The 144179-nt window shown below is 44.5% G+C and overlaps 2 protein-coding genes and 1 pseudogene across 5 annotated transcripts; 1 reads left to right on the top strand and 2 right to left on the bottom strand.

The window, feature by feature from the left end:
- Positions 1-37778: 37778 nt before the first annotated feature.
- Positions 37779-105298, bottom strand: LOC137204887 (uncharacterized; annotated as a pseudogene).
- On the top strand, positions 78593-87743 carry MTRES1 (mitochondrial transcription rescue factor 1). The gene is made up of 4 exons (XM_067702442.1): positions 78593-78957; positions 81285-81766; positions 83390-83462; positions 87467-87743. Exons 2-4 carry the CDS (start codon positions 81297-81299, stop codon positions 87644-87646), a joined length of 723 nt encoding a protein of 240 aa, XP_067558543.1. The 5' UTR covers positions 78593-78957; positions 81285-81296; the 3' UTR covers positions 87647-87743.
- BEND3 (BEN domain containing 3) lies at positions 101422-135788 on the bottom strand. Of its 4 annotated transcripts, none has more exons than XR_010933788.1 (5): positions 123240-125790; positions 121292-121339; positions 120598-120800; positions 104664-107544; positions 101422-104588 (listed from the first exon to the last, which is right to left on the bottom strand). XR_010933788.1 is itself a non-coding variant. In XM_067702433.1 (5 exons), exons 3-5 carry the CDS (start codon positions 121326-121328, stop codon positions 105298-105300), a joined length of 2487 nt encoding a protein of 828 aa, XP_067558534.1. In that variant the 5' UTR covers positions 121329-121339; positions 123240-123458; positions 135538-135788; the 3' UTR covers positions 101422-105297. The 4 variants fall into 4 exon arrangements, 2 of the variants coding, with proteins under 2 accessions (XP_067558534.1, XP_067558535.1); XR_010933789.1 differs by having other exon boundaries at positions 101422-104624; positions 104740-107544; XM_067702433.1 differs by adding an exon at positions 135538-135788 and having other exon boundaries at positions 101422-107544; positions 123240-123458.
- Positions 135789-144179: the final 8391 nt, after the last annotated feature.

The following is a 144179-nucleotide window of genomic DNA, read 5'->3' as shown; positions in this document are numbered from 1 at the left end:
AGAGGATGAAAATGCTGAACAGATATCAAAAGAAATTTTCAGATGCCAAAAGAAATCAGAACGCATAGGTCAGGGCCAGAGTAAGTAAGACCTTGGAAACGTTCTGGAACCTTAATAATTTCCTCATGTTTGCTTCTTCTGTTATCTTTCTATTATCCTTCCTGGTAGCACGACTTTTAAAACACTTAAAACAAAAGGCGTCTCTGTGTTTGCTTTGAGAGCAACAGTTAGTCATGGGGTATTGCAGCCCAAGAAGGCAACCTGGAGGATTAGGGTAATTAGGGCAGTTTTGGGAAGGGCAGATGGCTATATTGAGAAGGAGGAAGGAGCAGCAGCTTTGGCTGTTAGGTGTCCCAGAAACTTAGCAATTAAGGTTTCTTTAAAGCTTTTATTTTTATGTCATTATGCATTTTTGGTTTATAACCTACCTTATTCCATAAAATATTTAAGTAGCTTATAGGAATATAAGCTACTTAATAAGAAATATAAGAAACGTATGGGGCTTCCCTGGTGGCGCAGTGGTTGAGAGTCCGCCTGCCGATGCAGGGGACGCGGGTTCGTGCCCTGGTCCGGGAGGATCCCACATGCCGCGGAGTGCCTGGGCCTGTGAGCCATGGCCGCTGAGCCTGCGCGTCTGGAGCCTGTGCTCAGCGGCGGGAGAGGCCACATCAGTGGGAGGCCCGGGTACCGCAAAAAAAAAAAAAAAAAAAGTATGCAATAAGATATAAAGTCAGGGGCAGGAAAATGTCAATTTTTAAAAGAGGTCATGATTAGGAGAAAGTTAGAATACATGTCCACATAAGGTCCTACTCAGTTACTTAACGGCAAGCTTGGATCTGTCTCTGAGTTTCCAGGCACCCAAAGAGGAAAGGGAAATCAGATGGGTTACCAGATTCTCATCGTCCATGAGAAGGCAACAATTGCTAAGGTAAAGTTCTTGTGGTTCTTATCTCTAAAAGATAAATCCCTTATGGTCCTTCATAGAGTGGTGGAGGAGAGATGTGGTAGCAACACCTCTACATTATCATCAAGAGAAAAATCCATGAACCTGTCTCTTGTAGATGCCAAAAGGATGACTCCAAAGCAAAATTCACAGGAAGCCTTTCTGTGGAAACCCTTCCCTCTCACTTAACCAGAAAGCAGCAGAACTAGATTTGGAATCAGGTCATATGATGTCAACTCCTGTTTGCTTTTCACCTCCTTTCAGCTACCTATTTCCTACTCCTCTTTTAGCCTCAATTTAAACTTCACCTCTTTTTAAATTTTTTTATTAAAGTATAGTTGATTTACAATGTTGTGTTAGTTTCTGGTGTACAAAAAAGTGATATATATTCTTTTTCATATTCTTTTCCATTATGGTTTATTTACAGGATATTAAATATAGTTCCCTGTGCTATACAATAGGACCTTGTTGTTTATCCATTCTGTATATAATATAAACTTCACTGTTTGAAAAAGACCTTCTCTGACCCTGGGCTGGACTAGGCTCCTGGATTTTCCCTATCTTTCATACATCACATTCTTTGTTTTCACTTATTTGGTGTCTATCTTTACCAATGGACTGAAAGCTCACGGGAGCAGGAACTACCTGATCATCTCAATAGATACTGGAAAAGCCTTTGACAAAATTCAACACCCATTCATGATAAAATCTCTTATCAAACTAGGACTAGAAGTGAACTTCCTCAACCTGACAAAGGGCAACTAAGAAAAACCTACAGCTAACATCACTTACTGGTGAAAGACTAAATGCCTTCCTTCAGAGAGTAGTAACAAGGCAAGAATGTCCATTCTCATCACTTATATTCAACATTGTACTGGAGGTCCTAGCCAGTAAAATAATGCAAGAAAAAAGAAATGAAAGGTATCAGATTGGAAAGGGAAAATTTTATTCACAGATGACATGAGCCATCTATGCAGAAAATCCTAAGAGATTGATTTTCCCAATACCTATTAATAAATATAGCAAAGATGGAATATATATGGTTAATATATAAAAATCAACTATATTTCTATATAATAGTAATGAACAATTGAAAAATAAAATTCAAAAACAATAAAGTAAAACAACACCAGTAATGTGAAATATTTATGGACACATTTAACAAAAATATGCAAGACATGTAAACTGAAACCTCAAAACATCTTTGTGAGAAATTAAGGATGACAAATAAATGGAGAGACATTCCATGTTCACGGATTAGAAGATTCAATACTGTTAAGATGTCAATTCTCCCCAAATCAATCTATGGATACAAAGCAATCTCAAGTAAAATTGCAGAAGACATTTTTGTAGAAACTGACAAGCTAATTTTAAAACTCATATGGAAATACAAAGGACATAGAATAGCCAAACAATTTTGAAAAAGAACAAAGTTTGAAAACTTATACTACCTGATTTCAAGAATTACTGTAAAGGTAATCAGATGGTGTGATATTGCACAAGGATAAAGATCTAGATCAGGAGTCAGCAAACTTTTTCTGTAAAGGGTCAGATAGTAAATATTTTTGGCTTTGTAATCTGTTTCAACTCTGCCTTTGTAGCACGAAAACAGTCACAGACAATATTTAAAGAAATAAATAGGCTTGACTGAGTTCCTGGTAAAACTTTATTTACAAAACAGGTAGTGGGACAGATTTGGCCCTCGGGCCATCGTTTTTTGACCCCTGATATAGAGCAATGGAAAAGAAATAGACCCATAGTTATATAGTCTGTTGACTTTCAAGAAAGGCGCCAATGTATTTAAATGGAGAAAGGATAATCTTGTCAGTGAATGGTATTAGAACAATTGGACAATCATATACTTCATAGCATATACACAAACACACACACACACACACACACACACACAAAATACTCAGAATGAATCATAGACCAAAATGTAAAAGCTACATCTATAAAACATCCAGAAGAAAAAATAGGATAAAAATCTTTGCATCTTTGGGCACAAAACACAATCTTTAGGCAAAGATTATTTTGATATGACACAAAAGCACTAATCATAAAAGAAAAAAAATGGACTTTATCAATATTAACCTCTATGGCCAACTTGAAAAGAATACAGTGCTGCATATGCATAAGCTGTGACTAACAGGCTCAGACTTGCTCCCAGAGGTCAAGGTGGCCTCAGAGACCAAATGACTTTTCTGTGTTTCGATTTCTGAATTTGTAAAAGGAAAGTTGAGGGAACACAACTGAGTAAAATCTTCATACAGGCCCTCATACAAGCAATGAGAAATAAAGGGGAGCTCGTCTGTGCAAAGTATGGAGGAGACCTACATGATCTGCCTCAAGAGAAACAGGTTAACATGAGGAACCACATGGCTGGGAACTGGAACTGGAAATCCTAGAAAGCAAAAAACTTCTGAGGGCAGGACCCTCTCAACAGCTCTGCTTCTCTCTGCAATTATCTGACCTCTTTTTTTTTAAGTAAATTTATTCTTTTTTTTTTTTTTTTGGCTGCGTTACTGCACGCAGGCTTTCTCTAGTTGCGGCGAGCAGGGACTACTCTTCGTTGCATTGAGCAAGCTTCTCATTGCGGTGGCTTCTCTTGTTGCGGAGCACGGGCTCTAGGCGTGCCGGTTTCAGTAGTTGTGGCTCATGGGCTCTAGAGTGTAGGCTCAGTAGTTGTGGCGTAAGGGCTCAGGTGCTCCATGGCATGTGGGATGGACCAGGGCTCAAACCCGTGTCCCCTGTGTTGGCAGGCGGATTCTTAACCGCTGTGCCACCAGGAAAGCCCCTGACCTCTTCTTTTTTATAGGCTGGCTCCCTCATTCTTTTATGCTCTTTCACATACCTTTGTTTGCTTGACCCAGGCCCTACATTATGGCATTACTTCACCCTCAGTTCTGCTGCTAATTGCGGGAAGTGTTTTCAGAATTTGTTTCACATTCTCTAGGGAAACATATTGATTGACTCAACTCATCATGTCAGGTCATGGATTGCTGGTCAGTCTAGGGATTTGCTTCCTACCCACGTCCAATCAGCTGTGGTGAGGGTAGGGAGAAAAGGATCACAATGATATAAAGGGGCTTACTATCCAGGCAGAATCCATAAAACATTTCAATTCCAGGAGGACACATAAATGAAAGACTGATCTGTCCAGAACTGCCATTGTTTCTGCTAGTCTGGTAATGATGCCAGTTTCATAAAGGAGTAATTTAGAGGAGGACGGAAGGTGCTGTGTCATCAACAAAGTATGTACTGAGTTCCTAAATTCAGTATTTGCATAATACGACTGTGATGGTTAATTTTGTGTGTCATCTTGACTGGGTTATGGGGGGCCTAGATATTTGGTTAAACATTATTCTCAGTATATCTGTAAAAGCACTTCCAGATAAGATTAGCATTCGAACTGATGGGCTAAGTAAAGCAGATGGCCCTCTCCAATATGGGTGAACCTCATCCAATCCACTGGGGCCTTAAAAGAACAAAAGGCAGAGTAAGAGAGAATTCATTCTCTCTGCCTGACTGTCTTTGTGCTGGGACATCAGTCTCCTGTCTTCAGACTCAGACTAGAGCTGTACTTTTGGGTCTCTTGGGTCTCCAGCTCGCAGACCTTGACACTCTCAGCCTCCATAATTATGTGAACCAATTCCTCATAATATGTAATGTACGCACACACACAAAAGCATCCTATTTGTTTGGTTCTGTTTTGCTGGAGAACCCTGACTAATACAATGACTCAAATGCACAAAAATCAGACCAACAGGAACAAGATCAAGTGAAAGTATATTTCACTCCAGACTTTGTGATTCTTCATACAGAGCTATGGGATTCAGTTCTGCTATGACATCTTACCTTATACCCTCATCTTCTCCAAGACAGTAAACAAGAAACTGGAGACGTGTGAATGAGCTGCACATTCATCCCCATTTCTCGCATCAGTCACAGATCCATCCCATCAACTCCCCACAGCATAAAATCCTTATAACACTTAAACCTCCTCAGCCCAAAGAGAACCTCATGAACCATATGTAAAATACAGTCTCATTTTCTTTCCTCTGTTTAATTAGTCACTCATTTAGTTTTATTTTTCTCTTTCGCATTGGGCAAAGACAACTTTGTATTTGGGTAAATTAGTCTAAGTTCTAATAATAAAGGAAGAATGTGTTTCCCTTTGACGTTTACTAGCATGAAGAAAATTCCCAAATGTGCCCTGAACCACTAACATTTACTTCTTTTTACAAACAAGCTCAGATCTTTTCTCTCATTAAACACCTAAGACGATCCCTCTTTCCTCCCAAAATGATTCCTGTTGGTTTTCTGTTTAGGCCAGAAAACCTAAAAATCTCTCTTGCTGGGAGAAGCAGCTGCCAGTGTCAAAAGGAAACAGATGGTTTTGGAAACTTTCTTATTTAGAGTAAGTAGGTGGTGTGATTCCAAAGAAACTCCCTTGTGTTATACTCTGCTGTTACAAGTTGTACATTTGTACCTCTTTTCTCCAGAATGTCCTTTCTCATCATTCTAGGCTCATAGCTGGATTTCAGTCCATGGCAATGCTCTTCAAATCTGAAAGTGTCTCCTGGGGTTTTTCCTAATAAATCACTTTTCCTAGCGGGAGCTGTTAATGGTTTTTCTTTCCAGCTAAGTTTTGATAACCAGATGAAAGCAGTGTCAATGAGACTGTGAAAATGTTTCCTTCCCAAGGCCTCATAAACCACTTCATCAAGCACCTCAGACCTAGCTCTGCCCATATGAAGGGGCAGGAAAGATTCTATTTTCTCCTCATGCAAGAATTAAACAAAAGCTCTGAGGCCACATGTGGTCTTTTAAAGCAGTCAACCATTTTCTTTCCATTCCTCTTTTTTTTTTTTTTTTAATGTCTGCTCATATCTGCTTCAAATGTGGACTTATTCTATCACGTGTAAAGTAAGAAACAACTAAGAGTAATACTTTGCTCTCACCGAACTAATGTGGTCAGTGGATTTTGTGCCCTCATGGGAGTATAAACCCTGTCACTCTAAACAGGTTTTCTGGTAGAGTCTAGAGAACTAAGGATATTTAATATATTATAGCTTATCCGGGCATAGCTAGGGATCACCACTAGCTTCTGAAACAGCTATAAAATTAAGGTTTATCTAATGTGTCAGATGCTTTCAATGGCTACTCATTTCCCACTGCTTATTTTAGCTGTTAGTTCCTAAATACGAGCCAGATGTGGTTGGTGGTAATTAACAAAACTTGTTAGCCATTTTGTATTTTTCATGCCGTTATTTATCCCAAGGTAATCTCTTTCCAGTCAGGGAAAGCACAGGGCAGTTCCTAGAGATTATCAGGTCTACTGTTCTCATTTTACAGAGGTGCTGTGGAGGCCTGGAGGAAGCATAATGTTGGATAATCAAGTATGATAAAAATTTGTGCAGAGCCTTACCATTTTCTTTACCTAATGCTCATAAAAATCCCATGAAGTAGGTAAGACAGTTGCTATGAACATCTGTGTTAGTTACAGCAAAGGCCAACCTACTGTAACAAACAGACTAATGAGACAGTGCCTCAGAGCAAAGAAATGTATTTCTGGTTCACATAACAGTGTCGAGGTAAATAATGCAGGATGGTGCTACAGTTCTCTTCCACAGAGTCACTGAGAGATTCTGGTTCCTTCCATCGTGTAGCTCTGCCATTCCCTCAGGCATTTTTATGGTCAGAGCTGAGCGGTCAAAGATCCATCCCTCGCAGAAAGGGGACGATGGCACAAATGAAGCACATCCACTATTTTGAGACCTAGGCTCAGAGGGGCATACATACACCCCTTTCGCTCACATTCCACTGGAAAAAACACGGTCATGTGGCTACTTTGACTGCCAGGAGGCTGGGAAATGTAGGATAATGTGCCCACGAAGAAGGGGAGAATGGATTTTAGTGGGCGACTAACAATTTCCACAAACCCATTCTCATTTTACAGATAAAGAAATTGAAGCTCACAGACTAATACAGACAAAACTTCTGCTCCTGGGCTTCCCTGGTGGCACAGTGGTTGAGAGTCCGCCTGCCGATGCAGGGGACACGGGTTCGTGCCCCGGTCCGGGAAGATCCCACATGCCGCGGAGCGGCTGGGCCCGTGAGCCATGGCCACCGAGCCTGCGCGTCCGGAGCCTGTGCTCCGCAACGGGAGAGGCCACAACAGTAAGAGGCCCGCGAACCGCAAAAAAAAAAAACAAAAATAACTTCTGCTCCTAATACAGAATTAAGTCATGAAGTAGTTTCACTTGAAAAATAGTATATAATTTCAAATGCTAGTTATACCCCCCAAAATGAGCGTGGTTAATGTATTAGTCAGGGTTCTCCAAAGAAACAGAACCAATAGGGTGTGTATATAAAGAGAAAGATTTATAGCAATTCAGATCACTGTAACAAGGAACTAGAAACTATAAAGAGGAACCAATCAAAATTAGACAACTCAATTGCCGAGATAAAACCAAGCTAAAGGCAATGAATAGCAGACTAAATAATGCAGAAGAATGAGTAAGTGATCTGGAAGATAGAATAATGGAAATCACCCAATTAGAACAGCAGACAGAAAGACAAATGAAAGCAACATAGAAGATCTATGGGCTAATATAAAGCGTGCTAACCTATGCATAATAGGGATTCCAGAAGGAGACAAAAGAGAAAGGGGGACCAAAAATATAAATATTTGGTAAAATTACGGCTGAAAACTTCCCAAACCTAAAAAAGGAAACAGATATCCAGGTACAAGAAGCCCAGAGGGTCCCAAACAAGATGAACCCAAACAGACCCACACTAAGACATATCAAAATTAAAATGGCAAGGATACCGAGGGGGTGGGATGAATTGGGAGATCGGGATTGATATATATGCACTACTACGTATAAAATAACTAATAAGAACCTACAGTACAGCACAGGGAACTCTACTCAATGTTCTGTGGTGACCTAAATGGAAAGGAAATCTAAAAAAGAGGGGATACATGTATACGTATGACTGATTCACTTTGCTGTACAACAGAAATTAACACAACACTGTAAAGCAACTATACTCCAATAAAACTTAATTTAAAAAATTAAAATGGCAAAAGTTAAGGAGAAGATTCTAAAGGGAGCAAGAGAAAAAGTGTCAGTTACAAGGGAACCCCCATAAGGCTATCAGCTGACTTCGCTACAGAAACTTTGCAGGCCAGAAGGGAGTGGCAAGATATATTCAAAGTCCTGAAAAAGAGATTTATTTTAAGGAATTGGCTCACATGATTCGGAGGTCCACATGTGCAGGCTAGGCTGGCAGGCTGGAGACCCAGGGAAGAGCTGATGTTGCAGTTCAACTCCCAGGCTGTCAGCTGGCAGAATTACTTCTTGCTCAGGGGAGGTCAGTCTCTGTGCCCTTAAGGCCCTCAGCTGAGTGGATGAGGCTTGCTCATATTATGAAAGGCAATCTACTTGACTCAGGGTCCACTGATTTAAATGTTAGTCTTATCCCCAAAACACCCTGACAGCAACATCCAGAATGTTTGACCAAATATCTGGGCATCATGGCCCAGCCAAATTGACACGTAAAATCCCTGTAGTTGTCTTTTTTCTAATAATACATGTTAAAGATCTGTCTATATCAGAACATAAAGAGTTTTTTGCGGGACTTCCCTGGTGGCACAATGGTTAAGAATCCACCTGCCAGTGCAGCGGACACGGGTTCAATCCCTGGTCTGGGAAGATCCCATATGCTGCGGAGCAACTAAGCCCGTGCACCACAACTACTGAAGCCGGTGCACCTAGAGCCTGTGCTTCACGACAAGAGAAGCCACTGCAATGAGAAGCCCGCGCACTGCAATGAAGAGTAGCCCCTGCTCATCGCGACTAGAGGAAGCTGGCGTGCAGCAACAAAGACCAACGCAGCCAAAAATAAATTTTTTAAAAAAGAGATTTTTGCTTCTTATAGCTGCACAGTATTCCATGGCATGGATAGGTCATAATAGATTTTACCAGTCCCCTATTGGTGAACATGTAGGTCATTTCCTTTTTTTGCTGTTATAAGAAGTAAAATAGGGCTTCCCTTGTGGCGCACTGGTTGAGAGTCCGCCTGCCAATGCAGGGGACACGGGTTCGTGCCCCGGTCCGGGAAGATCCCACATGCCGTGGAGCGGCTAAGCCCGTGAGCCATGGCCGCTGAGCCTGCGCGTCCGGAGCCTGTGCTCCGCAACGGGAGAGGCCACAACAGTGGGAGGCCCGTGTACCACAAAAAAAAAAAAAAAAAAGAAGTACAATAACTAACATTGTATGGACATAATTTTGCATGCACCCAGGTATGTCTATAAGCTAATTTCTTTAAAATGAATTGCTCTGTTAAAAAAAACAGATGTGCATTTCAACTTTTGACAGTTACTGCCAAATTGGCCTCCATAGATGTCGTACCCATTCATATCCCACCAACAATATAAAGAGTGCTTTGCCAACCCAAAGTTTTATCAAATATCTGGACATTTGTCTATCTGATATGTGAAAAACGGTATGTAAGTATAATTTAAATTTGTGTATCTCCTGGGCTTCCCTGGTAGCACAGTGGTTGAGAGTCCACCTGCCGATGCGGGGGACACGGGTTCGTGCCCCGGTCCGGGAAGATCCCACATGCCGCGGAGCGGCTGGGCCCGTGAGCCATGGCCGCTGGGCCTGCGCGTCCGGAGCCTGTGCTCCGCAACGGGAGAGGCCACAACAGTGAGAGGTCCGCATACCGCAAAACAAAACAAAACAAAACAAAGATACTGCAAGATGGACCCTCACGAAAAGACTTGCTTTGTGTGTCACTGTCCGTGGTGCTGACAGCATCCCTGTGGGCTGAGGCAGGGTGGCTTTTCCTCCTCCTGGGGCACTAAAGTGTCTTATACAAACCCTCCTGGGGAATTCTGGACAGGAGAGAAAGGAGGCAGTCAAGGGAAACGAGAAGTAAAAAGGACAAGGGCTACTTAGGCAGAATGTTTGTGAGGTTGGATGGAGAAGGAAGACGGATTGGTATATGACTGGGTATTGTGTACAAATCATCATAGATACTAAAAGATAATTCTGCCCCCTTTGACACAGTGGTGGGTCGGGGGACATATGCACATTGCCTTATGCATTCCATTATTGTATGTATATATCCCCTGAGGGCTTGAAGAAAAAGTAAGGTTATAGAAAGAGCTTAGAGAAAGTTATCATGTGGAATTTGAGTGGACAATTTTAGAAATAAAATGGACTGCCATCTTCCTGAGCTGATTTGACTATAATCCTGCTAAGACTGGGAATAGACTGGATAACCTCCCGAGAACTTCGTGATATTTGAAGTCACAACTTCAGTGAAAACATTCATCCTATTCTTGCTCTTTACCTGTTTGAGCTTCAGGACAACCTGGATTTAAACTAAAGTAATATCACAATCTATACTGATTATTTTTGTCTTATCTAAAGACATTTGCTTTCAAGTGTTTTTGTTTTTTTTAATTTATTTTTGGCTGCGTTGGGTGTTTGTTGCTGCGTTTGGGCTTTCTCTAGTTGCGGCGAGCGGGGGCAAGTCTGTGTTGCAGTGTGCGGGCTTCTCATTGCGGTGGCTTCTCTTGTCGCGGAGCACCGGCTCTAGGCAGGCAGGTTTCAGTAGTTGTAGCACGCAGGCTCAGTAGTTGTGGCTTGCAGGCTCTAGAGCACAGGCTCAGTAGTTGTGATGCATGGTCTTAGTTGCTTTGCAGCATGTGGGATCTTCTCAGACTAGGGCTCACACCCTTGTCCCCTGCATTGGCAGGCGGATTCTTAACCACTGAGCCACCAGGGAAGCCCCAAGTGTTGTTTTAATACACACGAGAAGTTAATAACTCTCTCAACCTGTCAGTTCTTTCCCTAGCAGTATAAAAGTATAGTACAGAACATGAATTCAATAAATCCCATTCATTCCTCATTGGTGCGCTGAAATTGAACAATCTTCAATTCACATGATTAAGTATAAAAAATATTTATGTTCTGGTGCAAAAAGAAAAAGAAACTCTTGGATTTATATTAAGTGTAAAAATATAATTTTTTACATTTCTAGCCTTGGTTTTGTTTTCAATTTTTAAATGCTAAATTTTCCAGTTGGAGTAAATATGTAATTTGGGGGATTAGGCCAGAGATTCCATAAATGTTAAAATCTATTTCCCAATATTTTAATGGCCTCACTGGCGATGCAGTTGGCTTTGTGCTTGGCTGTGGTTATAATCACTGCCGCTACAGAGGCACAGGTTTCGAACTATCTGGGCTCGGGGAGGTCTTGTGCATGAGCAGTCAAAGCAACATCCAGACAGAGTCTCCAGAGGCCCTTACTGGTATATCTGTCCCCACACAGGGTGAGATTTCCCCATAGACCACCAGAAAAATAAGCTATTCTCCCCAAGGGTTATCTGATTCTGCCTGTGGGCAGTGACTCTTATAAACCTTCTCATATTCCAAGCTTAGAGACCGCCCTCAAGTTCTACATCAAATTTCTCTATTCCAGGGCTGTGACTCAGCTCCAATCTAAAATCCATTTGAGAAAAGAAAACATTTAAGGGAAAGGGTATCATCCTTTCTTCTGGATCATCTGTTTCAACATTTTCTTTTCCTCGCACACAGCTAACACAACGATCATCTTTTATCACACTGTTGGTGATTCTCTGCCAAAGTGTGGATGGGAAAGGCAGGGCACACGTCCTTTTCTGGTCCACCCAAAAATGCTTATCAGAATGGAGGGTGGGGAGGGTGACAAAATCTATAGGAAATCAGTTTACTCTTATAAATAAATTCAACAACCTGGCTGTATTTTATGACCAAATCTAATAAGTACCTGTTAACTCTTTTGAGTTTTCTTTGTATACAATCACATCAACTGAGAATTATTCAAATCTGACCTTTTTTTGAGGTTCCATATTGTGTAGTGCATGCACCCTGTTATGATTATCGTCACAAACAACAACAAATATATACTGAGTGTTTACCAGGTAAAAGACATGGAACGGGGTGATATGGGGATCTAAGGGATGAATGAGACAGAGCCTTTGCCCTCTCAAAAGGATAATAATTGGGATATGGTTTGTCTATGTGAAAAATAGAACCAATAAACAAAATGCAACAAGGTCATAATTACCTTTGCAGACTCAAACTTCATTTAAAAGAATTGCTTTTCTTTCACGCCTACTATGTTGGCAGGCTGCATACCCTAGATGGGCTGCTTGGTCACAATTCTCCGCTCTCCTCTTTTTTTTCCCCTTGTTTTGGACAAATGTCCATTGCACAGTCTATGGTCTGAGTCATGAACATAATGATATTAGAAGTAAATGGAAAAGGAAAAGCAGAGTAGGAGAATATTGTAGGAGAACAGCTATCACTCACTCTGCTATTCTCTCCATCTGGCAGGGCTTCCTGGCTCCCCCATAAAGTGCAGATCACCATGGCCACAAAAGACTCTGAAACCTTTCCCAGAAACCAATTGCCAGAATGGGAATTCTGAAGGAACATAACCCAAGTGAATAACACATTATTTTCTCCTCTAAGAGCAAAAGGTTATAAAAAGTAATAAAAAAAAAATACGATCATGAAATCTGGATGAAGGAGACAGTTTTAGCCTGACTTTCAATCGTTTATAGACAATTTTGAAGTAGCTTAAATTTAGCTAACCCATAGCATGGATGACTCTTAAAGTTTTTTAAGTGGTTTACAAAATAGGATATATAACAAAATCTGTTTTTGTAAAAAAGAAATAAAGGTATATTTATGAATAGGAAAGACTATCACTTCTAATTTTTCCTAAGCACTGTGATGTTAGTTCATTTTATTTTCATCTCGGGTATAGGAATAGGGGACAGGGATGGGGAAGGAAGAGAACAGACTATTTTGATAACAAAGCCCACAGAACTACTGAACTTTTAAAAATATGTACATTTCGGGGCTTCCCTGGTGGCGCAGTGGTTGAGAGTCCGCCTGCCGATGCAGGGGACACGGGTTCGTGCCCCAGTCCGGGAAGATCCCACATGCCACAGAGCAGCTGGGCCCGTGAGCCATGGCCGCTGAGCCTGCACGTCTGGAGCCTGTGCTCCGCAACGGGAGAGGCCACAACAGTGAGAGGCCCGCGTACTGCAAAAAAAAAAAAAATATATATATATATATATATATATACATTTATTTTTGTCAAGAATAAAAAATTATGTTTAATTTTTTCAATTAAAAAATTTAATGTAGCCTTAGAAGCAAAAAAGTGCTGCTATCCAGTAAGCAGTCGGTAAATGTTCGCTAATATTATTATGTAGTGAGAATAATCTTCAGAAAGAAAATCAGGATTACATTGCTTCTGAAGCTTTTGTGAAATCAAGCCTTCACCTAACCAAGTTGTTGACAAAAGGATAACGTCAGCATGGGAGCTACAAAAGCAGAGCTCACAGAGCAGGAATTAGGTGGCCAGTAGTTTTTTGGGTTTTTTTGTTTTTTGTTTTTTTAGGTAAGAAGTCGATTTATTTAGAGAGATACACATTCCCTAGACAGATTGTGGTTCGTCTCAAAAGGCGAGAACAGCCTTGGGAGAAACTCCACAGACAGAGTGTGGGCCATCTCAGAAGGCGAGAGGCCTGGATGGCCAATATTAAAACCATACTGTGCCGAGGCCAGAGATCCTGAAGAGAGAAAGAGGCTGGGATGCTACTTGCTAGCAGCTTGTGCCGTTTGAGAAGCACAGAAAGTTCACTGAGCACCACTAGGGCCACCTCCCTGCCTTTTGATTCCTTGATCCTCTGCTCACCCTATGACAATTCTGATGAATCATTCATCCTCTGGTTAGCATAAGTACAACTGGTGCAGCGATATTTCCTTTATCATGAAGTAACTGGTTTGCACAGTAACCTTGGGTGAGTGCGTTTGATGCCCCCCTGAGCTGATGAGCAAAATGTGTGGTGAAGGAAGTAAGCCTGGGACATAGGGGCCCAAGAACATACCATTCCCCCTGTGAGTCTCCACAGGAGCAGCCAGACAGCCCCTCTACAGATCACGGCTTTCTTATCTATAGCGCCAACCACAATATTCCCATCTGAAAACCAAGTGTGCATATCATCCAAAATATTTACTCTGGACCACGGCCAAACCTTTACTCATGCTGATTAATGCATACACTGTTTACGGTCATTGTTGGTCCTACTTATCTTCCCCCCTTCTCTGGGAACTGATTGTACTCCCAAACCAGAGGTGGGCATGTGAGCTGGGCTGGGTGAAACACAGAGTACTCTACCCTTCTGTGGTCAGTGATCCTGCCAGTGATGGGAACCTGACTCAAGATAGACCCATCAGAGTCCTGCCCAGGATTGTATCCAGCTAGACTCCACTTGCAAGACAAAATATAAGACTGAGCCATTCATTCAAGTAGCCAGAAGACTGTAGCATTGGCCCAGGGAAGAACAGCTGACTGACCTTGGGCAAGTCACTTAAACTCTGTTGGAACAAAGTTCTTTCTCCTATGAAGTGAGAGCTCTGATTAAGACCATCTGGAAAGTTCTGACATTCGGAGATGAGAATTTCCTGTTATGTAGACAGTTGAACCAAGACAACCTTATCAAGCTAGGCTAATGGATTTACTCTAATGATTCCTTCTCATCCTACAACTGGGTTTTCCAGGAACCCAGATAATTGCACCTGGAATCCCAATACCAAGAGAAGCACAAAACTTGCTGAGCTGAGTTACTACAAAATACGAACTATAGTTCCCTGTGCTACATAGTAGGTCCTTGTTGCTTATCTATTTTATATATAGTAGTGTGTATATATTAATCCCAAACCCATCAAAAAATGCAGAAGATCTAGATATTTCTCCAAAGAAGACATACAGATGGCCAACAGGCACATGAAAATTTGCTCAACATCGCTATTAGAGAAACGCATATCAAACATACAATGAGGTATCACCTCACTCCCGTCAGAATGGCTGTCATCAAAAAGTCTACAAATAATAAATGCTAGTGAGAGTGTGGGGAAAAAGGAACCCTCCTACACTGTTGGTGGGAATGTAAATTGGTGCAGCCACTATGGAGAACGGTATGGAGGTTCTTTAAAAAACTAAAAATAGTGTTACCGTATGATGCAGCAATCCCACTCCTGGGCATATATGCAGAGAAAACTATAATTCGAAAAAATATGTGCACCACAATGTTCATTGCAGCAGTATTTATCATAGCCAAGACTTGGAAACAACCTAAATGTCCGTCGACAGATGAATGGATAAAGAAGATATGGTATATATATATGCAATGGAAAATACTATAGTTTTGCAAAATATTACCATTGGGGAAACTGGACAAAGTCACAGGATCACTCTGTATTACTTCTTACAACTGCATATGAATCTACTTGATCTCACTAAAAATTTCAATTAAAAAAGTTTTGATAGGCATAGGGGATTAAGAGGTACAAAACCTACTATGTATAAAATAAGTTACAAGAATATATTGTACAGCACAGGGAATATAGCCAACATTTTATAATAACTTTAAATGGAATATAATCTATAAAAATATTGAATCACTGTTATATACCTGAAACTACTATAATGTTGAAAATCAATTATACTTCAAAAAGTTTTTTTAAAGAAAAGTTTGGGGCTTCCCTGGTGGCGCAGTGGTTGAGAGTCCGCCTGCCGATGCAGGGGACACGGGCTCGTGCCCCGGTCCGGGAGGATCCCACATGCCGCGGAGCGGCTGGGCCCGTGAGCCATGGCCGCTGAGCCTGCGCGTCCGGAGCCTGTGCTCCGCAACGGGAGAGGCCACAGCGGTGAGAGGCCAGTGTACCTAAAAAAAAAAAAGAAAATTTTTTTTTGTTGTTTGTTTGTTTTTGTTTTTTGTGGTACGCGGGCCTCTCACTGTTTTGGCCTCCCCCGTATGCGGAGCACAGGCTCCAGACGCGCAGGCTCCGCGGCAGGTGGGATCTTCCCGGACCGGGGCACGAACCCGCGTCCCCTGCATCGGCAGGCGGACTCTCAACCACTGCGCCACCAGGGAAGCCCGAAAAGTTTGTTTTTATACCACTGGAACAAAACAGGTGAAGCCTTATCCTGATAATCCAAAGAATGAATTCTTAACATGAGGCCTCACTTATCCAGTTCAGCTTTGTTCCCCATTTGTGCTGACCTTGAAACCACAAAGAGGCAAGGAAACTAATTGTCACAGTCAGTATCTTACATGTTTTAGTACTGGTCAGGAATATCTAGACCTCATTTTCATAAATACTAAAAATGATTCACAAATTAAAAAGCAACATTTTATGAGACACTACATGTTACTTTTCTAAATTAAGAAGGAGAATGGTGTATAGTAAGATTTTAAACAGCCCTGCAAGAAACCTCATTCACAAAGGATCCACCAAAACTGTCCTTCAGAAGGACATCCTGGGAACATTTAAGTTAGATTCATCCCAAATACATGAAATTAGGAAGACAAAAAGGAAAAAAAAAAGGCACAAGCACAAAGGAAATTAAAAATATTTGTAGGTGGATACTTCATTTAACATTATTAATATATATAAAACCTGAAGGCAACTAAGAATTTTCTAGGAATATATGAATTAATAAATTTTATTCCAGTGAATAATGGTGGAATGAATGGAGAATCCTGACAAAGCATTTTAGAAAGCTCCAGGTCCATATGATTTCACATGTGAATTCCTTGAAATCAACAAGAAAATCATTTCTATCTATGCTATTTGAACATTCCAGAGCATAGTAAAAGAATGCATGCTTTCCAAATATTTTTAACAGCCAGCATTAATACTGAAAACAAAGATAGGGGAAAATCACACACAAAAAAATCACAAATCAATCACAAAAACACCCTAAGTATAAATATTGGTGCAAACATCTTATGTAAAACATTACCAAGCAGAATCCAGCATTAGATTAACAGAATAGTGTACCAGTCCAAGTAGAGTTCATTTTAAAAATGGTTCAACATAGGAATTCTATTAATGAAATTCATCATGTTTTTTTTTTTTTTTTTTTTTTTAGCGGTACGCGGACCTCTCACTGCCGCGGCCTCTCCTGTTGCGGAACACAGGCTACGGACGCGCAGGCCCAGCGGCGGTGGCTCACGGGCCCAGCCGCTCCGCGGCATGTGGGACCCTCCCGGACCCGGGAACGAACCCACGTCCCCTGCATCAGCAGACGGACTCTCAACCACTGCGCCACCAGGGAAGCCCTACCTTTTTTCTTTAAGTCAGTCAAAACCTGATTTTTTTCCAACCAAATAACCATAACTGAATCAAATAGAAATACATACTATTATAAAGATGTCAATTACCTCTAAATTAATCTATAATACAATACACACCAATACCATAACAGAAATGGAACCAAGCAGTCTTAAATTTCATCTTGTAAAGTGGTACTCAACTTTGGCTACACATTAGAATCATCTGGGGGGATTTTACAACTCTGTTCCCAGGATGAACCCCAAAGCAATTAAACCAGGACCTCTGGGAGTAGAACAAAGTGTTTATTGAGCCCCTTGAGTGATTATGATGTGCTGCCAAGATTGAGAATTACTTCTCTAGAAGAATAAATATGTAAGACTAGCAAGACGGAGCGGCTGGGCCCCTGAGTCATGGCCACTGAGCCTGTGCATCCGGAGCCTGTGCTCCGCAACGGGAGAGGCCACAACAGTGAGAGGCCCGCGTACCGCAACAACAACAACAAAAAAGACTAGCGAGAAGTTTCTGGGGAAGAAAAGAAAAACGAGCAGGCTTGTCCTATCAGCAATTGAAATATATTATAAAGCTATAGTAATTAAAACAGTATATTATGAGCACAAGAGCTGACAGACAAATCAATAGAACAAAATACATACTCCAAAAAAGAGTCATCTGTACAATTTAAAATATAATAGAGATGGCATTTAAAATCAGTGGGGAAAAGAGGGACTACTCTGTGAATAATGTTGGGACAACTAGCTAACCATTTGAAAAAAACGAAGCCATTAAAATAAATTCTAGATTAACTGAATGTGAAAATTAAAACTATATGTTGCTTTTGCCTATGCAGTATATATTCATCCTTATCTTGGTGAAAGAACCCCAGTTTTCCTTGGGAAACCACTCATCAGCAATATTTAATCCATTTGATTGAAGGTTGAAGTAAAAAGATGAAAAGATATTAACTCTCTCTCTCTTAAACTAAAGAATATAATAAGAGCAATGAGATATCACTTATTGACCATGATATTGGCAAAATAAAATTTTTTATTGGTAACATCTGGTCTTGTTCAGTGAGTGGGGATTAGAAACTCTCAGAGTATAAATGGCAGTAAACACTGTAAATATATATACCTTTAATTCAGTACTTCAACTTTTGGTAGTATAATACAAGCTCACAGTCAATCACAACCACAGAGATGTACCTGCAAAGATTTTATTGATATAGCTTTGTTTCCACAGTGAAAAACTAAATGTCTTTCAAGAGGATAATATACCTATACATGTGTTGACATTAAATATTTCCATGACTCTTCACACTCATTAGAATTACTATTATTGAAACACACACACACACAAAACACACACAGAAAATAAGGGTTGGCAAGGATGTGGAGAAATTGGAACCTTTGTGTACTGTTGGAATGTAAAATGATGCAGCCACTATGGAAAACAGTATGGTGATTCCTCAAAACCTTAAACATAGAATTACCATATGATCCAGCCTTTCCACTTCCACTTTGTGTGTATACCCAAAATATTTGAAAGCAGGAACTCCAACAGATATTTGTACGCCATGTTCACAACAGCATTATTTACTGTGGTCAAAAGTAGGAGCAACTCAAGTGTCCATCGATAAATACATAGATAAGCAAAATGTGGTCCATACGTCCAATGTAACATCAGTCTTTAAAAGGAAGGATATTTTGATACACGTACAACATGGATGAACTTTGAGGACATCATGCTAAATGAAATGAGTCAGCAAAGGACAAATATCGTATGATTCTACTTATATAAATTTGACTAGAATAGTCAAATTCATAGAGACAGAAAATAGAATGGTGGTTGCCAGGGGCTGGAAGGGGGAGGAGTAGGGAGTTATTGTTCAATGGATAGAGTTTCAGATTTGCAAGATGAAAAAGTTCTAGAGATGGGAACTTCCCTGGTGGTCCAATGGTTAAGACTCCACACTCCCAATGCCAGGGGCCGGGGGTCAATCCCTGGTCAGGGAACTAGATCCTGCATGCCGCAACTAAAGATCCTGCACGCAGCAATGAAGATCCTGCATGCCACAACTAAGACCTGGCACAGCCAAACAAATAAATATATATTTTTAAAGTTCTAGAGATGGATGATGGTGATGGCTGCAGAACAATGTAAAATGTACTTAATACCACAGAACCGTGCACATAAAAATGCTTAAGATGGCAAGTTTTATGTTATGCATATTTCACCACAATAAAACATTTTTCTATAAAAAAATAAGTTTTTGTTTATTTATTTTGATTTCCTCAAGATTTGTCTTTATTATTGGTGTCTGGGAAATTTGCTTTTATGATGAGTCCTTCATGAATGATGCTGACAGGCTTCCCTGCTGGCACAGTGGATAAGAATCTGCCTGCCAACACAGGGGACAGGGGTTCGAGCCCTGGTCCAGAAAGATCCCACATGCCGCAGAGCAACTAAGCCCATGCACCACAACTACTGAGCCTGTGCTCTAGAGCCCGTGAGCCACAACTACTGAGCCCACACACCACAACTACTGAAGCCCACGCACCTAGAGCCCATACTCTGCGACAAAGATAAGCCACCGCAATGAGAAGGCCACGCGCCACAACAAAGAGTAGCCCCCACTCACCGCACATAGAGAAAGCCCGCGTGCAGCAACGAAGATCCAACGCAGCCAAAAATAAAATAAAATAAAAATAAATTTAAAAAAAAAAGAATGACTCTGAAACACAAATATTGAGTTATACAGCAGCTTCCTAGATGTCATTCTTCATGATCACTTTTATAGTTTGTGATCATCAATAATTTTTATTTGTAGTCATTGTTCACAAAGTAGGAAAAGTCTTTTTAAAGAGCGAGACAGACAGACAGAGAGCAGAACCCTTAAAAACATCAAAGAGAATCCTTATACAGGGTCAATCACAAATGCAATTATGGAAAATTAGGTGGTGACATCATATCTTAAGTTACAAGTCACTTCTTTGTGGGATAATTTTCCATGTTGGACTTTTGCTTCACATTTCTCAGCAGCTCTATTTCACTCGCAGAAGCTAACTGCTCATGAAGATTCTAGTGGCCCAGTCATGCATGCCAGGGACCCAAAATCTGGAAGGATTCACTTGGCTAGCCAAGAACCCTGAACTAGAGGCGATCTGGTTTCTTTCTCAGGGCTGGAACAAAACAGTGAAAATATTTCCACTCAAAATAGAAACTGCAATCTAAAAGTAGCCCTGTTGCTTTTCTTTTAAAATAAGAACACAAGGGCTTCCCTGGTGGGGCAGTGGTTGAGAGTCCGCCTGCCGATGCAGGGGACACAGGTTCGTGCCCTGGTCCAGGAAGATCCCACATGCCACGGAGCAGCTGGGCCCGTGAGCCATGGCCGCTGAGCCTGCACGTCTGGAGCCTGTGCTCCGCAATGGGAGAGGCCACAACAGTGAGAGGCCCGCGTACCGCAAAAAAAAAAAAAGAACACAAGCAGAAATAAGGAGTGGGACTTTCATTTGCCTTACACTGTGGTTCAAGAAAGGAACTGCAGTATATATAAAACAAAATCTTAACTGCATTTAAAAACTGTATCTAGTGCAGCTGCTTAGTATAGAACATGATCAGGAGTGAAGAGAAATAATGCCAACCTCTTGTCAGAAAATCAGAACACTAAGCCATCTGCATGTATCTGGACAAAACTATAATTTGAAAAGATAATGCACCCTTCTGTTCATAGCAGCACTATTTATAATAGCCAAGACATGGAAGCAACATAAATGTCCATCAACAGAAGAATGGATAAAGAAGATGTGGTACATGTATACAATGGAATATTATTCAGCCATAAAAAGAGAAAAAAATAATGCCATTTGCAGTGACATGGATGGACCTAGAGATTGTCATACTGAGCGAAGTCAGACAGAAAGGGAAAGACCAATACCATATGATATCACTTATATGTGGAATATAAAATATGACACAAATGAACTTATGTATGAAACAGAAACAGACTCACAGACATAGAGAACAGGCTTGCAGTTGCCAAGGGGGAGAAAGGGTGGGGGAGGGGTGGCTTAGGAGTTTGGGACTAGCAGACGCAAACTATTATACATAGAAAGGATAAACAAGGTCCTACTGTACAGCACTAAGAACTATATTCAATATCTTGTAATAAAACATAATGGAAAAGAAAAAAACACTAAGCCATCTAAAGGCAGATAAATACCTTCCATTAATATCCATTTAACTATGTACTGAGGTTTCTAAACAGTGTCACTGTGGAATGTAAATTGATACAGCCACTATGGAGAACAGTATGGAGGTTCCTTAAAAAACTAAAAATAGAATTACCATATGACCCAGCAATCTCATTACTGGGCATATACCCAGATAAAACCATAATTCAAAACGACACATGCACCCAATGTTCATTGCAGCACTATTTACAATAGCCAGGTCATGGAAGCAACCTAAATGCCCATCAACAGACAAATGGATAAAGAAGATGTGGTACATATATACAATGGAATATTACTCCACCATAAAAAGGAACGAAATTGGGTCATTCGTAGAGACGTGGATGGATCTAGAGACTGTCATACAGAGTGAAGTAAGTTAGAAAGAGAAAAATATCATATGTTAATGCATATATGTGGAACCTAGAAAAATGGTACACATGAACCGGTTTGCAGGGCAGAAATAGAGACATGGATGTAGAGAACATACGTATGGACACCAAGGGGGAAAGCGGCAGGTGGTGGTGGTGTGATGAATTGGGAGATTGGGATTGACATGTATACACTAATATGTATAAAATGGATAACTAATAAGAACTGCTGTATAAAAATTAAGTAAAATAAAATATAAAATTTTTTTTTAAAAAGTGCCACTGTGCACACCTTACATAATCTGATCCAAGGAACTAGCTGACTTTGATGAAGTTCCCTGTTTGCAACCAAACTCAGCAAAATTGTTCAAAAGGAACCAAAAGAACAGGAAAAGTCTTGGGAGTCAAACCACTTATGACTGTCTGCCCTCTGACCAGTTGTGCTTCTGTTCCAATATAAAGTCACTCTTCTTAGGGACTTCACACCATCTGTTTCTGAGGTTTATTTAGACCAGGCTTAGTGATTTTATGCCAAAGGTGCATAAAAGTGTTGTTGTTTAACTCTGATATTTGGTGAGATATTTCTTGAATAAATGAAAGAGGTATGACACCTTCATATTTCTGACATTCTAAAATTATTTTCAAATACGACACAGAAATACTACATCACAAAAATACTATCAAAATCTGCATACTCTCATTCTTGCAGGGGATTACAAATTGTTCATTCTAGTCATCCCAGCGTCTATGAGCATGCATTTAGAACTGAAGTGGCACAGTGACTCTAATAAATGCCAGTCTTTGCTGAGAAACCTCAGAAATCCATCCAACAGCAATCTGGGGGCTCAGCCGAGGCAATGCCCATAAATCAGTTGACGAAAATAATCAGTTCTTGCTGAAAATGAGAAGACTCCCATGATCCACCAATGCCAGGACTAGGTATAAACCTTGAAAAATACATGTACAACAAGAGGTGACAGAATGTTCATGCAACACTGTCTGTAGTAGCATAATTCGGAAAAACCTAAAAGCTCATCAGGAGGAAATTAGATGCATAAATTGTGATATAATTGTGTAACAGAATAACAGAATTTTAAATTATAGAAGTTAAAATTAATAATTACTATGTAGGGCTTCCCTGGTGGCGCAGTGGTTGGGAGTCTGCCTGCCGATGCAGGGGACGTGGGTTCATGCCCCGGTCTGGGAAGATCCCACATGCCGCGGAGCGGCTGGGCCCTTGAGCCATGGCCTCTGAGCCTGCACGTCTGGAGTCTGTGCTCCGCGACGCGAGAGGCCACGACAGTGAGAGGCCCATGTACCGCAAAAAAAAAAAAAAAAAAAAATTAAAACATCGACCTGAAGTAAATATGACAAAATGCTAACATTTATTCTAATTATGAAAACCCAGGTGATTATAACTCCCCATGTACTTTTCTGTATTCACTTTCCCCTACCACACCAAAGGTAAATCTAGTATTTAAGGGTCTTTTTTGGTTTTTTTTTAACTTTTGATTGTTGTTTCCTTCTCTATGGGAAAAAACAAATTCCCTTATTAAAAATACCTTTGCACAAAACTAATCACCTAAGGATCCAACTTAAAATCATTGACAATTTCTCTTGATAATTTGAAATGGGTTTTGTTTGTTTTTTAGGAGAGTTACTTTAAGAAGTCAAGGTATAAATTGATGCTATAATTATTTGTGAAGATCTTTCTGGATAATAATAGATCAATAATAATAATATGAGAAGAAATTAATAATAATAAATATGCTAAAACTCCTCCATGATAAATTGAAACCCTGCTTCTCAGATCCGTGTTCTATATGAGGAGCCAGTGAGTTTTAGGGCAAGCTTTTCCACTGGAGGCTGTGGTTTTGTATATATCATATTGCGGCGAAATCTGCCAGGAGTTCCATGAGGTACTTTGTCACACTCCCAGTCTAGCTCTGGGCAGGAACCAGCCACGGACCACATTAAGTCACGTTGGCTCAGTACAGGCTCAGTGACTCATTGCAAGCCTGTCCCCAGTCATGGCCTCCGTTCAGGACCATTGGAGACATGTTACAGACCAAGAGAGGGACCAGATATGATATTGTGAGAGGGTAAACTAGGATGTCTTGGAGGGTACCCTACCTTTTATCTTTAACTTTGATCTTTGGGGTGAGCCAAATGCACATGTAACAGACGGGGCCCTGAAAACAGATGGTACACCAAAAGGGTTTAACTGAAGCAAACTGAATGAAGGAGTTACTTGCAAAAATAACTTGGGTCCCAGGATTAAGGGACCAACGAAGGAAGGTGAGGCACACAGTCCAGCACCAGTGAGAACCCTGACCTCCCTCAGGCTCCACAGTGTTACTGGAGTAAGAGAGAACTGCCCTGCAGAAGAGGGGCCCACCCTCGGGACAGTGCACACAGAGGGAGGCGGCTGCTGACCAGACAGAAGCCCAGTTGCTGAGGAAGTAAATACCTCAACCCCCTACTCCCGCCCTCCCATCTTCTGCCAGTACCTCCCATTAACTGACCAACCTATAGCCAGAGGTCAAGGGCATCCGGGGATGCTGTCCACACATGGTAATAAGGCAGGACACAGAGTGGGGCAGAGAATGAATCTTGGGGCCAAACAGAAAATTAACCATCACATTTTTCCCTCAGAGAAAACAGAAAGAGAATAATGCTATGGCATAGTTTGATTGCCAGAAAGTACAAGTTGCAGAGAATATAGGTGAAGACCAAATCCTCTAAAACCTCAAACTCCATGTTTTGCAGATGCTGACAGATGTTAACCTATAGAACAGTTCATGTCCAGGAATACCTGGTTACTTAAGAAAACATTTGAAATAATCTTTGGAAATATACTATAAGTTAAATTATATAATGTTAGCCTTCTGTTGATCATGATTCTATTGATTATTTTATATGTTAGATATATATATAGATGATAGCTAGAGATATACACATAGAACATATATATAAATATATAGAATGTATTCTATATAGAGAATATATAGGATTATATGTTTTCTATGTGTATATATAGACCATTATATATGTCTGTATATAGATATATATAGATATTTCTATAGATCAAAATATTAATGGCTAGAGATGAGTGATTGGTAACTTCTGCTTCACAAAATTTCCAAGCTAAAATTACTGCATGCTGGTAGGAATGAAAATTGATATGACCTTTCTGGCAGATAGTGGGGCAATATACTATCAAAAGCCTTAAAAATGTGCACGCTAACATTTTTTAAAATTCATAATGGCCAATGTAAATGCTCTTATAGGCTGTTAAGAAAAGTATAAATTGGTACAGTTTCTTTGGATGTCAGTTTGGCAGTACCTACTAAAATTTTCCATGCACATACACTTTGACCTAGTAACTACACTCTTAGGGAATTGAATGTGTGTACAAAATACACGAATAAGAAGAATGCTTAACCTGAAACCATAAAACTCCTAGAAAAGAACATAGGCAGTAAGCTCCTTGACATTGGTCTTGATGATTTTTCGGATTTGGCACCAAATGCAAAGGCAACTTAAGCAAAAATAAACAAGTGGGACTACGTCAAACTAAAAAACTTTTGCACAGCAAATGAAATTAGCAACAAAATGAAAAGGTAACCTAACGAATGGGAGAAAACATTTGCAAATCATATATCCAATGAGGAGGTCATATCCAAAATATATAAAGAACTCATACAACTTAATAACAACAAAAAAATAAACAATCCAATTAAAATATGGGCAGAGGATCTGAATAGTCAGTCTTCTAAAGAAGACATACAGATGGCCAACAGGTACATGGAAAGATGCTCAACATCATTAATCAGAGAAATGCAAATCATAACCACAATGAAATATCACCTTACATCTGTTAGAACGGCTATTACTAAAAAGACAAGAAATAACAAGTGCTGGAGAGGATGTGGAGAAAAGGGAACACTTGTACACTGTTGGTGAGAATGTAAATTGGTGTGGTCACCACTATGGAAAATAGTATGGAGGTTCCTCAAAAAATTAAAAATAGAGCCACCATATGATCCAGCAATTCCACTTCTGGGTATTTATCAGAATAAAAAAAACCACTAACTCCAAAGGATATATGCACCCCAATGTTCAGCATTATTTACAATAGCCAAGATATGGAAACAACATAAATGTCTATCAACAGATGAATGAATAAAGAAAATGCGGTATATATACACAATGGAATATTCTTCAGCCATAGAAAATAATGAAATCTTGCCATTTGCGACAATATGGATGGACCTCGAGGGTATTATGCCAGGTGAAATAAGTCAGACAGCGAAAGGCAAATACCATATGATCTCCCTTTTATGTGGAATTAAAAAAAAAAAGCAAGCTCATAGATACAGAGACGAGATTGGTGGTTGCCAGAGGCTGGGGGTGGGAGTGGGGGAGGTTAGGCAAAATGGGTGAATGAAAGCAAAAAGTACCAACTTCCAGTTCTAAAATAAATAAGTCCTGGGGATGTGAGACACAGCACAGTGACTCTAGTTAATAATACCGTACTGCAGTTTCAAAGTTGCTAAGAAAGTAGATGTTAAAAGTTCTCATACAAGAAAGCAAAAATCTGTTAACTAGATCTGGTGGCAGATGTTAACTAGACTTATTTGGGTGATCATTTCACATTACAAATATCGAATCGTTATGTTGTACACCTGAAACCAACATGATGTTGTACATTAGGTATACCTCAATTTAGAGAAGAATGCTTACTGTTTCATTGTTTGTAATAGCACTAAATATATGTGTGTATGTGTATATACACATATATAAACACATCTGAAACTATTTAAGTATACATCAGTAAGAGAAACTATTTAAGTATACATCAGTAAGAGAACAGTTGAAACAGTAATCTTCTTCAAGGGTCTCCCATTTCACCAGCCATTCACTTGTATACCCTGGAAACTTAGGAGACAACCTGTACCCCTCAGTGTCTAGAAGAGGATGTGGCTGGCACAATAAATATTTTTATGTCTCCTCCTTTACCCAGGATATCCAATCCATTATCAAGAGGTATTGATTTTATTTCCTAAATCTCTCTCGAATCCATCCACTTCTTCTCCACTGCTAGGAGTGGAGTCTATCTATTTATCTCTCACCTGGATTATACAATAGCCTCCTATTTTGGTGTCTCTGCACCTTCTCTGGCCACTTTCTAATCAATTCTCAGCTGCAACCAGGCACCTTTCCAAAATAAAGATCTAATCACCTTACCCCGCCCCCAACCTTCAATGACCTAAATAGGTTAGTTTGCTAGGGCTGCCATAAAATACCACGGGCTGCGTGGCTTCAATAATAGAAATTAATTTTCTCACAGTTCTTGAACCTAGAAGTCCAAAAGCAAGGTCGGTTGATTTCTTCCGAGGCCTCTCCCCTTGGCTGTAGGTGGCTACCTTCTCTCTGTCCTCACATGGCCTTTCCCCTGTGGATGTCTGTGTCCTAATCTCCTTACAAGAACACGAGTCATATTAAATTAGGGCCTACCCATGTGACTTCATTTTACCCAAATTACCTCTTTAAAGGCCCTGTCTCCAAATATAGCCACACTCTGAGGCAGTAGGGTTAGAATTTCAACATATGAATTTGGGGGGACACCATTCAGCCTCTAACACCATGGCTCTTAGGATGAAGCCAAAGCTGTGTCCACGGCCGTGCGGGAGGGAGGTTTTTGGTTCGCCCCTCCTGGTTCACTCTTTACTTGGCTTCACCCTGTCAGCAGTGTCCCTGGAGGCTGACCTATATGGACCCTGCTCTCTGGCTGCCAGGAGGGTACGGCAAATGGCAGGCACCAGTAGGAGATCTGGAGGGTGGCAGGAGGGTAAAGCTGAGGCGCCTTTCCCCCACCTTCCTCTCTGTCAGGTCACCTCAGGGTGACTGCGTCCCTCTACTGAAAAGCCCCAGCTCCTGTGAGGCAGCCCTCTCCACACAGTGACCAGCTGGGGTCCAGGCAGTGCTCCTTCAAGCTTTGGTTCTTAAGGGTGCCCTGCTAACACCAGGGATAATGGTCACCCCTTCGGGCCTTTACTAAACCCTGTCCACACCTTTGAAAGTGGACATACTGTCCTCGAATTACCCAACTGGATGCGTCACCTGCTTCCTGCCATGCACCTACTATAACTTTGTAAAGTCCTTTACGGTCTGGCCCTTTCAGAACTCTGCACCCTCATCTTACACTCTCCTCCTTCTCTCTGCTGCAGCCACGCTAGCCTCCTTCAATTCTGCAGACAGGCCCACCGATTTGAAGTCTTAACAAGCATACATCCCTGTTGTCTTAAAACTATTTAGTTATATAAAAATGTATGTAACATTTCTGTCTTAGGTCAGGTTCCCAGGGAAGCAGATGCTGACAGGAGATCCGTGTGCGTGAGGTTTTGGGGGGATGCCCTGGGATTCAACACCTGTGAGCGGGGAGGGAAGCAGCAGTGGGCAGAAGCAACAGCTGGGCTGTGATGCATCCGAAACAAAGGCCTTACCCGGTCCCATGGGAGCCAGAGCTGGGCTGACCCTCCATAGCTGATTGGGATTGAAGCAAGGAGACTGGGCTCTGGCCTCCACATCCACAATCACTGGAAGTGAGCTGCCCAGGAGAAGGGGAATACCCTTAGGAGAGGGAACTTCCTTCAGCCAAGGGAGGTCCTGGGAAGGGAATCAGTTGTGAGCTGTCAGCAGTCAACACCCTCAGAAGTGGGGAAACGAGTTGCTGTGTCCTGAAAGGAGGATCTAGGTGGCAGCCACAACAGCCGTCAAGAAATCCTACTCCTGGGCATCCCTGGTGGTGCAGTGGTTGAGAGTCCGCCTGCCGATGCAGGGGACACGGGTTCGTGCCCCGGTCCGGGAGGATCCCACATGCCGCGGAGCGGCTGGGCCCGTGAGCCATGGCCGCTGAGCCTGCGCGTCCGGAGCCTGTGCTCCGCAATGGGAGAGGCCACAACAGTGAGAGGCCCGCGTACCGCAAAAAAAAAAAAAAAAGAAAAAAAAAAGAAATCCTACTCCTAACAATTCACTAAAGGGAAATAGAGCTTTCCAGCAACTGTGAAGCTAGCTGGGAAGATCCCAGCCAAGTGCGAACTTGGGATCTCCCTGTCCTCCCAGCCCTTCGACCCTCCCCCAAAGCCCCTCAGTGACATGGTTTGACCCCACCCACAAAAAAAGGAAATACAGATCTAAGCCAAGAGCTAGGTACAAAGGTGCTCATTAAAATATTACTTATAATCGGGAGAACACTGGATGCAATCTAAATAGCCAGTAGCAGGATTAAGTATAGTACACCTGAAGAATATAATATTATGGAGCTATTTTAAAAGCATGGTGCAGAAATGATTAATCACGTGATAATAATTAAATTAAAAGGTAGGTTATAAAACAACTTTGTTGAAATATATATATTTGTGTGTACAAGTATCTGTATAAACGCACTGGGGGAAAAAGACCGGAAGAATTTGTATCAAAATACAAATTGTAGTTATTTCTAGGTGGTAGGATTATAGGTGACTTGTACTTTCTTCTTTGTACCTTTTTCCCCCTACTTTTAGCAATGAACATATATTGCTTACATAATCAGAAAGAAACAATAAATTTGGGGATTGAAAAAATTATTGTGCTTGTGATGGCAGAGAACACTAATTTCTGACTGGTTTTCCTTGGAATTTTTTGCTTAATTAACATTTGCATGTAAATCCCAAAAGGGAAACAGATCACCACAGCAGTGCTCTACTTGGGTGGGGGGGACGGGCCAAGGGGAAAGGGCTGTGAGGCACGGTCTGCTCAGTTCTCTCCTTCACCACCTGCCCCCAACCCTCACATGCCCTTGTTGGGTCCCTTCACATCCCGCTTGAAAACCATAGACTTCTGTGGCCAGCAGCACAGATTTTTTGACACACAAATGTGGACACGCCATGGCTGCTCTCCAGCCCTGAGCACACTCCTTTATTTTCACAACATGATGTCAGCTTTACTGTATATACAAATGTAAAAACTTATGCCTTTGTTCTTAAACAGCAAATGGAAAAGCCATACTCCATGATCTTGTCAGAGAAGATGACGTCGAACAGTCAGAGAGGTGCTGATGGTGCAGTGGCTGAGAGCAAGAAGCCACAGAACACGGGTTCAAACACCGTCTATTATGGGGTGACTTTGGGCAAGCTACTGAACGTCTTTCTGTTTAGGTTTCCTCATCTGTAAAAAGATGGTGATGCTTGTAGCACTGACCATGTAGAAACATCAAGTATTAAATGAGCAAATATATGTAAAAGCATTTAGGGTAGCAACTGGTACATGCTGTTTGCCATTGTTTTCTGCTCAATCTATATCAAAAAGCTCAATTACAAAAGATAATATTCGTGGAGGATGTTGACCGTATATTCCTCTAAATATTCAGTTTTTTCCTATGAATATTCAATTACAGAGGTGCATATTTGGTTAACACTACTTTGGTGACTGATAAAATTACTTCTGCTGAATTATGCTTTGCTATATCATTTGTTTTGATGAAAATGATAAGAAACAGACATCCATAAGAAAGTTGCCTTTGCTGCCATTGCAGGGATGGTGCCAATGACATTGACCATATTCACCTGGAAGCCTCCCCAAGGACCCACACTAAAAGGTTTCCTCAGAACTCGGTACTTCTGGTTTACTCATGTGTTTTAAATGCAAGGCAATTTAGCTTCTGTTTCTAATCATGGCCCCTTCCTTCCATTGGCTACAGAAGCTACTCAGGACCCTATGACAAGCATTCTCCAATCCTATCCATGAATTCATGGCCTTCTTTTACTGTTATTTATCGTCTACCTCAAATTCTTCATCTATCTGTAACCTGGTGTATAATGCATGTTTCTATAAGCTGACTCAAAAATTTTTTTAATTGGAATAAGACAGAATAAATAAGTAAATAAGTAATAGTACTGGACTTCCCTGGTAATGCAGTGGTTAAGAATCCGCCTGCCAATGCAGGGGACAAGGGTTCAAGCCCTGGTCTGGGAAGATTCCACATGCCAAGGAGCAACTAAGCCTGTGCACCACAACTACTGAGCCTGCGCTCTAGAACCCGCGAACCACAACTACCGAGCCCGTGTGCCACAACTACTGAAGCCCACACACCTAGAGCCCGTGCTGTGCAACAAGAGAAGCCACCGCAATGAGAAGCCTGCACACCGCAAGGAAGAGTAGCCCCCTGTCGCCGCAACTAGAGAAAGCCCGTGTGCAGCAAATGAAGACCCAATACAGCCAAAAACAAAATGTATACATTTTTAAAAATAAGTAAATACAAAACCAAATGCATACTGATAAACAGTGTTAATGATGAAACTACAAAGGGAAACTCTTGTTTCCTCAATGCATTCACACTCATCTCTCAACAAGCATTGTGTCACTGGTCATATTTCACAAGCCCCGTCAAACAGTTCAAAGTTGTTGCAGCCTCATTTAAAATGAACAGCAACTACCAATTAGACTGTGCTAATCTGTCATTAAGAGAACCCTTCTCCAAGTCTTCAGAAAATGCAGTAGGGTGCAAAATGACAACTGAATAACAGAACAGATGAATATGATGAATGCTCGGTATCTCCTCGAGTAATAACAATGAATTTGCATTAATTTTTGAAGGCTCAGCATAGAGTAGTGAGACAAAGTTTTCACGGATGGGAGGGCAAGCTCACAAAAGCTCACAGGAAAAAAAAATTGTGACTCACGGAATGTTTCAAGTTGGATGGAATCTTAATATAAATATTCTTAAACTGGAAAATATCTCCAAAAAGCCCAATCCTCTTAAAGCCCAGAGAGGTTTCCAGGGGCCATGGAGCAAGTTTTCAGAACAAGGACTGGCATCTATATCTGCTTATGATGCTGGCTCAGACGCTGGACCCAGAGGACTCTAGCATGAGTCCGTGTGTCCTTTTCGAGTTGGGTAGAAATCCAAACGATGAACTAGAGGAAAGTGACCTTACCTGTCTCCAAGCACGGCTCTACTGTAAGCACCTCTGATGGTCACAGTGGTTCGAAGCCAGGGACCAGAACCCCGTCTGACTCCCCAGACCCGGCCCGCCAAATGAGCTAAGAAAGCAGAGCTGCCTGAGCCCACCCTCAGGCCCGTGCTTCGCAATCTGGCTGCACTTTAGAATCATCTGGGGGGCTTTTTAAATCTACTGATGACTAAACTCCACCCAGGCCAATTAAATCAGAATCTTCTAGGTAGGCAAAGCTGACAGACATCACCTTTTTAAAAAGCTTCCCAAGTGATTCTAATATGCAGTCAGATTTGAGAACCATTGTTGGAGATAAGCAGGTTTGCCTGTATGATGAAAACCGAGCAGCCACAAGAGACTAGCCTGTTTAGAAATAGCCCTAACTACCTTCTTGTGCTTCCCCCCAAGACCTAATATAGTATCAAAAGTCTGCCCTCCCCTCCCCCACTTACTCTGCTACTAAGGTACTGCTGCTGGCTGTTTTACTCACTCAGTATTAACTTAGCACCTACTCTCAGGAATCCAGAAGTGAAATATGAAGCACAAAATGAAATGTGCTTCCTGCCTTCAAGGAGCACAGACAGGTCAATGCAGTGTCCACACATCCATAAAAAAGAATGCTGACAACAAGGTCCTACTGTCTAGCACAGGGAACTATATTCAATATCCTGTGATAAACCATAATGGAAAAGAATATTTAAAAAGAATGTATGTGTATAACTGAGTCACTTTGCTGTACAGCAGAGATCGGCACAGCACTGTAAATCAACTATACTTCAATAAAAAAATTTTTTAAATGAAATTAATGTAATGAAAAACAAAAAGAATGCTGGCCAATGTTTATCAAGTACTAGCAATGTACCACTCTTCTAAAACTTTGTGTATTAACTCATTTAATTCTCCCAACAGCCTTACGAGATAGGTACCATTATCCAGTGCCTTTAGACTCCTGAGCCACAGAGAATTTATGTACATGCCTGTGCTCCTTTCACTAGTCAGAGCTGGGCAGGGAGTCAAACTGAGGCAGCCTGGCTCTAGCATCCATGCCTTTAACCGGTACACTGAGTTGCATGCATGGGTGCGTTCAAAGCCATGGAGGCATAAAAAGACATTGTGGATTCCGAGAATGGTGGGCAATCCAGTGTGGCTAAAAATGGGGCTGAAAAGTTGGGCTGGAACCGGACTATGAAAAGCCTTATGGTCTGTGAATGGGGGTTTCTCTTCTATCTTCTGTGGGCAAAGGGTAGCCAACCAAACTTTTAAAGTTAGGAGCAAAATGATCAGATCCACATTTCAAAGAATAGCCACTGGGTGGAAAGACTAAGGGCAGAGAGGCACAGCTTTGATAGAGGATGCAAGTCAGAGGAAGGCAGGCAGATGGGGAAGAGAGGCAGGATGCCTAGACATTTCTGACTCAGAAGTGACAGGATGCTGTGGCCGATTGGAGATGGGAAGAGAGAGGAAGGAGGCTCCTAGGTTTGTGATGAGACTTGGCAGGTAGGTGCTCTGAAGAGAGAAGCAGTGGGTCTGTGGAGGGAAGGTAATGAGTTCGGTTTTGGACATTGTTAGGTTTCCGCAAACCGTAGCAACCTCCAGTTGCTAAGAGGCATGACAGTTACACCACCTCAAACCCTTTGAGCTCACAGAGAGATTTCTTTGCAATATCATAAATATGAAAACTTCCTAACGTTTCTTAGAAATGCATTTGGTTTTAAATTTACATGTAATTTGAAGAGACACTGAGGAGCAAATCATGATGGTGATTGTATTGTTTCAAAAAATGCCATCCTACCAAAGTTAGAAAAAATACTCTCTTTAGACTAAGGAAGGAATCAACAAATATTCACACTAACCCCAGATAAGGTCTATGAGAAATGGAAAACACATACTTTTCAGCTACCTAAATATTTGAGTTCTATTTTAAGGACAGTGGCATTGGGTATGTGTGTTTAGAATATGTTTAGTTCTAAACAGATTTTTCTCGTCGTAACGTTATGGCAAAGCAACTATCTGCTTTTCTCTAAATTGTCTGCTTTTCTCTATTAAGGCTCAACTTAGCTAAAGAGACACCCATACAATGGCCACTCATTACTCAATTTAGCCATTAATTATATGACTAGTATTTCAGCGTGAATATTTAAAGTATAACCCCAAAATCGAATTTTGAGTACTTTTCTAATAAATTTAAAAGAGCTCATATTTGGTTAAAGCCATTTCCAAAGAATAGTTGAAAAAGTAATTATATAATAGTTCCTCCTCCATGAGCATTGATGATTACTTTTTAAAAGATATACCCAAGTTTGGGGGACTTCCCTGGTGGTCCTGTGGCTAAGACTCCAGGCTCCCAAGGCAGGGGGCCCGGGTTCAATCCACAGTCAGGGAACGAGATCCCGCATGCCACAACTAAGAGTTCGCACGTCTCAACTAAAGATCCTGCACGCGGCAACAAAGATCCCGAGTGTCAAAACTAAGACCCGGCGCAGCCAAATAAATAAATAAAGTATTTTTTAAAAATAAAAAAATAAAAGATATATGCAAGTTTTTGTTTGCTTTTCTATAAATGTATATTAGACCAAGGGTTGGCGTCAATTGTCTGTTTTCAGATTTCAGAGCTAAGCCCTGCCATCCTCTGCAGGCAGCAACCCTTCCTTGAGAAACAGGCTTTGGCTTGTTATTGGGCTTAAGACTGAATGCTTGACCACGGACTGCCATGCAACCTGAGCTGCCCATCATGACCTGGGTATGGTCTAACCACCAACCCATAAAGTTGGATGTGCACATCAGCACTCCATTGTCAAATGAAGGTGGCATGAATGACACTGGGCTTGAGCAGGCCCTAAAAATAAGTTAGAGGAGGAAGTGGCCCAAATGCCCATGGGCCATATTCCTGCTACATTACCATCTCTTTCCCAGCCTGTACCTATGTCTTCACGGGGAGTTCCCTATGACCAGTTGACTGAGGAAGAGAAAACTTGGACCTGGTTTACAGAAGCTGCTGCACAATATGCAGGCCACACCCCAAAGTGGACAGCTACAGGTACACAACGCCATTCTGGGACATCCCTGAAGGACAGTGATAAAGGGAAACGCTCCTAGTGGGCAAAATTACAAGCAGTGGTCGGAAGGAGAAATGGCCAGAGATTAAGTCTATACCAGCTCTTGGTCTGTGGCCAACAGTTTGGCTGAATGGACATGGATAGAATATGATTAGAAAATCGGTGACAAGGCAGGATGAGGAAGAGGTATGTGGAGAGACGTCTTTGAACAGGAAAAGAATGTGAAGATATTTTTGTCCCATGTGAATGTTCACTAAAAGGTAACCTCAGCAGAGGGGGATTCTAATAATCAAGTGGATAAGATGGCCTGTTCTGTGGATACCAGTCAGCTTCCTTCCCTGCCCATCCCTGTCATCATCCAATGGGCTCATGAACAAAGTGGCCACGGTGGCAGATATGGAGATTATGCATGGTCCCAGTAACATCGGCTTGTATTAAGGCTGTTCTGGCTACAGCCACTGCTGAGGGCTCAGTCTGCTGCATCAGAGACCAATACCGAGTTCCCTATACGGCTCCATTGCTTGAGGTGATCGGCCAGATGGAATGTTGATTACATGGGACCACATCATCATAGAAGGGGCAGCATTTTATTCTTAAAGGAGTAAACACTTATTCTGAATATGGATTTGCCTTCCCTGCATGCGATGCTTCTACCAAAACTACCATCCGTGGATTTACAGAGCACCCTATCAACCACCATGGTGATTCACACAACATTGCTTCTGATCAAGGAACTTCTTATTCCCAAATTCCAACCTTTTGGCTAGAGCTAGGAGTCCAGGACTACACTGGAAGAGTCAAAGAACTCAGGACTACTAAAGGAGCAGATGGAAATGACAATCTCAGAAAACCAAAGTGACTTGTGGCCCTCCGTGCAGATATGAATACATTGCCAGTGACTACACAGACTGAGGGACCTAGCACGTGCTGTTCCCTCCACCAGGAATTCTCCAGATCCTGCATAACATAGCTCAAATGTCAAAGACCGTCCATAATCACTCAACCATAGCCCATGCTTCTTGCTACCCTGGCCCGTTTCCCTCACAGTACTTGCCAGTATACTGCCTATTTGTCATATGCATACTCTTTTCCTCAGCTATAGTAAAAGGCCTTGTCCAGCAAGTTCAGCATTCAATCGAATCTTCAGTAACCTGACACGTAGCTGGCATTCAATAGTTGCTGAGTAAGTAGGGATGCCCACTTGAAGGCCTAAAGATGTCAAATTTCAGATGGATTCTTTAGCCAAGACATGCTGCTCGCTGCCAACGCGAAATAGCTTAACTGTAATGTTCTGTTTACTAGGAAAATACTGAGGTATATACATCCCTAATGGTTTAAGTAGACTCACACAACCACGATAACCCACAAAGTATTCCTTGCATTGGAAAAACATTCAATGGATTGCTTTCAGCCATCTTTTTATTTACAGTTTGTGTTTAATGCAAATCAATTCCATAACAAGAGAAGTTACTATGAATCAAAGCATAAATACACAAACACAATATACAATCCAAAATAGATGTACAGCATTCAGGCATGAAACAAAAGAGAATGTTCATTCACACACACAGTAGCTTGAGATCTGTTGGATACGGTTGTTCCAGTGTAGATTTCTAAAGATGGAAAAAAAATGACTGGTTATCAGGACTACTGTGGCCATATTAGATTTCGGAACATCTAAGCATCAGTGTGTGACCATGCGAACAAAAGACTTTAGGGAGTGTCTATTTTTAAAAAGGTTTCTGTGCATCAAGGCAGTTGTGAAAAGATTTACTTTCCAAAATCAAGCCCATTTTAGGCTTAGGACCAGGTTCTAACTATCTAAAAATATTGAATGATAACATTAAGTGTTCCAAATGTGGCTATTCTGATTCAGTTTAAAAAGAAGTATTTACAGAAAAGAGTACAAAAGTTTTTCTGAATTTAATGTAAGCAAGCTTCCAGTCTTCCCTTGCCAAATATATCTGATTTATAGTTTAGCTCCTTCACATTGCCTTTTTAATTTCAAGATTTGTCAATCTTACCTTCAAAGCAGATCATTTTTTAAACTGTAAAAAGTATCCGACATATGCAGAAATAAAAAGCATTTTGAATTAGTTGAGATCAATGTAATTCTACTCTTTGTTATCTGTTTAGCTAAATGAATCTACTGCTCTTTTTGAATAAGAACAGTCGATAAATATATAAGCAAAATGTACTCATTATGCTTGGATTTGGGGTAGATTCCAATCCATCATTGCCCTGGTACATATCAATGACTATATAAAAATTCAAATGCAATGTCAAACCCAAACCCCAAGGGAAAGAAAGAGTTCAGTTCCCAAGAGAACAGCGATAGCCTAACATAAAATTTTCTCTAGAGTACATCAGCATTAAATTAGTACTGCTGAAACAACACATTGAGCATTTACAGTAACACCTGGAAGTTCCTTCTAATGTACATATAAATAGAATCACAGAAGCTTTGTTTTACCTCATTGTTTTATGGCCTTATAAATTTAATGAACAAATGAAAACTGAATCTCTGTTCCACATCCCATTCTTTATCTCTAGGTAAGATAAAATCTATTCTCACTTTCAAGGTAGAGTTTTATGTGTCCATACTTCTTAAGCCACATTTAAGGAAATCATCTCTTAACTAATTTTGGATGTTGTCTCTCTTCATCTTGTAGAGGAGACTCCAGCAGATTTAATATTGGCATTCGTCATTTAGTCAAACCCTTCACATGCTCTTCAAACCAATCAAATTTGGGATCCTCAACAGTTTCTGTCAATAAAATAAGGTGTGGAACCAGCAGATTCATTCAATGAAGACCTGTTCTTTTTTCCCTTGTCACACTGGATGTCTGGATGCCATCTGAATTGGGTTTAGAGGATGGGAAGTACAGATGTTTCTTGGCCTGAGTCTCTTAACAGTAGAGATGTAGAAGGGAGAGCGAGATCACCAAGAGACCGGCTGTTGACTGCAGAGTACCGGCACTTGCCTTGGTGGTGGCATTCGCTGGATTGGGGGCAGCTGAGGTATGCTGGGAGGAATTACTTGGAGGCGTTACAACAGTTGTTTGATTTGAATAAATCTAAAATATATAAGAAGTTACACTGATCAATTTCCAACATCACGGTTGTCTCCACATACACTTAATATGCAATTAAGATGATATATTCTCAGATTGCTCTGTTCCCATTATTCCCTTACACACATCATTTAATTCTGAATTTTTGCTTAGTCCCACCAAGATCTTTTAGTTTCAAAACCCACTACCTAGAGATACCTAATGACTGCAAGTAGCAACAACCACCAAAAACAAGCAAACAAAAATGTTCAATAACTACATAACTACCAAGAGTATGACTTTACCCTTAAAAAGTAATAAGTAACCAAGTTAACTAATCCAGTTTCTGATTATATTAACTGGCATTGCAAAAAAGGTTTCCTCTATTTTCCCAAGAAGGGGAGATTTTAAAGTTGCACAAATAATTTGGATTTTAAAATATGGTAATTTGAGACATGTTATGGGAATTGAGTCGTCTATCCTGGATTTGCTGGGTAACTTTCACATACCCATTTAATACAGCCTTGCGTTTAACTTAAGGGGCCCTGCGTATCTTATCTGCTCCCTTGAAATCTTGAAAATTATATATAACCCATCTCAAAAATGGCCACGATATTCATTTTAAGTTGAAAAGTATAATATAATGAACCCCTGCCTTAAGGCAAAATGATTTCACCCAAAGCATCGTGAAGTCGGAATGACTTCACAACAGATGAGAGGGTTTGGTGTTGTTTTCACCAGCTGCAGCCTTCCTGCCTGGTCACTAAGCTCACCACTGTGGCCAAGGACCAAGGTCCCCCCCAGTGTCCCAGCGCCTGAGTGGCATTATTCACCACACTATTTTTCAAGTCACTAAATGCACAGTCCAGCGGGGCACGTGGTAATCTCTCCTTTGTCACGGAACAAAGGCAGTTGGGGGATTTCAGCTCTCACTGCAAGAGAGGGTTTACAACGGCTTCTGATTACAGGCGGGACCAGGACGTGGCACCAAGCAGGTCTGGCCACATGTACATCTGGCTGCCTTATCAATCCAAAGATAAAACCATTCTGTCTTTTGTTGTAAACCCATAAGGTAAACCCAGCTCCTTTTGTTATAAAACCCATAAGGACATTAAGCAAGCATTGACTAAAACATTGGTAAATCCTATCTAAAATAGACTAATTTTTAAAATCTCGATCAAGTCAAATATATTTATTGGAAACCTACCCAATAGCTTGTGCTTCCAGGAAAAAGCACTTCCACTAAAAGGAAAGCATTAATATGGTACATAATTTAAAACAGGGCTCGCTGTTTGGGGGCAAGACCTGTTTTGGGATCCCTGAAGGCAATCTGTTCTTATTCAACAAAGCTTTGGTGCATCAGGTGACTTTTTTACTAGAGCCCAGGGCAGCAATAGGAGAATCAAAGGGTCCTCCACAACAACGAAAAAAGCTGTTAATATATTAAACTGACATGAAACAAAATTTTCCCTACCAAACTACCAAAGATTTATTTGCATAACTATTAATAAAAACCCTCAAATTTGGAGGTGGGGTGGAGGATCTGGTTGGAAAGGTGATGGAGTGGGCGGGGGAGAGCAGCGTTTCTGGTGGCCGTGCCCCTCCCCCACCGAGGAATGGTGAAAGGCTCGCGAGCGCAGCCGACCCGCAAGACAACAATAGGGTACAGTTACGCAGCCCGCGGAGCGGAAGACGAGGAGCGCTCCGCTCTCAGGCTGCGCTCCCAGGTGTGCCCGGCGGCTGGGTGTCTGGGGACCTGGCGCACCCAACTTTTCGGACGAAATGCTCAGCAGACACTCAGAAAGCCCCAATGGAAGGCGATGGCGAGCCACCCGCTCGGGCACCTCTACCTACCCTCCAAGCCCAAGCTGCTGGAGACAAGTGCCCCTTCTCTCTCTCCCAGCGCCCCCCCACCACTTGGATCTCCCAGGCTCAGCCCCTGGCCTCCCTCGCGGCCGCCGCGCACCCACCCGGCCGGACACCGCAAGCGAGGTCGGTTCCCGGGACAGAGGATCTGGAGAGGAGGCATTGGGGACAGGGACAAAGCCTTGCGGGGACTCGGGACAGAAATGTCCCACCCACCGCCTGCCCAGAGCTAGTCAATCTGGCTAACACGGGGTTCCGTGGTGACAAGAGATGGACCTGTATAGTCGTCCTCGAGAGAGCACAGGGTCAGGAGAGGGTCCCCGCCCAGGCCTCAGCCCCAAAACACGCGGGACTGAGGTGGGTTGATAGGGCCAGGTAGCCGCGGCTTCCTCGGGATCCACGAACCAGCTCTGAGCGGAGAACGGACGAGAGCAGCGCCCCCGAAGGGTATCGTCCCCTCTCTTTGTGTGGTGCGCTGGGGACGCGAAGACACTCGTAGAGGGAAGCGGGGTGTTCATGGGATCCAGGGACGACCTCCCCAAAGGGCCTGAGGTCTCCAGGCGCTCCAGAGGTGGGGAGCGCACCTTCTCTTCCCCGCTAGCACCTCGGACTTCTGGGTGAAAGCAGGCGGTGGGCGTCAGGCTGCCTGGGAAGGGCTGCGCGGAACCCGAGGTGGGGCGGAGTCCTCCCAGCCCACGCGCGGAGGTGCTTTGTTTCCGGGGCCGCGGAGGGTGGAGGCAGCCGCCACGGAGTGGAAAGTGGGCTCCACATTGCCGTCCCACCAGGTCTGATTCTACTAGATTCTCTCTCCGAGTCCGGGCCCGTGGCCCGAGGTGGGGGGCACAAGCCAGTCCCCAGGGGGCGGCCCCACCCCCCCTAGGGCGCAGACCCCAAGCCCCAGCGTGCGCCAGGACCTCACCTGCGTAGGTAAGAGCAGTGCCAGAAGCAGCAGCCCCAGTCCAAGCCTGGCCACCATCGCTTTGCCCATGTCCGCTCCGTCGGTGCGCAGCGCGTCTCACTGGATGCGAGGTACGTGAAGGACCGCTGGCTCCGGGCGGGCGCAGGCAAGGTGGGGAGGGCGGCTGGCGGGCGGGACCTTATATACCGGGACAGCCACAATAGCCGTGACGTGGCGCCGCCCGCCCACCCGCGCTCCCCTCCTCCGCCGCCGCCGCCCACCGCGCGCGCCCGCTGGCCGCCTCCCCGCCTCTCCGCATCCCGGCCCTCGCCTGGCTCCCAGCGCCCTCTCCCTCCGCCGGCCCCGGAGACCTCCGGGCGGCAGGTGGGCGGCCGGCGCTGCTGGCTCCCGGAGGGATGCTTTGTCTTTCCCCGGGCAGGCAGCGTGCAGGCTGGCACAGGCGCCCGGCACCTCCCACACACGACCCGGGGCGAACTAGCGAGCCACACACGCCGTTCCCGGGGCCGAGCCCAAGTTTCCTTTGTTTCCCCGGACCTGCCATCTTACCCCCCAAAAGAAAAGTATGAGCCTCCCGCGCGGCGGCCAGCCTCCAGTCCCGGCTGTGACTACGGCGCGGACCCCGGGGCTCCCTCGGCTAGGGTTTTCTCCGATTTCCGCCCCAGAGGAAGGGGAACCGTGCGGGGTTTGTGGCTGTCCCGGACCTGGCGACGGGAAAAGGGCGCCGGCACGCGCGTGCCCTTCCCAGGCTGGTCGGCCGGGCTGGCAGGCGGCGCCCGCGCTCAAAGCAATGTGTGTGTGCTCGGCCCCGCGCCCGTCACGCCCGCCCCTTCCCCCAGCCACTCGCTTTGTTTTTGGAGCTCCTCGTGTTCGCCTGTGAGAGTTCTATGGGGCATCCCAGGTCCCCGTACCCCCGAGAGGTGGGGAGCCGCCCGCCGGGCGCGGACACGCAGCCCGGACACTGGTGACGACTGAGTTTCGGTCCCTGGCGCTCCTCCCTGCCGCCACTGGCGGACGGGGGCGAGGAGACGATAACCCACTCTGAGGGGTGATTTCCCCCTCCCCAGCCCTAAAGGCCCCGCCGGCCCTCACCACGCGGCTTTGCTCCCAGGTCCTACCCAGGGAGCGGGAACCTCCTTGGCGGTCCCATTAGAATTCGCTGCCCCAGTGGAATTCCTGGGGACATGCTTCTTTGGTCTCTGTTGCAACGTACTTGCTCATTATCCTTTTAAAGAGCAAAAGCTTTCGGGATAAGGCTTTTACTTTTCCATAGCTGCCATTAGGCGATTTAATGAACTGGTGCATGTAGGAGATTAGTCATTATTCTGCAGATTTGAGTGGAATATATTTTCTAACCATCCTATTGTGAAAACTTTCAAGCACACAGTGAAAGTAGAAACTCTTACTGGTGGAAGGTTTTTTATTTAATTTGAGTTGCGGGACATAATCTTTTTATTTAAAGTTTGCCCAAGTGGTTTGCCTTCTTTGAAGCAAACAGAGACCAAACATAGTAAGGCTGTAAATTTGTTTAAATTTTACTTTTGCAGAGCAACCTGGTTAAACAAGGTTTGTTTTACGGAAGCAGAGTGGCAATGGAATCCACAATAGTTGGTCTGTGACTGAATGGGCCTGTGCCTTACTGGTCAACCACTTTAACTCAGTAACTTTCCACGTTTAGTATGTACTCTGCAGCACTTGAATTTCTGTCCTGCACCAGCGGATTTTCCTGTTTTACAGTATTATCACCTTGTATAGAAATAACCTAGCCTGTTCCAGGACGTGAATGGTCTGTGGCCCAGAGGTGCCTCGTCCCAAGGCAGGGCCCATAGGAGAAGCTGCTTGTTGAACTACATGGTAGTATTCATAGGATGCATTAATTTTGTCCTGCATCTCCTTTTTCTATTCCTGGTCCCCTCCTCCTCCCTCCTCCCTGTTATTAATTTGAAGAGATTAACTAAGGGAGTGGTTAAGAATAGATTCTAGAGCCAGACTGCCTTGGTCCAAATCCCCGTTGTGCTACTTTTACTTGAGGCAAAAAGCCTCCGTTTCTTCATCTGTAAAATGGAGATAATAGAGCCATTATGAATTAGTTATTAAAGGGTTGTTGTATATAAAGTGTTAGAACAGTGCCTGCCTTACCCCGGGAGCTCTCAGGTGATATTTGCTCCTGCACTGAAGGTCCCAGGAACCTTCTTTGCAGCTGTGTGATTCATGAAAGACATAGCAAGCACCAACTAGTACCCAGATCCCGTAAGGCACCTCATCACCAGCTAATGAGACTGCATAATTCACAAAGCAAGGCCCTTCGTATCTGCCTAGCAGTTCCCCTGGGCATCCTATAAGGGGTGTTACTTGGGGCTTTGGCAATTCTGTACCCTGGAGGCTTAGCCCTCCTAGGGAAGTCCTCATTACAAATCCTCCGTGCCACTCTATTTCCTATATGGCAAGAAACTCAAGAAAACTGCCTGAATCTTTCCTCTAGGTTTCTTTCTGTGAATTCCTTCTTCCTGTTCATTCTTCTCTTCTGGTTTTCTATAGTCATTTGTTTGCTTTTCCCGTAATCAATAATAGCTCATGCTCCTAAGACTATACACTGTGAATCTCAATAGTTATCCTAGAATTTTTCTTAAGACACATCGCCAATTTATATTTTTATAAAGAAAGTATTTCATGGAACAATCTTGTAACTGATGGATTCCATACATTGGCATATGTGTGGAAAGTCATAGCTTTAAGTTTTAATATTTTTTCCATGAGATAGCATGTGACCCAATTTTTTGATGCTAGTTCTCTTATGAGTAAAATTAAGGAAGCAATACGTACAATTTCTTAGTGCAGAACTGTGAGGAGTGATGAAGAACTAAACTAAAGATCCAGAGTCTAGGTAGACTCTGAAGTCAGACCTGGACTTGAACCCTGCTCCATCACTTTCTAGGGGTCTGACTTTGGGAGAGCTTCCCAACCTCTGACACCTCAGTTTTCTCATCTGGAAAATGGGCTAATAATACCTGCCTCACAGGGGTATGATCTTCACTGAGATAATGTGTATGGTTAGCAGAGTGCCTGGCACATAGTAGGGACTCACTAAGCTGCCACTTCTGTTGCTGTAGGATCTATTCATTATAGTGTGGCTTTTGAAATCTTTCATTTGTATAGCAATTGCTCTTTTTCTCAAGCACCTTTGCAGGTGGTATTTTGTATGTGCACCTATGAGGTCAGTAAGGCAGACCTCATTTCTGAGGCACAGAGAAGTTAAGTAACTTACCCAAAGCCACATAGCCAGTTATGGTACCTCACCTAAAACATAACCAAAGTTTCCTGACCAGATCCCAAGTGTTTTCTGTTTTGCCAACAAGAGCAGAGACACATCTTCCTACACCATATCCTCTTCGTCAAGCACTCAATCAATGTTTGCTGGCTGAATAGGCTAATGTTAAGGGAGCAGGTTAATTTGCTTTTTAAGGTAAAATAGTAAATCCTATTTTTAGGGGAAGAGAAGGTATTACTTGACATTTTTAGAACGTCAACAAAATGGGTATGAAATATATTAATCCAATAACGGATGTTTCTTCTGTGCTCTGTAGCAGAAATGGTGGCTGGAATAATTAAATAATTCGTTTAAATTCTATTCTGCAATATGGTGGTGTTTATGTTCACAATACTCTTCCCCCTTATTCCGTACCACCATTAAATGCATTAAATTCCATGCATTTAATATTTTGATCTATCCTGGTTTTTTAGCTAAGCTTTGTTCCAAACCCAGGAACTCCAGCCTGCTCCAACCATGAGATGGCAGTGAAGGTGACCAAGTGAAAGAGCGTTTTTGACTGAGTAGGTTCTAAGTCCTGAGGCTAGAGCGTGTTGAATCAGCAGATGGAGTCGCAGCCTGACTCTCTGTGGGGACGTGCTGCCCTCTGCTGACCATAGGAACCCCTCAGCTCTCACTGTCAAAAAATAAAATAAAACCCCTCCTTTGTGCCGACTATAAACGCCCTGAATTTTTGAAGCCTTGTAAAGCTAATAAACCGCAATGAGCTTCCTTGACTATTAGTTCCTTTTTTCCCTCTAGAGACTCTCAAAGAAATTCTCTGAGGTCTTAGGCTTCAATCAAACAAGAAAACAAATGTAAAGTGTAGGAATTGTATTATTTTCAAATGCAAATTGAGTAGTAGGATGCCTGCCTCTAAGCATCCTGGGGATTTTTTTCTTAAGGAAATGAAACAAAAAGAAGTAACTCTTAATCTCCTTGGCCAGAATTTAAATTCAGTGTCTCCATTGTGTGTTGTCAAGGATGTGAGAAAGCCAGTCTTCTCATCGACACTGATGGGATTATGAATGGAATTTGACATCTATCAGTATTAAAAATACATATCCCCTTAGACCTAGCAGTTCTAATTTTAGGAACTTAATTTAGGAACAGATATACTTGCAGAAATGCAAAAGAGTTTTTGCAGCACTGCTTGTAACAGCAAAGGATTGGAAATCACCTAATTATCCACCGATAAAGCCCCAACTAAAGAAATGATAGCATGTCCGTATCACGAAATAGTATCAGTCATTTAAAAGAGCATAATATATACTACAAAGAAAAATAACCAAATAAATTCTTAAGTGAATAAAAGTAAGATGCAGAACACTGTGTACACTAGGGTACTATCTGTGTTGAAAGGAAGGAAGGAAGGAAGGGGGAAAGGAAGAAAGAAAGAAAGAAAAAGCTAGACAGAAAAAGAGATTATTTCCAAAGGGATACACAAGAAATTGATAGTGGTGCTTGCCTCTGAGCAGGGAGCTGGCTGGGCTAGGGCACAGAAGAAGTAAGAGCCATTTTTCATTACATACTGGTTTGTACTCTTTGAATTTTGTACATTACTTATTCACAAATAGATAAAATCATTTAAATAATGTCAATACATTCTGTGGCTGACTCCCATACAGCAAGTGTGTGGAAAACGGATTTTTTCTGGCCCCCGGGAAAGAAATTCCTTGTACCCCACCCCCACCCCGCCTTCTCTCAGGAGCCCTCCTTCCATCATTCACAGGTTCTTGAACAGAAATTATAGTTTTGCCTCAGCTCATCCGTCCAATGACAACTGTGAGACCAATTCTCTTGAGTCCAGATGGTACACACACAAAAGCTTTCAGGAAAAATGAAGAACGGAGCTGAAGAAAAAATAATGAGAAATCACTTGGCAAATCATCTATTTCATCATTTTATTCTCCCTGCGGTGTCTTGAGCGGGCGAGGCTGTTAGAGGAAGAAGAGCTTGGGGTTGGGGGTTGCTTCACAGGAAGGCCTGAGCTGGGAGGGGTTAGTCCCTTTAAGGGAGCTTTTAAAGATTCCCCTTCCACTCCTGGGCAGAAGATGGAGGCGAGGGCTAATTTGGTAAATCCTAGCGTGGGTGAAACCCTACTTCATCCTCACAGAAATGAATCTTCAGGCCACAAGAGTGCTACATCATTTGCCATTTACATGTGGACCCTAAACGACCCTTGGCTTGGGAATAATGAAACTGGAAGAGTGGTAAAGTATAGATATTTTTTTCATGCTCCTATGATTTTTAGTCTTATTTCCATATCCTTTGTTTGTCCAGGTCCTTCCTTTTACGTTAGATTTCAGGCAAGAGGGTCCCTTATGCTACAAGAGATTAGTAAAATTTTAAGTGGCCAGGAAAATTGGATTAAATATTTTTACAAACCTAAATAATGTTATAACATGTAACACAATGGTCCATTTCATAAAATGTGACATTGTGCCGGAAACAGGAACCACATTTTCAGACTTTGTGAAATAAGAGTCAACCATTAAAATAAGATTAAGTGATTTTTTTTTTTTTTTTTTTTTTTGGCTGCACTGCACGGCATGTGGGAAAACTTAGTCCCCCAACCTGGGATCGAACCTGCACCCCCGGCAGTGGAAGCACAGAGTTTTAACCACTGGACCGCCAGGGAAGTCCTAAGGCTAGGTGAATTTAATAAGCTAGGTTGAAAAGGGATTTCTCTATTGAGAGCCATATCTATATATATAGATCTTTGAGTTTTTAAAAAAAGTCCTCTCAACATTTTTTTACATATTTTTTTCCTTTTCAGATTTTAAGTGTAATATTTTAAGGTCCAATATAGAAAAATTTGGAAAATACAGAAAAGTACAGTAAAGAATATTAAAATTACTCATAGACCCCTAACCAGAAATAACCACTAATAATAAATTTTTTAGTATTTTCTTTTTGATTATGTATATACTTATGTATTTAGAGTTTGCTGGCTTATTTGTTTTGCTGAATTAGGAGCAAATTGTGCATAAAGTTTTCTATCTTGTTTTTTCCACTCAATAGAAAACAGTAAAAAAAATTTAATCATAAAATTTGAGGCCACATGACAAGATTAATGAAATAATGGCGTGACCTGTGCAAGCGACCAGCTAGGGTTTCTGCAAGATCCAAATTCACCCAGGTCCTCCTGGCTTCAGTCTGGTGCACTGGTAGCATTTATTTGCTCCAAATATCGATGGGGATGATTCAGGGTTCAGGGGTTGGCAGGACTTCCAGGACAGCAGTGTCAATTTCTGGACTCTTTTGGAGGTAGGAGAACACTGGGTCTCTGCATCCCTGCTTTCCAAGAAGGGATGCTCTGTCCCTTGTCCTCCCTCTACATTCCCCACACCCCAGAAGGCCTTTAGTGCAGCCTTATTAGAATTAGAAAAGGGGAGCTGATAAGGATGAGAGCCAATAGCATTGTATCTGAATTTGTATTATCTCAGGACGTATTTTTGGCAGCCTTTACTCTATTTTTCTTTGTCATTACATGTTCTTCAAAAACATTATTCATAATGACTGTACAAAATTCTTTCTTATTGAATGTTTGTTCCTATTGTAGATAACCTCATAAACATTCTAACACACGTTTTGTTTTCATTCCTGGTTATTTTCTTAATGGTACATTCCTAGTTTGGATCTTGAAATGAACTGCCAAATTGTCATCTAGAAATGTACACTCACAACAGCAACGTGTGAGATCGCCAAACCCACAAACCTTTGCTGAACGTGAGAATTATAATATAAAAATATTTTAAAATTTCATAGGAGAAAAATCTCATTTGGACTTGCATTTTCACTATCAGTGAGATGAAGCTTTTTTCAGTTATTTATTAGCCATTTGGATTTTTCTTTTTATGAATTGTTCTGCATACATTTTGCATATCCACAGAAGTGACATGTGTCATGAGTGTGCTCAGGGTGAGGAGACAGTAGACTCAGATGTCATTTGGTTAGGTCACATAGAACCTACATATGGAAAGGATGCAGAAGTAAGTCAGTGCAGTCAGCCGGGCTTCAAAGCAGAGAGATCTACAGTATTTTCCAGGCTAGTCAGAACATGTTTTCAGACCCTGAAATCCTCCTTGTGGGTGTACAATTGCAGATGATAAAATCCAGGTGAATGAGGGTGAGATCAGTACTTCAGGAAGCTTACTGGTCTCTCTCAACACCCAGTCTTACACACTTGAGGCTAAAACAGTTCTGTACATAAACTCTAAACAAGTACTACAGGCCACCACCACTGGACCTGGAGCACCTCTTCAATCTTGGAGTTATTATGCTTCCTGATTACAGGGTATGGTGCCCTGAGGCATGAACTGGGTCCTCGTAATCACTTTCAGCCTCAAAGGAGAACACATCCTGGTTCAAGTACATTTTCAAAGTTAGAATATTTACTATAGGTCTTAGTTGTCCACATATCTGTGGGTGTCAAACTAATAAGTATTTTTTTTAAATATATTTATTTATTTATTTTTGGCTGCATTGGGTCTTCGTCGCTGCGCAAGGGCTTTCTCTAGTTGCGGTGAACGGGGGCTACTCTGCATTACGGTGCGCTTCTCACTACGGTGGCTTCTCTTGTTTTGAAGCATGGGCTCTAGGCGCGTGGGCTCCATAGTTGTGGTCTGTGGGCTCTAGAGCGCAGGCTCAGTAGTTGTGGTGCACGGGCTTAGTTGCTCTGCAGCATGTGGGATCTTCGCAGACCAGGGCTCAAACCCACGTCCCCTGCATTGGCAGGCGGATTCTTAACCACTGCGCCACCAGGGAAGTCCCTAGTAAGTTCTTGAACCAGCGAAAAGCCTCTTCCTGTTGTGTTCTTATGTATTGTAAGAACTCTTTACATATTAAGAAACATTCGCTCATTAGAGATTTGAGTGAGGCCTTTGCTCATATGCTTATATCTGACCAGAGTCAAATTAAGTATAAGGACAGCCAGACAGTGCCACGTGTACCAATCTACAAGGGACCCTTCAGCATCAGAAGTGAAATGAGGAAGAAAATATTTTCTTTTTTTTTAAGATTTTTGTTTATGTGTTTTATTTATTTATCTTTGGCTGTGTTGGGTCTTTAGTTGCAGCACGCAGGCTCCTCGTTGCCGTGTGCGGGCCTCTCTCTAGTTGTGGCGTGCGGATTTTCTGTTCTTTTGTTCAGACGTGCAGGCTTAGTTGCCCCACGGCATGTGGGATCTTAGTTCCCTGACCAGGGATTGAACCCGCGTCCCCTGCATTATAAGGCGGATTCTTTACCACTGGACCACCAGGGAAGTCCCGAAAATATTTTCTTTAAAACCATCCTCTCCAGAGAATTCCGTATGTGGTTAGAAGCAGTATTTGATATACACTTGGGGAAGTACTTGAATGAAGTAATATCCAAACTGTTAACCTGTTTTCTTGCTTGTTTTGTTTTGCCAGTTAATTTGCTTAAGATAACGGAGGACACGTTGAATGGTGCTGCCACTGGGAGTTCCTCTCTCTTTAAATTTCTCAAACTCTCCTCTAAAGAAAGGTAGAAGGGAATTCCCCAGCGGTCCAGTGGTTAGGACTCCAGGCTTCCACCGCAGGGGGCACGGATTCAATCCCTAGTCAGGGCACTAACTTCCTACATGCCACATGACGTGGCCAAAAAAAAAAAGGTAGAAATATTTTAAAATATTGAAGGTACAACAATTAGTTACCGTACCCAGGGTACCCAAATGTCTTGGTTACTTTTTACTTATTCTTAGCCCTTTTTTTCTGCCCCAACATGCTAGAGGATGATAGCAACCTACATTAGCATCAATATCTCTGGACAGCAGCAATTCCCAGGGGAGTCATTGGGAGCACAGGTCTGCCGGGAAATCAGACCCTTCAGAGGGAGTGTGGTTTGAAAGAGTTTCCTAGAGTTTAGAATCACTAGTGATGGTATTATAGCTTTATTAATTAGCGATAAAGAGTGTAGCATAAGTTGTAAAGCGTTAATCAGTAAAAAGCACACATATGACACAATGAGTAAACAAATAATTTAAAATAATTAGTATTTATTCCCTGACTGTGTACCTGCCATCACAAATAAGGAAGTTCAGAATATAGTGCTTAATTTGCAATTTTTTCCCTTTAATTGCATCTGCCACCTGCTGTTAATTTGAAGCAAATTAAACCCTGAAGGCAGCATCCAAAAGTAAGAAGACTAAGCAGATTTCACTTTTCGGCAAAAATTATACAACAGCTTCCCCATCTTCAAAACGGTGAGTCATTCTTTTCCAGATGTGATAAACTATTTTCTGTTTCAATAGCATGCCCCAAGAAGTGACACGGTGATGCCAAGGATATGACCACCAACTCCCTTCTGCATGCTGGGCTACATAAGCTACATGAAACCCTTATCTCTTTGGGGTTCTATACCAGTGCTGTCCAATATAATTATAACACAAGGCACATATTTTAAATGTTCAATTTTCTAGTAGCCACATTAAAAAAGTAAAAAGAAACAGGTAAAATTAATTTTGGTAAGGTATTCTATTTGACCCAATATATCCAAAATATTATCATTTCATCATGACCTCAATATTAAACAATTATTGATGAGATCATTTATATTCTTTTTAGGCTCCATGTTAGTTATCTATTGCAGCATAATAAATGACTACCAACTTAGCAACTGACAAGAACACATTTATTATCTCATTGTTTCTGTGCGTCAGGAATCTAGGCATGACTTAGTGGATTCTCTGCTTCCCAGTCTCTCAATCAACAAGGCTGCAGTCAAGGTATCAACCAGGGACAGGGTCTCATCTAAGGCTCAGCTGGGGAAGAACACTTCCAAACTCACACAGTTGCTGGCAGGATTCAGTTCTTAGTGACAGTCAAACTAAGGGGTTCACCTTGCTGCTGGCTGTCAGCTGGAACCCACTCTCGGTTCTTTGCCACATGGGTCTCTCCATAGGGTGGGTTACTTCATCAGAGCCAGCAAACAAGAGTCAGTAGAAAGAGTCTACCAGCAAGATGGAAATTACAATCTGTGTCATATAATTGTGGAAGTGGCATCCCATCACCTTTGCCATATTCTGTTGGGTAGAAGGAAGTCACAGGTCCCACCCACATTCAAAGATTCCAAGAAGGTGTGAGGCAAGGATTATTGGAGCCATCCTAGAAACTGTCCACCACAGTACTATCTTTGAGATCCACTGTGTATTTTCCACTTACAATACCTCTCAAGTCAGATCAACCACATTTCAAGGGCTCAGTAGCCACTGACTAGTGGCTACCATATTGGACAGCAGTATTCTGTAACAGCTTAAGCCCATACATCAGGGAATTACAGGATACCCGAAAACCGGTGTAAGCAATCATGTGTTTATGTGGACAACTTAAACTCAAAAGAATCGAAAGTATAAAACATAGAAGGTTAAAAACATTTTGTTACTTTTAATAGGTAAAGAACTTGGGACTTCCCTGGTGGTCCAGTGGTTAAGACTCCACGCTCCCAATGTAGGGGGCTCGGGTTGCATCCCTGGTCAGGGAACTAGATCCCCCATGCCGCAGCTAAGAGTTAGCATGCCACAACTAAAATCAAAAAAAGATCCCATGTGCTGCAACTAAGACCCGGCGCAGACAAATAAATAAGTATTGAAAAAAAACCTCTTATTACTATCATTTTAAATCTGGATCCTCAAAGCAACTAAGGCCAGGAAAACAGTTTTGCATTTGTTTTTACAATTTTATATTATCCTTCACACTTCCCCTGGCTTACTGGGCAAGTCCTATAGGCTGAGAGAAAGAGCTAAACAAAGGCAATTTACAGAAGGGTTAGGTAACCATAATATCAGAGGGCTCCCAGAAAGATATCTTGGTGAGTAATCTTATACTTTTCCCCTGCCTGATTCCTAGCAGGACCACTTTAGCCAGTCAAAACAAAGAATCGATCCTTGCATAATATTTTACCAGAAATAGGAGGCTCAGAGGAGGGATGAAGATGGGGATAGTTTCCAAGCAATTCTCCAGTTTCCCACTTGACCCCTGTGCGAGGCAGCCCTGTGTGAAGAGGAGCTGATCCCTGATAAATTAATTAAACAAGGAGGCCATTAGACTGAGGTGGCCCTCTGCCTTGGCAGCCTACATAAAAGCACACCCAAAACTAAGCCTGTCACTGCCTCAAGATTATGAAATTGAAACCGAAGGACAACCCATCACAAACAGCCAAATAGGCTTTCCCAAATAAGCAAACACTTAAGCTCTATAGCCAATCAAAAAACTTCTTTGCGGGCTTCCCTGGTGGCGCAGTGGTTGAGCGTCCGCCTGCCGATGCAGGGGACGTGGGTTCGTGTCCCGGTCCGGGAAGATCCCACATAACACGGAGCGGCTGCGCCCGTGAGCCATGGCCGCTGAGCCTGCGCGTCCGGAGCCTGTGCTCCGCACCGGAAGAGGCCACAACAGTGAGAGGCCCGCATACCACAAAAAAAAAAAAAAAAAGCTTAAAAAACTTCTTTGCTTTACTTCTGCATCTGTTCTCTAAAAGTCTTGTCCCAGCCCCTATCAGTGGAGCTCTCTTAACCACTTCCAGTTTGATGTTGCCCAATTGGAATGGATGTTTGCTGAAGTAAACTCTTCACAATTTTAATGTGCCTCAGTTTATCTGTAACAACCCCGAGCATGAGCTGGTAGAGGAGTTTGCAGATGGACTGCTTTTTTTACTAAAGCCTAGGCATCCCACATGCAAGCCAATGGGCTCACTCTAGCTCCTCCGAGCTCTTCGTGCCACACAGCACTCAGTTCAAGTGTTCACTCTATATGCAAATGTGCACTTGTTTCAGCTGTTCACATGATATGTTCATGCATCTGTTCTCATGTCTTCCTCTGTCACCTCTCTAAAGACAGCCCCAAACCTACCCTGACTTCTTGTGGGAATTTCCAGTCCTACCTCCCCAACTGCCTCCTGGATATTTCACTCTGAATATTCCCCTTTCATTTTCAGCCCAACATATCTATCAGCAAATGTCAAACGTTAAATGCCCCTCTGTGGGCTACACAGCCTCAGCAGGGGCTGGAGGCATTCTGCAGAGCCAAAGGCAAGGTGGGGAGGTGGGCATCGAAAGCCATATAGCAGCACTGCCCGGGTCAGGGCTGTTTCCACACAATAAAGAGATCCTATGAATTTTAAAGAGTTTAATCTTCTCAATATACATAATCATATAGGTCGACATGAATGAATCAGAGTTATTTTCCCTTTCTATGTCCCAGAAAGCCCTTGACTCTGGAAGGGGAAGTATTTCCATTAGTGTGCCTCAGTGCGACCCTAGGTAATCCCTGCCCGCATCAAACACCAAGGCTACAGGAGTATCCCCAGTCCTGGGGAAATGGAGTAAAAACCTCCCAAGTCATGGTTCCCCCGGTGACCATAACTGGTAGTACAAAATCATCCTAAATCTTCATCAGTGACTCACAGTCAGATGAAATATAAGATTCATAAAATGTATACTGGAGCCCAGGGCGAAGAAAGGATAGCGTCTAATGTGACTTTATGTGACTTGTAGGTAATGAATGGGAAGGATAGCACACTTACACAAATGTCCGTACTCATTAAATTCTTGTAGTAGAAAGAGTAACATCATTTTACGAATCATATAAAACAAAGAGTATCATGATGGTATGACACCATCGTTCTCTCCCACTCACCTTTCACCAAACAATTCTGAGGCTAAGATTTCATTCATCATCAAGATCTGAGCTAATATATATATTTTTAAATTGAAGTATAGTTCATTTACTGAGCTAATATATTTGTAATAAACAAAATTCCAGACCCGGGATGCTATAGACTGAATGCATCCCCCTAAAATTCATACTGTAGGAGAGGAAAAAAATTTTTCCCCATCATTGTAAGTTCTTGGCTGGGGCCCCTGTAACAAGACAGACTAACAAGAAAAAAATGAGTTTTTTAACATGTATACCTCATGTACACATGGGAGATACCCAGGGAAAAAATCAGTAACTCTCAGGGAGAGTTAGATTTTAAGCTTAGGATTCAGGCTTAAATGTCATCTTCAGCTAAAGCACAAAAAGAAAAGGTGTAGGGGAGGCCAGTTATGGGTTGGTGACCAGGAAAGTTTGGTGGCTTCTCCATTGATGAGTCTTTAGTGATTTAGAGTCAACCTTTCCTTCCTGGTACAGAAAGGGAGTCACCCTTACAAATGGAGATTTCCTTTGTAAATACAAATTTCCCTTACACAAAGGGAAAAAGGGTAACTTCTACTCTGTTTTCAGAGGTTCTCCTGTGTCTGTTTCTCAAAATAATCCTTATGCCAAAGAGGCATATTTTGTGGTGGCATATTCTACCATCCTTCAGTATGTTGAAACCTAATCTCCAACATGATGGTATTTGGAGATGGGGCCTAGGCAGTTGATTATGTGATTAGGGATTAGTGCCCTTATAAAGAAACCCCAGAGAGCTCCCTCACCCCTTCTGCCATGGGAGGACTCAGTGAAGACTCAGTGAGAAGAGGACTGTTTATGAACCAGAAAGTAGGAGAAACTGAATCTGCTGGTGCTTTGATCTTGGACTTCCCAGCCTCCAGAACTGTTAGAAATAAATGTGGAATTCTGTTACAGCAGCCAGAACTGAGTAAGACAAGGTGTAGGCACGTCTAGACCTGCCCTTAGACCCAAATTAGGGGGACGTTAGACCCAGCCTTCGCACCTGTGCCTCTAGGATGCATCCACTCTGTAACCAATGCCAAATGCTTCTCCACATCTCTTACCCTCTGTCTTCAAAACAAAGGCAGGGGACTTCCCTGGTGGTGCAGTGGTTAAGAATCCACCTGCCAATGCAGGAGACGATCGCTCATCCGGGAAGATCCCACATGCCACAGAGCAACTAAGCCCGTGCGCCACAGCTACTGAGACTGCGCTCTTGAGCCCACGAGCCACAACTACTGAAGCCTGTGCTCCACAACAAGAGAAGCCACCGCAATGAGAAGCCCACGCACCGCAACGAAGAGTAGCTCCCGCTCACCGCAACTAGAGAAAAGTCCGCGTGGAGCAAGGAAGAACCAACGCAGCCAAACATACGTACATACATACATACATTTATTAAAAAGAAAAAACAAAGGCAGATGGTTGGTGGTTTGGGCCACTGCCAAAGTGGAAGATGGACATTGCCTTGGGCTGTGGGAAGAATGTGAATGGCACAACCATTTAGGTAAGAGAAAAACTGAATTAATTAACTTGTCAATCCTTCCCTGAGATATGCGAATGCAGTAGGTTCTCACATGATGGATTACAATTTCTCTGGTGTCAGAAGCTGCTTCGCTTCATATTTGTAGTTTGCAATTCTGGAGGGTCTTATGACTCTCTGGAGGGTCATGGAGGGTGGTATTCAACACAATTGCCCACAGCTGCTGAGGAACACCTTGCAGTATGAAATATAAATTTTCATACACATAAACTTGCTGTAACATGCATGAAACATGATGTCAGTTCTTTACAATGGAAACAAGATGGATACTGAACACAAGAATTTAAATTGCTTTGCTTTTACTAAACAAATAGTATTTAAATACTTAAAAAATAAATTCAAGATGTTAGCTTTAAAGAATTTTGATTTAAAATATTGATATTCATTAATAATTTGCTCCCTTTTTAGCAGATAATTTTGACTAGTTTAGAAAGTTTTAAATACATATATTAAATAACTTAAAATTTTGTATTGTTTGTATTAATTTTAATATACAGTTTAATGATACACACTACTATGTATAAAATAGATAACCAACAAGAACCTACTGTAGAGCACAGGGAACTATATTCAATATTTTGTAATAACCTATAAGGGAAAAGTATCTGAAATAGAGTAAATAAATAAATATAAAACCAAATCACTTTGCTATACACCTGAAACTAACAGAATGTAAATCAACTATACTTCAATTTAAAAAATAGATAAATATACAGCCTGCATAGGCTATGTAACTGTAAATACACACACACACACACATACACACACACAGTTTAATGAAAACCTATTTGAATACAACTATATTTTCATTTTTAATCCTCTAGTCCATTGCTAAAAAACTTGATAACATTATTAGTAATTTTGCTGAAGTGAAAGTACGAAAAATAGATTTACAGAAACTTATAAATTATGTATGTCTTTTTTTTGTCTCACCCCAGACATCAGTAGCCATTAACAGAACACTGACATGTGCACTAATAATTAGATTTAGTCAAATTTCACCAACTTCCTGTTGTATAAAAACCATCTCTTTAAACACGCTTTATTTTTGTCATTATGAAGGTATATTTATCAATGTAGGAGGTCAAAGCATACTTTATTTCTCAGCTGTTAGCTTGATTTATAGCTTTTAAATACTTAGACACTTGGAATGTGCCTGCATTTGAATGCTTGCCCTGCGTGTTAGTGACCTAGGATGAATCAGGTGCCTGTTATCAATCCACCTTTACTCTGCCTGGCACCTTTACTCATAACTGAAATCCCTGCAGCCATTCAGAAATAAGAGAGCCCTTTTAAAAATGAAGCTATTCCTGAAAATTGTCCATTTATAATGCTGTCTTATGATAGGATGTCACGGACAGAAAAAGACCAATGACATCTTTTGTAAAGTCATATGCAGAAGGGTCATATATCACAAAGCGACAAGAAAACCTCAGCAGGAGAAAGAAGGCAGATAAACGGAAGGAGACATTTTAACTGTTGTTGAAAGGACCATATCAATGAGCCCATAATAGATAGGAAGGTGAGATTTTGTCAGACTTAATCACCAGGGAAATGAGAAATCACTCACTCTTAGAGACTGAAATATACTGTGGACAAGTTGGTAAGAAGCAACTTAAGAGAAAAAGGAATCAAGATTTCTTGAGCACCCCCCAGGAGCCAGGGCCAGTGCTAAGCACCTAAGATACGCTGATGCCTTCAGCTACATGACACACCAGAGTTTTTAACAGGATTTAATACATTAAAGCTATAGAAGGGAGACTACTTAACCCTTAATGTAACCAAGCTATGTGCTCCTGTGCCCACGGCGCAGAAAGCCAAACGGCAGCTGTTTGCAGCAAAGTAAGGGCTTCCTGCAGGGCGTCAAGCAAGGGAGTGGGAGACAAGCCTCAGATCCACTCCAACTTGGTCTTTGAGGTGGGGGTGTTTTAAAGAGGAAGAACAAAGAAGCTGGGGTTAATCATCATCTTGTGACGTTTCTTAACCGTAGTTTCAGAGGCCAGGATACCTACTGTTGATGAGTCTCTGCTCTGGTGATGCATGACCCAAGGGTCTGTGAGTTCATCTTGCCCTGGAGAAACAACCTGAGTCTGTGCATGAACAACGTTATCAACAACAGCGATTTTAGTCCTCTGACTCTGGTTTAGTGTTCAGTTAGCATAGGATTGGGGTCAGAGGGGACAAGACAGGGTATGAAGTTTTGGATAGAGAGGTTAATCATAAATTCCGCAGGGGAATTCGGCTTTAGAGGGTTGCATTAATGCCTGTAGGGCAAAGTTCAAACTTGTTAGTAAGCCGCTCCCCACCTGTGCCCACCTGGCCCTAATTAGCCACCCAGTCTCCCCCTCCCCCAGCATACTGCCCTTCTCACTCTCCCCAGCACACCAGCCATTTCATGCCTCTGTGCCTTTGCACATGCTGTTCATGTGGCTGGGGGTGCCTTAATCCATTGGCAAACTGCCACCCATCCTGCAAGCCTCAGCGTGAAACCGAGCAGGACCCTGTGGGGCTCCTGGCCATGGAAGCCTTTCTATGTCCCCTGTTTCTTGCTTGTAGGAAATAGGCTTCAGCCTCCATGACCTTCCCTGAGTTCCAAAGGGCAGGTTCAAACAGTTGCTAATCAGGGAAGGGAGGGGATGCAGCGACAAGGGAGGAGCAGTGAGAAATAGTGAAGCCTTGGGACAGGATCCTGGTTCCCCCTCAAGGGACACACATGACAATATCTCTGAGCTCTTCTGCAGAACTAAAACCCCCAACAAATGGAAGATGTTAACTCCTTGAAGCATTCTTCATTCCAGAAAGTCAGAGTTTGAGAACCACAGGTCATCAGGAGACCACCTGAGGCCTAATTAAAGGGATGCAGGCCCTGCACACACCCTGATCCCTATCATCAACCCCGCCCTTGAACCATTGCTGGAAAACTCCTCACCAAATGCCCCCTGGGTTGGGACACACAGTTTTGAGGGCATGAGCCCACTGTGTCCCCCTTTGCCTGGCAAAGCAATAAAGCTATTCTTTTTTGTTTCACCCAAAATTCTTTCTCTGAGATTCGATTCAGCACCAGTGCACAGAGGCCGAGTTTCAGCATCAAGCTCAAATGTCACCTTCTCTGTGATATTTTGTCAAATTCTTCCAGGCCCAGCAAGTTTATTTCCTCTGTTTCCATAAAACCCTCCACGTCATCAGACATATTAAAACATGTTGTGTTGCATTACGATGACCTGCTCTTGTGTCTGTCTTCTCCAGACAGTAGTTCCTCATGGACGGTGCAGTATCCCAGCACCTACACTATGCCTGGAACACAACAGGGACGTAATAAGTGCACACTGACTGAAAGAATAATTGAATGAATGTACACAGGTCCTATTTACTGAACAATGACATGTAAACAACAGGCATGAAAGCAACTAACTAGAATATCTCAGAGTAGCTCACTTTTGTCTTAGTTCAATCTGCTGGATGAGATCTGGGCATTACCCTTCTTTCTTGGCAATATCTTTGAGACACAGGAAGCAAGTGAATGATTCAAATGACATGACTTGCGTCAACATATAATCTGCCAACAATAGATCACTTTAGACCAGGGCAGAACATTCAGCAGTGATGGAAATATTCTATATTTGCACTTGCTGGTATGGTAGCCACTAGCCAAATGCAGCTACTGAGGGCTTGAAATGTGGGAAGTGCAAATGAGGAACTGAATTTTTAATTTTAATTAATTGAAGATAACCACACATGGCTAGTAGCTACTATATTGGACAGCACAGCTTTAGATAATCATTAACACACAATGTAACAGGGAAGAGCCAATTCTGACTCCATGTTGGATCTGTTTCTTTTACTTTAACCTTTGCTTTTCATCGCTCTTGTTATTATAATCACTGTCTATAGCTATAAGCGTACAGAATGGCCTGCCACAGGGAACCCTGCCCTCTGCCTGACAAAGTGCCTTTGTTCAGCTCACAGAGAGATGTTCTGACCCTGCCCACCTGTGAATGGTTGCGGAAAAGAAGAAATTAACACAGCCCCACCTATTTTGCAAGATAAATGGCCTTTTTACTTTACTTCCTCACCTCCTCCCCCTCTCTGTTCTATAAAAGAACCTGTCATCCAGAACCCCAATAAGATGGTTTATTTGGGGTACACTAGTCCGCCATCTTCTCGGTCTGCCAGCCTTCCGAATAAAGTCGCTATTCCTTGCCTCGACACCTCGTCTCCTGATCTACTGGCCTGTCATACAGAGAGCAGAGCGAGCTTGGACTTGGTAACAACAACATTGTAGGGAAGTTCTACCTCGTTATAATTGTTCTGTAAACAAAACCAAAAACTCAGCCACTGACAGGTTGGGTAATCTTAAGAACTTCCTTAACTTTTCTGTTTCTCATTCTACTCACCTATAAACCCAGCAGTAGGGACTAGATGATGTAAGACTGACAGCTTTTCTATCCTCTCCCCCAGAAACTGAGACATAGTCACATTAAGCTCCGCGGATGTACATCTCTGGGGCTCAGTTCTCTTTGCCACGTCAAGCCCTCTGGAGGGACAGCTGATGGGAGCACCCCTCTACCCCTTCCCGAAGTGTGAGGGCAGACGTAGGCTTATGTGCCCTTGTGGATTCCAGGGGTTTTCTCCAGAGAATTACAGATGATAGGTTCATTCCAACCCATGAATCAGAGGACCACGCTGAAAACACCTAAGGTCCCTGGGGGAAATCCCACGTTCTAAACCTTAAAGAAGAATGGGAAAAGGCCTGACTACTGCAAAGCAATGCATCCTCAGGCCCTTTCAGTTCTTCAGGTTGGAGCCGACTAGGGTAGCTCCCTGTGTCGAGGGGTAAAATCATTCGGCTTCTTTCCCTTAGGATTTTGCGCTTAAGAAGAGTGAGGTTTGTAAAGCCAGCTGGGCTTCTAATCATGTGTACTAAGCCTGATTATCTAATTTCCACCTGTAAAAAAAGCACTTTGCAATTCCTCAGCTCCAAGGACAGAAAATGCTAAATCCCCTTTCCAGGGCCTCTGAGACAACTGGGCTCATGTGCACATAACTTGGAAAGACCTAGCCAGTCCCTTTTTCTTAGGAAGGGAAGGGGGAAGACAGAGAGATGTGGAGAGAGAGAGAGAGAGAGAGAGAGAGAGAGAGGGAAAGGAGAAGGAAGAAGAGGAGAAGGAGGAGGGGGAAAGAACAGGAGGGAGAGGAGGGGAAGAAGGTGGGGGAAGACGAGAAGGTAGGGAAAGAAAGGTGGGGAGAGCTGCTGAAGCTCCAGGCTGGTGGCTCTCGGTTGAGTGAGCATCAGAATCACCTGGAGGACTTGTTAAAACACATTGCTGGGCCCTATTCTAGTCTCTGACTCAGTAGCTCGGGAGCAGGACCCTATAGGCTGTGCATTTCCAAGTCCTCAAGTGATGCTAATACTGATGATGAGCCTGGCATCACGCTTGGAGAGCCACGGCTCACGGTCATCACATCAGCCCTCGGCTCTTCTTCTTGCAGTTCCGTACAGGGTTTGAGCCAGTTCCTCAAAAGGAAAAGACGTGTAAGCGTGTGTGCTTAGAGGGGACTTGGTTAATATGTTTCCGCATTGTCCCTCCTGCTGCTCAGACAGATGTGCGGCAATGCAGACTGAGGCACAGTGGCCGCTGCGAGTGACAGGAGCCGTTGGGAAGATCTGGAACACCTTGAAGGTGGTTTCGGTCACCTGGCCCGCATCCTTGGCTGGAGAGCAGGGAGGCTAAGGGCACGCCGGTGCACAGAGGGACAGCTTTCTCCTCAGAGTATCACAGCCCACCTCCCCTCACCACCCCCCTTGCAGGAGGCTCGTCTCATCACCATAACTTGTCAAAGGCCAAATGATAAATAGCATTATCATTTCCTGTCAAGAAAGAAGAAAATCTATAAATGAGTAAGGGCTTTTAACAATGGTCTGCATTGGTCATTTACAAGAGAACAGCTTATATTTTCATAGAAAGACCATAGATAAGGATGATTAAATTGGCCAGTTCATTGAAGGATGTTAGAGAGATACCCCACCTGACAGCAAAGATCCAGAGCTCATCTTTCCTTTTTTTTTTCTTTTTAGCTAACACATATATATTACTTATCACATGGCATACACTGTTCTAAATACTTTACATATTAACTTATTTAACCTTCACCACCATCCTTTAAGAGAGATATACTATTATCCCCATTTTACAATAAAGGAAAGTGAGGCATGGAGGTTAACTGACACGGCCAAGGTCACACTGCTAATAAGTATCAGAACCAAGATATCTGGCTTTAGAATCCACGTTCATAACCATTCTATAGACTTTTGATGTTTTCTGTTCGTCCCTTTACTCACTTGTCTTGAGAAAGTTTACAGCCGAGAATGGAATATTTGTGTGGATGGCCCACCATATATATTTCCCAACAGGAAAGTCTAGTTGAGAAACAGCCTCAGGATATCAGTTGCTGGGAGGAAAGAGAATCAAGGTAAAGTGAACTGGAAGATCTCAACGGACCCTGACAGGCAGCCTCATGCCCCCAGCTTCTCTCACTAACTGGACAGGAAGATTTGTATTGACCAGCCATCCAGTGCTGAAGATATGGCCAACCTTTCAACCTGGCTCTTGCCTGAATTTCTTTCTACAAATATGCATGTATCCTGCCCCTGCTACATGCAGAACGCTAGACTAGATACTAGATGGTGGGGTGGGGAAAGGAAACAAAACATGGTTATCACCCTCTGGGAGCTGACAGACTGGGAGGGGAGAGAGGTAAACAGGCAGTTGTAATACCAGAGTTCATCTTATTATTAGTGACAGTTCAGTCTGCTGATGAGATTTGTGAGATGCCTTCCTACTTGGACAGTATCCTTGATGGAGACATGGGAAATTGCTTTTCTTTGTTTGTGCCAGGAACGGTAATGAGCATGTTTACATAGGTAGGGTTGGCAGATACAATACAAGCCACCCAGTTAAATTTGAATGCATATGTCCCATACAATATTTGAGACATACATATACTAAAAAAGTATTTGTGGTTCATCTGAAATTGAAATTTCATTGGGCATTCTGTATTTTCACTTGCTAAACCTTGCAGCCCTGTGCACAGATTATCTTTAATCCTCACAGTAATTTTTTGTCTTCATTTTAGAGATCCAGAAACTGAGACATAGTCACATTAAATAACTTGTCCAAAGGCATACATCTGTCTGCTAACACACAGTAGAAACCAAGTTCTTAGGCTGCTTTGTTTCCACCAATGGCCAATTTTGTGCGTTTTATGTTGGTAACTATCATTATCTGTCTCAATGAATCCCATTTCCTGACCCTGTTCTCAAATTATCTGAGTATACCCTACTCACTGACCAACAAGTAAAGTTCTGAGTCCTGATTTTCAGAGTTAAGAAACAGATTCAAGTACTATATAAAAGGAGGCTAGGGATAGCATTTACTCATTATAGCAAAAATCAGATTTGTAATTTCTAAGAATGTGTGTTTTAGTGCAGTACACACACAAGGGGAGTGCAAAAAAAGATCAGAAACTGGAACCCCATGACACCTGAAGATGAGAATACTACAACACAACAACTAAACTAATCTGGGGGACAGATGGCAGTAACATTATAAGCTTGTACTCTGGAACATGTGAGTTTGAGATTATTCAAGTTTAGTTCTTCATATAACAGTTAAAACTGCCTGATAGTGAATGAGTGAATTTAACTTGGTCTTTGTGATATCGATTCTTTCTGTCCTCTCTCCCAACTCCCTGTATTGGTCATTTCCCCACCAGCTGCTTAAAAGAAAACAAAGCCCATTTAATAGTGTGCCAGCATTTGAAACGCCACCAATCTTCCCCCTTTAGACTCAAAGCAAGGCTTATTTCCTGATCAGATCCTAATGGTTTATCAAAAGTTCAACATTGAATTAGTAGCCTTGAATTTTAAGGTTTACCAACATATGACACAATTACCTATGGTGGTTCTTTAATCTTCACCAATTTTTTTTCCCCTTAGCATTAAAGAGAGTTTCCAGGGCTTCCCTGGTGGCGCAGTGGTTGAGAGTCGACCTGCCGATGCAGGCGACATGGATTCGTGCCCCGGTCCGGGAGGATCCCACATGCCGCGGAGCGGCTGGGCCCGTGAGCCATGGCCGCTGAGCCTGAGCGTCTGGAGCCTGTGCTCCGCAACGGGAGAGGCCACAACAGTGAGAGGCCCGCGTACCGCAAAAAAAAAAAGAGAGAGAGAGAGTTTCCATAACCATGCCGTAGGATTTGCTTCCATTCAAGCTCTAAATATACACAATTCAGCCATATGAAATTGCTCTCTTTATAGGTTAAAAATGGTTACATATCAGCAATCTCATGTGGTTCAACCCAATATACCTGCCATTTGCAACAACATGGATGGACCTGGAGGACATTATACTAAGAGAAATAAGCCAGACACAGAAAGGAAAAACTGCATGATCTCACTGATACGTGGAATCTAAAAAAGTCAAATGCAGGGACTTCCCTGGTGGTCCAGTGGGTAAGACTCTGCGCTCCCAATGCAGGGGGCCCAAGTTTGACCCCTAGTCAGAGAACTAGATCCTGTACACATGCAGCAACTAAGAGTTCACATGCCACAACTAAGACGTCTGCATGCCGCAACTAAAGATCCTGCATGCCACAACTAAGACCTGGCACAGCCTAAATAAATAAATAAATTAAATAAATAAATAATTAAAAATACAAAAGTCAAATACATAGGAGCAGAGAGTAGACTGGTGGTTCCCAGAGTTGGGAGGTGGAGGAAATGAGGAGATGTTGGTCAAAGGATACAAAGTTGCAGTTCTGTAACGTGAATAAGTCATGGGGATATAATATACCCTATGAAGATGGTAATTTATAATAGTGTACTGAATACAGAAATTTACTGAGAGAATAGATTCCAGGTGCTCTCATCACACATACAAAAAGACTAACTATGTGAGGAGGTGATATGCTAATTAGCTCAACTATAGTAATCATTTCACTATGTATATGTATATCAAGTCATCATGTTGATGAAACTTAGAAGCTTTTGCACAGCAAAGGCAACCATAAACAAGATGAAAAGACAACCCTCAGAATGGGAGAAAATATTTGCAAATGAAGCAACTGACAAAGGATTAATCTCCAAAATTTACAAGCAGCTCATGCAGCTCAATATCAAAAAAACAAAAAATCCAATCAAAAAATGGGCAGAAGACCTAAATAGACATTTCTCCAAAGAAGATATACAGATTGTCAACAAACACATGAAAGAATGCTCAACATCATTAATCATTAGAGAAAATGTAAATCAAAACTACAATGAGATACCATCTCACACCAGTCAGAATAGCCATCATCAAAAAATCTACAAACAATAGGGCTTCCCTGGTGGCCCAGTGGTTGAGAGTCCACCTGCCGATTCAGGGGACGAGGGTTCGTGTCCCGGTCTGGGAGGATCCCACATGCCTTGGAGCGGCTGGGCCCGTGAGCCATGGCCGCTGAGCCTGCACATCCGGAGCCTGTACTCCGCAGTGAGAGAGACCACAACAGTGAGAGGACCGAGTACTGCAAAAACTATATATACAAACAATAAATTCTGGAGAGGGTGTGGAGAAAAGGGGACCCTCTTGCACTGTTGGTGGAAATGTAAATTGATAGAGCCACTACGGAGAACAGTATGGAGGTTCCTTAAAAAACTAAAACTAGAACTGCCATACAACCCAGCAATCCCACTACTGGGCTTATACCCTGAGAAAACCATAATTCAAAAAGAGTCATGTACCACAATGTTCACTGCAGCTCTACTTACAATAGCCAGGATATGGAAGCAACCTAAGTGTCCATCCACAGATGAATAGATAAAGAAGATGTGGCGCATATATACAATGGAACATTACTCAGCCATAAAGAAAACGAAATTGAGTTATTTGTAGTGAGGTGGATGGACCTAGAGTCTGTCATACAGAGTGAAGTAAGTCAGAAAGTGAAAAACAAATACCGTATGCTAACACATATATATGGAATCTAAAAAAAAAAAAAAAAAAAAGTCATGACGAATCTCGGGGCAGGATAGGAATAAAGATGCAGACCTACTAGGGAATGGACTTGAGGACACAGGGAGGGGGAAGGGTAAGCTGGCACAAAGTGAGAGAGTGGCATGGACATATATACACTACCAAATGTAAAACCAATAGCTAGTAGGAAGAAGCTGCATAGCACAGGGAGATCAGCTTAGTGCTTTCTGACCACCTAGAGGGGTGGGATAGGGAGGATGGGAGGGAGTGAGATGCAAGAGGGAAGAGATATGGGGACATATGTATATGTATAGCTGATTCACTTTGTAATAAAGCAGAAACTAACACACCATAGTAAAGCAATTATACTCCAATAAAGATGTTAAAAAAATCATCATGTTGCATACTTTAAATACATACAATATTTATTAAAATATAAAAATAAAAATTTTAAAATACACATGATATATAAATTAGTGCAATCCTCCTTCATTCTTCCTGGCCATTAAGACAATAATAAAAAGATTCCTAGTTACCTGTACAATATCCACCCAAATACAGATGTTGAAATTGTGGGACAGCAGAAAATGAATGGTGGCAAGGCACGTGTTTATGGAAACTTAGAACAAATTATAGATTCAGAGCATGAAAGACTGCCCTTTAGAATCTTCTAAACCACATTGTTCAAAGAACTGAGAATTCCACTGGCCAAAGAACTTTTCCTTTTCCTTTTGCTAGAAAACTATAATTTTTGGTTTCTCTTTCAGGCTAGGGTAGAGAACAAATAAGAAGCGCATTTATTTTTTAAAAACTGCCACCTAGGGCTTCCCTGGTGGCGCAGTGGTTGAGAGTCCGCCTGCCAATGCAGGGGACACGGGTTCGTGTCCCGGTCCGGGAAGATCCCACATGCCGCAGAGCGGCTGGGCCCGTGGGCCATGGCCGCTGAGCCTGCGCGTCCGGAGCCTGTGCTCCGCAATGGGAGAGGCCACAACAGTGAGAGGCCTGCGTACCGCAAAAAAAAAAAAAAGAAGAAGTTCTTTTCATTAAAAGGCACCGTAAGGAAAGTAAAAAGACAGCCACAAACTAGGAGAAGATTATGATTTGCAACATCATAATCGATATAGATTTGTAGCACAGAATATATAATAAATTCCTACAAATTTATAACTTGAATTTATAATCTTTCTATTATATTAATTTATAATAGATAAAAAGAAACTGCCTGTTTTAGTTCCTAGGGCTGCTGTAACAAGTTATCACAAACTGGGTAGCTTAAAACAGAAATTTATTCTCTTACAGTTCACGAGGGCAGATGTCTGAAATCAAGGTATCAGCAGAGTTGGCTCCTTCTGGAGGCTCTGAGGGAGAATATGTTACATGCCTCTCTCCTAGCTCTTGGTGGTTACCATCAATCCCTGGTATTCCTTAGATTGTAACTGTGTCTCTCCAGTCTCTTCCTCAATCATCATGTTGCCGAAAACTCGGCCTCTGTGCGCCAGTGACGAATCAAATCTTGGAGACAGAGTTTTGGGTGAAATAGAAAAGAATAGCTTTGTTGCTTCACCAGGCAAAGGGGGATACAGTGGGCTCATGCCCTCAAAACTGTGTGTCCCAACCCAGGGGGATTTGGTGAGGAGTTTTCTAGCAATGGTTCAAGGGCGGGGTTGATGATAGGGATCAGGGTGTGTGCAGGGCCTGCATTCCTTTAAGCTGGCCTCAGGTGGTCTCCTGATGAGCTTCTGTGGTTCTCGAGGTTATCAAACTCTGACCTTCTCTCTGGAATGAAGAATGCTTCATCAAGGAGTTAACCTCTTCCATTTCTTGGGGGTTTTAGTTCTGCAGAAGAGCTCAAAGATATTGTTACTGTGTCCCTTGAGGGGGAACCAGGATCCTGTCCCAAGGCTTCACTATTTCTCACTGCTCCTCCCTTGTCTCTGCATCCCCTCCCTTCCCTGATTGGTAACTGTTAGAATCAGCCCTTTGGGACTCAGGGAATGTTATGGAGGCTGGAGCCTGTTCCCTACAAACAAGGAACGTGGGACATAGAAAGGCTTCCATGCCCAGGAGCCCCACAGGGCCATGCTTGTTTTCAATCACATGGCCTTCTTCCCTTTGTGCATCCTCTGTGTCTCTGTACCCAAATCTCCCTCTCTTTTTTCTTATAAAGACACCAAATATTGGATTCAAGGCACACCCTAATCCAGTATGACCTTATCTTGATTACATCTGTGAAGACCCTATTTCCAAAGAAGGTCACATTCACTGGGACTGGGGGTTAGGACTTGAACATATCTTTCAGGGGGACAAAGCTCAGCCCACAATATAGCCCAACAGAAAACATAAAAATAGAAGCCCCAAATGGGCAAAACAGATGTAGAGGAAACAAAAGTTGCTAATAAACAAATAAAAAGATGCTCAACCTCATGGGTTATCAGAGAAGCACAAATTAAAAGCACAATGAGATACCATTCCATATCCACTCGATGGGTAAAAATTGTTGGAAACAAGTAAATTAAATAAATGTGAATGAGATAAGAGTTTTTAGTCAAACCCTTTAATAATTATATTTTATGGTATATCTACTTAAAATAGTTTCTCCGAAGCTTTTTGGTAAATGAAACCTTTAGTTTGCTAAGTTAAGTTAAATTACGGCAATTCATTGAATGTCTAGATCATTTCCAAATAAGATAAAATACGGAAACAGTCATTGCTAAACAAGTCTAACTACTTTTGTCATCTTATTACAGAAAAACTAAAGATGTTTAAGTTAATTAGAAATGTCTTATACCACATTGAAAAAAAAATGCTATGAGAAATTATGATACTGTTGAGGAAGAAGAAAGTTTCCTCTACCCTTCTGGGTTCTTCTGGCTGGTCTAAGAATTAAATGGACATGAGGCAGATTAACAGGAGAAACTCAAATTTTAATAACACGTATACATGGGAGAGGCCAAGGAAAACTGAGTAAGTCACTAAAATGGCTGAAGCCCTCACCTTAAATACCATCCTCAGCTAAAGACAAAAGAGGACGGTGAGAGTGAGGAGAGTCAAGGTTACCAGGAAAAGCACAGTAAACAAGCATGATTGTGATGCAGATTTAAGGTAGGGCCTTCTCCATTGATAAGAGTTTCTAGAGATTTGGTCATCCTCTTCTTCCAGGCACAGAGAGGGAGACACCCTTACAAATGGAGATTTCTCTTATAAATGTAAATGTTTCTTACAAAAGGGCAACTTCAGAGCCCTTCCCATGTCTGTGGTTTCTCAGAAAATAACCAGCATTTAAAATTATTATGCCAAAGAGACATATTTTAGGGTAGTAAATTTTACTCCCCTACCATAGGTATTCATAAGTTTGCCAATCCAAAAAAAAAATACTAGTATAACAAACAGTTTAAAATTGCTCACATATTAGTTTTCACTAGAAATTAATGCTTCTAAGGTTTAAAAATTCTAATTAATGTATGTAATTAAAATTACTAAAATTAATAAAGAAACATTTTTATATGCAAGGAAGAAAAAAGTATAAAGCATGGAAATGCATTTTGTTAAAAGAAGGTATTTTTGTCCTAAAATGAGATTAAAGAAAAAAGGGGGGGGGAAGCACAGGACAATCTGAGTGTAAAAAAGGGAGTTATAGAAGGTTTGTGGAAAAGGAACCTTGAGAAGAGAGTTATGCATAGTCAAGATGGCTGGGATTGGAATAAATTTACTTGAGTGAATAAATTTTAATATCAAAAGTAAGCTGGTGCAAAGCTAGAATTTGGTTCTACCTGTTGAGAGGGCAAGGTTTTCTTGAACCATTGATCTGCCTTTGATAACAGATTGTAGAAGGTTCTTTACTTTTTAAGTAATCCGTTGTAACAGTCTGTATTTGCCTTTGAAATCTTTTGTCACTTTGTTGGATGGTATAATTAAATATTGTTTAACAGTGACCTATGATCCTATTTGACTAAGTGTTTTAAAACCTTTTTGATATTTTTGACAAACTCCCCCCAAATCGAATTCTAAATGAAGGGTTATTGACCTAGAAATAACTTTGAGGTTTTTTCTAGAAGCCCCTGGAACACCTTGAGAGATTTGTTTTCTCTCCTTGTTAAAGAGATATTAACTAATTAGGCTTATTTGGTGTTAAATTACACAAGGAACATTGTCAAATGAGTGATGATAAAGGCTCTTAGGTTATATTGTATGGGTAAATGTTATTAATATAAATGTTCTAGAAATTATAGGAAATTCCTAGAATTCTGATGTGTCTTGGTGTAATGGTATCAGTCATAATTCTAGTAACATCTTAAAATGTTGTATGTCAGAGATAACTGAAACCCAGCAGGACCCTTGTGGGGCCCTCAGGGACACAAATCCTTTCCATATCCCTCATTTCTTCTTTGTAGGAAATAGGCTTTATTCAGCCCCTAAGACCTTCCCTGAGTTCCAAAGGGAAGATTCCAACAGTTTTAATCAGGGAAGTAAGGGAATGCGGAAACGAAGGATAAGCAATAGTGCTTAATAGTGCTTAACGATAGTGCCCCAATTAAAGCTGGGTCCTAGTTCCTCCTCAAGGGATACACAGAACAATATCTTTGAGTTCTTCTACAGGAACTAAGGGGACTTTCCTGGCAGTCCTGTGGTTAAGACTCTGGGCTCCCAATGCAGGGGACACAGTTCGATCCCTACACTCGGCCAAAAAAAAATACCCAAACCAGGAACCGAGGCCCTACCCAGCTGGGGGATGGTAACTTCAGGCTGAGCACACTCCTGGAACACCACCCTGCTACCTCACCACCAACCAAGCAGAGGAAAGTCACACACCCTTAAGCCCTCACCCCAAATTTTGCCTATTAAAAACCTCTCCCCAAAAGCCATCAGGAAGTTTGGGGGTTTTGAGCACAAGCCACCCAGTCACCTTGCTTGGCCCTGCAATAAACCTTTCTCAAACTTGATATTTTGGTTTGTTTGGTCTCACTGTGAACTGGGCACCTGAACCTGTGTTCAGTAACATAACCAAACTCCTTTGCCAATTGCATTGTAATTAGATCTTTAACCATGCCTTTTTTTTTTTTTTTTTTTTTTTTTTTTGCGGTACGCGGGCCTCTCACTGTTGTGGCCTCTCCCATTGCAGAGCACAGGCTCCGGACGCGCAGGCTCAGTGGCCATGGCTCACGGACCCAGCCGCTCCGCGGCATGTGGGATCTTCCCGGACCGGGACACGAACCCGTGTCCCCTGCATCGGCAGGCGGACTCTCAACCACTGCGCCACCAGGGAAGCCCTAACCATGCCATTTTAAGTCTTTTGTCATTTACAGACTGTTATAGTTTTATTCTGATGCTTTTGTAAGTTGCTTTATCTTCATGGAAAGAACTCTGAGTATACATTTCTGATAACTTTAAGATCATGACTTTTGTTTGAAAAATTGCTGATTCTTTTTAATGTCTTGTTTTTACAGATTGGAGGAAATTTTCTCTTTTCTCTTAAGCTAACTCTGATTTACAGCAATTTGTAAATTATATCTTTGTAAGCAGAATTGAAACATTTATCTTTTTTCCCCCTGCCTGATCCCTCCAGATTTTGGAAACTTCGTGAGTATTCAAATACAACTCTCCAAACTAATATTTCTAATTTTTCTCCCACTTTTGACTTGGAATCATTGAGAGCCAGTGCTGTGCCTTTCCTGAAGCCCTGCAAATTGAAACTGAACAACTTAGATATAAACTTGAGAGAGATCACCAAAACAGTCCACGTTTAGAAAATCTTCGTGCCTATTGCTGTGCAAGTCACTCAGAATGTTTACCCGATCACCCAATGACATCATCAGAAACATTCTAATTGCAAAAGGTGCTTTGACCCCTACATCTAGACTGCCCTCCAGACTCAGACTGAAACAGAGCAGGACCCTGTGGGGCTCCTGGTCACAGAAGCCTCTCTCAGTCCCCTGTTCCTTGTTTGTAGGAAATAGGCTTCAGCCTTCATAACCTTCCCTGAATTCCAAAGGGCACGTTCAAACAGTTGCTAATCAGGGAAGGGAGGGGATGCAGAGACAAGTGAGGAGTGGCCAAGAAACAACAGTGCAGGCTTGAAACATGGTCCTGGTTCCACCTCAAGGGATACACCTGACAAAATCTTTGAGCTCTTCTGCAGAACTAAAACCCCGAACAAATGGAAGATGTTAACTTTTTTTTTTTTTGGCAGTACGCGGGCCTCTCACTGTTGGGGCCCCTCCCGCTGCGGAGCACAGGCTCCAGACACGCAGGCTCAGCGGCCATGGCTCACGGGCCCAGCCACTCCGCGGCATGTGGGATCTTCCGGACCGGGGCACGAACCCGTGTCCCCTGCATCGGCAGACTGACTCTCAACCACTGCGCCACCAGGGAAGTCCCGATGTTAGCTATTTGATGAAGCATTCTTCATTCCAGAGAGAAGGTCAGAGTTTGATAACCTGGAGAACCACAGAAGCTCATCAGCAGACCACCTGAGGCCAGCTTAAAGGGATGCAGGCCCTGCACACACCCTGATCCCTATCATCAACCCCGCCCTTGAACCATTGCTATAAAACTCCTCACCAAATCCCCCTGGGTTAGGACACACATTTTTGAGGGCATGAGCCCACTGTGTCCCCCTTTGCCTAGCAAAGCAATAAAGCTATTCTTTTCTACTTGACCCAAAACTCTGTCTCCGAGATTTGGTTCGGCACCAGTGAATAGAAGCTGAGTTTTCGGCATCAAGACTGGCTTTATAACTTCCTCCAACCATTAACTTTTATTTTCGTTCTGTCTCTGTAGAAATGCTTCTTATTAAATACCTAACTGCTTGTACCCTTAGGCCTAACTTTGAGAGCCCCACCTCTCTTTTGAAATGAGTAACTGAACTGACCTAGTGTCAGGACTAAGAGACTGGTTCAGTGAGATGAAACCATCTACCAACTCACCTTCTGGACATGAAATTTCTTAAAAGTTTCAAAGGTGGTCCCGTAGGGGAGCAAAACTTGCCACCCTAAAATACGTCTCTTTGGCACATTAATTGTTTTAAGCTGGTTATTCTCTGAAAACAGCAGACATGGGAAGGGCTCTGAAAACCGACTAGGAGTTGTCCTTTTGTAAGAAACATTTACATTTGTAAGAGAAATCTCCATTGGTAAGTGTGTCTCCCTCTCTGTGCCTGGAAGAAGAGGATGACCAAATCTCTAGAAACTCCTATCAGTGCAGAAGACCCTAACTTAAATCTGCATGATATCACCCTTGTTTACTGAGCTTTTCCTGGGAACCTCCCTTAACTGCCTCCCCTCATCCTCAACATCATCTTTTATCATTAGCTGAGGATGGTATTTCAACCATTTTGGTGATTTACTCAGTTTTTCTGGGTCTGTCTCATGTATACATGTTAAATTTTGATTTTCTCCTGTTAACAAATAATAATAAATTAAAAAAATAAAAAGGCGATTCATAAGCACATTTTCCATTATATCAAAACAAAACCCAAGAAAAAACGTAGAAAGAAGTCATAGTCCATCAACAGAAGAATAAAAAATAAATTATGGGGCTTCCCTGGTGGCGCAGTGGTTGAGAGTCCGCCTGCCGATGCGGGGGACACGGGTTCGTGCCCTGGTCCGGGAAGATCCCACATGCCTTGGAGCGGCTGGGCCCGTGAGCCATGGCCGCTGAGCCTGCGCGTCCGGAGCCTGTGCTCCGCAACGGGAGAGGCCACAACAGTGAGAGGCCCGCGTACCGCACAAAAAAATGGTACACTAACACTATGGAGTATTATAAGTGGTAAAATAAGTGGGTGAACTACAGTTGCCAGCAACAAAAGGGTATATCTTGAAACTGAGTCCCCCTGAAACTGAATTCCCTTACCAAGTTTATGATTAACCTCTCTATCCAAAACTTTATTCCTGTTCTTGTTCCCTTTGATCACAATCCTGTGCTAACTGAACACTAATCAACCATAGTCAGATGACTAAAACTGCTGCTGTGAATAGCATCCTTTTTTTTTTCTTTTTGTAAACTGATTTGGAACAACTGCTTTATTTATTTTAAAAAATTATTTATTTATTTATTTATTTTTGGCTGCTTTGGGTCTTTGTTGCTGCACGCGAGCTTTTTCTAGTTGCGGCAAGCAGGGGCTACTCTTCGTTGTGGTGTGCGGGCTTCTCATTGCAGTGGTTTCTCTTGTTGTGGAGCACGGGCTCTAGAGCGCATGCTCAGTACCTGCGGCACACGGGCTCAGTACCTGTGGCACGCAGGCTCAGTAGTTGCAGCTCTCAAACTCTAGAGCGCAGGCTCAGTAGCTGTGGCACACAGGCTCAGTAGCTGTGGCACCCGGGCTCAGTAGTTGTGGCTCTTGAGCTCTAGAGCACAGGCTCAGTAGTTGTGGTGCACGGGATTAGTTGCTCTGCAGCATGTGGGATTTTTCTGGACCAGGCCTCGAACCTGTGTCCCCTGCATTGGCAGGCGTATTCTTAACCACTGTGCCACCAGGGAAGTCCCAAGAGCATCCTTAATGTACTAAAATTGCTAGCATAGATATTGTCATAAACACATCGACGCACATTGTTTCTCGAGGGTAAGATGAGCTCACAGATCCCTGAGCCATTTTTTTAATTTAAAAAATTAAAAAAATTTTTTTAATTTTTTATTTTTTTGGCCACACCACAGGCTTGTGGGATCTTACTACCCTGACTAGGGATTGAACCCGGGCCGCCTGCAGTGGAAGCACAGAGTCTTAACCACTAGACCACCAGGGAATTCCCTAAAAAACTATTGTTAAAGAAAGCAAAGGCATCATAGACCCAGATCAGAAGCATGGGTACTATGGCCACTACACTGCACAACCCCAGGGGTGCCATCTCCACTGCAGTTAATTTGAATGGCGCTGCAGATGAGTATGAGTGAGTTCCTAGAGTTATGCACGCCCATACGTGGTGGTACTGGCATTTACCTTCGGGACAGGCAAAAGGAAAAGACAACTATTACAAAGAAAAGTGGGCAAAGGATATAAACTGGCAAATAAAAGAAGAGAAACCTGAAGAGCCATCGAATATGTAAAAAGATATTCAATCTCACTACCAATCAGGGAAAGTTTACAAATTAAAACAAGGTACCATTTTTCATCCATGAGACTGATAATACTTAAAAATCTGATAACATGAACTATTAAGAAGAATGGGGGGGGGGGCTTCCCTGGTGGCACAGTGGTTAAGAATCCGCCTGCCAATGCAGGGGACATGGGTTCGAGCCCTGGTCCGGGAAGATCCCACATGCTGCAGAGCAACTAAGGCCATGCGCCACAACTACTGAGCCCGTGTGCCACAACTACTGCAGCCCACAAGCCTAGAGAGCGTGCTCCACAGCAAGAGAAGCCACCGCAGTGAGAAGCCTGTGCACCATAACGAAGAGTAGCCCCCACTCACCGCAACTAGAGAAAGCCCACGTGCAGCAACAAAGACCCAACACAGCCAAAAATGAATGAATGAAGAATGGGGAAAAATATTATGTGCATGAGCTTGTGCAAATGTAAATTAGTAAAATTAGGCCATTTTTTAGTAAGATTGAAGAAAATATAATTATTTTTGGACTCAGAGATTCCTATTCATTTTTTTCTTTTTAAAAATATTTATTTATTTATTTATTTTGGCTGCACCAGGTCTTAGTTGCGGCACATGGGGTCTTAGTTGCAGCATGCATGCGGGACCTAGTTTCCCGACCAGGAATCGAACCCAGGTTCCCTGCATTGGGAGCTCGAAGTTTTACCCACTGGACCACCAGGGAAGTCCCCAGAGACTCCTATTCTAAGTAAACACCCTAGAGAAAGTTTCAAAGGATGATACCTCCATAAGTAAATTGCTGCAATGTTTGAAAGAAACTTTAGGAAGGAAACAACTGGGAATAATTTATATATGAATTGTATAAAGGAGCCAGAATATATGTATAAACATGGAAAGAATCTCAAAAATAAAGTGGACTGAAAAAAGTATCACTACATTATTTCTATTAAATTTTTTAAATTTTAAATATATCTTAGCTATACATGACATAATCAGAACTCGTTAACATGTTGTGTTTGTGTGCTGGCAGGAATGATACAGAAGAGTGAGAAAGATTCAGGAAGGAGGAGACTCTAAAGAGTAAACGCCTTGAGAAGGTGAGAGAGGGTGGGGGTCAGAGTGGAGGGAGGGGGCTTTGGAACTGATCACGCTTAAAATATCTTTCTTTGGTGATTAGCTAACCTTGAGGTTTGTGATCAGTGAGGCAGTGGAAAGAACTTTCTTCTCCAGGTAATTTTTCTTCATTTAAACAAGGAAACAAATAAATAAGTAGTAAATTGTAAGAGAAAATAAAAGAAAGTAAAGCCTATAACAATGTTGAGAGTATGGAAAGTAAGGCTGCTCCTCCTGCATTAAAATATAATGTTAAAGTCACCTACAGGCCCCAATGAAAAGTGCTCTGATTTACTCATCACTTTATGTAAAATTAAATATTTGAGCTAAATTAAAAGCTGGAGCCCAGGGACTTCCCTGGTGGCGCAGTGGTTAAGAATCTGCCTGCCAATGCAGGGGACACAGGTTCGAGCCCTGGTCTGGGAAGATCCCACATGCTGCGGAGCAACTAAGCCCGTGCACCACAGCTACTGAGTCTGCGCTCTAGAGCCCGCAAGCCACAACTACTTAGCCCATGAGCCACAACTACTGAAGCCCACGCACCTAGAGGCCATGCTCTGCAACAAGAGAAGCCACTGCAATGAGAAGCCTGCACACAGCAATGAAGAGTAGCCCCTTCTCGCTGCAACTTGAAAAAGCCCGCGTGCAACAACGAAGACCCAACGCAGACAAAAATAAAATTAATTAATTAAAAAAAAATTGAACTTCATTTAAATAAATAAATAAAATTAAAAGCTGGAGCCCAGACTTGTAGGCTCAACTCTGATTTCAATTCTCAGTGTCTTTTGGTCTGACCCAGTGCAGCAGCCCTGTTGATGGAGTAAAAATTTAGTCCACTAGGTGGTCTAAACCAGTCAGAACTACAATCGCTACAATGTACTACAGCAGGGGCAGGTTTCTGTGAAAAAATTAAAAATCACAAATATGTGTATACACACATATCACTTCTTAATTTCACAGCAGTTTTTTATATTAATTAGCATTTTAAAGTTAAAAATCAACTTGATTCATCTAATGAAATGTTTATTTTGTTTTAAAGGCCAGTTACTAAGTTGATTTTATGTAATCCAATAGCACTGTATTCTTTTTTTTTTTTTTTTTTTTTTGTGGTATGTGGGCCTCTCACTGTTGTGGCCTCTCCCGTTGTGGAGCACAGGCTCCGGACGCGCAGGCTCAGCGGCCATGGCTCACGGGCCCAGCCGCTCCGCGGCATGTGGGATCTTCCCGGACCGGGGCACGAAACCCGTGTCCCCTGCATCGGCAGGTGGACTCTCAACCACTGCACCACCAGGGAAGCCCCACTGTATTCTTTTATCTCCTTCCATAATCACCTATAACCATACAGCAATCTTGTCAGTTTATAATAATAATGATTAACTCCTATTCTTGGCAGATTTAACAATATATTAAATCTGTAGTACAGATTTAATGACCAGGAGGATCCCACATGCCGTGGAGCAACTAAGCCCATGTGCCACAGCTACTGAGCGTGCGCTCTAAAGCCCACAAGGCACAACTACGGAGCCCAAATGCCACAAGTACTGAAGCCCCTGAAGCCCGCGCGCCTAGAGCCCATGCTCCACAACAAAGAGAAGCCACTGCAATGAGAAGCCCACGCACCGCAACGAAGTGTAGCCCCCGTTCGCCGCAACTAGAGAAAGCCTGCACGCGGCAACGAAGACCCAAAGCAGCCAAAAATAAAAATAAATAAAATTAAAAATTTAGTAAAAAAAAAAGATAGCTGTTAAAAATGGGCAGAAGAACTGAACAGACATTTTTCCAAAGAGGAAACGCATATGGCCAACAGACACATGCAAATATACTCGACATCATGAATCATCAGAGATATGCAAATTAAAATCACAATGAGAGCCGCAAGAGGGAGGAGATATAGGGATATATGTATATGTATAACTGATTCACTTTGTTATAAAGCAGAAACTAACACACCATTGTAAAGCAATTATACTCCAATAAAGATGTTAAAAAAAAAAAAACCCACAATGAGATATTACCTCAGACCTGTCAGAATGACTATCATCAAAAAGAACACAAATAACAAATGTTAGCAAGGACTGGAGAAGAGGGAACACTTGTACACTGTTGGTGGGAATGTAAATTGATGCAGCCACTGTGGAAAACTATATGGAGGTTTCTCAAAAAACTATAAATAGAACTACCATATGACCCTGCAATTCTACTCCTGGGTATATTTCCGAAAAAACGCAAAAACACTAATTTGAAAAGATAACGTGTACCCCAATGTTCATAGCAACAGTATTCACAGTTGTCAAGATAGGGAAGCAACCTAAGTGTCCAACTTGGAGGATGGACTTGGAGGGCATTATTCTAAGTGAAATAAGTCAGACAGAGAAAGACAAATATTGTATGATATCATTTACATATGGAATCTAAAAAACACACCAGCTAGTGAATATAACAAAAAAGAAGCTGACTCACAGATGTAGAGAACAAACTAGCTGCTACCAGTGGGGAGAGGAAAGAAGAAGGGTCAATATAGAGATAGGGGATTAAGAGGTACAAACTATTAGGTATAAAATAAGCTACAAGGATATATTATACAAAATGGGAATATAGCAAACATGGAGTATAACTTTTAAAAATTGTGACTCACTATATTGTACACCTGTAATTTATATAATATTATACATCAACTATACTTCAATGAAAAATAAATTACTTAATAATTTATTTATTTTATTTTTGGCTGCATTGGGTCTTCGTTGCTGCCTGCAGGCTTTCTCCAGCTGTGGAGAAAGGGGCTACTCCGTTGCGGTGCGTGGGCTTCTCATTGTGGTGGCTCCTCTTGTGGAGGACAGGCTCTAGGCACGTGGGCTCAGTAGTTGCGGCACACGGACTCAGTAGTTGTGGCACACGGGCTTTGTTGCTCTGCGGCTTGTGGAATCTTCCCCAAGCAGGGATCAAACCCTTGTCCCCTCACTGGCAGGCAGATTCTTAACCACTGTGCCACTAGGGAAGTCCTACTTAATTAATTAAAAAGAAAAGCTTTCTTCAACAATGTGGAATCAATCACTGAGCGTGCGCTTCCCGCTCAGCTCAGAGCTGGCCCTGTCCTCTCTCAGCAGCCCTCCTGGCGCAGTCCTCCGAGGCGCGGCTTCCAGCAGGGGTCGCTGTGCCGCTGCCATCGCCGCCGTGCCAGTGCGCTCCGCCCAGCCTGCTCTCACCGCGCCGGCGCCGGCGGAAGGGGAGGGGCAAGGGCAGGGCGGGGTGTGGAGTCCGGCGCTCGGCGAAGCCATGGGGTGGGGGGGGCGGGGCGGGGAGGGGGGAGAGGCGGTGACGTACAGGTGACTGCGCCCCTGCCCGGCGTGCGGTGGCCCCTGTTCGCTCCCGTTTCTGTTGCAAGCACATGGGAAATACGGGCAGGGCGAGCTCCAGTCCCCCTCCCGCGCTCCTGCCAGGTCTCCGCGTGAGTCTCTGGCGTCCTGCCTCAGCCGGGCCAGCTCGGGACGCCCCGTGGATCCGGGAATTCTTAGGGGCCTTGCGAACCCGGCGGGCCGAGGCCGTCTTGCCCTGGGCCCGGCCGTTCCTGTTGGCTGCAGACGCAGACCGCGAGCTCGAGGACTCTGGTGTCCAGTTTCCTTTGACCTTGAGGACCCGGGAAGGTGCGCAGCCCGTCGGGGGTAGGGAGGGAGCGAGGGGAACATGACCTTGTCTCAGCACTTGGTCAGCCTCTGAGGTCTCCAAAAGAAGAGAAGATTTTTGCTTGCAGTTGAACTAAAAGCAGTTAAATCAGGTTTTCCATACGGAGTAGTTAATAGGCCTAGGAACATGGAGGGATTTCAAATGTCCCGCAGGTCAAGGACAGCGTTGCCTCTACATTCCAGTCGTTGCTTTTCTTACAGCCTTCGGTTAGTTCACCGATTTTATGTCTCTCCTGAAGATTTCACTCTAAACCTTCAGGCCTCCTTCCGTGATACTCCCCTTACATCCACGCCGTCGCCAAAGAAATCTTTTAAAAAGCACTCCTATCAGATCACTTCCCTACTTAAGGTCTTGCTATAGTTCTCATGCGTTCTGGGTAAGTCCAAGCTTTGATAGGGAAGGCCCTTGGAGATCTAGCCTCTTACCCATCAGCCCAGCCCCATCATTGTTCTTCATTCTAATGCACCGTTTTTTTGACCTACTTTCACAGTATTTAATTAAGCACTTACCATGTGTCAGGCACTATTCTGGGCACTTGGGATTGAGCAGTAAATTATATAACATAGCAGATAAGTGCTATTGCAAAAGAAAGTAGAACGGGGCAAGGGGAGATTTGGAGGACAAGACACCTGTTAAATGGAGTTGGAATGAGTAGACCTCATTGAGGTGAAGGTGATTTGTCCATGCAGTTATCTGGGCTAAGAGTGTTCTGGGCAGCTGGAACAAAGGATCTACCCAGAAGTGTGCCTGTTGTGTATGAGGATCCTCAGGAAGGAGCTGAGTGGCATGGGTGAGAGAGGCAGGAGATGAGGTCAGAGCGGAAATGAAGGGGATAGATCACACAGGGACTGTAGGCCAAGGGAGGGATTTTGCTTTTCTCTGTGCTTTTATAAGGTTGTGAGGGAAGGAGTGACATGATATAAATTACTTTTTAAAAGACTCACTCTGACTGCTCTATGGAGAACACACTGTAATGGAGCCTTTGTAGTAATCCTGGTGATAGATGGTGGCCTGAATCTGTGGTAACAGTGGGAATGGTGAGAAGTCATGGGATACTGGACATGTTTTGGAGATAAGCCACATGATTTCCTGACATTATGGATCTGAGTACGGGGGAAAGAGAAGAGTCAAGAGTGACTGGAAGCCTTGGTTCTCAGGAACTAGAAGGGTGGAGTTACCATTAACTGAGATGGGGAAGGCCACAGGTAGAGCAGATTTGGGCTTAGAGATATATCAGGAGTTTGTTTCTGGGCCAATTAAGTTTGAGGTGCCTGTTATGCACCCAAATGGAGATGTCGAATAGGCAGTTGGATATTTTGTCAGGGTTCCCAAGACCACCCCTAGGTTCATTGATTTCACTAGGAAGACTCAACAGGACTCAGCTGTGGGTCATGGCTATGATTTACTACAGCAAAAGGATACAACATGCAAGGTAGAAGATGCATGGGGCAAAGTCTGGAGGGAACCAGGTGCAGTCTTCCAAGAGTCCTCCCAGTGGAGCACACAGGACATGTGGCATGTCAGCACCTCTGCCTCAGGAAACAATTACCTAGTTTGTGGGTCTCCAGGCCCCTTCTTTCTCTGCTAGCTACTGCCTCTGTTAAACAGTGGGAAGAAGATGTGAAAGGAGGTGAAATGCAGATCTGTACAGTTTGCTCATTCCTAGCTCTGATTTGCTGGAGTTGGAGATTGAAATAAAGTTTAGAGACTCACTGGCTTTCATGAAGTCATGATCTGGTATCTTCTGCAAAGTCAATATTGTAAGGATGTAATGTATGTCAGTAAATAGTCTTTCTTGTCCTGAGATTTTCCTTTTTAAAATAAATCATTGAGGGAGTTCCCTGGTGGCCTAGTGGTTAGGATTTCTGCTGTGGCCTGGGTTTAATCCCTGGTGGGGGAACTGAGATCCCCGCAAGCTGCATGGCACAGCCAAAAAAAAAAAAAAGAAAAAAAAATCATTGAGAACTATTGTTAATATTTTTCAGTAGCAGTCAGTACCCAAGCTAATTTGGGGGAGTGAGAAGAGTAGAACCAGTGTTTTCATACGTATTAGTATCTAATTCAACCTTCACGACCACCCTGTGAGGTCAGCACGTTAATTACAGCCGGAAGACTCACCTAGTACAGTGTGCATGGCCCTTGGTACATGTGGACCAACATGGCCTTTTGTAGGAGGAAGCATAAGTACAGTACTAGATGTAAAGTGTTCATGGTGTGTATGGTTTATGTTGTAAGAATGCCAGGATAGCACACTTGGGAAGTAAAACTGAATTATTGTCTGTTTCAGGTCGTATGAGCCATGGCTATGACTAGCATCAGACTGCCCAGCAGCGTTTTAAGAAAGCCAGATGCCTGGATTGGGCTCTGCGGAGCGCTACGAGGGACACCTTCACATAAACACTGTGCTTCCTGGAATCGATACTTATATTTGTCTAATACCAAGTTAAATGCTTCAAATTATAAAACATTTTTCCATAACATTTTCTCACTGAGACTCTCAGGGCTTTTAATATCTCAAGAATATATTTTCCCATTTTCCATAAGACTCAAAAGTAATGTAAGCTCTAAAAAATCCACTAAAAAGACTCTGCAAAAAGTGGAAGATGAAGGGGACTCTGATGAAGAGAGTGAGCATCATGAGATGAGTGAGCCGGAAGAGGAGCCAGAGGACGACCCCAGTGCGGTCAGAGACCATAAGGACCTGCACAAAGTAGTGCAGTCTTTCCGATATGATGTTATCCTGAAGACAGGCCTAGATATCGGGAGAAAGTAAGTATATGCGTTTTAATACAAAATCGCTTGTCCGCTTGTTATTTTAAAGCAGCATTACCAATTACATGGCTTATATTATGGTGAAGAGTAACCATAGATGTGAAAGGATCTTATAGGTAATCTGTTCCAATTATTTCATTCTATAGATGAGAAAACTAATTCCCAAAGAAGTCAAGTGACTGCCTGCAAGTCCCACATGGCATATTTCCTTGATTCTAAGACACAATCAACTTTGTAAGATGAACCATTGATGTAAAAACAGCTTCTTGGGGAAAAAAGGAATCACCATGTTAGATGTATATAGCAAGCATAGAATGCACCTGGGTTTCACAAACGCTACAGTGAGAAGGTACCTCTTAGAATCAACAGAAGCAGTATAACATAGTGGTTAAGACTGCAGGCTTTGTAGCCAGACTACTGGGGTTTCAATCCTGGGTTGTGTGTGACCTTGGACAAGTTACTTAAAATCTCTGTGCAGTTTCCTCATCTGTAAAATGGGGGTAATAGAACCAGCTTTAGAAGGTGGTGGCTAGGATTAAATGAGTCTGTCTATCTACCTAAAGCATTTATAACAGTGTGTGGCACATAGTGGGTACTCGGTATGTTAGCTATGATGATGAAAATACTACGTGTGTTCATATATAGTGCATAGAGACACTAAGTGTAACTTTCAAGATTTCTTTAATATTCTCATTCCTTCTCTGCTAGACTAATTGTATAAGAATAGTGATCCTCATTGTTCATTCATTCCTTTAGCAATCATTGTGTGCATACTGCATGCAAGATAAGAACTGTGGTATGAATAATAAATTAAGAAAGATTCCCTTGTGTAATTTGTATCTTTATGTCCTGATTTAAAGGCATAGTTCAGTTTTTAACTCTGAACCCACAGGCACCCTGGTCGGGACTTGAATGTTCTCTGAAATCTGGCAGGCTCACGAGGGGCCTCTCCCTCTCTCACAGTAGTAACTGCTGCTGTTCTTATTAGGAGAACCCCAGATGTCAGTCGCCTGGAGTCAGAGCACTAAAACGAAAGGGCACTCGTTTTTGTCTGTATCCTGCCCTGGTCTGGTTGTCCCAGTGATCAAATTCAGAGAGATCAGCAGCTGCTGGATTGGCACTTCCCCATCCTCAGTGCAGATTAGCAGAGGGTTTCTCAATAGCCTCACCATACATGGGGTGCCTGGTTTTTCTCACAGCACGTGAAGGGAAGGGAGTGCCCACTCATTATGGCTGTCGTGAATCACAGGCGCTACCACCTCTAAGGTGACTGCTGTAGGGGGAGTCACGTGGACAGCACCGGGCCCATCCTGAATGCGCTAGATGCGGGTTCCAGCCCCCTTGGAAACCCCAGCAGGGCGCTGGTTACCTGCCTGCTAGCGCTAGCAGGTCTTTGCAGCAGCCAGCGTGTACTCGGCAGTGCCCTTTGGTCTCCCTGTTTAGATGTATATGGAAGCAGTTGACTTTCACTTTCCCAGCACCCAGAATGGAGATTTTGTGGGGAGGCCAGTCACTGTCAGGATAAGCATTACAAACAGCTGGTACTTTTCTCAAAATTATATAATTGTTTTGAATATATTTCTATTTTAAAGCACTTTGATTTTTTTCTTCTTTTTTTAGCAAAGTGGAAGATGCATTCTACAAAGGTGAACTCAGGCTGAACGGGGAAAAATTATGGAAGAAAAGCAGAACGGTGAGTTTTGTTGTTTTTTTGGCTGTGTTGGGTCTTCATTGCTGCGCGCGGGCTTTCTCTAGTTGCAGTGAGCGGGGGCTACTCTTAGTAGAGGTGCGTGGGCGTCTCATTGTGTTGGCTTCTCTTGTTGCGGAGCACGGGCTCTAGGTGCGCAGGCTTCAGTAGCTGTGGCCCGTGGGCTCAGTAGTTGTGGCGCACGGGCTTAGTTGCTCTGCGGCGTGTGGGATCTTCCCAGATCAGGGCTCGAACCCGTGTCCCCTGCATTGGCAGGCGGATTCTTAACCACTGCGCCCCCAGAAAAGCCCACAGTGAGATATTATGACAGCCAGATATTTTTGTCTGTTGTTCTTCCAGTACTCAGTTAATGCCTCCCCCAGTTTCCCCCGGGGCTCCTTCTTTGGGGCATCAGTGGCTCCTCGTGTATGTCTGTCTTGCCCCCTCTACTAAGGTCTCCCTCAGGCCTGGTCACATAGCTTCAGTTACACAGACCACTTGCTCTTTGCAGCCATAATGACTTTGAGATGAAGCTTTCCCTTTCTTTAAAAAATTTTAAGACAAGTCACTATCAGAACTGGCAAAAATCTATTAAACTTCTAAGTCATTAATGTTAGGCCCGTGAAATCATAATAATCAGGCTAAATCCATGTAGAGGTTTCTTTGGCCTGCTGTTACCTGAGCAGATGTGCAGTTCTGTTCAGCTCAGCAGTAGCCCCCAACCCCCAGTACCTGCTGGATACACTGCTCTGTGTGCAGGGCAGCCATCAAAAAGAAGGTTTCATACTTCCTGACAGCTCCATATCAGTACTATTGTTAAGTGAAAGAATCACCCACAAGTGTTATAAGAAAATGTATTTCTAGTATCCAGTGTTATAATAAATGATATATATATTCTTTTAAAAATGAATTTTTGTAAAAAGTTACATATATACATATATAGAATTAAAATATTAATACTACTAGTATTTATCTTTGAGTGGGGCACTGTGGGTTATATGTTCTTCATGCATTTTATTTTCTGAATTTTTTACGAGTATGTTTCACTTTTGTAATTGGAAAATATAATGATAGTAAAAGTTAACAAAACAATTTTAAAAAGTATATGACAGAGACCCTTAAAAAGTTTGGAAGACACAGACCTATGAGGCATTGGCAGACATAATCTAACTCTTAGTCAGTGTCCAGGGAATAAATGTTCCAGGGAAGTTAGACACACTTTTGAAGGTTGTTTTTATTTTAGCTTCTTTCGTATTTCAAACACTCCTGGGATTGGAGGACCTGAGCTGCATCCTGTACCCCTGGGACATGGGAGGGTGTGAGCCATTGGCCACGGACCTGGGTGAGCACTGAGGCTGTCTTCAGTCTCTGCTCCCCAGACTCAGAGTGGTTCTTGTAGCTGAGTGGACAGGAGGGGGGATCCCCAGTGCTTGTCTTGGCCGCCAAGTCACAAGGCCCAGATCCCTCTGATGGCACCTGACCTGACAGGTTCAGACTGCAGGTGTCAGTCCTTGCTCAGTGAGCTGTAGGAAATCAAGCACTCCAGACATGCACCTGGAGATCAGGTCCTTCTTGTCCCTTAATTGCTTTTTCCTGCTTGTAGCTCAACCCCCTTCTCACCAGCCACAGTGTTCCAAAGACAAGATCTGTTCTTGGTGCACAGTGTCTCTGCCAGGGCCTCATTTACAGACACCATAAATCTATTTTTCTCCCTGTGCTTTGAGATATTGTTAACTACAGTCTAATTGCTGCTTCTTCATTCTGCCTTGGGTGTTCTGTTGTCTTGGCTGCCTTCCAGATTTCTCCTGAGGGTCAGCAAAGGAAGGGGCCAGCATTAACACTCAGCTGCCTTGTTACTAGGAGGCCTGGTAGCCATAGTAACTGCAGCTAAGGGGAGATTGGAAATGTAGATGCTTGGAACAGCCCCTAATTCCAGCCAGTTTTGCTTTGTGCCTACTGTGCCGTCTCCCACGGTAGAAGGGACAGGGCTTTGCAGGGAATGAGGAACACCTCCCCTTCCGTGGCCTGCTCCGTGGGGCCTGAGCCTGGCTGCTGGCTGAAGGGTCAGGCGCCTGTCTGATGCTGCAGCTCTAACCCTGGCTGCCTGCAGCTGAGCAGAGCTTTTCTGTGAGTTGCACACCAGATGGGGCCCAGAGTACTGTGGGTGCTGGGTAACTGTTGACCTAAATAGAGGGTGTATGGAGCCCAAATATGGGACTGAAGCCTTCCTAACCTCACCTCTCCCTGGGATTCACCGGGTAAAGGAGAAACATTGCTTCCCTATTCTCTGCCCTAGAAGAAAGCCACCAGAACGATCCACTCTCCTCTTAAGGGGCAGACATCACACATAGTATATCCACGAAAGGATACATGAGAAGGGTTGCCTTTTTCTCTGTATACCCTTTTATACCTTTTTTTTACGTATTGTATCATGTGCTTATATTACTTATTAAAAAATGAATTTTAATGACACAAAGTTATGCCAAAAAAGGTAAAGCAGAGTTCCCAAGCCGTGTATTTCTGAACATTGATTTTAAATGTCTACACAGTTTGGGCAAATGGTCATTTAAAAAATAAAAATTGAATCCAGCAGAACTTCAGGAGGACTGACCGCCCCTCCCCGCAACTCCCCACTCCCCCCTCTGCCCAGCCCAGATGATGCCTTCAAACCCACAAGGAGAAGTGGTCTTCATGCCTCGCTGTGGTTTGAGTCTCTGCTTCTCAGCCCAGAGGGGAGAGTTAATGGTTTAAAATTAGCCCCTGTGAGTTTTACATCCTGCTGCCTGGATTGACCAGTGTGGCATCATGGTGAGCAGGCATACATTCCCACGTTGTAGACTTAGTATTGGGCCTACGGAAGCCTTGAGTGGGTGGCTTGCCCTAGTGAGGTACAGATATCCCAACAGCGTGAAGTTAGACTGCCTCAGGGCATTCATCGACAAATGAGGCAAACATAAGCATTTGGCACCATTCTCCTTAAACAGAAGCCCCCAAGTAGGCTTTTGAATGGGTACCTGTGCCCACTTAGAGTCCATGGCCCACACATGGAGGTCTGTCCCTGTCTTTCTGTCCATCGCTTCACCACTGCCCCTATCCTTGGCTTGGAAGTGGTGGTGAATGGTCTGAGACGGCCTCTGGTCATCCTGGCTTGTGTTCTAGTAGAAGCATGTGGCACCTGGGTCAGTTTATCCCCTTCCTGAGTTGCTGGGCAGATCCCCTGGGATCCTGAGCTGCCAGGACCAGGTGTCTCATGGGCTGTTTGCACTGTGGCAGCACTGATGTGACTGCCCCCAGGGCATGTCCTGCACTCGCTCAACCCAAAGCTCCCATCTGGACAAAAATGGGTTTCACCTCAGCCCTTTTAACCCAAGTCAGCATCCAGCTCGACCCTCTTTTCTGTGGCATTCCATCCTTGTGCGTTGAGTCCTGTCTCCTTGATGATGTGGCATCACTGGCGCTAGCCAATGCTGGAAAGCAGTTTATTTACTTCGATTTCTTTAGGAGATGCAGCTGACTGTTGTTCCACTGTGACAGATTTCCAACAAATTGTGCCCTGTCCCCAATGATGTAGCTTAACTGTGTTGAAATCAGTGAAAGTGTTACACTGAAAATTGTCTTCTCAGTGCATGTAGTAATTACTGTGCTCATAATCTCTAAGGTTGTGCCCCGCTTCATCTTTTGCCACTGTTACAAAATAAATGCTTCCATTCAAGTGTTTCCTGAAGTCATGCAATAGACAAAACTGAAGCCACACAGGCCCTGTCCACGAGCAGCCAGTTGTCTCAGCCTGAAGGAGGGACACTGGCCCCTACTGAGCCACATGGTTCTGACGCATCTGCCCGGAGAGGGGGGGCCCTCTCACCTGGAAGCACTAGGGAGAAGTGACCATTACAGAGGAGTCACCTGTGCCCTGGGTGGTGGTCGCCCAGTGAAAACTCAAAGGAGAGATGTTTGCATTGGCCGAGTTTCCCAAAATGTAATGAAGGTTCTGTTTTCTTTTTAATTTTCAGGTGAAAGTGGGAGATACATTGGATCTTCTAATTGGAGAGGATAGAGAAGCAGAAACAGAGACAGTGATGAGGATTCTCCTGAAAAAAGTGTTTGAAGAGAAGACCAGCAGTGAGAAATACAGAGTGGTGTTACGGCGGTGGAAACAGTTAAAATTGCCTAAAAAAAGTACGCTCAAATAAATGGATTGCTTTTTAGCGATAAAGCTGCTTTCTAGTGGTGGGGGAAGGGGCCAGGTTAAAAAGAGGAAGTTTTTATTAAAATAAGGTTCTCCTACCATTTGTGGAATCTCCTGAGCCAATTTTGTGGAAGTCAGCATTCGTATCGCGGCCCCTATAGACGCTTCCCTTGGCCTGGATTTCCCTCCCAGGCTTGATTTGTCCACAGTTTGACCTCGTGAGCATGAGTGAGACATGTGCTGAATGAACTAAGCCCAGAGAGGGTGTTCATGACCAGCCTGCTGTTTCCCACGTTAACTACCTCAGGAGGCAGTGCAAAATAAATTGGCCTTGTTCTTAGTGTCATTTCAGTTTTATCCCTGTCAACCAGCTTCCCTGGGTTCAGGCTTCTTAAGGCAAAACCAAGCCAAGTCAAGGTCCCCTTTATCTCCTTAGGGGAGCCGCACTGGGAGACCCCTTTATCCACTGGCCTTTCTGAATTACCAACATGTTGGCCTTAGTTCCCTTCAGTTTGTCTCCAGAAGTCTGGATAGTAAAGTTGTTCCAACTGATTCCAAATGGGCTAGTTAGGGCCCATTTAAAATTAATTGTTTAGGGCATGGGGTTGATAGACTAAGGCAGCTGGAGGCCTTTTGTATGGCATGCAAATTAGGAATGGCTTTTACATTTTTATTTTTATTTTTTTTGTGGTACGTGGGCCTCTCACCGCTGTGGCCTCTCCCGCTGCGGAGCACAGGCTCCGGACGCGCAGGCTCAGTGGCCATGGCTCACGGGCCCAGCCGCTCCGCGGCACGCGGTATCTTCCCAGACTGGGGCACGAACCTGTGTCCCCTGCATCGGCAGGCGGACTCTCAACCACTGCGCCACCAGGGAAGCCCGGCTTTTACATTTTTAAAGGGTTGTTTTAAAAAAAGAGAAAGGAACATATGGCAGAGACCTTATGTAGCCCACGAAGCATAAAATATTTACATTGACCTACAGAAAGAAAGTGATGACCCTCCCTGATTTAAGCGATGGTTTACTTTTCAGGTGAAAGTAGAAAATACACAGATTTTATCAGTAAAGAGAATAAAGAATCAGAGACTAATTATTCTAATTCTCAAGAAAGTGTTATAAAAGGGACTAAAAAAATAGAGTAGTAATAGAAAGGACACACACATAATACACATCATCTAAGAAAAGGGCATCTGCATAAATAAATTGGTTTGTAGATTCCCAGGAGCAGTGTGCTAGCACTGGAAGGGTTGGCTCAAATAGACTTATTAGACTCTGTTGTGTCATAAAGACCGACTATGTCTGGGTCCTTTTATTTGCCCTCCAGGAATTCTTGAGAATTCAGGTTAACTGATACAGAAGGGAAACTTCTGTAGCCCCAAACAGTGAGATGTTTGGTCACATGAGTCTGGAAGTCTTACCAGCTCAGATTTCAGAGGAACTCAGGAAAATTGATTTTTATTTGAAAGCTTAAATCAGGTCTCAGGAAGCAATAATATATACTGTGCAGTGTAACAGAAGGAATTTTTCTATTTTACCACTTGTTAATTAGGCTTTTACATCAGTGAAAATAGTATAATTAATTTCAACACGAGTTAATTATGAGTTTTAATTTAGGAGATTATAGTAATGATGATGCTTTTTCTCATTTTCTTCACCTCTCTGTGCCTTTCTATCGCTCCTTCCCTGCCACCCTCTCTCCCTCCCTTCTCTTGATTGCTCTTTGGAAAGTAATAGAAAGCCAACTAAGTCTTGCATGGTGAGGGGCAGTATGACCTAGTGATATATGTCAGGGGTCCTAGTTTTTAGGCCCTATCTTGCCCTTAGCAAGTTTGGTTACCTTGGTTATATTCTGGCCTTAACCTCTCTGAGCTTCAGCTTCTTCACTGGTCAGGAAGGGATCAGGATACTAATTTCCTTACCTTGTTGAGTTCAGTCTTCAGAAGAGTTAAAATGTGTTGTGTGAGGCAAGATGAGTTGATAGTAGCTAGAAAGCAGGAAGGCCCATTTGAAAGGCTGTTGGAAGCTCTGTTGGTAATTAAGTACCTCACCTTAGCTGGTGGGATTTGACCCATTAACAGGCTTCTCTGTTTTTAAAAATCAAAATAAGCAAAAAGATGTCTGATGGTGGAGAATGTTGGTTTGGTCATACCACATGGCAAAAACTGATCTCTCATAGTTGTCTACAGCACAAGGGATTTAGAACATATTTATGAAACAGCAGAAACAAAAGCAATTCATAAAGATTTATGGAACTCTTGCAGCTCACTCTATGATAGCTGCTTTATAAATGCCATCCTGGCAAGGCCTCCTCAGTGAACATGTGACCAACATGATGAAAAACTTAAAAGATTTGGATGTTTCTAACTCAGTGCTTCTCAACCTGGCATGATTTTACCCCCCTGGGGACATTTGGCAATGTCTGGAGATATTTTTGTCTGTCACAACTGAGGGGGAGGGGGTGGGATGGGCGTCAAATGGGTAGAGACAGGTGACGCTGCTAAACATCCTACAGTGTACAGATAGTCCCCACAACACAGAATGATCAGACCTTACATGTCAGTGCTACTGAGGCTGAGATGCCCTGCTCTAATGGGGTGACAAGAATTCTTTTTTTCAATAGGTCTGGCTTTCACAGCAATCAGACAAAAAAGAAATAAAAGATATCCACATCGGAAGGGAAGAGGTAAAACTGTTATTATATGCAGATGACATGATACTCTCTATACAGAATACCCTGAGACTTCACACAAAAACTATTAGAACTGATAAATGAATTCAACAAGATAGCAGGATACAAGACTAATATACAGAAACCTGTTGCATTTCTTTACACTAACAAATACCAGAAAGTTAAAAAAAAAAATCTCGTTTAAAATCACTTCAAAAGGAAAACAAAAACACGCAGTGGTTGAGAGTCCGCCTGCTGATGCAGGGAACACGGGTTCATGCCCCGTTCTGGGAAGATCCCATATGCCGCGGAGCGGCTGGGCCTGTGAGCCATGGCCGCTGAGCCTGTGCGTCCGGAGCCTGTGCTCCGCAACGGAAGAGGCCACAACAGTGAGAGGCCCGCATACCGCAAAAAAAAAACCACCAAAAAACAAACAAAAAAAACCACAAAAAAAACCCAAATACCTAGGGGCTTCCCTGGTGGCACAGTGGTTAAGAATCCGCCTGCCAGTGCAGGGGACACGGGTTTGAGGCCTGGTCCGGGAAGATCCCACATGCTGCAGAGCAACTAAGCCTGTGAGCCACAACTCCCGAGCCTGTGCTCTAGAGCCCACGAGGCACAAGTACTGAAGCCTGCCTGCCTAGAGCCTGTGCTCCACAGCAAGAGAGGCCACCACAGTGAGAAGCCCGTGCACCACAACAAAGAGTAGCCCCCACTTGCCGCAACTAGAGAAAGTCTGCGCACAGCAATGAAGACCCAACGCAGCCAAAAATAAATAAAATTAAAAAACAAAAAACCATAAATACCTAGGAATAAACCTAACCAAAGAGATTAAAGACTTATACGCTGAGAACTATAACACATTGGTAAAGGAAATTGAAGATGATTCAAGGAAATGAAAAGATATCCCATGTTCTTGGATTGGAAGGATTAATATTGTTAAATTAATATTGTTAAAATGGCCATACTACCCAAAGCAATCTACAGATTGAATGCAATCCATATCAAATTACCCATGACATTTTTCACAGAACTAGGACAAATAATCCTAAAATTTATGTAGAACTACAAAAGCAATCCTGAGGAAAAAGAATGAAGCTGAAGGCATAATCCTTACTTCAGACAGTACTAGAAACTTACAGTAATCAAAACAGTGTGGTATTGGCACAAAAACACATATAGATCAATGTACAGAATAGAGAGCCTAGAAATAAACACACACTTATGGTCAGTCTTAAACAAAAGAGGCAAGAATATACGATGGAGAAAAGACAGTCTCTTCGGCAAGTGGTGTTGGGAAAGTTGGACAGCCGCATGTAAATCAATGAAGTTAGGACACACCCTCACACCATACACAAAAATAAACTTGGAGTGGCTTAAAAATACAAGACATGACACCATAAAACTCCTGGAAGGTAACATAGGCAAAACATTCTTTGATATAAGTCATACCAACGTTTTCTTAGGTCAGTTTACCAAGGCTATAGAAATAAAAGCAGGGGCTTCCCTGGTGGCGCAGTGGTTAAGAATCCGCCTGCCAATACAGGGGACATGGGTTCGAGCCCTGGTCCGGGAAGATCCCACATGCTGTGGAGCAACTAAGCCCGTGTGCCACAGCTACTGAAGCCTGTGCGCCTGGAGCCTGTGCTCCGCAACAAGAGAAGCCACTGCAATGAGAAGCCCTTGGCAACTAGAGAAAGCCCGTGCACAGCCACGGAAGACCTGACGCAGCCAATAAATAAATAAAATTATTTAAAAAAAAATAAAAGCAAAAATAAATGGGGCCTAATCAAACTTATAAGGGTTTTTTAAAATATATATTTATTTATTTATTTGGCTGCGCTGGCTCTTTGCTGCTGCATGCGGGATCTTCGTTGAGGTGTGCAGGATCTTTAGTTGCAGCATGTGGACTCTTAGTTGCAGCATGTGGGATCTATTTCCCTGACCAGGGATCGAACCCAGGCCCCCTGCATTGGGAGTGTGGAGTCTTAGCCACTGGACCACCAGGGAAGCCCCCAAACTTTTTTAAAAAATTAATTAATTTATTTTTGGCTGCATTGGGTCTTTGTTGCTGCACGCAGGCTTTCTCTAGTTGCAGCGAGTAGGGGCTACTCTTTGATGTGGTGTGTGGGCTTCTTATTGCGGTGGCTTCTCTTGTTGTGGAACATGGGCTCTAGGCACGTGGGTTTCAGTAGTTGTGGCATGCGGGCTCTAGAGCGCAGGCTCAGTAGTTGTGGCGCATGGGCTCAGTTGCTCTGCGGCATGTGGAATCTTCCTGGACCAGGGTTCAAACCCGTGTCCCCTGCATTGGCAGGCAGATTCTTAACCACTGCGCCACCAGGGAAGTCCGGGAAGTCCCCAAACTTACAAGCTTTTGCACAACAAAGGAAACCATAAACAAAAAAGGAAAAGACAACCTACGGACTGGGAGAAAATATTTGTAAATGATGTGACCAACAAGGGCTTAATTTCCAAAATATACAAACAGCTCATGCAACTCAATAACAAAAACCAAACATGCAATCAAAAAATGAGCAGACCTAAATAGACATTTCTCCAAAGAAGACGTACAGATGGCCAACAGGCACGTGAAAAGATGCTCAACATCGCTAATTATAGAAATGTGAATCAAAACTACAGTGAGGTACCACCTCATACAGGTCAGAATGGCCATCATTAAAAAGTCCATAAACAGGGCTTCCCTGGTGGCACAGTGGTTAAGAATCCTCCTGCCAATGCAGAGCACACGGGTTCAAGCCCTGGTCTAGGAAGATCCCACATGCCACAGAGCAACTAAGCCCGTGTGCCACAACTACTGAAGCCCGCGTGCCTAGAGCCCGTGCTCCGCAACAACAGAAGTCACCACAATGAGAAGCCTGTGCACTGTGATGAAGAGTAGCCCCCACTCGCCGCAACTAGAGGAAGCCTGCACACAGCAACGAAGACCCAATGCAGCCAATAAATAAAGAATAAAATATATTCTTTAAAAAAAAAGTCCATAAACAATAAATGCTGGAGAGGGTGCGGAGAAAAGGGAACCCACCTACACTGTTGGTGTGGGAATGTAAGTTGGTGCAGCCACTATGGAAAACGGTATGGAGCTTCCTCAAAAAACTAATAATAGAGTTGCCATATGATCCAGAAATCCCACTCCTGGGCATATATCCAGAGAAAACACTATTTGAAAAGATGCATGCACCCCAATGTTTATTGCAGCACTATTTACAATAGCCAAGACATGGAAACAACCCAAGTGCCCATTGACAGATGAATGGATAAAGAAGTGGTATATATATATACACAATGGAATAAGATTCAGCCATAAAAAAAGAATGAAATATTGCCATTTGCAGCAACATGGATGGACACAGAGATTATCATCATACTAAGTGAAGTCAGAGAAAGACATATCACTTATATGTGGAATCTAAAAAATAATACAAATGAACTTATTTACAAAACAGAAACAGACTCACAGACATAGAAAACAAATTTATGGTTACCAAAGGAGAGGAGGGGCAAATTTGGAGTATGGGATTAACAGATACAATCTACTATACATAAAATAGATAAACAATAAGGATTTACTGCATAGCACAGGGAAATACATTCAATATCTTATATAATGGAAAAGAATCTGAAAAACGTATACATATATATATGTGTGGGTATATATATATATATATATATATATATATATTTGGATTACTTTGCTGTACAACTGAAACTAACACAATATTGTAAATCAACTATACTTCAATTAAAAAAATAATAAAAATTAAAAATGTCTGGCTTTCCCAGGAAAGTCTGAAAATGCTTCTAGTGTATGTTTGCAGTTTTTTTAAGGATGAACAATTTAAAGTTATGACTATTTTTGTAGAGCAGGGGTCCCCAACCCCTGGGCCGCGGACTGGTACCAGTCTGAGGCCTGTTAGGAACCGGGCCGCACAGTAGGAGGTGAGTGGCGGGCGAACAAGCGAAACTTCATCTGCCGCTCCCCATTGCTCCCCATAGCTCGCACTGCCACATGAACCCAACACCCACCCCCCTGGCCGTGGAAAATTTGTCTTCCATGAAACCAGTCCCTGGTGCCAAAAAGTTGGGGACTGCTGCCGTAGAGGCCTATCCAATCCTTTTACCAGTAATGGTTAATCCCTTCAAAGAAATAGCTCTCCCCTGGGCAGTGTGACGCTAATTGCATTTCTCTGCCAAATAGCATTTACCACGTTCCATGGAAAATTATATAGACGGCTAGGCAATAGTTTCATTATTTTTTTTTTAGCATTTTGGGGAGAAAAGTAGACATTTTGGGGAAAATTCTTAGGTCATGGTTTATTTGGTCAATAATGATTGAGGGAATAGAAACTACCATTTTTCAAGAAACTAAAAACAAAACAGATTTCCTTTGGAGAGGTGGTGTATATTCTGTGAACTTTCTTAAAGGGTGTGCAATGTACACGAGGCAAGTAAAGAGACACTCTACGGAAGTCCTGCCTTATCTTGGTCGTATGTATTTTGGCTTTCAAAAAGTTACTGTCAGAATTAGATAGATAACCAACAAGGACCTACTGTATAGCACAGGGAACTCTACTGAATATTCTGGGATAACTTAGAAAAGAATCTAAAAAGGAGTGAATATATGTATATGTATAACAATCACTTTGCTGTACACCTGAAACTAACACAACATTGTAAATCAACTATACTCCAATAAAATAAAAATAAAAAAAGTAAAAAGTTACTGCCAGGGTTATCAGTCGGCTTACTGACCATCTTGAGAAATTAGAAACTCCATCGAGCAGACTCCATAGAGCAGAATGTGAGCATCTCCCAAATGGCTTCCGAGTCATATGGGTGGCTTAAGATGAGCCATGGTAGCAGGATTTTCACCTTGGAAATCAGCAAGCACCGTGAAACAGAATGGATTTTTCCCTTGGAGAGCCAGTTGTCACACATTTACCAGCACACCCCTGGGTGGAATGGGGAGGTGCACCCACAAGAGTTTCCACTGGGAGATGCCGGGGCACCAGCACCCACCCTCCAAGTTCTTCTTTCAAGTTATCTTTTCTCTTTTCTTGTTCTCACATCGTTCCACATGTCCTCCTCCCTTACTTTAGCTAACCATTCTAATGTGCTTAATGTGTATCTTTTTGTTGGTATGCAGTCTTATAAAATGTTTTGTTCTGTGCACATATTATAAATATATTTATATATTATAATTATTATATTATAAATAAAATAAAATATATTTTAAATTTCATAAATGACATTACTATATATTTCATTTTGTATCTTACTTTCTTCACTAAGCCCATCCATGGCACTCTAGGCACATCTAATCCATTGCTTCTCACTGCTGCATAATAAATACTGAAGTACATCCACCACATTTTGCCCATCCACTCTCCCAGTGACATTCTCCCACCCAACTCCCCTCACCACAAAAACCACAGTGCTGCTTTCTCTCCAGGATGGCTGCACCAGGCTGCCCTCCCACCAGCAATACCCAAAGTACCTATAGACTCATAGCCTCATAGACCCAGCCCCTGGCATGACCCAGCTTTCTAATTTTTGCCAGTCTAATTATGAGTATAAAGAGATACAGTTAGTTTGACATACACTCTTTGTAAGTTCTCTCCACAGCCTGTGCTTCTGCCTTTTGGTAGCTGCTACAACCAGTCTGTGCTTGGCATTTCTCTGAGGGCTCTGAAATTGGACACAGCTTTCTGAGACGGCCACTCTCCTGTCCTCTCAAAGACACGCTTGATGGCCCGTTCTTGTTTTAAGATTTTTTTGTTCGTTATTAGTTAACAGACCAGGTATGTCAAAAGATGGATGGTGAAAGTCAACAATTTTGCAAGATCCTGAGGACATGGGTCACTCACAATGCACTTCTTGATTCCCTTGTGGAGATGTCAACTGTATCCAATGGACCTTCGATCCTGGGACTTTATCCTTAAAGTTGGAGGAACGTTCCCCAGGCCAGACAAGTGAAGGCCCAAAGACTGATTGCAGTCAGAGTAGAACAGCAAGTATCTAAAATGGGCAATTTCTGTTTAGAAGTCTGGACTGGTAAAGCCCATTTCTGGAGTCCCACTCAGAGGGGTTGCTTATATTAGATACTTCCCCACAGAATGTGTAGGGAATTTTCTTTAGGATTGTAGGGGAAATCCCTTAACTCTTGATTCTGAGACAGATAAATCTAAGGTGAGGCTACAATAATAGCAGCCAATTCTTTGGACTCAAGCAATCAGTATTAATTACCTGAAGACAAGGCAGCCTTCACCATATGCTGAAGGATATGCCTTGTCATGCCTGGCACCGTGCCTGCACTGCGATATCAGCTGGTCAGATACAATGGGGAGACTTGGGTTTAATACCTCACGTCAGAAAGAGCAGGATACCTAGCAACTGTGTTTCAGCCTGTGAGAGACAGGAGACTCAGGAACCTGCACTCCGGCAGGTGTACCTCAGACCAAAGCCTGACCCTGTCCTCCTGCCACGGCCTCAGCCGTCTGCACCCGGGCAGAGCCGATGTCCTCAACCTGCTTATACCCACATGCATCTTGAAAATCAACCGAAGGCAAGAGGCATCATGTTTTATACTGTTTACCATCAGACCCTTCTCTCCAAGCTCAAACAGGCTTCGTACCTACCAACGAACAAGGCTTGCTAGAATCATGAAACGGTGCCCAGGAGATAGTAGAGGTTACAAATATTTTTGCTAAATGAATGAACTTCCTTTAGAGGCAGAGATGATTCTTAACTGCATGCCTTGTTCTTTTTCCTGTGGCATTGAGAGGTTTCCTGAGTCAGATACTCTGACTGGGGTGGATCCAGAAGCTCAGCGACTGTGGACTGTCAGCAAAACCCCAAGTTAAACAGCCGGGAACCACCAGGCAGACAGACGAACAGATTTAGTCCACACAGCTACATAAGCGGCAGCGTGGAAATCAAGAGCACAAACTGGGGAGCCAGCCTGGCCATCATTAGAGGCTCCCAGCTCTGCCAGCATTGTGACCTTGACCAAGTTACTTAATCTCCAAAAGGATCCCCATCTGTAAGATGGGGAATACAAATATCTATCCCACAGGGTTTCCGTGAGGAATAAATGAAATAACGTACGTCACATCCCTAGCACATTCCTGACCCATTGCAGGAGCTTAGAGACTGGGAGCTCTTCTGAAAAACACGACTCCCTATAATTTAAGGCCCCACCGTCACTTCTGAACACACAGCTGCCACACCGCAGAAGCTTCTGGAAGGAAAAGCTGTGGCATTCCATGTTCTCAACCTCTGTCAAGGACACAGTTCACCATCTGGACTACACACTCTAGAAGAACAAACAAATTCCTGCTCTTTAAAATAAAAGCAATGGGGCTTCCCTGGTGGCGCAGTGGTTGAGAGTCCGCCTGCCGATGCAGGCGACACGGGTTCGTGCCCCGGTCCGGGAAGATCCCATATAACGCGGAGCGGCTGGGCCCGTGAGCCATGGCCGCTGAGCCTGCGCATCCGGAGCCTGTGCTCCGCAACGGGAGAGGCCACAACAATAAGACACCCACATACCGCAAAAAAAAAAAAAAAAAAAAAAAAAGCAATGGACAGGCCTCCCCCTGCAGAAATGTTCTGGCAAAAGCTACCACGTTTGGCCAGTGACCCTAAGCCCTGATGCTGAAGTATTTGTAAACCTGCCTCTTCCCACTGACCTGAAAGCTAAGATTTCGTTTATCACTAGTTAAGAAGTCAGGATGGCAAGGTGACTAGAACACCAGCAGAGGAAGGCAGCCTTACTGGGCTGAGAAGGCAGAGTTCAACGATTGTATCAGAACAGAATATTCCCCTCCCTACTTAGAACAGGTGAAGAGTTTCTTCTTTTCGTACGGATCCAAGGACAATTTGGTGAAAACAAAGTCATCCAGCCCTGGACTAATTCTGCAGGTTCACGAAACTCCTCCTCCTCCTCTAGTTCCAGCCCCATTGGCTTCCTTTTATTGTTTCCTAAGGGGTTCTTCTTGTACCCCAAAGCTTGTTTGCATGCTGAACTTTTCACCTAATTAATTCCTCATTTTCAAATCTAGGCTAGTCATCCATTTCCTTGGGGAAGTTTTTTTTTTTTTTTTTTTTTTTTTCGGTACGCGGGCCTCTCATTGCTGTGGCCTCTCCCGTTGCGGAGCACAGGCTCCGGACGTGCAGGCTCAGCGGCCATGACTCACGGGCCCAGCCGCTCCGCGGCAAGCGGGATCCTCCCGGACCGGGGCACGAAGCCGTGTCCCCCGCATCGGCAGGCAGACTCTCAACCACTGCGCCACCAGGGGAGCCCGGGGAAGTTTTTCCTGACAACTCCAACAAGGACCAGTCTACCTGTTTCACAGTATTAAGTACTCCTCATTAGTAAACTTATAATTTGTAATTTTAAAAAAGGTCAGTTTTATTTGAACACAACAGGAAACCACTTATTTCAGCTCAGATCTATTTCTACTAATCAGTAAAGTGCTAAGCCTTCAGTTTCTGAGATGTACACAGTGTATTTTTTGAAGTCACTGTCATGCAGTCGTTCTGCAGCCCCTGGACACAGCACCAGCACGACCTGGGAACTCTTTAGAAATGCAAATGCTTAGGCACCACCCCAGTCAGACAGAATCAGAACCCCTGGGGTAACGTGCCCTCTGGTGGTTCTGCCCCTTAGTGGATGCTGATGGAGTCCCACCCAGATTCCCTTTCCAGCGCACCCATGCCCTTGCTGCTGAGAGCCAGCTAACCACTCACAATGGCCCTTCTGGAACACTGCCCTTGGCAAAGGGAGCCACCCTGCCAGGCGAGCTACCCCTCTCCCTGGAGAAGACCTCACCGACCAACTGGCCCCTTTGCTGCACCTGGTACTAATTCTGCCAAACAATTCATGTTCTAGGGCCTCCCAGTGGCTGGCAATGAGGCCAGACTGCAGAGGAGACCACACTCTCGCTCACAGCCTTCCCTGGGCCCGTCCTGCTTCCCATCTCCTGGGAGCATGTCCTCAGTCAATTGCACAAGAATCCTAGTCTCAGGCTCTGCTCCCTAAGGAATCTGATCCATGGCAGTCACTTTCACTATCTCAAAAAATTTACTCTTACCAGAACATGTCTGTCCACAACTGCCACAATTATTTCACCCAGGGCAGTTTGAGAACCGGCACCCCCATATCTAAGATCAGACAAACTGGGGCTTAAAGGATGTGGGTGACAGGACACCACTGACTTGTAACTGGTTTCGGGTCTGAATCTCTGTGTATTGTGTGTGGCTCAGGGGTGTTTAGTTTCTGAGATGGTACGGCGGAACGAGACAAACTTGGGTTCAAATCCTGACACTGAAGTTTGCCAGTTGTGTGAACTTGGCCGGTAAACCTTTCTGCTACCTCACCACAAGACGGAGATAATGGCATTGCCCAAGACACTGAGTTTTTATGAGAATTAAATGAGATAACACACATACCCTTCAGGGCCTTAGCTTTCTTGTCTCAACCGGCTTAATTAGGGAACTTACGTCACAGGGTTCCGGGATGATTGCAAGCCGCGATCCAGGTGCAACTCTCAGCGGTGTGCCTCGGCACTGTTGTATATACTCAATGAATGTTAGGTATGCCCAACACTGCCGTCACAGCAAGCAGACAATGAATGTTCGTTCCCACTGGCCGAAGGATTTTAGATTTCTCTGGAAGCTCTCTTAAAGAGTCCATTGCATCCCACCGTTCCAAACTTCAGGATAATTTGGTGCGGCGCTCTTATTTCTGAGAACTGCTTTTACAAGTGAAACCACATATACTGAAATTCTCTGATTTTTTTTTTTTTGCAAGACCAACAGAAGCAAAGCAAAAACAGAAGCAAAGAGTTCAGCTTTTTTTTTTAACAGTTCAGCTTTTTGTTAAATGTGTTACGTTTAGTCAAAAAAAAAAAGCCTGTGTCATCATCAGACTCCTCAGATTCTTCTTTCTTTGCTTCTGCTTTCTTCTCCTCAGCTGGGGCAGCGGCGCTGGAGTGGGCAGGACCGCCTGCTTCTCCTGCTGGACCGGTCCGCCTGCCCCCCACCTTGCAGATGAGGCTCCCGAGGTTGACACTGGCCAGAGCCTCGGCAAACAAGCCTGGCCAGAAAGGCTCGACATTTACGCGGGCTGCTTTAATGAGAGCATTGATCTTACCCTCCGTGGCCGTCACGTCACTCGCCGTGCAGACCGGGGGCCGAGTAGATGCAGGCGAGCTCGGAGACCGAGGCCGTGGCGCGGGCGAGCGCTGGGCGGCGGGATGCCGGCCGCGGCGCCAGTCGCGGCTGAAGGGCGGGCCTCACCCCCGTGCGGCCTCCGCTTCCTCGGAAGCACCGAGCACCTTCTCGGCAGCTGAGGAAAGGCACTTGTTTCTTTTCTTTTGGTCGAAAACAAAGATACCCACAGCCAGAACGGACCTAAAGAATTTAGCCTTCCTTCAAGTCTTGCTTAGACCTGCTCACGGAGTAAATGTCTGAGGCTCCAGCCCCGACCAGCCCTGACCTGCGCGAGGCTTACAGCACAGGTGTCAGGACTCAGGACTGAGCGCTCACGCCCTGGAGGCGGCGGGCTCCAATCGCAGGCCACGACTCACTTCAGGCCGCGCGAACCCCGGGTCCAAAACAGTGTTGCTCTGATAGCTTGAAACCTTATTTTCACTGTGAAATAGTATTTAATGATTTATAATTCGCCAAAGAGGCGAGAAAAAAACATGCATCCTTTTGTTACCAGTTAATAATACGTTAGCTTTGAGGAACGAAATCTCATTTAATCCAAAGTGGAAAAAAAAGAGTGAACTGAAGCTCTGCTAGTTTAGCAGCAGGGCGGGTCTGGCACCCGACCAGGAAAGGGGGGCAGTCAGCCGCGCCCCTACTGCATGGCCAGGAAGCGGTTTGTGTGGAGACGTCTCAGTCACTCGGCTGTGACAAACTGCACCCCGATAGCCAGAGCGCGTTAGGTCCGAGAGGCCGAGGTGCCCCGAGTGCCCGCGCCCTCCCCGGGGACGAGGGGGGAGGGGGGAGGCCGCACGCAAAGACAGACAGACCCAGACGTTCCGAGAGACCTCTGCCTTAAGAAAATAAGATGTTACGAGACCATATATTTTCTATTTTTATAACATTTTATATAACTCATAAAACAGTGCTTGTATAAAAATTCACACAAAGTTGCTAGAGAGCATACAATTTCCAAAAATGTCCTGGGTTTTTGTTACATTCAGTTTTCTAAGGATGCACTCAAATCAATGGTAAAATGCAGACATTATGCGATATTTCATTATCTTTGGTAAAACTATACTCATTATTTTGTCTCCTCACAGTATTAATTCTGACATCCACTTCGTGCAGGGTCTGCTGTCACTAGGATGTCAGAAGAACGTTAAGGCTGGATCTACAAGAGGCAAGTACCTCCACGTGACAGTCGGAGCCCCTCGGCCCCCGCCCCCTGCCCACTCCGTATCACCATCCACACAGCGAGGCAGGGTAAGAGCCCAATGGCCTCCAGTCCGGGGTCTCGAGACCCTCCTCCTCAGTCAGGCAAGAAGTAAACATTTGGGGGCAAAGGTGAAAACTGAGGCCATCTCTGCAGGAACCCGAGTGGCCATGCTGTGCTAGGGTAGGCCAGTGACTCTTCGCATTTAAACAGCGAATCCCTTCACCACTAAGTAGATCCCATTGGTTGGTCGATGATTGCTGCTGAGGTGGAGCCCCTCCCCCCAAACTTAAAAAGAAAGGAAGGTTTGGAGCCAACACTGAAGGGGGAAGGGGCACACTAACACCCATGACACTGGACACGACTTTATTCCCTGTCAAACGTGTGTGGTCATGTAGACACAGCCAAAGTGAACTGAAGCAGGATTAGAACACTTAGTACATTCATGACTATCTTCATACATTCTTTTAAAACTTACTAACAGAGGAAAACAAGGGACACTACCACCTACTGTGACTTGCTATTTTACTCAACATCAGAATGTATCTGTGCTACTTCCTTAGTCCTCTGGACACGAGGGGGGAGAAATTCCAAAAAAAGCAAACAAGTAAAAATCAAAGAATTTAGATGCGGAGGGAGAAGGGGTTTTGCCAACAGATTTTATGGAAAACATTAAATTTTGAAAAAAAATTAGTATTTTGTACTTCTATTGCTTCGTGTAAAAAAAACTGCCCCTGGAGCCCACCTGTATGGCTGGAGCTCTGAGGACACCACAGAGACAGACACGGGACCCACAGGCGGTTCCTGATGAGTCAGTCCAGAGAGACAAGAAACAGGTCACAGAGTGTGTCCACCTCTCTTCACTGGAAGGGACTCTAAGATTTGGGGGGAAGAAGCCCTACAAGGAAAGGTATTAAGGAAACCACCAAAACACGGTTTCCAAAAACTGAACATGCGTTAGGTTCTAAAGAGACATAGTTCGTTCCTAGAACCTTGTTGATGTCTCTATCGTGGGTAGATAGGATGATTTTTTTTTTTTAATTATTAAATGATTGTGCTTCTGAAGTTGCAGGGTCACATTCCACCCTCCAGAAAGCAGGGCAGTTTTCACATGGCTTGGAATCCTCTTGGATACATCCTAGAGACCAGAACAAATTCCATGGCACCCTCGCGCCCACAGGGCTGGTGAGTGAGAGAGCGCCACTGCCGTCTTTGGGTGTGTGCGCGCGCGCAGGCATGCATTTATGTGCTGGAGAGACTAAGGCATAGAGAAAGGCCCAGGAGAGGGGGAAGTGAGTCTCTGGCTGCTCCAGTCCTCCTCCTTTCCAGGCACAAAGAGGTTGAGCTTGTTATTCATGTCGGTCCCCTTCCTCTCACTTCAGTTTTCTACTAAGAAATGTGTGTGTGCACATGTGGGTGTGTGGGGAGACAGTCATTTATTAAGTCCCTGTGCATTTCTAAATTGCAATAATTCAGGTCTGCAGTTTCAATAGAAATAATCTGTAAATGACATTTAAAAGCAAATTTACTAAAATTAGATCAGCAACTTGACACTGCTCAGAATCTTGTCATATTAAAAAAAAAAACTGCCCGCTGGGTGCAGGCAAAATTCTGTCATACAGCCACTGAAACTGAAGTCCTTATCTGTATGAAGAAAAGTCATAGACTGTTTCTATTATTTCTGCATTTTAAGGTAGCAAAATATTAAGCCATTAGATTATTAAATCTGTAACATTCCACAAGGGTTTTAGGACTACCCTGTGTGATTCAATTCATTTTCTAGCTTTCTGGTATGATGTACTGTGTTTGGGTTAGACTGTTTCCTTTCCCCCTTAGGCACTGGCCCCCACAATCAGGTAGGTAAAAGTATTGTTTTTATATTAAGGACTTTACCTGTTGGGCAGTTTCCTCCAGGTTGGAATCCTGGAAAGCATGCCGCTGGCCTGGAGCAATGTGACCTTCCCAACCAGGGGAGAGAAAAGAGGTGTCTCATCCCGAGGCCAAGGGACCAGCCAGATGTAGGACAGCAGGACCTTCTGAGGGCCCAGAGGGAAAGCTCTGAGTGGACCCTAGGAAGGGATATGGGAGCCCCATTTGAGATGGCCTGTGTCCTTCCAATACCAGGTATCCCCAAGAGAGCCCAAGGCTTGGGCCCACCCTGAGGAACAAGGATGTGTACTGACTGGAGGAGCTGACACTGAGGTGTGGTGAAGTCACCATACAGCTCCCAGAACCCGGGTTTTGTTTTGTACAAATACACACATGGAAAGTAAACAGTTCTTGGTGAGCCCAAAGGGGCCCATCCTTAAATCAAACAAGATATCCACACACACTTCTCCAAGGTAATGTGTTTGCCCCTCCAACAGCATCCTTGCCTAGAGAGGAGAGGGGGCAGTGGGAGGACACAGCTCAAATGAAGACATTGTGAACGTGTTTCCACGTCTCTCTACATTCATATCATCATCATCATCATCATCATCATCATCATCATCATCATCATCATCCAGTGTTCTCGTCTACAGAGTGAGCACAATATTCTACCGGCGCGGCAATGTGGGCCAGGCCGCCCCCTAAGCCCCTTCCTCAGTACCACAGTGGGAGGGAGAAGGTGACTGACCATGGTCAGAAAGACATCGCACTATTCCATCCCCTCCACCGCCATCCAAGAGGCATCCTGACTCTTCCAAAATCCAATGTAAAAGACAAGGTCAGTAAATCCATCTCTGTGCCACCTGAAGCTGTTAGCCACACGTATGATCATGGCCACCTGAAGCTATTAGCCACAGGCATGATCATGGCCACCTGAAGCTATTAGCCACAGGCATGCTCATGGACACCTGAAGCTATTAGCCATCACGCATGATCATGGCCACCTGAAGCTATTAATTAGCCACACACATGATCATGGCCACCTGAAGCTGTTAGCCACAGGCATGATCATGGCCATGGCCACCTGAAGCTATTAGCCACACGCATGATCATGGCCACCTGAAGCTATTAATTAGCCACACACATGATCATGGCACTTCTAAACATTTCATTTATCTGAAACCGTCTTTAAAAAAAAATTCCCAGCAACTGAATTCATCTTACAGTACTTCATCTCAAATATTTAAAAGATTTTTTTCTAAGTAAAATGGCCTCCACAGAGCCCAATGATTTTCTTAAAAAAGGGTTTCTTTTTAACTTAAAAAAAACTGATAAAAGTGGAAGATGTAAAACGTGGGAAGAGGACCAAGAGGGTTGCTCGATTTGCATTTCAAATTGTGAGGGGACTGGGAGGACACTGCCGAGGAGAGGGAACCCTGACTCCTGAGGCCTCTCTGCTATCACAGCTTGGCCCTCCCCCGACTCTGGCTGTACCACCAGGAACACAGGACAAAAGTCGTAAGTACAAGAGGCCAAATGCGAGGCTTCTTTCTCGCGGCCGTGGCCGGCGGGGCGGTCACGTGTGCAAGTGCAGCAGGCCACTCCCCGCCGACATAAGGTGCGCGGCTGTGGACACGTCGCGGGCTCCGGCAGAACGCTCAGTGCCCGCGGTGCCCATCACTTCTCCACCTTCTTGGCTTTCTTCAGGATGTCGCATTTCTTCCTGTTGGGGCGGCGGCACCGTTCGTCGATGCTGGGGATACATTCATAGTGCCACACCTCCTCCATCTTCTCCACCGGGTACACGGCCTCCACGTAGTGGCGGATGAGCCTCAGCCGCGTGGGGTCCAGCTGCTTCTTGTTGCACGCCCCGGAGTGGTTGTACTGCAGCCGTAGGTTCTCGGCGGTGAAGAGTTCGGGGAAGAGCCTGACGAGCAGCCGCGCGGCGAAGTTGCCCACAGAGAGGCTCTGCTGCACGATCTCGCGAACCTCCTTGTCTGACAGCAGGTATGGCGAAGGCACCGGGAAGTCGGGCGAGGGCACCACCAGCTCATCCAGGGGGATCTTGCAGAAGTCCTTGCTGCTCCTTTCGGGGGGCAGCGGGGGCCCCTCAAATTCCTCCCGGAACCGCTCGGGGTTGATTGCATAGCTGGCCAGGTCCCTGCACTCCGGGCCCGGCACATGGACCTTGCGCTGCTGCTGGTAGGAGCGCCTCTGCTCCGTGTCCCGGCGCCGGCAGCGCTCGTCCAGTTTGCCCACGAACTCCAGTGTCCAGACGCGGTCATTCTTGGCCCGCGGGTAGAGCAGCTGCACGTAGTGGCGGATGAGCTTGATGCGGGACGGGTCCAGCTGCTTCTTGCCCAGCGAGCCGCTGCAGTTGTACTGCTTGCGCAGGTTCTCGTGGGTGAAGAGCTCGGGGAACAGGTGCACGAGCAGGCGTGAGGCAAAGTTGCCAATGGACAGGCTGCTTTCGTAGATGCTGCGCAGCTGCTCCTTGCTGAGCAGGCAGTCGGCGCCAGGCACCTCGAAGTCGGGCTGCGGGATCTCCAGCTTGTCGAAGTCGATGGGCACCAGCCAGATCTTCTTGGACCGCCGGCCGGGCCGCTCGCCCTCGAAGCTGTCTTCCACCTTGACCACGGAGATGTCATCGGGAAGGCTGGAAGAGTCGTAGCAGTCGTCCCGCGGGGGCTCGCCCTCGCTGCCCGCGTCCAGCCCCAGGCCCTCCAGCTCGTCGTTGATGCGCTGGGCGCACTGCTGCAGCCAGGCCTCCTCCTCCTGCATGTCGGGGAAGTAGATCTCCGTGTAGTTGCGGATGATCTGCAGCCTCTGTGCGTCTAGCTCCTGCTTGCCTCCGTCCCCGTAGCAGCTGTACTGCTCGCCCAGCTTTCGGTGGTCGAAGAGCTCGGGGAAGAGCCGGTGCAGAAGGAAGACCGCGAACTCCCCTGGCGACGAGGCTTCGTCCAGGAACTCAGTTAGGTCCTGCGTGTCCACCACGTGGTCCGAGGCGATGGTACTGCTCCGGTCCAGGGACAGGGCCTCCTCCTGGTCTTTGTTGTCCAGGAAGTGGCTGGTGTCCACTTGCTCAGCCTCGAAGAAGCCAGCGACCTGGCCGCCGGGCTGGCTGTCCTCCATTTCCCGTTGGGCCCAGAAGCGGCTGAAGAAGTCGTTCAGCTGGGGCAGGCACTCAGCCTGCCACACGGCCGTGTCCTTCACTGATGGGTAGTAGACCTCCACGTAGTTGCGGATGAGCTGCAGGTGCAGCGACTCCAGCTTCCGCTTGGCCGCAAAGCCGCAGGCGCTGCAGCCCCGGGAGAAGTCCACGTCGCTGAAGAGCTCAGGGAAGAGCTGCACCAGCAGGCGGCAGGCCAGGTCGCCGCCCGACAGGCTCTGGTCCACGATCTGCTTGAGCTCGGCTGCCGTGAGCTGGTACTCGGGGGGCGGCTGGAACTTGGCTACCATCTCGGTGGGGCTCACCTGCTTCTTGATGCGGCTCACCTCCAGGGAGAGCAGGTCCACCTTGCTGTGCAGCTGTGACATGTTGGAGGAGAGCGTGTTGAGCATGTAGAACATCTTCTGGATGAGAAAGTAGATGTTGGGGTCACTGTCGGTGGCTGCCGCGGCGCCGCCGCCGTCCCGCTTCTGCGGCTCGTTCAGGAGCCGCAGTGGTGAGGGGCTGTTCCTGGGGTTCGCCTTCTCGAAGAGCTCGAACATGTTAAGCGCGTCTCCGGTGGGAGGGTTCTTCTTCTCCATGATCTTGTGCGAGATGCCATACAAAGGCTTCTTGTAGGAGGGCGTGGTCACGTCGTTGCTGGGCTCCTCCTCGCCCGGCCACGCGGAGCCCGAGCTCTTGCCCCTGCCTGCCTGCTCCCCGTTGCCCTGGCAGGGCGAGCCGTTCTCCCGGTTCCGCATGCCTGCTAGGAGCGCCTGGAAGACAAGAAGTGCGTTAGCTGAGGGTTCTGGTTTAATACCCTAGACACAAAAGAGGGGCCGAGGTCGATCGCAGGAGCCTGTGAGAAAGTGTTTCCGTTGCCCGGGAATCACTCTACCGGTACACAACACACCACTAACACAAACCTGCATCCCAGCACCAAACTTGCTCGCTCTCCCTACTTCCTGAGAGGCTCAGGCTGGACCTCAAAAACTTCTAATTCCTGTAGGACACAAGCCCTGAACTTCCTGTCTACAAGGCCTGGCAGGAGAGCAAACACATATCCTGGCAAGGCCGGGCAAGAGTCCTCAAGGGATGGGAGAGAGACCCCCGGGCACGGGAAGCGCTCCTGTGGCAGTTCAGCCTTGGGCAGGCCACCTCATTGCCCTGACTGCTCTCAGACAGGGAGGATTCCTGCCAACGGCAGCTCCAGAAGGCAGCAGTGTGTTGTCCAGTCTGCAGCCTCTAGGAGAGCAGGTGTCTCCACTCTGGACAGCTCCCAAGATGCCTGGTGTTGAGCACGGAAGAACTGGGGTCCAGCAGTCTCCAACCTTTTTGGCACCAGGGACCGGTTTCATGGAAGGCAATTTTCCCACGGACAGTGGTGGGCTGGGGGATGGTTCAGGCGGTGATGTGAGTGATGGGGAGCCATGGGGAGCGGCAGATGAAGCTCCGCTTGCTTACCCGCTGCTCACCTCCTGCTGTGCGGCCTGGTTACTAACAGGCAGTCCACGGCCCAGGGGTTGGGGACCCCTGGTCTAGAGAGTGGCAGTCTGTTGTCAACTCTACCACTGCCTGGAGTCACATCTAATCTCAGACTGGAAAAGGCTCAGAACTCGCCCAGGCTCGGGCGACTGTGGATGCTGTGAAGTGATGAGGCCTCCCAGCTTTCTAAGTCTCAGTCTCCTAGCCCTTCTTGGTCCAGCAGCCCTTCTCAACCAGAATTGCGGAAGAGCATTAAGCCCCATGTCCTAAAGCACCCACTGCATGTACTGAATTAACACCTTTCCTATGCATCTAGAAAGGTACTTTCTATGTACTCTCCAGCCTTGCTCAATAGAGGACAGTGAGAGAATTAAGCCCTACCAAAAATGATTTCAGGGATTATCTCCTCAACTCTCCCAAGGTTGGCACACTCTGCAGGTCCACTCCTGATGGACTCCCAGGGCAAGTTCAAAACAGCCTTTTTTTTTTTTAAATAAATAAATAAATTTATTTTTGGCTGCACTGGGTCTTCGTTGCTCTGCGCGGGCTTTTCTCTAGCTGCGGTGAGCGGGGGCTACTCTTTGTTGCAGTGCTCGGGCTTCTCATTGCGGTGGCTTCTCTTGTTGCGGAGCACAGGCTCTAGGTGCGTGGGCTTCAGTAGTTGTGGCACGTGGACTCAGTAGTTGTGGCACATGGGCTTAGTTGCTCCACGGCATGTGGGATCTCCCCAGACCAGGGATCGAACCCGTGTCCCCTGCACTGGCAGGCAGATTCTTAACCACTGTACCACGAGGGAAGTCCTGAAGATACCCTTAAAGGCTCCAAAGCTTGAGCCCAAGCTTCATACCAGAAGGCAACTGCCCAGACCATTTGGGATCCCAGAGTCCTCAGCTTTCTTTAGTGGTTTTCCCTACTGCCAGGCCCTGGACGGTTTAAGAGGCTTATTTACATATATATGGACAAGTGATTTTCAACACAGGTTCAAAGGCAATTCAGTAGAAAAAGGAGAATCTTTTCAACAAATGATGTTAGAAAAATTGGATATACATATGCAAAAAAAAAAAGCAAAAACGTTTCATCCTACATATATCATATAAAAAATTAACTAAAAATGGATCATGGGTGTAAAACTAAAAACGAACTTACAATTCTAACACTTCTAGAAGAAAGCATAAGAGCAATCCCTTATGACCTTGTTTTAGGCAAATATTTCTCAGATACAATACCACAAGCATGATCCATAAGAGAACAAACTGATAAACTGGACTTCATCCAAATTTAACACTTCTTTAAAAGATGAAAAACAAGCCCAGACTGGAAGAAAACACAGGCAAATCATTCATCTGATAAAGGACTTGAATCCAGATTACATAAAGAACACTCAAACTCAGTATGACATACAACCCAATTAATGGCTTCAATAGTCACTTTGGAGAAGCCATATAGATGGCAAAAAAGCACATAAAAAGATGCTTAGTGGGACTTCCATGGTGGTCCAGTGATTAAGACTCCACACTTCTACTGCAGGGGGCACGGGTTCGATCCCTGTTTGGGGAACTAACATCCCACATGTTCCACAGTGCGGCCAAAAAATAAATTAATTTAAAAAAAAAAGATGCTTAGTAATCTGCACATTAAAACCACACGGAGATACCACATCACCCCCACTAGGATGGGTGTAATCAAAAAGACAGGCAGTACTGAATGACGGAGATGATGTGAAGGAACTGGAACTCTCACACGCTGCTGGAGTGGATATAAAATGGTATAACCACTGTAGAAAACAATTGGTATTCTTTTAAGAAGTTACATATATATGGGACCATATGATCCAGGTATTCCATTCCTAGGTATCCATTTACCAAGCAAAATGAATGCACATGATCACACGAAGACTTACATGCAGATATTCATGGCAGCCCTGTGTGTAAATAGCCCCAAACTGGAAACAACCCAAGTTTTAAACAAGTATATAGATATGCTGTGTTATACAGCAGAATGCTACTCAGCAATACAGATGATAAACAGGATACTCACGATGAATCTCAAAATAATTAAGCTGAGTGAAAGAAGCCAGTCAAACGAAAGAGGCCTGTAGGATTCCAGTCATATAAAATTCTAGAAAATGCCAATTCATCTTTAGTGACAGAAAGCAGATTAGTCGTTACCTGGGGATGGGGGGAGGATGCAAAAGGGCACAAGGAGACGTTCATGGTAGCAGGCGATGGATATGTTTCTCATCTTGATCGTGGCATAGTTTCGTTGGTATACACGTCAAAACTTACCAAATGGTATGCTTTAAATATGTGCCGTTTACATATTTCAGTCATCAATTTGTTTTTGACAAATGTTGAATTTGACCCCAAAACATACTGGAATATATTTTTGAGGGTCTAATGAAGCAGAAGAACTAATTGGTGAGCACCTGTGGGTGTCAGGGGAGCAGGCAGGGTTGAAGCACAAAGCACGTGCTTCCACAGACATGCGCATGCCTCAGGCAACTAGAAAACGGACGACGACAGAGTGCATCCTTAGGCTGCTCCCCACCTGGGGAAGAATATGGTTGGCACGGCCTGGCCCAGCCCAGCGCTTCTGAAAGTCGAATATCCATATGAACAGCCTGGGGTCTAGTTAGAATACAGATTCTAGGGCTTCCCTGGTGGTGCAGTGGTTGGGAGTCCGCCTGCCGATGCAGGGGACACGGGTTCGTGCCCCGGTCCGGGAAGATCCCACATGCTGCAGAGCAGCTGGGCCCGTGAGCCATGGCCGCTGAGCCTGCGCATCCGGAGCCTGTGCTCCGCAACGGGAGAGGCCACAACAGTGAGAGGCCCGCGTACCGCAAAAAACAAAAACAAAAACAAAACAACAAAAAAAAAACTACAATGAGGTATCACCTCACACCAGTGAGAATGGGCATCATTAGAAAATCTACAAACAACAAATGCTGGAGAGGGTGTGGAGGAAAGGGAACCCTCTTGCACTGTTGGTGGGAATGTAAATTGATACAGCCACTATGGAGAACAGTATGGAGGTTCCTTAAAAAACTAAAAATAGAATTACCATATGACCCAGCAATCCCACGACTGGGCATATACCCTGAGAAAACCATAATTCAAAAAGACACATGCATCCCAATGTTCATTGCAGCACTATTTACAATAGCCAGGTCATGGAAGCAACCTAAATGCCCATCAACAGACGAATGGAGAAAGAAGATGTGGCACAGATATGCAATGGAATATTACTCAGCCGTAAAAAGGAATGAAATTGGGTCATTTGTAGAAACATGGATGGATCTAGAGACTGTCATACAGAGTGAAGTAAGTCAGAAAGAGAAAAACAAATATCGTATATTAATGCATATATGTGGAACCTAGAAAAATGGTACAGATGAACTGGTTTGCAGGGCAGAAATAGAGACACAGATGTAGAGAACAAACATATGGACACCAAGGGGGGAAAGTGGTTGGTGGTGGTGGTGGTGGTGGGATGAATTGGGATATTGGGATTGACATATATACACTAATATGTATAAAATGGATAACTAATAAGAACCTGCTGTATAAAAAATAAATAAAATAAAATTCAAAAAAAAATTTATAGAACAAAAAACCAAATCCGCCTTCCAATCCAGGGGATGCGGGTTCGATCCCTGGTTGGGGAATTAAGATCCCGCATGCCGCAGGGCAACTGAGCCCTTGTGCCACAACTAGAGAGCCTGTGCACCACAACAAAGATCCTGAGTGCTGCAACTAAGACCTGACGCAGCCAAAAATAAATAAATAAAATAAATAAATATAAAAAAAAAGAAAACTTTAAAAAAATTAAAATAAATAAAAAGGAAGAAAGAAAGGAAAGAAAGAAACCACATACACATACATCAGAAACTTGGAGAAAGAAAGGGATGGAGATGGTTGAAAATCTTTACTCCTGACACAGTGTGTTTAGAACTGTGGGTTGTCACGTGACCCATTACTAAATGACGACATTGATTTGATGGGTCAAGACCAGCATAAAAGAGGGAGGGGAGAATTCCTTGGCAGTCCAGTGGTTCGGGCTCCATGCTTCTACTGCAGGGGGCACGGGTTCAATCCCTGGTCGGGGAACTAAGGTCCTGCATGCCGCGCAGTGCAGCCAAAAAAACAAAAACAAAGAAAGAAAGAGGGAGGGAAGGAGGAAGTATGAAAGAGAGACAGGAAAGAAAGAAAAAAAGAACAGAATAGAAAATATCAGAGGGCATTGCACACAGTAAGTAAATTCAAGAAGTTTTGTTCTACTGCTCTGTGTCTATGTATTTACATACAAATCCATATATGTGGTCCAGATGGCTCTATAAGGTGAATTTATAACTGTGGGTCACTGTTGAAAAGCACTGCCCTAATAAATTCATATTGTCTTACTTGCTAATTCCTATAGACTGTAAATTAGATTTTTAGCAATTTACTCACCATTAAATTTTTTCTTTTTTTTTACTTTTATTTCCATTTATTTTTTGCAGCATTTATTCCCGGGCCATAAGTTTTTGTTTCTTCAGTTTCTTCTGGGATATCTTTTTCTTATGGTCAACCTCCCCTTCTGGTTTAGGAACAATCTGTTCTTTTACAGTAAGGATCATCTCAGTGTGGCAGGGAGAGCTCATGTATGGGTTGATCCCACCATGAACTCTGTAAGTCCTGCACCGCATCTTGGGGGCTTTGTTCACCTGGATGTGCTCAATGACCAGAGAATCTACACCTAAGCCCTTAAGTTCAGCATTACTCTCTGCATTTCTGAGCGTGTGCAGTGAAAATTCAGCACTCTTTTTGGGCCACCGACCCTGCATCCAGCCCCACTGTTTGGCCTGGGCACACCTACCAGCTCCACCATTGTAGCGACAGAATGGCACACGTTGCTCCTTTAAAGTGACATCCTTCAGATACTTGGTGGCTTTCGGATATGCGTACTCTTAGTGGCCTGGGCAGTTTCATGAGTGTTCTTAAAGTGAACACGAAGATTTGAACCTCTTGATTTGCATGATTTTGTGGGGTTTTCTGGGTCAAGTGAATAGTGAACCATTTTTAGAGGTCACCTCAAGCTGCTTACCGGAAAAGGAAAAAGCACTCACCATTAAATTTTATTACACCAAAATAATTTTGGAGGTCCCATGGATCATAAGATTTCCGTGAGGTTTTACCAATATAGAGTAATTTGAGTGTGTAATGTCAATCATTAAAAATATATATATAATTACATTACAACTGATTTTGGAAAGGGGCAAAGGCTTTGTAACAAGCAGTTCCGCTAATACATTTAAATAAGATTCCATGCAGAGAAAGATCACCAGAAACTCACATGCCATGCAATAAGAGTACACGTTCTAGGGGGGGATCTGCCCTTATTAACACTCAGAGTAGCAAATAAGCACAGGGACAAGTTTCTGGGTGAACTATCTGAACAAAACAAACAGAAGTCGTTTGACTCCAGCACATTCCTACAGTGAGCGAAGTGCAGTGTATCAGAACTGGAGACCCCCCATAACTCTCAATAGTCAGCCTCATTAATAAAAACATTTCAGTTTCTACCAAGCATGTTAGAAACACTGCCATCAATACAAACATTTTTGGCTAAGTGGCTTGAACAAAAAATTAAGTCAGAGTCCCAGCAGAGGGCAACATTCCTCACTCCCAGAGACCTTGGATACACAATTCAACACAAAGCATGACACAAGCACCAAAGAGAAGGTTCTTAGATATCCCCACACTGGTGTCCTGTCAACTCAGTGCTCCAGTTAATTCCACAAACGCTGCCAAGGCACGATGGGCTGGCTGCATTTGCTGCTGCTGATAAAATCTCTGCTCAGCTGTCTAGGAGTATCAAGAAATCTTTAAATCTGTGCTACTTGGCACTGGTGTCTGGCTGACACCGTTCCCAATTCTCCGAGGCTCATCTTCCAACCATATGTGAACTCTGCTGCACAGCTCAGGCTCTGCAGTGCCAGCGTCTCTCCTGGATCCGATCCGTGCATTTCATTCTGTCACTAGCACCCTTAGACTCCAGCGGGAATGCCCAATCTCTTGGCTGGAGAGTCTGACTGATCAAAAACAGGTTGATGTAAGGTTACGGATGTGTCCATGCCCAGTGACATCTTGGGGACCGGGTCACCATGGAGATGCTCCAAGTCCTGAGTCTTCCTCAAGACTCCAAATCCAAGAGCAGTCACTGAATTCAGTTCAACGAATGATGAGTGGCTAAGTGGTGCCCAGTCAGCTAAGTGGAACACCAAGAAAGCAGCAAGCCTTCAGAGGAGCAGGGAGTTGAGAATCAATGTGGCATCAAGGGCAGACCATGGAAAAGGGCTCCTAGGGCGCTGGCATCACCACCCACCTCCAAATAAGCGAGACGGGGTGATGCTTTTCATTTTAACAGAATGTTTATCTTCATCATCATCATCATTAAATGACCAGATGTAGTTAGCAATAAGGAATGGAAGAGCTTTCTACCACACAGAGTCAGTAAACAAACATTACTGAGTGCCCAGCATCTGTCAGGCACGGTGCAAGGCCCTGGGGACACAGGGAACAAGCCTGTCTCTGCCCTCATGGCTTTTATCCTTTGGGTTATCCTTTATACTGCTGACACTGTGTGGTGAGGATGGAGAATGTGTTATCATGCCTGAAAAAATAAGAATCTGGGGAGATAAAGCAACTTATAGGAAGGGAGAAGAGAAAGACCACAGGGATGGCAAACTATCAGGGCAGGGCATCCTCAGAGGCTCCTCACTGCATATCCTACAAATACCCCACAGTGCTCAGGGCCACCAGTGCTTTAAGTGCACAGTTCCAAATCAAGCAGGCTTGGTAGTGCTAGCTTCTCTGAGCCTCATTAAAATGGGAATGGCCACAGTACCTATCTGCTAGGGCTGCTGTGGAAATGACTACGAATCTCCAGCTGGGACCATACTGAATGACACCTAGGAGGTGTTCAGTACATTTGCACTGAGCGAATGAGATGGCAGTTCCATTCTCCAACTGAAAACCAAACTGCAATGACACTTTGGGATTAAAAACAAACATAGAAACAAAGAACCCCAGGAGAACAAGGCTAACTTCTGCCTGGCCCAGGGCTCTTGAATATCACCCCCAGTTCCATGAACAAAAAGATGATTAGCAATAAAAACGCTGGCTACTCACCTCCCACATCTGCTGTATTTGGCTATCATGCCTCTCCCAGCAGAGGCGCCAAATATGTCTTTATGCAGGCTTTTGTTAGATTTTTTGAGGGAGGTTTTATTTTTCTTCTAAGCATTGTACTAAATGTCACTCATAAACAGGCCACCAGCACCGATGGGAGCTTGAACGTGACAGACCTTTAGCATCAGGGCTGCCACTCAAATCCTCCCCCCTCGCCCTCATCCCCCTTCCTTGGGGTCAAAGGAGAAGATGGAAGGTGCTCAGAATCAAGGGCACTCAGGCCGGCGGCAGCCAGGAGGGCATCAGGTGGCCTCTCTTGGCAATTCCATGCCATTTTCCTTCTGATAAACATGGAGGGAGGTGGCTGAATACTGACCGTAAGGGGTGGTAGTTGGAGATGGGGGTTGGGGAGCAGTAAATAAACATTTTTGAAGGCTGATGTAGGGCAGGCCCCGTGCTGGGCTCCTTCCAGGGGTTGTCGCAATCCACACAAGGAACCAATGAGGAAGCAGTGTCACCCCTCATCACCGTGGAGGGACCTGAGTTTGGGAGGTCACAGAATTGGCCAAAGGCTCCATGGTGAACTCCCCCTTATCCGACTCCAGTCTCCATTCATTCTGGAACTGACCATTCCTATGGGCTGGATCAGAGAAGGTGGGGCTCACCTCCTGGATACACAGCGGGGAGCTGAGAGCTGAGTGTTCCCAGTCACTCCTGCCACCTCACACCAGGATCAAGGCTGCCCCACTGGTATCCTGGCACTTGACTTTAACTTATATGTCTGAGCTGGCTCTTCTCTCCAGGGGAGATATTCCCTCATCACTGTTACACGGATTAAATGAAACAAGACAAGGAGTGGGGTTATTTGTCAGGTAGGGCGTCAACAGCTGTTAACGTACATCCTTTCCACTTTTTTGGATTATTGCTTGATTCAGCCTCTGTTCCTCCGTCTTACCCTGTGATGAAAGTGCTTAAGATAGTTGTATATACTCCCTGCTTCCGCTCTCCCACTTCCTCCTTCCCCACCACACATGTAAGATGGATCAGAGAAAACCCAGGGAGAGAAGGATAAAGGGCTATCCACTCTAAATTAAGACTAGTACCATTTTGAAAAATCAACACATGCTATAATTTCATAAAACCAATGGATTGTTCGAAAGTCCCCAGGGCTCTGAGGCTACTGATTTACTGACATATCAGCTTGTACAAACTTTTAAAAGGAAGCACTGCCTTGACTTCACACGTCACCATTCTACAAGGAGCTCAAGAATTTCAAAAGGTTCATACTTACATATACATATACTTTTTACAGAACAGGAAGGGGAGCAGGGCTATCAACCTCATGTTATCTACACTAACAGAAATGAACAAAGCTAACAGCACTCCCAAAATAAAACCCAGGACCTTAAAGTGTCTTTTCTACTCCAAAATCTAATGGGTTACAGCTGCCTGCTGTATCCAATCCATTGAAAAGTAAACATAGGGGACTTCCCTGGTGGCGCAGTGGCTGGGAGTCCGCCTGCCAATGGAGGGAACACAGGTGGGATCCTGGTCCGGGAGGATCCCACATGCCGCGGAGCGGCTGAGCCCGTGCGCCACAACTATTGAAGCCCATGCTCTGCAGCAGGGGAGGCCACCGCAATGAGAGGCCTGCACACCGTGATGAGGGGTGGACCCCGCTCACCACAACTGGAGAGGGCCTACGTGCAGCAACAAAGACCCAACGCAGCCAAAAATAAATAAATTAAAAAAAAAAAAAAAAAAAAAAAGTAGGGCTTCCCTGGTGGCGCAGTGGTTGAGAGTCCGCCTGCCGATGCAGGGGACGCGGGTTCGTGCCCCGGTCCGGGAGGATCCCACATGCCGCAGAGCGGCTAGGCCCATGAGCCATGGCCGCTGAGCCTGCGCGTCCGGAGCCTGTGCTCCACAACAGGAGAGGCCACAACAGTGAGAGGCCCGCGTACCGCAAAAAAAAAAAAAGTAAACATAGATGACCAATTAGAATATGTAAATTGGACAAGTCATATTAGAAATATTCAAATATATATTGGTTCCCTTTTCTCCAAACATGTCAGGATTCCTGCATGCTGCTGCAGCTCGGCCAGACGAAGCTTATTGCCTCACCAGATCTAGAAGAGCATCTGCAACCTTCAAATCATTTCTGTGATGCTCAGGGAAATCCTTCCACTGTGAACCTCAGCGGACCTTTCCCCAATGCAGGACTTTCCTGACTTGCTTCATACACTGAAGGATTCAACTAAAATACAAATCATGAGAAACTTCTCCTTCCCTTTCTATCCCCAGAAGACGAAGATGCTCCCTTCTCTACGATGCCAATAAAATGTGTTGGACGAAAGGATGAAGAGTGACACCATTTGTGCAATGAGGCAATGGGGCCAACCTGGGCTGCCCACAAAGGCCACAAACCAGCCTACATGTGATCAGAATTCCTTCTTGATGCAAGAGCTGGCTGTTCCTTGCTGTGGTGAATTGTTTATGAAAATGGCCATCATAGTTCCCCTGTCCTTGTGTGGAAATCTCTTTGCAACGTGACTTTGTTGCTCCCACCATCGGGAGGTGGTGTCTAGTTTTCCATCCCTTGATCTAGATTTGGCCACATGACTGGCTTTGACTGGTGGCCCATGAGCAAATGTGTCGCAAGCAGAGGCATCAAAAGTGTTTGCTCCCCAGAGTCTGCCCTCCTCGCTCCTCCTTGGAAATCTTCCACGCATGAGAGTAAGCCTGGACTAGCCTCCTCCTCGTAGGGGGTGAGGAAGTGCATAAAGGGAAGCTGGAGTCACCCCACCAGCCCAGGTGAGGCCCGGATACGGGAGTGAGGTCCTCCCTTACCACCTGGCCCCAGCCACATCAGGCCAAACCAGAGGAAGCACCAGCTGACTCACAGAACTGAATGGAACAGTGGTTACTTTAAGGCGGCTAAGTTTGGGGATGGTTTGCCACAGCAAAGGTGAACCAATACACTCAACTTTGTGCTCCATTTCTTGAACTCAAGCTTTACTTATAAACGTGAGTGTGCAGAATTGATCATAAGCAGAATTTATCGTGACACACAGAAGACGTTTCCTGGAGTTCCTTCAGGGACATACCATAGTGCTTCTCAAACTCCTCAACCCTTTCAGAATAACCTCGAGGAGCCCAACCCTTAGAATCACTCACAGGAGGGCACGAGGTTTATGGATATGGACACGGATGGTCCCTGTGGCACTACATGTAATGACATAAAAGTTCCTATATACCAATCGTTAGGGAAAAGGATAATAAATTATGGTTTACAAATAAAGCATTTTTTAAAAAGCAGATGGGTAAAGGTTTTTCAAACAAGCTATTGGACTAACCATCTTGTAGCTTCATTGGCCACAGCAGGCATCTCTCCAGTCAGGAATCTGAGTTTTCATCTACAATCAACTTACTGCACTGGAAACTGCCGTCCACACATGAAACTTTCCCTAGAGTCCCAAGGTATGCAGCAAGCGGCTGGTTTAGGCAGCCAGGGTCAAGGGTGGGGTATTTTTCATTAATCCTTCATAAAAAAATGATCACACAGGTATAAGAAAATTCAACTTTTTTCTGGGTATTATGGATTTTCTAAAATGTATTGCTGGAGTACTCATGATAGCCAAAAAGTGGAAACAACCCAAATGTCCATCAACTGATGAATGATAAACAAAATGTGATATATTCACACCATGAAATATTATTTGGCCATAAAGAGGAATGAAGAACTGATAACATGCTTCAGCAAGGATGAACTTTAAAAACATTAGGCTAAGTAAAAGAAGCCAGATACAAAAAGCCACATAGTCTATGATTCCGTTTATATGAAATGTCCAGAACAGGCAAATCCACAGAGACAGAAAGTAGATGAGTGGTTGCCAAGAGCGACAGGAGCCGTGGATGGGGAGTGACTGCTTAACTGGGTACAAGATTTCTTTGCGGGGTGACGAAAATGTGCTAAAATTTATCATAGTAATGGTTGTACAACTCTCCGAATCTACTAAAAACCACTGACTTGAACAATGTAAACTGGTGAATTGTATAGTACGTGAATTATATCTCAATAGAGCTGTTTGGAAAAAAATTCCAAATAAATAAATAAATGAATGTATCCCTCAATGTTCCATGATGTGGCATGCAGATCAGTCCTCATTATAATGTAATATTAACTTGCATATTGAAATCCTAGTGAACATCTTAATCTCATCCTTTACTAAATCTCTAAAACCTATCAATTCCCAATTTATTTAGATCTGGGGTAGCATCTAATAGAGGAGAATTAAAACAAACTAGTAACAACCCAGAGTCCCAGGCTGATACCCCATGGTGTACTGGCTAATGATGATGAACTCTGAAACGTGGGCTCTATTGAACAGACGTGCAGAAGCTGAAATGCCTATCTGGGTCCCTCATAGAGCACGCGCGCATGTGTGTGTGTGAGTGGTGAGTAGCTGCGTTAGAGAGCTTGGGAAAACATTCTTCTAAGAGTTTAAGGTGTGATCTGCCCGTCTGTGGAGACGGGCATTCCGGGCCAGACACCTCATCTCCCAAACTCCCCTCTCTCCTCAGTCTTAACTGTTTTGTGTACCTGTCTTGTCTCCTATCTGGGCTCCAGGCTACTAGAGGGGACCACTATGTCCAGTTCCATTTTCTCTCTCTCAGAACTTAGCAAAGTTCAATATAATCAGCAGGTGATTAAGAAATAAAGCAGGGCTTCCCTGGTGGCGCAGTGGTTGAGAGTCCGTCTGCTGATGCAGGGGACACGGGTTCGTGCCCCGGTCCGGGAGGATCCCACATGCCGCGGAGCGGCTGGGCCCGTGAGCCATGGCCGCTGAGCCTGCGCGTCCGGAGCCTGTGCTCCACAACGGGAGAGGCCACAACAGTGAGAGGCCCACGTGCCGCGAAAAAAAAAAAGAAAGCAAATTCATAAAATAGGTAGGTTAGGGGTCACAGGCATGTTATAAAATAATTGGTCTTTTTACAAAAAGATTCATTGAATAAGCTCTCCTAATAGATACAAAAGATGGATCTGATTTAGGAAAAGACCTGCTAAGCCTCACCTTCTCCAGGAATCTAGGTAAGGTGTGCGCTATGTGAATGTGGTAGGCTTTCACTAACAGTCCTTGCTATCAACAAGTTCCTGCTTTCCCTGTGAGCCCTCACCTCGGGAATCAGCCGCCGCCTCTTCACGCTTGGGACGGAGTCCGGCGGGCCCTCGCCGCCCGGCTGCTTTCTCTTGCTGGAGTCCTGGAGGCCAGTGAAGACGCTGTCCAGAGCGTGCTTCTCGGAGGACCTGGAATTCACTGAGCAGTCCAGGGCAGCATCTTCGGCCTCTGTCTCCACTTTCACAGTGTTATTTTTCAGAACTGTGGCAGAGAAGAAATAGGGCTCAGCGGGGAGACCACCTGGCGGCGCTGGGATTAGCAGGGTCCCCTGAGCGGCAGGTTGTATGCGGCCACCCTTTGATACTATCACTCAGATAACAATATCTGAGTAACAGATCACAATAAAACTGGCTTTCCAATCAAGCAATCTGTATCTCACCACACTAGTGCTATACAATGATACCATGTTCCAAGCACATTTTGTTCAAAACAGGTTTTAAAGTCTTTTCTCAGGGGAGGGAAAGGAGATGGAAGGAGAGAAACTACTTTTAAATGATGCTTTTAAAAAAGTAACTCTGGAAAGATACATAAAACACCACACGTGTGAGCGGAGAAGGATGGGAATCAGGGGTGAGAGGAGACTTTTCTTGATTTTTCATCATGTATCTTTTAATATTTTTGAACCACGTAAATGTATCTAAAAAAAGTATTCAGTTAAAATATTTTTTAAAAAGAGGCTTTTCTTTTTTTACCTTCTTCTACATCTTCACTGAATTCAGTTGCATTCATCTTCTATTCCACTAAATGAAAAGACAAAGACAAAGTCTTGATTTATTGTTCGTTTTTTAAAATTTTACCCACCCATAAGAAATTCCCTTACCCTCCCAACCCTGGCTCCCGGTAATAGAAGGTTAAGCCAACGCGACTCTGCAACATCAAGGGAAACTTCATCCTCTTGTCTGCAGTTGCTCAGAAACAGCCAGGCCTCCTGTATGCCTGCTGGGAGTGCTTCTCCAAGACTTTATGTGGGCAGAATGCATCTTAAAGCATCAACTGAGACCCACTTACAGAAAGAAAGGAACATATTTGAGAAAATCAAGTCTTACAAAAGACCTCAGTTTGGATGATCTGTTAGTCCCTGCCTTAAACATTCTAGGCACAAAATGAAAAGGCTGACAAAGGTCCACAGGAGGCTGTGGACCCTGTGGACCCGGTGAACCTGAGCTAAGGTCTTAGGTGGTCCAAAAAGACCTGTGCTGCCCATGACGGTAGCCACTAGTCACACACAGCTCCTGAGCACTTGGAATGTGGCCAGTGCAAGTGGAGACATGCTGTAAGCTTAAGATACATGCTGGATTCAAAGACTCAGCACAGTAAAAAGGTGAAATATCTCATTAATAATCTATTGATTGCATGTTAAAATGATAATATTTCAGATCTGTTGGGCAAAATAAAATATTAAAATTAATTTCACCTTTTTTTAATGTGGCTGCTAGAGAAGTTAAAATTACATATGTGGCTTTTGCATTATATTTTTATTGGATGGTGCTGTCTTGCCCTTCCTTCAGAAGCAATGAAGAGAAAGAGGCACTGTGGGTTCTTAAAGCTCCTGAGCCATACGATCTGGTCCCAACCACTCTTTTTATTGATGAGGGAACGTGGCAGGAGGCAGTGGCGGCGCCCTGTATGGGCTGCAGGGTCTGGGGCAGAGCCAGCCCCCGACTCTCGCTGCCCCAGCCGAAATGCAGTGGACACCATGGTTAAAAGCACCATTACGTCTTGGAGATTCCCCAGATTACATAACAGCATGTCCGTAACTAGGATAAAGTATAAATGAGGCAGTAACATGGCAGAAGAACACACATGACAGCCTCTAGTGTTGGCATTGAGGAGCTGTGGTTCCCACCGCTGGCGAAGCAGCCCGCAAACCCTGAGTGCCCATTCCAATTACGGGTCAGAGGGGGCAGGCTCTGGGGTATCTTTATGGAATTTCTATAAGGAGGAGGGATGCCATCCACAAAGTTCAGTAAACCATTCACGGAGCGGCTGTGGAATGGTGTGTGGTCCCATTTTAGACGGATGGATGGGGAGAGAGTAAGACTATGTCTAGGTGATCTGTGCACAGGATCATAACTTCAAAACTCACTAATAGGAGGGAGGGAGATGCAAGAGGGAAGAGATATGGGGACATATGTATATGTATAACTGATTCACTTTGTTATAAAGCAGAAACTGACACACCACTGTAAAGCAATTATACTCTAATAAAGATGTTAAAAAAAACTAATACAGCAACACTCATATAGTGCTACGATGTATGAAAAAAACTCACTAATACAGCAACACTCATATAGTGCTACGACGTATGAAAAAAAAACTCACTAATAGAGCAACACTCATATAGTAGTGCTACAACGTATGGCACTATTCTCAGTCGTCACAGTTACTTCATGACAGGCACAATTGTTTTCATCCCTGTATTACTAATTTTCAAAGGATTGAATAAGAAATTTTAAGATTTATTTGAAACTGAAATTAATTCCTACTTACTAAACTATCTCCTGTCTGAAAAACATAACATGTAGGTGAGACTGAGTGAAAATAAACAGTAAGTCAACTTCAAGGGGCCAAGAACTATTTTACCAGAGGTGAATTTCAGCAAAGACAATTTCCATTGTATTTCAAGGAAAGAAATCTCACGTTTGGGTGTCTCTGAGGGGAGGGAGTCCCAGGCAGGTTAGGTGTGCACCAGTACTCTTTTCAGACAGCAAGGTTGGCGAACGCTGGGCAGAAACTCAGGGCTGATTTGCAGCCCAGACGGGGCTTCTCAAGGAGACGCAGGTGAGCTGCCATCTTCCCCGGGAGGCCCTGCCGCCCCGTCACATAAGCCGTCTCCTCAAGTGAGAGGCTGCAGAACAGCTGAGGAGGAATGAGTACAGGGTTGCTGGAGAGGGTATGGTGTACTGGACAAATTACATTCCGAAGGGAAAAGGTGGGAAAGGGAGGAGACGGCACGTGGTTAATTTTAGGGGAAAAAAGGGTCACGGCGAAAAGCCACAAAGCCTCTGGCTAAGTGGAAAGCATGAAAACGACGAGCGAATCCTAGAGGAAAAGAAACAGGAGTCAATGAGAAAACCCAGCACAGAACCACGGGCACTGAGCAAGGAGGGTCCGCTTGTCTAACACTCCATTTCCGAGAGTGCGGCGCGTGAAGGCGACTCGGGCGCCGAAGCGTTTTCGCCGAACCACCACCAAGTGACCCTACTGCAGGCAATTTAGCACCTGAATTCTGAGCTCGCCCCAATTCTCGCGTCATAAAACGATGAGCGAAGGGCGCACGCCCGAGCCACCTGCGGGTGGGAGGAGAGCCGGAGGGGGCTGGGCAGCCTCACGGAAGGGGCGGCCAGAGTGCATCTGCCTTGGAAAACATTTCCGTGTCCATTTATAGACCAGCGACAGATGCTAGATTGGCACAGAAGGAACCCGGAACGCATTGTGGTGCGCCCCTTCCCTCCTAGCTGGCGAACAAGCCACTCTCATTGGAAAGCCAGGGAGTTTCCCGTTTGCAAGGCCTGGAAAGCCAAGTGCCTGTGGCTCGTGTTGGGCGGAGCGAGGTGAGGGTCCCCGTTAACACCCACGGCCTGCGCACTTGGGGCCCGGCGCTGCCTGCCCACTTCGTGTGCGCCTTGATCTTACCCTGAGCTACTTCAATCCCAACTGAATAAAAAAACTGCGGGCGTACACCTTAAATATTTACAATTTTGATTTGTCAATTATACCTCAGTGAAGCTGGAAAACTTTTATATCATTTTGATTACAGAAATAAGATGTTTGACTATTGGAAAGGGGAGGAAGAGAACAGAGGGCAGGTACCTGACCAGTATAACACAGCTGTTTGGTGGCAGAACTAGGATTCAAACCAAATCCGTGTGTATCTCCCGTCAGCCACCAGGAGAGGGAATGACAGAATCCTCATTCTTCTGTTAAGGTTCTTCTCATGAACACACAGGCCAGTTTCCAGCCTTGGATCTCTCTGACCACTAGCAGCTGGAAATCTCCTTTCATCTCCGTGTCACTAGCAGGAAAATGAGGCTGCTCTGTGCTTATATAGAGTCCACTTCACAATACATAAGTTTCTACAAGAGGGAGGGGATGTGTGGGTCACTTGCCGGCATCCCGAGCTGATGTAGACCCGGCACATCAACACCGCCCCAGCTGGGTAGAAAGGGGATGGGTATCACACGTTGCTACCTCCGTTTCCTGGTCATCTGCCCAGATGAAGGTCACAAGGTTGTTCATCCTGGGCGGACACTAAACACCCGGATGCCAAGCATGCCGCAGAAATTCCTTTCGTTTACACAACTATAGGTTATGAAGGAGCTACCAACTCTGCAGCACCCGCCCGCTGGGCTGCTAGGATTACAATCTCCTTTGCCTGCAGGACTTCGTAGAATTTCTCATTTTAACATTCTCTCCTTCTCAAAACCCTCTTATTCCTCTCACCACGAATCTCGAATTGCGACACAGTCTAACTATGCATCCACATGTCCCTGAAAATCAGCTTTTCCCCAAGGGGTGCCTGTTCCAGATCCCTGACCAATCCCAAGGGAGGATTTAAACGAGTGAAAGGGACGTGTGTCAAGGAGACACATGTCGCTTGCCACTGCCTCTAGTTAAAACACACAGCTTCTAAGACACGGGTGACCTATGGGAGGGTAACTCTCAAACAGGACCAATCTCCAGTGGTTAATCCAATAAGCGAAAATGCTTTTTGTTTGTTTTGAACCCAAATAGCCTAGGAAGCCTCAGGCAAAGTGACTGTCAGCGGTGAAGAAAGGTTTTAAATATCGCAGAGCTCGTAGGAGCACATATCATTTTATTATAATACCTAATAGTCTCTATCTTTCTTCACAGGGCGAGATGACAGTGTTCAATTTTCCATGCAGGGCACAGGGGTGGGGTGGGGTGGGAAGCAGCTATCAGAAAACCTTCAGTTTTTACCAAAAGTGCAAAAGGAACGGTAATCCCAAATGTTTAAGATGCCTTAGACACTCAAACATCAAATTACAAGGATAAGTTGCTTAAATTGGCTACATAAATGCAGGACCTGGCAGGGCCACCTCGGGGCCTCCTGCTGCACCAGCGGCTGGATCTGCCTCCTGCATTTCAGTGCGCCTGGCCCACAGCGGGAAGCAAAGGCGAAGCAAGGCAAGGGGCCGGCAGAGCAGTGAGAACCAGTCACCGGCGCTTTGAAAGAACCAGTTCTAAGAGATGCCACAAAGAAGTGGAAAAGCTGAAGACTGACAAATTATGGATCAACTTAGAGAGTTCATTTTAAGAAGGGAAGATTCTTAAAGTCTCCTTTTCTTTTGACTAGATGGGCATGCATCTGACAATTCCCAAGGTATAAAAGGATATTTGGTTAAAAAGCCCAGGGTCCTCCAGTCACTGGGTTACACTCTTGGAGGCAACCTCGTCGGTTTTCCTGAGTCCTTCTGCAGACACTCTGCCAGAGGTCCTCAAAGTGTGACATGAATGCAGTGCGCTGCCTGCACAGACTGCACGTCTCTCCCCAACTCCAGCATTAGTGGAGTCAAGTTGGTAGCTTGAAATTGGCACACCATGGAAAGTGACACTTTTACAAACCAGTCCTGTTCCGGGCTTTGTTTTTTTCTTTCTTTTTGGAGACCCAGTTTACTAGTACAGCCAAGGCCCTTTCGGGGGGTCCATGAGATCAAAACTATTTTCATAATAAAACTGAGATGCTGTTGCCTCCTTTTCACAGGTGTGCAGGAGACTTTCCCAGAGGCTACACGATACTTTATTTTGCAAAAGATTAAATACAGAGGCAGATATGAAAATTCAGCTGTCTTCTATTAAAGCAGATATAAGAGATATTTGCAAAAATGTAAACGATACGACTTTTTTCACTTATTTTCTTTGGAAAAATTTTTTTTTCATAAAAATATTATTGACATGAACTTGTAATATATTTATTTTGGTTATTTTTCAATGAATTGGTAAATCAATATTTAAACATTTTTTCTTTTTCTGTTTTAGTTTCTACCACGGTAAATACTGACAGGAACCCATATAAACAAAAGCTATTTGGGGTCCTCAATACTTTTTAAGGATAGAAAGGGATCTTGAGGCTAAAAGGTTTAAGATCCTTGCTCCTTGCTTCTTTTGCTTAATGTATCATGGAAATTTCGGTATCACTTCTTTTTTTAGTGTAAGTTCCCCCAGAAGTAGATTTTGAGACAAGGATCTGGAGTGAGTAGTCCCTTTGGGAGGAGACAGAGAAGGGCTGAAAACCAGTAAGGGGGCCTGTTAATGGGCTTCCGATGGGAGAGTCCCTGGCTGCGGTCAGCCCTGAGGGTGCTAATGGAGGTGTCCAACAGGGGTGTGGCTGGAGCAGAGGGACACCCCAGCTCACCTGGGCAAACCCTGGAAGGCAGAAACCCTGCCGTGCCATTCCCTTCCAACTCCTCGCCACACTGCCCAGTGCTTTGCACACTTGACGGAGACTCAGTGCAAACAACAGCCTACACTGTGGAAGATGCTGTGCTAAGAGCTCTACTAAATGTAATTAACCTAACAATCCTAGGAGGTGGAAACTCTTCTTAGTCCCATTTTACAAGTGAGGAAACCGAGGCAGAGTTTTAGAGCCAAACGGGACCTCAGAAATCATCTCGTTGTATAGGTGTGAGACCCGAGGCTCAGAGAGGTTAGTAACATGCTCGAGACCATACACTGGGAGTGGCCCCCGGTCTCCCTGCCCTGTGCTTTGGTGGCTACACTCCCCACTGTGTGACGGGGAGCTGTTGGTGCCAGTGGGGTGACTGTCCTCTGTGCAGAGGGGATCGATCGACTGTATAGCTTATTTACAGGGATTGAAACCAACACAGGGTAGAGATGGGTGGACCCGGAGGATGAAGACAGAACTCTGGGAACTTCTGTTGGAGGGGAGGATGGGTAAACACTAGAAGATAACAGTAACAGGAAGGAAAGAGCAGTCAGAACCTCAAGGTTAGAAGATATTACATTAAGGTTTCTATAACAACTGTAACTCACATCTAATAAACACAGGCCGCATGCCACAGCTGTGCAGACCACCAGTGCTTACAATCTTGCGATCTGGATACAAATAATATTACAGTCTGACATATATCTACAAGATTTTTTTCCTTTGGGGTAAGAAATAACATTAAAGCAAATTCTAGGGGAAAATACTTGCTCTGGAAATAACGCTGTCAATGTGTAAATGGGCATATCTTGATCTTCTTCATCACTTTCAGCTTATAAAGACCTATAGCCAAATCTGTCACTTAGAGCCTCACACACTTGAAAATTATGATACGAAATAAGCAAAGGCCAGAAGGGCAAAGAACCTGGGCCAGGGGGTCTTTTACTTCGAATTGATCTTAGGTTAAACACAGGCAGGAACTCTAGGGTCAGGCTGAGGGTGGAAATCCTGGTGCAGAGTAAGCCCTCTGTAACCGTCAGTCACTATTAGTTACTGATAAATTCCACAAAAACCTGCAGAGAAAATGGAAGGGACAACAAACTCAATGTGACCTGGATTGAGATCACCTTTGATCACTATTGTTATTTCCAATATACAAAGTTAGAAAGTCAACTTCTACACATTTTTCTCAACACACGACTTCAAAACCTCTATTGACAGAAAGAGCCGAACATTAAATTATGTGTAAAGATTCGAAATCAATTGTTCATTACAGGGCCACCCAGTCAATAACAATGTACTTCAAAGTTCACAGGGGATATCTTGACAATGTAATTGAAAAATGCCATAAGCAGACGGAAGAAAACATGCCAAGATGTTAATTACCTCCAATTAGGATGGTTATGGATGACTTTTCTTCTTTAGTTTCCTCTACTTTCCAAATATTCTACAATGAGCATGCAATTCTTTGAAAATGAGAGTTTTTTTTAAATGAAAAAATAAGAAGTTTAGCAATCTTTACTGCTAGCCAGGTCATATTCTGAGTTATACCCATAAATAGCAACAAGCTAAGAATGTAAAATCAAATCATTTAAGTATTTAAAATACTGATGCTGGGATCTCCCTGGTGGTCCAGTGGTTAAGAATCCGCCTTCCAATGCAGGGGACTCAGGTTCGAGCCCTGGTCGGGGAACAAAGATCCCACATGCCGCGTGGCAACTAAGCCCGCGCACCACAACCAGAGAGCCTGCGCGGGGCAACAAAGAGCCTGTGTGCTGCAACGAAAGATCTCGCATGTTGCAGCAAAGATCCCACATGCTGCAACTAAGACACGACGCAGCCGAATAAATAAAATAAATTTAAAAAAAAAAAGAAAAAAGAGGGCCTCCCTGGTGGCGCAGTGGTTGACAGTCCGCTTGCCGATGCAGGGGACACGGGTTCGTGCCCCGGTCCGGGAAGATCCCACATGCCGCGGAGCGGCTGGGCCCGAAAAAAAGAAAAGAAAAGAAAAGAAAAATAGACTGACTTTCCAGGAGCTTCTTGGGATCTCCAGGGAATCAGACTGGGAAGATATTTTAAAATACTGATGCTCTAAGAAACAATATATAACTGACAAACTAGTGCAGACCTTTCATTTCATAACTGTCTCTGAATTATTGCCTCTGAAGGTGTTAAAAGCTCCTCAGTATGGGGTGATGGGGAGATCAGAAAAAATTCTCAGCTCACAAGCCAAGGTGTGAACAGAAAGGTGAAAAGATCAGCTTTGAACACTAAGGAAATGCCATTTCCTGGCGGGTGTATTATAGGCCCCATCAGTGCATTGCCCTGATACTTGGAGTGTTTTTCAAAATAAGTCAAATTTCATGGGAGGAAAAAAAAAAAAAACCAAACCAGGACCAAGTCTCCTGGATTAGGGATCCAAGCTGAGCGCTAAAGCCAGGTCATTTAGAGAGTCTGTGGCTGGCTGGAGAAAACAAATGGGCTGGAGAGCAGCTTAGCGATTCTCTAGGCTGGACTTGCTGGGTTCCTGCATTCTAGATGATGGACAGTGCTTTCTTTGGGGTTCTCTCATGTCTGTGTCTGAGCACCCTGGAAGACTTCTGACCCGTACCTGGAGCCCTCCTTCCCTGATTCCTCAAAACCGGACAAAACTGGGCAAATCAGGGGCCTGCTCTAGGGGCTCTGACTCCAGGGTGAAGCAGCAGGATGCAGTGGGGAGAGGGGAGGGGAGGTCTGGGGAGCTGAGGAGTGGCTGGGCCACAGAAAAAGGAAGGAGTGTCCTGAGGTCACCAGCTCAAAGTGCGTAATAAGGAGTCACGCGAGAATCTGATTGGGGGGTTGGGAGAGGATGTCTTTCTTAGGAGTTGGAGGCTAGACCACGGTAAGGCAAGCAGGGGGCACCTGGCATGGCAAACCCTTGGCAAACCCCTCTGCCCGCACAGGATCATTGGACTCTTCCCTAAGCGCCCCACAGGTTTCCAAAGCAAAATGTCCTCTAGTGGCGCCCACAGGGGGCTGGGAGTGACCTGGGGTGCCTCTGCATTGAGTTCGTTTAGGAGAATCTAGCCCAGGCTAATCAGAGGTGCTGGAAGCTTGCGGCTGCCCAAGTCTCACAGGACAAGCAGCAGGCCCAGAAATGGGAAGTACTTGGGCTTCCTGAAACCTCAACATTCAAATCCCAGTCGGCTGACTCAGGATTCTGCCCTAGCACATCGGAAACGTCCACGGGACTTAGGACTCCCCCGCACGATGAGGTCAGGTCCAAAGACCTGGCCCAGCAGCCCGACCTCAGGCCGCCTTGGGGCAAATCCTCCCGATCTCCACTCCTGTTCCCAGATGTAAAGCGAGGTGAACTCGTACCACCTGAGGGTCTCCTTGAGAACGTGAGCCCCAGAGCCCCAGCATAGGAATGATCGGAGCCTGAAACCCCCAGGATGGTGGCTGTGCAGCCCTGCCACATACAAAAGGTAAAGCACGGAGAACAGGCCCAGACCATTTTAAAGGTGTTATTAATAAAATACATGCAAGGATTTAAACAGTTTAACTAAGACCTAACCAAACCATACTTCATCTTGCCAAGCCATGTGATCTGACTTCATGAAGCCTCCCCACTGCAGGTTATACTGATTTTTAAAAATTAAACATAGAAAAGGAGGACAGCAGCTGACATTCATGCAGTGCTGCCTCTGAGGTCTAACTGTTTTACACGTTCACCGGTGCAGTCCTCACAACAGTCCTCCTAGTTTGCAGAGAAGCAGGGGGGCGGCGGGTTGCGCCTCGCTTGGGGTGGGTGCTGCGGAGAGCAAGAAGAGGGAAAGAGGCGGGTGGACTCGGGGTGGGGGCCTCATTCCAGCCTTCCGAGAAGAGCTGGGACCGAAAGGGGGTGGGCCATCCCCGCTCTGCCTTCTCCCTTCCCTGCGGAGCACACGTTTGTAGGCTGGGCTCAGATGCAGGAGCGAGTCAACAGGCCAGGTAGGCCTTCGGATCACGAAGGTACAGCTGATTTGGATGAAAATGGAATTCCCTACCAAACTTTAGGGGCAGAAAGACCTGTGTTCTATCTAATCCTGGCTTCACCTACGTTTAGCTTCTAATCCCAGGCAAGTGGCTTACCCAGCCAAGCCTTGGTGCTTTCTTCTGTAAAAGGAGCTGCACACACTACCTTTCCTTCTAGAGACTCTATGAAAACTACAGAGGAGAATGTGCCTGGCACACAGCACTCAGTAAACGTTACTTATTATAAAGCCTTTTTTTTTTTTTTTGAAAGATGCTTAAAGTGCATCTTAACAGTGAAGATTTTTTAAAACTAAAATAAAATGGTTTAAAACTTTTAAAAAGTTTTGTAATGTTTCTTTCAAATGAAAGAAAAAAGAAACGTTCAACTGGAAGGGGTGAAATCAAAATGCCCTCCCTAAGGACGGGAAGAATGTTCCCATGCCATCCAACCTTGCCGGGCTCCATCTCTGGGTCTGCAGGAACGGCTGGGAGCCTTGGGGATCTCAGAACCCGGCCCTCTTGGCTGTGGCACCCAGCCCATGGGACTTGCAGGACATGTTTGCAATTTGTTTTTATTTTTAGACACATCTTCAAATAAAGTTTGAAAAATACCAGTCCTCACAAAACCAGGGCAATGTTCCCCTGAGTTTCCTTAAGCTGTAATTGTCGCTGCCTTCCTTATTCAGTCAGAGAACAGCCTTATCTTTCAGTGTGCGCAGCGAAGGACAACCGCACAGCCCTGCCTGCCTGCGATGTGGCGTCTCACCCTTCGGAGACTGCGTTTTCTGAATGTGACTAAATGTGATGTCTTCTTCAGCTAAGGGCTTCTACTTATTAAGCCCTCCCTGGCCTCACGAAGGACTGGCTACCTCCTTCGACATCAATGGTAGGAGGAGTCAGACTCTGCTTTTAACTTTAACCGTGGAACCCAGAAGCTGGGGTCAAGGAGAAAAGGGCTAGCATATCCCAGCAGCCACCCATGTGACTGACTGGACGATGGTGACTAATTTTCCTAGGAGGTATAAGCAGAGTTTCCTCTGTACTTCCCACTTTTACAAATGTGTTGTCTTGTGACCACATAAGCTAACTGGAGTTGGGGCACAGTCAGGTGTAAGCTACCCCCCTCCACATCCCCAGCCTCCCCTCTTCAATTTACTAGCTCCATGCTCAAACCAACAGCCCCTGGCAAACAAGAAAAGACCGACACGTGATTTATTCAACTGAGCATTCAATGCCTTTACAGATACTGTGTTTCACTGGGCAGTGATAACTGATAACTGAAAATCAGACAAGAGGAGAGGAGAGGTGGCCGTTAGTAGAGAACAAAAACCTAAAAGTGCTGATTTTAAATACAGTCAGCCTTCCAAATCTGTGGGTTCGAAATCCGAGGATATGAAGGACTCGCTGTAAGGGACTTGAGCATGTGTGGACTGTGGTATCTGAAGGGGGTCCTGGATCCAATCCCCCACAAATATTGAGGGATGGCCGTACATGTGTTTCAAGTTGAATTAAAAATAGAGGAAGGGCATGTTACCAGGTGAGCTGCTGAGAAAAACTCAGCTCTAAAACAACAGTTTGTAAAAAGTCTAATCATTCAGGGACTAACATGCCAGGCATTAATGCCACTCCAAATGAAATCGCACCTCTCCTGTTTGACACACTGAAGGCTTGATGCCAGCGTGGAGAGCCCTTAGCTTGGCATGTGCGGGTCACGTGTGGCAGCTCGTTCCAGAAACTACAAGAGCCTGGGCTGAAATAATAATGTTGCAAGAGATACTAGAACATCAGACGGGGCAGAAGAGCCATTGTCCAATGTGAAGTGGGAAAGAAACAGCAAGAACAAGGTGATACTCACAAAGCACATAAAAGATCCCTTTTGGGATCTTGTTTTGTGTTGTGTGTGTGCCTTCAATTTCTATTTTTTTAAAATTACCATACAGTAAAATTTACTTTCTGGAGGGAGGGGGTGTACAGTTCTATGAAAGGTAACACAGGTATACATCCCTGTAGCTACCATCAAGAGGATACAGAAAAGTTCCATCACCCCGAAGACTGATTCTACAAATAATTCTCCCAAACTTGCTTTAGCCAGTAATAGGTACAATGAATAACAGGAGAGGTACCATGATTTGCCACCAAAATTAAGTGCCAGGAAAAACAAAAACGTTCACCCCAACCTCCCATACACTAACACCAAATTAATTGTGCTGGTTGGCTAGCAACCTTCACGTGTCTCTACGTTATAAAATTTGAGGTCTTTTAAAAGACAGATCCCCCAATTTTTCACCATGGTGTCAATACAATTCATAAAAGCATGTGGTTTTCTTTCCCTGTTGCTTCAGGGGCTTTCGAAACAGCTCTCCTGCTGGACTGTCCCACCTGTGGCAGGTGGGACAGTCCAGCAGGAGATTAAATTTTCACCTACTCAAACTTCTGTCAGGGTTGATTCCAGTTTTTTTTTTTTGCGGTACGCGGGCCTCTCACTGTTGCGGCCCCTCCCGTTGCGGAGCACAGGCTCCGGACGCGCAGGCTCAGCGGCCATGGCTCACAGGCCCAGCCGCTCCGCGGCATGTGGGATCCTCCCAGACCGGGGCACGATCCCGTGTCCCCTGCATGGGCAGGCGGACTCTCAACCACTGCACCACCAGGGAAGCCCAAGATTCCAGTTTTTTTCTTCCTAATTATTAGACATTCTACTCCTCTTTTGCTCATCTATGAGATGCTTAGGAGCCCAGAAGTTTGGAAGAGGGTAAAGAAAATGTGTCCATGTGGTACCTTTAACAGATTATTGGGATGCTGGCCATCTTGTCTACTAGGTAGTAGGTGGTCTCTCTTCTATTACTAGTGCTTTGTACGTGGTGGGGGAAGGCAAGAACACAACACTTTTCTGTTAAATCGCTTCAACAAGGACATGGCCTCTATGGTAAAACCTACGTTCAGTGGTGGAATGTTTATGTGACAGATTTTAAAGGCTCTGGTTTGTCCATGAATTTCATTTCAAGGGCCATGCACACGCCAGCTAGACCACTAGCAGGAACAGGATGCACTGGCCCCACTTTCTTCTGGAATCCAAGAAGCTCTACGTTCATTCAGCAAAAATTTATTGAGCACCTACTAAGTTATCAGACACTGAGTTAATGGCTCGGGATGTAAAACTGTGAAGATACAAAATCTCAGCAAATCTCAGTACTAAGGGTGAAGGAAGCTGACAGTCCTGTACGGCGACATGAAACTGGATATTAGGAATGGATGGTTAAAAAACAAACAACAGCAACAACAAAAACCCCAGAAAAACTGGGGGGGGGCGGGTTTGGGAGTGTGGATAACAAAAGAATCTCCTTCGTCTCTGTCCCTCTGGACCCAGCCCGAGAACTCACTTCCTAGCCTCAGTTTCCCGAAGCCGCAGCTTTGGGGCACTGGACGCGTTGCCCGAGGCACAGGGAACAGTTAAAAAGTTACAAAAATTACTTTAAGAAGGTGAAGTTGACACCGAAGTGCTTAACCCTGTTCCGCACATCCTTGCCTGGCTGGCATTTGCGTGTAAAATTCTTCCGGACGGGCCCCCTGAGCACTCAAAAGTCCTTTACCTCTGCAAAAAACACCTTGGAAAAAAAACTGTGTCGGCACGCAAGGCCCTCACGCGCGCTGCAGCACAACTCACCGGCGCGGAGAGGACCAGGTCTGCGTGGGAACTCACGTTTACGAGAAAGAGGGGGCGGTCACGAGGGGCGGCGGGCGCCTCGGCTCCGGCTTGGCGGCCGGCCGCCAAGGCCTCGCGCCTGCCGGGCGCCCGCCTCTAGCTCCCGGGCAGCGGGAACCGCGAACCTCGCCGTGGATGGCCGGGGAGGGAGCGCTGCGCCCCCTGGCGGCGGGGCCCGTCCCTGTCCGCTCCCGGCCGCCGCCGCCGCCGCCGCGGGCCTGCCTCGCTCCATTTGCTGACTCCGGCGGCAGCGTCCCTCCGAGCGGCAGCTTCTCGGGCCTCCCGCTCCCCGCTCGGCATCTCCCTCCAGTCCCCGCCCCCTGCTCCTGCTCTGACACCCCCTTCTGCACGCCGAGCCGTCCCCAGCCGCAGCCCGGCCGAACGCGAGCGCCGAGTCCACCGCGGGCTTCGCAGAGCCTTCCGGCGGCTCTGGCCGCTCCATCGCGGCGCCCAGCGGGGGTGCGGGGCCAGCGCGCGGCGCGAGTGGGGCGGCGGCGCGGACTGTTCCACTACGCGTCCCCCCCCCGCCCCCGCGCGGCGCGCGTGCTCCCCGGAACGCCATGGAGCCGCCGCGTTCCGAGCGGGCACAAAGGAGCGCGCGGCACAATGGGTGCGGCGAGCCCGTGGGCACCGGGCGCCCGCTCCGGCGGCTCGGCCCTGCGCGGGGGTGGGCGCTCTTCCCTGCGAGCGCGCTCCGGGCAGCCCCCCTGCGCGTCTCCTCCCTTGCTCCCGCCCCCACCCCAGCATGGATGTTGCAGCCACTCTCCCGTACGTCTGCTCCGGAGCCGCCGCCGCCGCCGCCACCGCGCGGCCGGCTTGAACCGCCCCGCACTTACCTGGGACACGAGTTCTGTACTTTGCAGAGCGGGCCCGCGCCGAGTTGGGGCGCCACGTGGGGGTTGGGGGGAGCGCGGGGCTGGGGAGTGGGGGCCGCGCGCGGAGGGCCAGGCCGGGGCGGCCCGGGGAGTTGCTGGGGGCAGCGGGCGGGCGCCGTGTATTTTCCCCTCTCTTTGTGTGTCCGTGCGCTGCGCTCTCGCGTGACGTGACGGGACTCCGTGTGTCATTTCCGCACAAGGACACAGGAGCCCCCGCTGCAGTGGAACCACAACCCCTCCGCCCCCACCCCCGGCCCGCCCCTCCCCCTCAGCGGGGCACACGCGGGACCGGCGGCGGCGCTCGGGCGTGAACGGCCGCGGCAGGGAGCTGGGGCGCGCACTCCGGGGACCCGGGCTGCCCGGCGCGCTCATCCGGTACCGCGCGGCTCCACGTGGGCCCGCGCCCGCTGCCCGGGGCGGGGAGCGGCGGCCGCGCACCCACGGTGAGCCGGGCCAGCGCTGGCTAACAATGTACCCCGCACACCGTGTGTTCTCCCCATCGCGAGTCATTTCTCTAAAACGTGGTTTCTTAGATACGAGGAGTTTGACCTGAAAAGCCTCTTTTTCTACTTTTTTTTTTTCCTCCGCGGATCGGCGACTGTACTGGGCGCCTCCCCTCGCGCCCGCGCCTCAACAGCATTTTTGGTATCTCCGCCGTGGCCCTGGCCCCCCGGGCGAGTGTTCCCGCGCCGCGATCGGCACAAAGACATCGGGGCGCGGGGACCCAGCGGCCCCGCGGAGCCGGCATGGAGTCTGGCGGGCCGCGGGAGAGCGACCCCGGCGCTGGGAAACACTGGCTCAGGCCACTCCCCCAGCAGGGTGGCCGCCCTCTCTTGTAAGCCTGAGAGCTAAAAATCTGCCTTCTACTTGTAACCCGAAGTTTTGAGGTTTGAGGCCGCAGACCCAGAGATTCAGAAGTGCGCGCGCTCGCAGACCCACATGCCACAGACAAACCCACGGGGTATCTGCGCCAAGCTCTTAAAATAGAAAAACGAGTCACCAACTCAGTAAAAGCTGATTCTTTCTACTCATGACTCCCGGACTGGAGATTCCAAGTTGATAAACACGAAACCTACCGCTCGGGTATTTTCTCAAGTCTCACTGACTTGAAGGAGTGTGGGGTGTGAGGGTCAGGGAAGCCCAACGCAGCAGTTAAGCCATGTTTATATTTAAGGCAAACAATGAGAATGTAAATTTAAAAAAAATCCTTTAATTTGCCGGTCGAAGAAAGTATAAAAAGAAAAATGCAAATTATCCCATCTGCTGCTCACAGCTGACTGGCTGCAAGGAAGGGCCATGTGGCCCAGCCCTGAGCGGTCAGTGAATTGGTAGAATAGATTTAAAAGAAGGCATATGCTGGCTCCTTGCTGCCCAGGCGCGGGGAGGGTTTGAATTAACGTATAGTTTTGGATTACGTATCCTCTGCCAGACCGCTCCAACTGGGAATTTAGCAATTATGCAAGTTCTTCCCCTTCGGGTTTGAAATCAAGGGGCAAGAGGTTATCTAAGACCTTTGAGGAACTACGTGGAACGTTCTCGAACTGTATTTGGATAGCCGATTCTGAGAAGTCAGTACTAATTGCTATGCAAAATTAGCAAGCAGCCGGGAGAACCAAGCCCTGCATCCAGGGGGTGCTTTTATAAAAGAATCCATACGTGCTCAGTGTCATTCAAAACAGGATGATGAAAAGAATGGGGCCGAGATAGCAGCCCTTCAAATTCAAAAGACTTGGGTTGCCCTATCTACATTTAAAATAGGGCGGAGGGAGGAAGGGAGGAGGACCGCTTGGGGCAGAATGGTTAATTTATACATTCCCTGAAGACAGAATGGAGGTACTTCGATTTCTGCCGGGAACTTGACTTTTAACATTCGCACATTAAATAACACGTATGATATAGTACATCACTTGACTTAGTTAACAGATATAGCAGTTTTAGTCTCACCTTCAATTTAATGTGACAGTTATAATTAGAATTTAAAAAGCGTAAGTTGCATTTCATTAATTCAGTTTTCTAGGGTTTCCCAGTGGAAAAGTTAGGAAGAGTTAAGAGTAGCATTTAAGCTCACTTTGCATTTTTAAACCACTTTATGGTTTAAAAATGTAAAATGACCTTGTTACATTTTTACAAAAGGGACTAGATGAAATATGTGTTAAGGGATGTATCTATAGCCAATCATTCACAAAACAACTCAGGTATTGGAGGAGAAATTAAATAATAAAACAATAGATATATATAAAATAATTAGAAATTAACATTTCTTTGTTCACATTGTTCAAAACCAAAGTTTTTGTCAAATACAATAATTTTATTAATAAATAGCATCTAAGGTAAGCAGCGTGCTTAACTGACTTAAACTGACTTTGCAAAACAATCTCTCAGGAAACTACAAAGTGACCTTGAGTATTATTCAAATTAATGTATCTTAATTTGCATAACTGGATCAGCATTGCTGCTTAACAAAGTAAGCTGTTCCAAATAAGTTATTAACAGATAGAAATGGAAGTTATTGCTATGTGGGAAAGGAAACTACCTACCTTCACATGGTTTTGTATGTTTATATGAATTTCTATTTTTTTTTAATAAGGAGAAAGGGAAAACAGATGCATCGGAATTGTATTCCAGTTGTATCTTGGAGCCTTTAAAAAACAATAGTTTTGAAAGTGCTATTGGATAAACGTAATGCCTTATGAAAAATATGAATAAACATGGAGTAAGATGGGGAGAGGAATGAGGTTTAAAAAACACAGTGCTTGCCTGACACAATCTTACAAAGTCAGTAGGAGTGACTGCTAATGGTTCATAAGGATATGTATAAAGACCTGAAAGAAATAACAACCTGAGATTTAGAAGTCTACTTGATTGGAAATTTCTTAATTAGCAAGGCATTTTTCAAGATTTCAAATTAGAGTTGCTGCAATTGATCTAATGAATTCATTTCCAATTTTACCTGAGTAAAAGGCAGCAGGGGGTAAACTGGCTACTTGGCCATATAAAGGACTCACATAAAACACTAACTGTAAAAACTCAAAAGGAAAATTACACAGCATTTAATGAAGAGTGGGATATCTTTAATGTCAATATATATAATTAAGAGTGGCAAGACAGACATCAGGTTTCAGGTATCTTTTAGCTGTTGTTCTAAAAGTTTTGACCATCGCTAAAATGTATTTACAGTTGCCAAGACAGTATTTAGTAGGACTCTTTTCCCCCCAGTAGTTAAGTCAGAACAATGTAACAGATTTCACTGTTACTTGTAGACATTTCCACTTTATTTCTTGCCTGCTTCATGTAAAATTTTGCCAAGCCTTCAACTTCAAACAGAAGTAGCTGGCAGATCCAGATTCCGTGAATACTCACAACGGAGAAGTAAGAGGGAAAAAGAGGAAGGGCAGAGGAGCCTGTATTAACTTTATTAAATAGAACCTACTGAAAGCCACCTTGCTGAATAACTTGCAAAACTGACTTTTGTTTGGGAAGGTGGGCTCAGAGAGTTGAGTTTAACCCCTTGTGTGCTGGGAGGTGGCAGGGAAGCCCTACCTTTAGTGGAATCTGGAGCAGGTAGTGACACACCGTGACCCAATGTGGAAAAAAATGAGATTTTGAATGAAAAGCTGCAGAGACTTTATGCTGGGCAGTTTTCCTTATGAGTAGAAGAACTAATGAATAATTTATAGCACCTTGAGATTTTAAGCACCCAGCATAACCATTAGGATCTGATTTTAGTTGAATATCTGGCTTGCACAATAGGAGTCTGCAAAAAGAAATATTAGGGAGAGTGAAAACTGCTGCAATCCCACTCTCAATCTCAAGCCCTTGAGAAAACAAATGGCAGCCTGAACTATAGCTCATTCTGAGCCCAGAGTGCTAGCTGGAGGCGCTGCAGCCACCAGGGCCCCCGAGCCCAGAGGGCACTCAAGGGCCTGCAGTCAGGAGTTCCCCACACTGATCACACAGCCGCAGCGACAGGCAGGAAGCAGGGAGCAGGGGGAGGCTGGTTTCCCAGCCAATCAGAGCCCACTAACAAAGAAAAAAAAAAGGAGATATAATACTGCTCTAGTAATTGGCTGGTTTTTAAGAAATTATTTCATGCTGTGGTTCAAAAGACTCTAAATGAGATGCTCTCCATACATACATACACATTTTTAAAGTCTTACTTGACTTGCCTGAAATCTTCTCCGTAAAATGAAATACATCGTAGAAATGAACTTGAGATCCAGTGATTCTACCTTTAGGAATCTATCCTAACTCAACCAAGGCTACATCTATCTACAAGAATGTTCATTGCAGGATCATTCATAATAGAAAAAAATTGGAGAGGACCCGGAAAATAGTCAAATGGATGACACATGCTATGTTATACTATGTCAGCTTTAGAAAGAGGGGAGGTACTCTTTTTTATGGGTACAGAAAAGTGTCTATGACATATTATTGAGTAAAAAGAAAATTATAGATCTCTATATAGTGTAATCCCATTTTTGTAAAAAAGGAGAAACATGTATGTACCTATCTGGGTGTGAATAGAAAAGGTCTGGAAAACATGGGTAACAGTGGATACCCCTGAGGTACAGAATGGTGGAAAGGAGGACTTACTTTTTCATGTTAAACCTTTATGAAATGTTTGATTTCATTTTTTTCCCCCACAATGAGCATCTATTGCTTTTGTAGCCCTTTCCCCCTCCCACAGACCCAAAAAGAGTCGAGTTGTCACCTTGGCCTAAGGAACAAAAGTCACTCTGGAGTAGCTAAAAGTCATGCAACACTGGTGTGAGTGCCTGGATTGACACCTGTCACCTGACTCCCCTTTATCAATCTGTTGTCATGACAGGAAAAAAAAAAAAGAACTCTTAGTAATAATGCTCCAAAAGCAAATACAGTATTTGGCTACAGAACCCACAGCTCCCTTTCCCCAAGCTTCTAAAGTGTCAGCACAGTATTTTAGAGATGTAACCAAATATGTCTAAGGATTTCCCTATAATCACGGCACGTTAGGGCCTGAGAAGTAATAGATGCCAATGGCCTGATTGTACCAATAAGGAAACCGAGGCAAAAAGGAAAGGTAGCTTGCCCAAGGCACACTGGCCTCTGAAAGGATGCTTTGGGGTTCCTGTTTGTATGTCACACCTACCAAAGGCCAAATAGGTTTAAAAATAAATGAGCCCACCAAAGAGTGAAATATACAAATGCAAATGCCTACAGGAAGCGTGTAATCTGGTTAAAGAGGACCACCCACTAACGCAAGGTTAGTGCTTCACACAGTTGTATTCATTAAAGTAGCAGCTCGGGGAATTTCCTGGCAGTCCAGTGGTTAGGACTCCACGCTCCCACTGCAGGGGGCACGGGTTCGACCCTTGGTTGGGGAACTTAGGTCCTGCATGCTGTGGTGCAGCCCCAACATTTAATTAATTAATTAATTAAAAATAGTAGCAGCTCAGCCTCCAGCCTCATTCTTCAGTCCTCGGCAGCTTAGCTCTCTTCCTCAAGAAGCCTCGTGGGTCCCAGTCTGGGGTGGAGGCCCCTGCTCTGCACCTGCATGGCACCTTGTTCTCTCCCTGTCATAGAGGCTGTTATGGACTGAATTGTGGCCCCTCAAATTTAGGTGTTGGATCCTAACCCCCAGCGTAGCTCAGAATGTGACTGTATTTGGATATAGGGCCTTTAAAGAGGTGGTTAAGGTTAAATGAGTTTATGTGAGTGGCCCTCAGTCCAGTGACTGGTGTCCTTATAAGAGGGATGTGCATACACAGAGAAAAGGCCATGTCAGGACACATCGGTGGCTGTCTGCAGGCCTGGAAGAGAGCCTCAGGAGACCCCTGCTGGCACCTTGATCTTAGACTTCCAGCCTCCAGAATTGTGAGAAAATACATTTCTGGTGTTTAAGTTCCTCAGTCTGTGGTATTTTGTTATAGAAGCCTGAGCAGACTGACACAGAGACCCGGCTCATGTGAAGCTGTGATTGCCTTTTTATCTGTCTCCCCGACTAGAATGTAAACTTTTGGAGGGCAAGACCATGTTCCAGCACTCTCTCCAAGTGCCTGGCTCTGTGCCTGAGACATAGTCAATTCTCAACAAATAGTTGCTGAAAGAATAAGTGAATTGTTGTTAGATATCATATGTTCCATTTCTCTTTCCCTCTCTACAGATGAAGAAACAAAGGGTCAAAGGCTTGGAGCAGGACAGCTCCTAGTCTATGTGAACAGCGCCTCCTGGAATTGTCCCTGAACCACCTATGTGTTATAAGGGAATAGCCCAAAGGCAGGCAGCTAAGTCATGGCAGGATCTGGGCCATATGCCAGAACCCCACCACCACCCAATCTAGGGCTCCATCCACCCTTCTATACCAACTCTGGAATAATATCATACAGGTACAAAGTTCTTTCCATAGTTGTCTTAGTCTGCTCAGGCTGCTATAATAAAGTACCATACACTGGGTTGCTTAAATAGCAGAAATTTCTTTTCTCACATCTCCGGAAGCTGGAAGTCCAAGATCAGGGTGCTGGCATGGTTGGGTTCTGGTGAGAGCTGTCTTCCTGGTTTGCAGATAGCCACCTTCTTGCTGCATCCTCACATGGTGGATAGAGAGCAAGTTCCTTCCCTGGTATCTCTTCTTATTAGGGCACTAATCCCATCACAAGGGCCCCACACTTACAACCTAGTTATCTAACCCTAATTACTTCCCAAAGGCTCCATCTCCAAATAGCATTATGTTGGCAGTTAGGGCTTCAGCATATGAATTTGGGAGGGACACAAACATTTAATCTATAACAATAGCGTTTTCAAATTTTGTCATCCTGTTTGCCCTTGATCATAGACCTGAGAGAGGTGGAATAGCTATATCACCTCGCCATACCAATCCACCCCATTTTTATTTATTTTTTTTGGCCACACTGCCCACAGCATGTGGGATCTTAGTTCCCCAGCCAGGAATTGAACCGACGCCCTCTGCATTGGAAGCTTGGAGTCTTAACTGCTGGACCACCAAGGAAGTCCCAATCCATCCCATTTAAAAAAATAATAAATTTATTTATTTTTGGCTGCGTTAGGTCTTCGTTGCTGTGCGTGGTCTTTCTCTAGTTGCGGCGAGCAGGGGCTTCTGTTCGTTGCAGTGTGCAGGCTTCTCATGTTGTGGAGCACGGGCTCTAGGCGTGCAGGCTTCAGTAGTTGCAGCATGTGGGCTCAGTAGTTGTGGCACTCGGGCCTTAGAGCGCATGGGCTTCAGTAGTTGTGGTGCACGGGCTTAGTTTCTCCGCGGCACGTGAGATCTTCCCGGACCAGGGATTGAACCCATGTTCCCTGCGTTGGCAGGCAGATTCTTAACCACTGACCACCAGGCAAGTCCCCCACCCCATTTTTAAACAGATGGGAAAAAAAATAAAGCCAGGAGAGATGACATGGTTTGTAATTCATTCTTTCATTTAACAAATAATTATTGCAGGCCTAATATGTGCCAGACTCTAGATGCATAACTGGTAATTGGCATGACTGGCATTATATCCTGAGTACTAATTCTTCTGCTGTTTCCCAATTAATTCTGGTTATTTCCCAGTTTAGCCGTTTGAAACGCAGTAGTGCTAACCAGAATAGAATTTAATCTTTTCCTTTCAGAAAATTCCATTCTACTGTAAGACACAAGGGAGTCCTTAAGCACTCCTTCCTGCTCAGGCTGGGCATTTCTCTCTCCTCTGCCTTTGCTTGTGATGCTTCTCTGGTGCCCTTGCCAACTCCTATTCATCCTTCGAAGCCCAGCCAAATGTCTTCTCTGTCATGAGGTTTTCACCATCCCCGTCCCACACCAGAGGCAGTAGCACCCAGGACTATGCTCCCAGCGTTCTACTTACTCCTTTATTGCAGACAGCCCCTATCTCAGCCTAACTGGCGTTACCTGACTATACTGTTTATTTGTGTTTGCTATGATGCTCTTGTACTAGACTCCATGACGCCTCAGATGCATGTCATCCCTCCTGTTGCCTTCTGCAGTATCTCAAGTGGCTCTTCTGTGCTGTGACTGTGACACACGCACTCGACGCTCCAGCTGACTGGACTTGGGGCTGAAGCTTGAAATGTGGGTAGTCACTCGAGGCTGCGTGTGGATGATGCCAGACCTTCCCAGGGGCTCGGTGCCAGCCCTGCTCAGCAGGCCTCTGAAACGGACAATGACAAACCCACACAATGTATATGTATTGGGTGATGTTTTTCTTTCCTAGGACTGCCATTATAAAGTACCACAAACTGGATGGTTTAGATCATCAGAAATTTATTGTGTCAGTGGATCTGGAGGCTAGAAGTCCCAAATCGAGATGTTGGCTGGCTTGGTTCTGTCTGAGGGCTGGGACAGAACCAAGGACTGTCTGGGACTCTCTCCTAGCTTCTGTGGACCTCAGGCATTCCTTGGCACTTAGATGGCATTCTCCCTGGGTCTTCACATCCTCTCCCTTCTGTACATGTCTGTCTCTGTGTCTAAATTTCTCCTTTATATAAGGACACAGTCATCTTGGATCAGGACCCACTCTAACAGCCTCATCTTAACTTGATCATCTGCAAAGACGATCCTATTTCCAAACGGACCCTATTTCACAGACAATGGGGGTAAGGAGTTCAACATC

This window comes from Pseudorca crassidens, chromosome 13 (assembly GCF_039906515.1).
Source record: "Pseudorca crassidens isolate mPseCra1 chromosome 13, mPseCra1.hap1, whole genome shotgun sequence".
Classification (NCBI taxonomy): domain Eukaryota; kingdom Metazoa; phylum Chordata; class Mammalia; order Artiodactyla; family Delphinidae; genus Pseudorca; species Pseudorca crassidens.
This window is presented reverse-complemented; position numbering and strand designations above follow the sequence as displayed.

Excerpts from the sequence above, each read along its gene's own strand:
- MTRES1 (XM_067702442.1), top strand. The coding sequence starts at position 81,297 with ATGGCTATGACTAGCATCAGACTGCCCAGCAGCGTTTTAAGAAAGCCA. Across the intron at positions 81,767-83,389 it reads GGCCTAGATATCGGGAGAAA|CAAAGTGGAAGATGCATTCT; the intron begins GTAAGTATATGC and ends TTCTTTTTTTAG. Across the intron at positions 83,463-87,466 it reads TATGGAAGAAAAGCAGAACG|GTGAAAGTGGGAGATACATT; the intron begins GTGAGTTTTGTT and ends TTTAATTTTCAG.
- BEND3 (XM_067702433.1), bottom strand. The coding sequence starts at position 121,328 with ATGAATGCAACTGAATTCAGTGAAGATGTAGAAGAAG. Across the intron at positions 120,801-121,291 it reads CAGTGAAGATGTAGAAGAAG|TTCTGAAAAATAACACTGTG; the intron begins GTAAAAAAAGAA and ends TCTCTGCCACAG. Across the intron at positions 107,545-120,597 it reads GGCGGCGGCTGATTCCCGAG|GCGCTCCTAGCAGGCATGCG; the intron begins GTGAGGGCTCAC and ends CTTGTCTTCCAG.